Genomic DNA, 144,179 nt, shown 5'->3' with positions numbered 1-144,179 from the left:
ACATCATAACAATAAATCAGAGGGGAAAGAATCATACCTATCACCACATCGGGTGCAGCGCGTTTCTCCTCGACTGTCAGCTGAAATGCTCGGCTCCGCACTACTGGAGCCTCTGCCTTGACCTTCCGGCCATCTGTAACCCACGTCGTCCCTGAGACCGGCGCCGCTGCTGGCGCTGCTGACAATCTCGGGCAATTGGCCCTTTTGTGGCCCCTCTGATTGCAATGGAAGCAAATCAGGTCTGTTATTTGTACAGCAGGGGCGGGGGCAGTACAATCCCTGCCAAAATGACCCACCTTGCCACACTTATAGCAGCCCGAACCCGGCCCAGTGCGACAAGCTCCCTCGTGTGACCAACCGCATTTCCCACAACGGTCCCGTCCTGCCTGGTCTTTCGGCCTACCATCAGATCCCTTGGGCTTCTTCCCCGAAGCCCCAGTCGTCAGTCCTTCCACTGCCTTCCTCTTCTGGACGTACTCCAGATCAATCTCCCTCTCCCTAGCCCTGGAAATCATGGAATCCAAGGTAGGGTAAGCTGAAAAACTAACATACTCCCGAATGTCATCTCGTAGCATGTCGTGGTAGCGGGTCCTCCTCATATCCTCATCTCCAGCATACTGGGGCACCAGCAATGCCCTCTCCCGGAACTTGGCGGTGATCTCTGCCACAGTCTCCGTAGTCTGCCTCATATCCAATAACTCCCTGGCCAGCCGCTGGAGCTCCACAGCTGGCGCGAAATCCGCCCTGAATCTGGTCCCAAAGTCTGACCATGTCATAGCCTCAACAGCCGAGGCTCCCAATGAGTCACCAACAGACTCCCACCAATCTCTAGCCCTGTCTCGCAAGCATCCTGCTGCATATCTCACCTTCGACCCCTCCGGGCAGAAGCTCGTCAGCTGCGCAGACTCAATGTCTGCGATCCATCTCCTAGCAGCAATGGAGTCTTTCACCCCATGGAAATCTGATGCACCACTCCCTCGAAAGTCCTTGAAGGACAGTGTGCACGCACCCACCTGGCTAGATGCCATATCACTCCTGAATGCTCGGAGGCGATCCTCCATCAGCTCAACAATCCCCTCCTTGATCGACCCGAAGATGATAGGGGTCGACTCAAGGATGCCTCTCGTGATCTCAGACGCTATGAACACGCGCAGCCCGTCATTAACCTGCTCGGATCCCGATCCCGATCCTGATTCGGAACCTCCTGCTCCATGTCGTATGGTCACCATGCTGAAATACACACATAAATGCCAGGATCATACACATACTCGAGAGATCTAACACACTCTCCAAGGTCCCTGGTTCTATTTAGGCCCTCCTTGATTCGAGTACGGGTCCTCTGCTTTCAGTAGTACGGGCCCATACTACCTTCCACATCTACCTGTACTTTCCTCAAGGATTGCTTCGACTTCACCAAGTCCCTTTTACCGATACCCTTTCCACTGACCTCATCCTAGGCTTCCCTAGGGCACTCTCCGACCTACCCTCCGCCATCAGCTGCACTAGGAGCCCCTACTACTTTCCCCTAACTAACTTGCAGATACTGTTACATATCCGCTCCTTAGTTAGTTGGAAATAGCCAGGACCCCCATAGCACAAAGCAAGCAGCATTCGTGCATCGAGTAACCAAATCAGGCATAACCTATATATGCCATCCTACTGCTGACTAAACAGTCCTAGCATACAGCTCATACAACAGGCATATAAGGCATCCTCCTAGATCCTTAGCCCTAACTAGCATGCAATTCTCGGAATCATATATCAGGCACACAAGGCATCTTCCTAGATCCTTAGTCCTATTCTAGCATGCAGTTTCTGAATCAAAACCATATAGCATAATATAACAAGTATGGGTATCTTGGGGAAAACTTACTTGAGCCCGGCCGGTCGCATGCATCACACACCTTAAAATCCTTCCGTTTAGATTTTTAGAAAACCATTTTATTGTAAAAATCTTTTAGCCCCTCAGTTTGAGTCCAGACACCCCCGAGGGTGTGTCCGAATCCCTCAAACCAGGGCTCTGATACCAACTTGTAACGTCCCAAAATTGAAGTCCAAAAATTTCATTTTTAATTAATTAACTCATAAAACATTCACTAGAAAATATTGTATAAACACGTCATCTCATAAAATCGAGTATCATGTTTGAAACCCACAACATAAGCAAATATCAAATCAGAGTACAATCCCAGAAAACACCGTGCGGAAAATCAGATGTGTGTGTGATACCATGCTACGCCGCCGACTCCTTCCCCTTAGACGAAGAGGTACCTGAAACCAAAAACCGAAACCGTAAGCACAAAGCTTAGTGAGTTCCCCCATCATACCACATACCATACAATACCATCGGTATCTTTCAACCGGTAATCATCATCGGTATCTTTCAACCGGTAACTGGGGACTATTCCACCCCTACCACTAACATACAATAACAAGATATAAGCATACAGTCAGGCATATCCGGGTACTGACCTACCCCTTGGTCCTAAGGACCACTATCAGGGAAACTATCCCTATCATGTAACATATCATACATATATAACTCATAACCAAACACATACCAGATCAAGATAATTATCACAAAGACAATCATCTTCTAAATACTCCTCATTGTTGGGCCGGCATTATGGCCTTAGACCCACCCCTACTGGAAGGTAACTCACCTCGTACAAGTAGCTGCTGATAATCAGTGCGGGAACCTTCCGTCCGCTGCTGCTCCGAAAATCCTCCAGCTACAAACCCCACAAACACTCAGTTAGAAACTGATTTCTATACTCTTAGGGTAAAATGACTATTTTACCCCCAACCAATTCAAGTCAAAGTCAAAGTCAACTTCCAGTTGACCCGACTCGCCGAGTTGGGCCATCAACTCGCCGAGTCCCTCACTCTCTACTCGTCCTCATCCGTGACCCTACTCGTCGAGTTGGGTCGTCAACTCGACGAGTTCTTCTCTCATTCGAATGTCTCATGAAAACTCATCCGACTCGCCGAGTTGATGAACAACTCATCGAGTCGGCCTTCATCTGATGAACCAGATCTGTCCTCAACTCGCCGAGTTGATGAACAACTCGCCGAGTTCTAAGGAGATTGCCTTAGACTCGCCGAGTCCGTTCATGCACTCGCTGAGTCCCATGAACTTCTAGAATAACGGCTTAGTCCAGAACGTTGGGTCACTGCCTGGGACCCCCTTAAAACCTTCCCACACTCAACTGGGTTCTTTTGACCCTCAACAAAAAGGGGCAAAACCCTTAGACTCGCCGAGTCCAAGAAGGGACTCGCCAAGTTGGTCACATCCCCTCACTAAATCTTTGATTTTTGATGTACAACCCTTGATCAAAAGATAGATCTAAGCTTCCACAATTGATCTAGCACGTAAAGTTACAACCTTTACGTACTTGCATGGGACTTTGAGCTTAAAAGGTCCTAAAACAAGTCCTTACAATGCATAAGGCCTTCTTTGAGTGCAAAAGCCACTCCTTTCTGCCTTGTAACCCCTCTAAGGACCTAGATCCGAAACATCAACCCCAAACCATGCTTTCAATCATGTTTGGTGACCAAAATGGCTTAGAAAAGCCCTAAAACTCCATGAAATGGGATCTATCAAAAGAACAAGCAAGGTATAGACTTTATACCTTCTGTAGACTGCAAATGATGCTTAAAACCGGATCCTTCTAGCCTCCTTCTGATCCTTCAAGCTTTTCCTTCCTTCCTTTGGTCATAAAAGCACCAAAATCACTTCAAATGCCTTAGATTGCTTCAATAACGGCTAGGGTTTCGATGAGAGGTGTTTGGGAGCATAAAGGGGCGATGGAGGCTGCATAAGGTCGTTTAAATAGGGTGCAAACCCCTGGATTAGGGTTTTTGTCCAGACAGCAGCTACTCGCCGAGTCTGGGACTCGACTCGCCGAGTAGCTCATTAAACTCCCATGCCACTCTCGCTTCTACTCGACAAGTTAGTCCTTCAACTCGCCGAGTCCAAACCCAAAAATGCAAAATAATTAAGGATTTGAGTAAAAGAATAGGTACCAAAAACCAGGTGCTACACTAAGATCACCAACACAGATGTTGTGTAACCATAAACCTCAGTGGTAAATTCTGAGAGTCTCAAGGGTTACAATGATGAGCCTAAATGAGATGGAGAAAAGTGATAAGGAGGTTAAAGAACCGAAAGCACCTCTGCTATATAGTAAGGACCGATCAGACAAATCGTAACTCAATGTGAGACGAGTAAGGTAGCTCATGACATAAGTGATTTTATCAGCCTAATTGGGAAGATTTGATTTGTGTATATCAAATCAGTAAGGCTACAGTTCAAGTCATTGAGGCTTTGGCCGACATACAGCAGCATGTTTCTAGGGACTCTTAGCTAGTACTAAGATAAAGAAATGTATACCTGTCCCAGCTCCATCATTTGAATGGTCGATGATACCTTTCAGTGATATTTTTTGAATTTTTGACTTTAATAAAAAGCAACAAAAACAAAACAAAAAAATATTTTTGGATTTTATAAATTTTCTAAAAAAGAAATAAAAACAGAAAGGAAAATATTTTTGATTTTTTATGAATTTTCTGAAAAAGAATTAAAAACAGAAAGGAAAATATTTTTGATTTTTATGAATTTTCTGAAAAAGAATTAATAACATAAAGGAAAATATTTTTGATTTTTATGAATAGAAACGAAGTGAGAAAAGAGATAGACAATGTACAAACTATACAACCGAAACTTCACCTAAAAGTAGTGAACCGAAATAGACCGAGCGTTCGGTTCATTTCGGTTCGCAAAAAATCAGGAACCGAAATAGACCGAGCGTTCGCTCTATTTCGCGTTCGGTTCATTTCGGTTCCTGAAAATTCTGGAGCTGAAATAGACCGAGCGTTCGCTCTATTTCGCATTCGGTCGACTTCGGTTCCTGAAAATTCTGGAGCCGAAATAGACCGAGCGTTCGCTCTATTTCGCTTGATAAATTTTAATGAGGCGAAAGTAGTTTCGGTACTGATTCTGCTTCCATCGTTCCTAAGCCTTGGAGAATTTTATTAAAACTTACTTCAGGTAAGGCTTTCGTGAGGATGTCAGCTAGTTGATCAGCAGATCTAACAAAATGGATTTCCACATTACCATCTTCAACGTGATCTTTGATGAAATGGTATCTCAGTGCAATATGTTTCCTTTTGGAGTGCTGCACTGGATTATGACAAATCCTGATTGCGCTTTCAGAATCACAGTAAAGAGGAATTTTCTTCATATTTAGGCCATAGTCTCTAAGTTGGCTTTGTATCCAAATGACCTGAGAAGTGCAAGATGATGTAGCAATATATTCAGCTTCGGCTATTGAGAGTGAAACACATGTTTGTTTCTTGGACTGCAAGGTGATGCGTTTACCATCGAGGAATTGACATCTGCCTGTAGTATTCTTTCGGTACAAACCACATCCTCCAAGATCAGTATCAGAGAATGCTTGAACGAAAAATCCTGATTTAGCAGGATACCATAGACCGAGAGATGAGGTTCGCTTCAAATATCTGAAGATGTTCTTAACAGCCACCATATGAGGTTCGCGTGGATTAGCTTGGAACCTATCATAATAACAAACAAAAAACATAATATCTGGTCTACTAGTCGTTAGATACATTAGAGACCCTATCATTTGCCGATATAGGGTCATATCTACAGCTGGTTTCTCCAAAGATGGTGTTAACTATATTCCAAATGCCATAGGAACCTTTACTTTGGAATCTCCTATCATGCCAAACTTAGCCAGTAGAGTTTTTATGTAAGCCTCCTGATTGATAAATATGCCTCCGGCTCCCTGTCTAATGTTCAAGCCAAGGAAAAAGTTAATTGGAGCCATTGAACTCATCTCAAACTTAGTCTCCATCAACTTCCTGAATTCAGCTGTGAGGCTGGGATTCGTGGAGCCGAAGATGATATCATCAACGTAAATTTGGACGATCATTAAATGGTCATCCTCTTTCTTGTTTAAACTTTGACATTTTTAGAAATCGAGTAAGGGTTTCATACCAGGCTCTAGGAGCTTGCTTCAAACCATAGACAACTTTATCCAGAATATAGCAATGATCAGGGTACTTTTCGTTCAGAAAACCCGGTGGTTGCTCAACATATACAATCTCCTCTAGTTCTCCATTCAAGAATGCACAATTGACGTCCATTTGAAAGACTTCAAAATTCTTGTGAGCAGCGTATGCCAGAAAAATCCGAACTGATTCTAGCCTTGCTACAGGAGTGAAGGTTTCTTCGTAATCTATACCTTCTTTCTGACAATATCCCTTGACCACCAACCTTGCCTTGTTGTGAATTACATTTCCCTCTTTATCCATCTTGTTCCTGAATACCCATTTCAACCCAACCACAGATGCATCCTTTGGTGTGGGATCCAGTCTCCAGACTCGATTTCGCTCAAACTCGTGGAGTTCGTCTTGCATTGCTTGTACCCAATCGGAGTGATCGAGTGCAATAGAAACCATTTTTGGTTCTATTTTCGAGACGAATGAATTGAACATGCAAAATTCTACTTGAGAGAACAGAGCAGTTTGCTTCGCTTTTATTTGAGACCGAGTAAGAACGCCTTCTGATGTTTCACCGATTACTTGAGTCTTTGGATGATCTTTTGTCAATTTTGTGAGAGGAGCGTAGTTTGGATCATAGGCAGGATCCAGTTCAGCATTTATTTCTTCCTCGAATTCTGATTGAGAATCTTCGTCATTTGTATTGTTTTTCTCCCCCTCGAATGACGAAACAACCTCAACATCTGGTTCAGAATTCTCCCCCTCGATTGGACTTTCATGGGTCATTGATGGAGATGGGTTCTCCCCCTGGAATGGTAAGTCAGGTCGCCTTGGTGTCGATGAAATCTCCCCCTAGAATGCAGAAAATTTATGAGAATGATCATTCAAGCTTTTGGGGTTCGCATTGAACTGGAGGTTCGCTTGAGCTTTGAGGTTCGCCGGAACTGTGAGGTTCGCTTTGACTTGTCTGTTCGGTTGGTCCTTGGTGTTTTATTTCCATTTCTTTGGCTGCTTCATCGATAATTTTCTTCAAGTTGTCGATCTTGTTGCTAGCAGCTTTCGCCTCAGAATGAATTGCCTTCTCTGGTTCATCAAAGAGCAACATGTATTCTTCAAATAGATTGGAAAAAGGAACGGAGACTTGACCAGATTCATGAAAGATTTCCTCCGTTAACCCTTTACTGGACTGCAGTTTCTTCACATAACTATAATCAAAGGTAACATAGTAGGTTTCTTCAAGTTTCTTTGATCGTTTATTCAGAACCCTATATGCCTTTGAAGTTAGTGAGTAACCAAGAAAAATTCCTTCATCAGCTTTGACATCAAACTTGTTTTGTTTCTCTTTGGAGTTGAAAATAAAGCATCTTGAACCGAACACGTGGAAGAACTTGACATTAGGCTTGCGATTATTTAAGATTTCATATGGAGTGATGGAAAATCTCTAGTTGAGGAAGGTTCGATTCTAGGTATAGCAGGCAGCAGCAATTGCATCAGCCCATAAGTACAGAGGTAGAGAAGCGAAACTTAGCATGGTTCGGGCCGCTTCACACAACGAACGATTTCTCCTTTCAACTACGCCATTTTGCTGTTGAGTATAGGCAGCAGAGAAGTTGTGAGATACTCCCTTTTCAGCTAGAAATTCTTCAAACTCTTGCTTTTTGAATTCGAGCCCATTGTCACTTCGGACATTTCTAACCACCTTTCGCAATTGAAGCTCCACTTGCTTTATAAATTCTTTGAGCTTTGGAGTTGCCTCTGATTTCTATTTAAGAAAGAAAACTTAGGTGAAACGTGAAAAATCATCAACAATAACCAAAATGTACTTACTACCACCGATGCTTTCTATGGCTGATGGACCACATTGATCGATGTGAAGAAGCTCTAGAGGTTCAATGATCTTTGTGTTGACAATTGTAGGATGACTCTTTCGACTTTGCTTTCCCATCTCGCATGTTGCACACAAGTGTTCCTTATCAAATTTGAGAAGTGGAAGTCCTCGTACATGATCAACGATAACCAACTTGTTGATATCCTTAAAGTTGAGATGTGAGAGCCTTCAGTTCCAAAGCCAACTTTCGTTAGAATGTGCTTTCGTTAATAAGCATACATCTCTCCTTTTCGCTTGGATTTTAACAATACAGCCTTCGTTTTCTTTTCAACAATCTCAGAGCCTTCATCATCAAACGAAACCTTCAGTCCAGTTCCCACAACCAGTTGAGAGACACTGATGAGATTATGTTGCAATCCCTCTACATATGCTACCTTCCTGATTGAGAATTCACCATTTGTGATCATTCCGTAGCCTTTGATCGTGCCATATGAATTATTCTCGTATTTGACACATCCACCATCCTTAAGAGCCCGAAACTCCCTTAGCTCTTCCCTCCTTCCTGTCATGTGACGTGAGCAGCCACTATCGATGTACCATTCGTCGTCGAACTGCTCGTCACTTATAACTTGCAAAATTAAGCAGATTTAGGAACCCAAAGTTGCTTGGGTCCACGTGATCCTTTTACAGAACAGGGAATTGCAATAGAAATATCAACCATGTAAGCTCTTTTTATTAGAGTGGTTGCATCTTTTCTTTTGATGGTAAAGACCTTGAGTTTGTTTAAATCAGATTGAGGAATTTTATTTTGATTCTTAACAAATTTGTTTTCATGTTTCCTAGGGTTAGCTGACGTCTTCTTTGTTTGCGTTTTGTCTTCATAGACGAGCTTACCTTTTCACTTGCTATCCTTGACATCCTTGTTGGGATTCTGCTTTGTTTGAGAATGACGAGGATCAGATTTAGGACCGAAACTTGTCTTTCAGTTCTTATCAAAGCTAGACTTGGGACCGAAACTAGTCTTTCGGTTCTTTTCACTGTAAGAGTTGGGACCGAAACTAGGCTTTCGGTTTGCTTGACTGCAGGATTGGCAGTGGGTGCATGAACCAGAATTATCCTTTGATTTAGATTTTGCCTTAAGATTTGACGCCTTTTCTGTGCGAACATAATTGGAGTTTTGGGAGTTCCAAAACTTCTTCCTTTCATTGAGATTCTTTTGATATCTTTTTGTTTCGCTGGTGTTTTTGTTCAGCCAGCTTCTTTTGAGACTTGTGTATGTTAGCTCTTGGCTTCGGTCTCTCAGCATGAGTTTCGCTCTTCAATGAAGAGGTTTTGCTTGTAGCCGACTTTGGTTCGCTTGGGATTTCCTTGGTACCACTTGTGCTTGGTACATCATGTCACACCCCCAAACCAGAATGGCGAAAACATTCGGGGGCGGATGACTTCGTTTAGTATCATAACAGTTGAATATTTGTAAAGAAAGTAAACACAACCATCATAAATATAATTAAAAGTTACATTGTTTCATGTGATACATGTCTCAAAAATAAATTACAATATGATGATTTAATAAGTTTGAAAACTGACGCCTTAGCGTCCCTTTTCCAAAAGCTGATGTTTTACCTGTATTACTGAATCCCTGAGAAATACAAATAGTTATGAAAAAGTGTCAACAATTAAGTTGGTGAGTTCATAAGCATTTTTGTTTGAAAATAGTATCCTTTTTAGTGTAAAATAACTGAGTTTGTTTCTAGAAAATCCAATATTTTCCATATATATGTGGTAGTTTGAAAAAGTTCCAAAGACTGAATGCATAAGTTTTTTCCATACTTGAAATAGTATAAGTAGATTTATATAAGTATATATAATCACTAAGGCGTTTAACAGCCCCGTAAACCGAGATGTATTAGTACCCCATGTGAGTTTTTATAACCGTGCTATTGACCCAGACTGCCTGTAACAACGTTCTTCAGGCGTTGGAATGATATGACGTTTGTCACCCCAGACCTGCCTGTCTAACTGTAGCTAACAGTTTAGGTGTGGGATTGTCAATCCCATATAGCTCTATACACAAATATCACGCTCTCTCTTATGGCTTATAAAACAGGACTTAATCTGCGAACTGAAAGGTTCGATGAAATCAGATATCTCACAAAATTTAGTATCAACAGGTTTACTTATGAAAAGTCCATTTTTCTTGTGAATATAAGTATTTCCTCTTTTGTTTATAATATGTAAAACTATCATGAATATCTCGTAAACTATATCTATTATAGTTTTAAAAAGGGTGTTCCGTTAGGATGAAAAACCTTTCTGTATTACCAACTTTGCATGTAAATTAGTCTATAACGTTAGTAGTAACGTTATTTTATGTATTTAGCATTTATACATAAGATATAGGTAAAAACATTTGAACTTATATATAATGATTTGTATTTTTAACATTAGTTTTTCTTGCGCTTCACTTGTATTTCCCCCCATAAAGTATAGTAAAAACGTGAAAATAAAGGGGTATGAACTCACCTGGAAAGTGTGATGATTTGAAGAAAACGAGATTTTTCTCGGGCAGCATTTCGACCGGAAAGCGGTAAATTTTTCGGGAGTTTCGGACCTTCGGACCTTCGTCGTAGCTTGGATACGTAACCGGGGCGTCGGGATAGTTCCGGGAGGCTCGAGAGTGAGAAAATATGGGAGAAAGGTTATGAATTGGCAAAAGAAGCCGGAACCCTCGCATCTTATTAATAGGGGTGGAGTCAGCCTCGTACGCTGGGCGTACTCCGAAGTACGCAGGGCGTACCTCGTCTGCAGCTCGTACACTGGGCGTGCCCTCGTACGCGGGGCGTACGTCAGCCATGACGTCATCATCGGTCGTCGGTCTTCGGATGGGACGGGAGTAGAGTAGCATAGGGGAGATGTGGCCGATCCGAGGCCTTATATCGGGTACGCTGCGCCTACATCCAAAGTACGCAGGGTGTAACCCTTCGGATAAGCCTCGAAGTGTGTGCCCAAATCTTCTAAAATGCGTAATTTTCGCATATGAGCTCTGTTTTTTACGTTCTTTATATCCACGCGTAGGTGAGAATATACTCTACGACTTTCATTTAGACTTGGTCGGCAAATTTTGACTTTATTTTTAATTATATATTTTTAACAGGCTGGGACTGGAAAAGTCCGTTAAAAATCCATAACTTCTTCATCTGACGTCCGTTTTCGTCATAATTTTTACCGTTGCACTACTATTGTCGAGATCTTCGATTCTCGTTTAGATTGTGTAGGTTAAAAATCACTCGATCACTGTTTCGAATTTTTAGATGTCTACTGTTATCCCGAAACTTAGAAAAATCATAACTTCTTCATACGAAGTCAGATTTGGACGTTCTTTTTATGTACGCTCATGGTTTGTTATTATCTACGTCTTTCGTTTAGATACTTAAGGCTAAAAAGTATTTTATTGAAATTTCGCGTTTTATGCTTAACAATGTTTTACCGGTTTTTGCTGTGGACTTTCAATTGGTCATAACTTCTTCTTTATAACTCGGATTTTTTTGTGTTCTCTATGTTTCTATAAACCTTTTCATGATATCTAACATTTTATGTATCCCAATTGAGACTTTTGAACATTTCATTTTTGACGCTATTTGTATTGATTCCAAAAATAGATTATAATATTTGACTTTTAGGTCATTACATTGATTCGAAATATCGGGTTGTCACATCATCCCCCCGTTAGAGAGAATTTCGTCCCGAAATTTTAGTCTAAGAAAAGGATTTATGGACTAGGGAAAAGATGCTGGTATTTTTGTTTCATCTGATATTCGCGCTCCCAGGTGTATTTAGGTCCTCGCTTTGCGTTCCAGCGAACCTTCACAATGGGTATGCGACTTTGTTTTGTTCTTTTTATTTCCCTATCCATTATTTCTACCGGTTCTTCTACGAAGTGGAGACTCTCGTTGATTTCGATTTCGTCCAGAGGGACAACGAGGGTCTCATCGGATAAGCACTTCTTTAAGTTTGACACATGAAGGATAGGATGTACGTTATTTAGTTCATGCGGTAATCGAAGCTTGTATGCTACCGGGCCGATCCTGGCAAGGATCTCGAATGGTCCGATATATCTTGGATTTAGTTTCCCATGTTTTCCAAAACGTATTAATCCCTTCCAGGGTGAGACCTTCAACCGTACTCGGTCTCCAACCTGAAATTCCAAGGGCTTCCGTCTTTTGTCCACATAACTATTTTGTCTGTCTCTTGAAGCTTTTAGTCGTTCCCGGATTTGGACAATCTTCTCGGTCATTTCTCTTATGATTTATGGGCCTGTGAGAGTATTGTCAGGTATTTGTCCTCTAACTAGCTGCGTGTTACCCACTTTAGCCCAGCACAAGGTGATATGCACTTGCGGCCATAGAGGGCTTCGAATGGAGCAACCTTGATGCTAGTGTGATAGTTATTTGTTGTACGAGAACTCGACTAGTGGTAAATGGATATCCCATGCTTTACCAAAATCGATCACATAAGCTCTTAGCATATCTTCCATGGTTTAATTCGTTCTCTCACTTTGTCCGTCTGTTTGTGGATGGTAAGTTGTACTTATGTCCTAGCCTAGTTCCCAGAGATTTTTTTAAAGATTGCCATAAACGAGGGGGTGAATTTGCTATCTCAGACTAAGATAATAGATATTGGTACATTGTGTAGTCTAAAATTCTCTTTGAGGTAAGCTCTTGTTAGCTTCTCCATCTTATCGGTTTCTTTTATTGGTAGAAAGTGTGGATTTGGTCAATCTATCGACAATCACCGCAAATGGTATCATAACCACCTATTGACTTGGGTAAAATAGTTATGAAAATCATTGCATGGATTATGCCTGATTCATCTAATACAGTTCCATGTATATGAGTCGTATATGGTTAAGATTGAAAAGGCAGTCGAATAAATGATTCATTTCTAAGCCCACATCTAGACAAGGAAAAGGAGTCAAAGTGGAATCATCAATTCTAAGTCTGTAGAATCTTAATTACGTACTACTCTTATGTATACATTTGATAGTATTAGATCAATCGCATAAATTTTTGGGGTCTTTGTTGGTGAACATGACTTTTTGTGCGAGTGGTATTCCTGGAAACCCTGTTGGCAGTACTTGAGCAAAGTTATAGAAAATTTGGTGCTCCTTACGTGACTACTTCGTTGGAGGTTTTTGTTGGTTTCCTTGATTGTCATTAGGGTTCGAAGTGTCCACTCCGTTTTCATTTTCTTTTGTGTTGTTAGGGTTAAATTGCGCCATGACAACTGCCAGTACAGTCGTTACAGCGGCTTGGAACGTAGCGGAGTCTATGTGTAGGATCAGGGTTTCGTCGGTTGGTTGATCAAATTAGTCATCTACACAAGGTAGTGGGTAACTATTCTTCATGGTATTCTTGTTCAGTTCTCGATAGTCGATGTACATATGAAACGATCCGTTTTTCTCTTTGACGAACAAGACCGGTGCTCCTTATGGGGAGAAGCTTGGTCTAATAAATCCTTTACTAAGAGGTTCGTTAAGTTGACCGGAGCGTTCCTGCATCTCTGTTGGAGCTGGACGGTAAGGCGATTTAGCTACAGGGGTAGTTCCTGGAATAAAGTCGATTCGAAATTCGACTTGACGTTGTGGTGGAAATCCTGATCATTCTTCTGGAAATATGTCGGGAAGGTTGCGTACTTCTGGGATATTATTTGTTGTTCTTCGCTTTAAGTCTAAAAACTATTGGGTAGGTTAGAAGGGTGTGGTACCCCTCGCATGGGTACTTCTGAAGGGTTGTGCGTTAGGGGTCGGAAAAATTTCAGCTGACGGTTGTTTAAGGGAAGAGTTCTTTTCATCTAGCACATAAACTTTGCATGGTAAGAACCAAGCCAAACCATGTCGGATGATGATGTCGTAACTTCTTGATGATTTTAATATTATGTTGGTCTGGAATAAGAAATGAATACTAGGATGAAGAACTAACCTTGGTATTAATACTACGAACCCTATTATATCACAAATTACAAGTAAAAACTAAACGAGGGTTCTGATAATTTGAAATACTGAATTTTCGTGAAGTAATCCCTACTAGGTTTTTCTATTATCGTCCGGTGTGTGCAAGAAGGTATAATTATTCTGTAAAATTTCAGGGGTCTAATTCTTGAGGTTTAGATACGCACCAGAACTTCCTAGTAGAGTTCCTTGTTGCCTTTTCATGTTCCGTTGTTACACTCCCCCTGTTCCCCGTCATTCCTCTCCGTTGGGCAGTCCCTCTTTAAGTTTCCTATTTCACCACAAAGGTGGCATATTAGACTGGCGCCCACATTGGTGGTTGAAGTGATGAGCTCGACTGGGGTCCTACAGAAACAGGTCATGTGCCCCTTCATGTTGCATCTATTGCAATGCAGCACTCGACAGACTCCATAATGATGGTAGTTGCACTTATTGCAGAGTAGGAGGTTTCCTAGGTACGGTGTGATCGGTGTTGGGATAGCAGGGTTGTTGGGGATATTGACTGCCCCAACTTGGTATTCTTCTGAAGGCCCTTTAGTTAAACTGCTCCCTTTCTCGCTCTCGAACTTTCGTTTCAGGATGTTAGGTTTGAGGTCTCGAGTGTCTTTACAAACAGGCACTCTTAGTTGTACTTGGTTATCACCGTGATTGGGGTTGTCGATAACATTTCCACAGCATTTAGGTGAGTCATGACAGCTGCTACGGCAGCTGTGACCGCAGCTTGAAAAGTAGCCAAATCTATCTGAAGAGTTGGTGCTTTGCCAGCGGTTTGGTTACGTTTCTTCGGAGGCATGATTTTGTTTTACAATAAGAAAATTAGTTTGTGAGCGACTATGGTTCGCTCTAGATGTATTTTGATCATTCATGTGATTGTAAGTTTTTCGTTTTGTTATACTGTTCTCGATGGTTCGACCTACGTCCCTATGATGCAGTCCTGGTAAAGAGTAGGAGTAAGTTTCTAAAATGGTTACAAGACGAGTGTTTATCCAACTAAATCATCTTTTATTGGAGGTATAATGCTTTCCATCTTCGAAAAGATTTGAAAGTGATACCTGATGGAGTCTACACAAGGTAGACTTATGAGTTTGATAATTATTCACTCTCGACTAGAATTCCGTGATCCGATATATTGCTATTAGCCATAACGGAAAGACGATAAGCTTAAAACCTAACGCGAGAAATGTAATAACTAAATCACTAGGTGGCATTAGTAGTCATTACTATGACGAAGGGGTATTCAAGCACTTCGTATGGAACACGCATGGTTTTTCCTTGGTTCTATGATTTAATCTAAGTGGTAATGGTTCATTCTCCCTTGGTATCTACATGGTGTCCTTCCGCTCTGTAAGTACATGGAATTTCTGTGTCGTATTACTTCCGATTCTAACACTGATCCCCATTACTTCATAACGGAGAGTTCGAATCCCGAAAGTTCACGCGAACGTTTCCTCGGTGTCTTTAACAAGGTAGCGGCATGTTGTGGTTTCTATAGTTTCCTCTTGGTTGCGAGTACAGACGGTGTTAATTTCAGAGGCAACATCTATCAACTAAGTTTGCGAAGATGGAGATAATGATAAGAATTCAAGAGTGAGAATAATGAAAGTGATCCATGAACTCAATCACGATAGTTTAACCATTAAATGAGAGTGTGATTTTGGTAGAGTTCTAACAATAGAAGGATGAAAGTATTTGGACAAATATTTCCCTAGGAGATTAGACGTTTGCCGATGTCATTGGTAGCAAAGATGTGATAAGTTCGGGAAAAATTGACCTTGGAGTAGGTCTTACATCACATCAGGATTGAGAAAATTTTGACAGTACATAGACCTAACCGACTGAAACTTCAAGGTCTTAACATAAGCATGAAATTAATACTAGAGTCTATACATAGACCTAATTTATATCCAAAAGAGAGAGTAGAGTAGACTCTACTTGCAGCGAGAACCGCTCGAATGAGTCATTGATTCTGCCAGACGACGCTCCATGTCCAACATGCGTCTTTCAAACGTTTCCTGATGACCTCGAAGTTCCCTGACTTTAGCTTGGGTTGTAGTTAGTTCTCTCTGCAGGGTCATATTCTGGTTCAGGGTTCTTCCATGAGCAGCCTCTAGATGGCGAATGCGAACTGTATTGACTCCCGCATCGACATCAACCTCCATGACCCGGTTGAGGGCTGTCTTTCCCTGTTCCTCATTACAAGCAACCCTGCGAACCAAAACATGCAGGATTCTGTCTGTTGAGCCTCCCTCACTCAGGTTGTAGAATCTTCGGTCTCCATTGTAGGGTAAGGTTTGACCTTGCTCGTGACTCCATCTGTTCAAGTTTGCTGCCCACAGGGGTGTAGGGCCTTGAAATCCTGGTCGAGGGTTAGGATTTGGGATAGGAGCCACCAGGGGTAGATTATTGACTTCTGGCTCGGAGTCAGCATCTTCTAGTAAATTTTCTGTGAAATCACCATCCAATGGAATTGCATGATTCTCTTCTGGCTCTGCATCGGTCCATCCACCATTATCTTGGTTGGGAAAGTACGGGTCGCCGGGGAGATGGGATCCAGTCATGAAATCTAGGCGAGGAAAGGGATGTAAGAAACATCTAATAGACGTATAACTTAGATTATTTTAGGATGATCCTTACTAGTTACTTCAATACTTGCGTAGTTCATACCAACCATATGTAACCAAGATAGAATAGACCTTCGAATAAGTGACCCTAACTCTAAGTCCACAACCAAACAAGGAACAGGAAGTAAAGCAAATATCACAGATTTTGAGTCTATGACACCCTAGTCACACATAACCTTAGCGTATCCACTCAAAAACTATTGGCCTATTAATAAAGACCTTTTTGTTCTTAAATAAGTAATTATAGCAACACAAAATACTCCTATAGTATTTTAAATTTGTAAGTTTGATTATAGTGTTTTCTTTGGTAAATTTTTGACTTGTTGCTCACTATGACTATTCCCCAACATATGTTGGTCACATCTCGGATAGATATAGTTGATCAGGCTATATTCATCCTAGATCTGATTACATATTCTGAGGCCTAATCATAGTGTCTAACTTGTCTCAATACTTTTGTATAGTTTTGACTATGATACTAGACCGTTGCATGCATGTACTTATACTTTTATAAAACTAACATTTTAGTTTATTAAAAGTGTAGTTTGTGAAAAACGTTTAGTCAGAGAGTTTAACTCCCTTTGCATTTATAGTTTGTATATCTTATGTGGTTCGATATACTTACTTCACTATAAACAATGCTCTGATACCAATCTGTCACACCCCCAAACCAGAATGGCGGAAACATTCAGGTGCGGATGACTTCATGTAGTATCATAACAGTTGAATATTTGTAAAGAAAGTAAACACAACCATCATAAATATAATTAAAAGTTACATTGTTGCATGTGATACATGTCTCAAAAATAAATTACAATATGATGTTTTAATAAGTTTGAAAACTGACGCCTTAGCGTCCCTTCTCCAAAATCTGATGTTTTACCTGTAATACTGAATCCCTGAGAAATACAAGCAGTTTTGAAAAAATGTCAACAATTAAGTTGGTGAGTTCATAAGCGTTTTTGTATGAGAATAGTATGCTTTTTAGTGTAAAATAACTGAGTTTGTTTCTAGAAAATCCAATATTTTCCATATATATGTGGTAGTTTGAAAAAGTTCCAAAGACTGAATGCATAAGTTTTTTCCATACTTGAAATAGTATAAGTAGATTTATATAAGTATATATAATCACTAAGGCGTTTAACAGCCCCGTAAACCGAGATGTATTAGTACCCCATGTGAGTTTTTATAACCGTGCTATTGACCCAGACTGCCTGTAACAACGTTCTTCAGGCGTTGGAATGATATGACGTTTGTCACCCCAGACCTGCCTGTCTAACTGTAGCTAACAGTTTAGGTGTGGGATTGTCAATCCCATATAGCTCTATACACAAATATCACGCTCTCTCTTATGGCTTATAAAACAGGACTTAATCTGCGAACTGAAAGGTTCGATGAAATCAGATATCTCACAAAATTTAGTATCAACAGGTTTACTTATGAAAAGTCCATTTTTCTTGTGAATATAAGTATTTCCTCTTTTGTTTATAATATGTAAAACTATCATGAATATCTCGTAAACTATATCTATTATAGTTTTAAAAAGGGTGTTCCGTTAGGATGAAAAACCTTTCTGTATTACCAACTTTGCATGTAAATTAGTCTATAACGTTAGTAGTAACGTTATTTTATGTATTTAGCATTTATACATAAGATATAGGTAAAAACATTTGAACTTATATATAATGATTTGTATTTTTAACATTAGTTTTTCTTGCGCTTCACTTGTATTTCCCCCCATAAAGTATAGTAAAAACGTGAAAATAAAGGGGTATGAACTCACCTGGAAAGTGTGATGATTTGAAGAAAACGAGACTTTTCTCGGGCATCATTTCGACCGGAAAGCGGTAAATTTTTCGGGAGTTTCGGACCTTCGGACCTTCGTCGTAGCTTGGATACGTAACCGGGGCGTCGGGATAGTTCTGGGAGGCTCGAGAGTGAGAAAATATGGGAGAAAGGTTGTAAATTGGCAAAAGAAACCGGAACCCTCGCATCTTATTAATAGGGGTGGAGGCAGCCTCGTACGCTGGGCGTACTCCGAAGTACGCAGGGCGTACCTCGTCCGCGTCTCGTAAGTTGGGCGTACCCTCGTACGCGGGGCGTACGTCAGTGATAACGTCATCATCGGTAGCCGATCTTCGGATGGGACAGGAGTAGAGTAGCATAGGGGAGACGTGGCCGATCCGAGGCCTTGTATCGGGTACGCTGGGCGTACATCCGAAGTACGCGGGGCGTAACCCTTCGAATAAGCCTCGAAGTGTGTGCCCAAATCTTTGTAAAATGCGTAACTTTCGCATATGAGCTCCGTTTTTGATGTTCTTTGTATCCACGCGTCGGTGAGAATATACTCTACAACTTTCATTTAGACTTCGTCGGCAAATTTTGAAATTATTTTTAATTATATATTTTTAACAGGTCGGGACTGGAAAAGTCCGTTAAAAGTCCATAACTTCTTCATCCGACGTCCATTTTCGTCAGACTTTTACCGTTTCCCTTCTATTTTCGAGATCTTCGATTCTCGTTTAGATTGTGTCGGCTAAAAATCACTCGATCACTGTTTCGAGTTTTTAGATGTCTACTGCTATCCCGAAACTTAGAAAAATCATAACTTCTTCATACGAAGTCAGATTTGGACGTTCTTTTTATGTACGCTCATGGTTTGTTATTATCTACGACTTTTGTTTAGATACTTAAGGCTAAAAAGTATTTTATTGAAATTTCGCGTTTTACGCTTAACAATGTTTTACCGATTTTTGCTGTGGACTTTCGATTGGTCATAACTTCTTCGTTATAACTCGGATTTTTGTGTTCTCTGTATATCTGCAAACCTTGTCATGATATCTAACATTTTATGTATCCCAATTGAGACTTTTGAACATTTCATTTTTGACGCTATTTTTATTGATTCCAAAAATAGATTATAATATTTGACTTTTTGGTCATTACATTGATTCGAAATATCGGGTTGTCACACATCAAAGCTTGCAGGCTTGTTGAGTGGTTCTGCCACGTATCTGCCTTTAACCCTTCATGAGGTTCTCTCTGATAAACCGACAGTTTCATCTGCATTGTCGATTGGAGCAGACCAAAAGTAGTCATTATAGCCACCTGCGTTATCTTCGTTTACTATGGCTGTCAGTTCGGCTGTGTGTTTTTGAGTAACCCCTTTCGTGGCGTAAACTTGATTAAGTACAGTTTGTACCTTTTGATAAACCACTGCTTTTGGTTTCAGAATTTTGGATTCATCTTGGGACACACGAGCGAACTCAATCGAATTTTCAGATATAAGGCCTTTGGTAGGTTCGGTTTCGCTCTTGACAAATTCTGAAAAATCAACCACATCGTCTATAGAAATTTCACTCATATCACTTTCCTCGTCAAATTAAGAAGAGGTTTCAACATTTATTTTGTTTTCTGAACTTAACTTGGCATTCAATGAGTCAAATTTTTGTATGGTTTCGGTCTTGATTTTCAATTTATCATTCTCGTCCAAAAGATTTTTGAGCATGTCCTTATGGTCTTTGGACTTGATAAAGGACTCGATTTTGTCCAGACCAACCCTGTAAGCGTCAGAGACATTATCTGAGGAGACAATAGATTCACAGTTATAGCCATCAATATCAACCTCATCCTCCTTTAACTCTAGGAATGGCAAAATCATTTTGTGAATCTTTTTGCCAATGTCACAATCTAAATGCAACTGAGTGATATTTGTATATAAACTTTTAGCAATTAAGCAAAAAATGTTTCTTTGTTTCATCAGTTTCAAATTATCATGTTGAAAATAAATAACTTCATCTCCTGTCCTAACTAACTCTAACTTTCTCTTCTCTATCCACATCCTTCGCTCCTCATTCTTGGATGTCACCCTGCTAAGTTGATCGGTTAGGTTAGCATTTGTGAGGCGTGTTTGCATTAGACTACCACTTAAACTAGAAAATTTGAATTTCAAATCGTTTAATTCTTTTTCATAGTTAGTTACAGATATTTTAAGTGATTCGAGAATGGATTGTACCTTCTTGATCAACTAATCGCAGTCATTGATCCTCTCACTCATAGGTTTGGCAGCAAAACACTTATCTTCCCTCAGATTCGCCTCCTCACACTCGCCTTCGGTTGTGTAACCCCTCATTTGTGACACTCCAGTTGTCACCATCAAGCATCTCCCAGCAAACTCAGCACTCTTTTCTTTCACCACAAACGCCTTGCCATGGGTGGGTTTACGTACTTCTTCATCTTCAGAGTCTGTAGACCAGACCTCTACGCCACCTAACTCGTCATCCACAACGTTCTCCTGCACAATCAAAGCATTCATTGAACTGTTAGAGGCTTTCTTCTTCTTTATCTCCTCCAGCTTGCGCATATAGTACACTTCATCATCTTCACCCTCTTTCTTCTCTGATAGCTTTCTCAGCATGCAATCTTTGGCAAAGTGGTTTTTGCCATGACAGAAGTTGCAATCATATCCAGAGTCTCCCACCAATTTCCTCTCCTTCTTCTCTTCTTCTTTCTGAGGAGTATTTTTTATATCATCTTTGGCCTTTTCTGAGCTATAGCTTCCCTGCCAGTTTCAGTTCTTGGCAATAGGAAACTTTTTGCGAGCAAACCTTTTCGGGTTGGAAACCATCATTGCATATTCTTCGCTTGTCAGATCACATTCTGACATCTCTGACTCTTCTTCATCTTCTGCCACATTCTTTGCTTTAGAGAGAAGGGACAAAAATCCCATACCAGTCACCACTTTCGCTTCCTTTGTCACAACACTTTCATGAGACTTGAGAATACCTTCCATCTTCGCCAGAGAATAGTTTTTAAATTGCTTGTGGGCCGTCACTGTTGATACCACAGCCATCCATTCGGGTCTTAAACCATTCATAAATGTGACCTTCTATTCGATCACTTTCCTTTCAATGCCGTGCTTGATCATTTTGCTCAAAAGATGATTGAAGTGATCGAAAGTCTGAACAAGTATTTCATCAGCCTTTTATTGGAAAGCACCAAACTCAAAGAGCAATAGAGTTTGGATAGAATGCTCTAGGTCTTCATCAGTGGAATATAGCTCTTTGAGTCTAACCCATATCTCTTTTGTCGTGGCGCATGAACTTACTAAACGAAAAGTATCAAACTGTAAAGCAAATCGAATCATTCTCATGCCTTTAACATTACACAGCAACTTGTCTTTTTCGTCTTGAGGAATCTTCTCCACATCAGTTACGAGCTTGTTGTATTCTTTTTGAGTCTTAATAGTTGTATTTGTACCAGAATGAACAAAAGGACCCAATGTTATCGCTTCCCAGATAAGATAACCATTGTCTTCAGAACCAACAACGTATTCCTTAAAGTGATGCGTCCATACTTCATAATCTTGAGTCTAAAAAATCGGGATCCTGGTTGTAGATCCAATGTTGTTGGAGATCTTGATTGGATTGGTTTGTGAATCTTCGTGAGACATGATGACCTTCTTCAGATATCTGCTTAGAATCAGACTTGTAAAGATTGAATAGGGTAATATCGAGATCTATGAACAACTTCAATGAAGGAATGACGGCTTAACAGATCCAATAAAAGCGGAAACCCTAAGAAAATTCTTCAAATAGAAGAGATACATATGATTTACACAGCCTCCTGCTCTGATACCAATTGATAAGAATAAAGTTCTCTTAGATCGATAGATTCAAACAAATATTAATGAGACAATAACAAGCAATATGAAACAATGAACACCAACGTGAATCAAACGAATGTCGAATGATTAAAACAGCAACCCTCAGAAGAGCTCGATGAAGAACTTCTACTTTAGAGGGTGCTAGGGTTACAGTACTTGTCAAAAGAAATATTCAAAAGCGTAACAATCAAGATGCATGCATGCACCATAAATACTAAACCCTAAAAAACAAACACACGGTTGGACAGGCCCAAACCGTGATTACATATGGACCGAACTTAACGAAGCCCAATGGCGCAACACATGAACTCAACAGAACTCGAGGACACTACTGCTAATCCTAAGGAGATCGCTGAATACATGACACATGAGAGAGATGCCACCAATGTGGCATGCATCATGATGGCCACGATGACAGTTGAGCTCCAAAATTCCTATGAGGACTATTACCCTTTTGAGATGCACCAAGACTTGATGGAAAGGTACCATCAGAGTGCTCGTCAAGAGCGGTATGAAATAATCTCCTCCATGATAACAACCTGGATGAAGGATGGTGAACCCATCACGAGCCACATGCAGAAAATACAAAGGTATGTAGACCGTTAGCTGAAATTGAATGTGAACTTCCCTGAGGAGTTGGAAATTGACATCATTTTGCATTCCCTACCCTCGTGTTATGATCAATTTCGCATGACATACCACATGAACAAGGAGGAAGTTACACTCATCAAGCTTCAGGGACTTCTGAAGACTGCCGAAAGTGGTCTTAAAGGTAAGTCAGTTGTTACTACTCCTACTCCTACAGCTACCCCTGTTTTGGCTATCGGGCAAGGCAAAGGGAAGAAGAGGAAGACCCGTTCTAAGGGTACCAAGGGAAAGTCTCTTGATGGCTCGTCATCAAGTGGAACCAAAGGTGGTTCTGCTACTCCTTCTGCCATCCCTAAGGATGCTGATTGCTTCTATTGCCAGAATAAGGGGCACTGGAAGCGAAACTGCCCAAAGTACTTGCATGATGTCAAGGATGGGAAAGTGAAACCATCTCATGCAGGTATTTACACTATATTGTCTAATAACTCGCCATATTCTAACTCTTGGGTCCTTGATACAGGTTGTGGTATTCACATATGTTCTTATTTGCAGGGCCTAAGAAGAAGTGAGGATGTGGAGCACGGGAAGATAAACTTAATCATGGGGAATAGGAAGGTTTCACTTGTTACCAAGATTGGAGTTTATACTTTGTTGCTAAGTAGTGGGTTAAAGTTAGATTTGAATAAATGTGTTTACTCGTCTGAAATGGCGAGGAATATTATTTCCTTTCATGGTTTGTACAAACAAGGGTTTACCTTTTCTTTTGATAATGAAGTTGGTGGTATTAATGCTTTCTTTAATAATGTTCTTTATTTTAAAGCATTACCTTGTGATGGTGTGTATGAAACTGTGTCGGTTGTAGATAACCTAGGAAATAATGTGTTGTGTATTGATTCCTCTACTAGCTTGGATAAAGCATCATTATGGCATTGTCGTCTTGGACATGTAAACAAAAAACGCATAGGCCAACTCCAAAAGGATAGAGTCTTGGAGTCATTTGACCTAAAGTCAGATGATAGTTGTGAATCTTGTTTGCTTGGGAAAATGACAAAATCACCCTTCACTGGTACTTGTGAAAGGGGTGAAGGTTTTTTGGACCATATACATACTCATGTATGTGGACCCTTCAAAACTGCCACAAAGGATGCTAATCGCTGTTATCTGACTTTTACTGATGATTATAGTAGATATGGTTATGTCTACTTAATCAAGCATAAGTCAGATACTTTTAAAAGGTTTAAAGAGTTTAAACATGAAGTAGAAAATCAATTGGACAGGAACATTAAGATGCTTCGATCCGATCAAGGTGGTGAGTATCTTAGTACAGAGTTCCTCGACTATCTTAAGGAGTGTGGGATTGTCTCACAATTGACACCTCCCAGGACACCACAGCTGAATGGTGTGGCTGAGAGGCGTAATCGGTCCTTGTTGGACATGGTTCGTTCCATGATGAGTCAAGCTTCGCTACCAATCTCTTTTTGGGGGTATGTCTTACAGACTGCCGCCCACATCCTTAATCTAGTCCCTACAAAGAAGGTTGCCAAAACACCTCATTAGATGTGGACTGGGAAAGTTCCCAACTTGGACCACATCAAGATTTGGGGTTGCGAGGCTTTTGTGAGGTGCGAGACTCACGGTAAGCTCGAACCTCGAAGTGAGAGGTGTATTTTCATCGGCTACCCACAGATATCCTTTGGTTATCTCTTCTACAGAGCCAGTGAGAATACGTCTTTGTAGCAAGGAGAGGACTCCTTCGCGAGAGAGAGTTCATAAGCCAAGGAAACAGTGGGAGGCAAATTGATGCTGAATAAATTCAAGAGTCAAGTGGTGAAGGCACCTCAAACCCTAGCAATCAACCTGAGGACGAAACTCCTGTTGATCCGACTGACGAGTCTGTACCGCTGAGGCGTGCCACAAGAGTTAGGAATGCACCTGAGCATTACTATGGTTTCCATATTACTGCGGAAGGTGATACACTTATCAGTGATAGCACACTGGTAAGTCTGGATGAACCTAACAGCTACACAGAAGCCATGGCAGGCCCTGAGGCTGCTAAATGGAAAGAGGCTATGGACAGCAAGATACACTCCATGTATGACAATCAAGTTTGGAAATTGGTTGACAATTTACCAGGTCGTAAGACAGTTGTGTGCAAGTGGATCTTCAAGAAGAAGACCGACATGGATGGTAATGTACACACTTATAAGACGCGACTGGTTGCAAAGGGTTTTTCTCAAACTCCGGGAGTTGATTATGATGAGACCTTTTACCAATAGCGGAGATTAAGTCTATTAGGGTTATGTTATCCATTGCTGCATTTCATGATTATGAAATATGGCAAATGGATTTCAAAACCGCTTTCCTTAATGGAAAGTTGGCTGAGAATGTTTACATGAGTCGGCCAGAGGGTTTTGTCAGTACATAGTATCCTAATAGAGTGTGTAAGCTTGAGAAATCCATCTATGGATTAAAGCAAGCACCTCGCAGATGGAATCTTTGTTTCGATGAGAAGGTCAAAGAGTTTGGCTTTTCGAGGAGTGAAAATGAATCTTGTGTATATGTCAAGGCTAGTGGGAGTATAGTCAGCTTTTTGGTATTGTATGTGGATGACATACTACTCATAGGAAATGACATCCCAACTCTGCAGGAAGTGAAGTCCTGGCTTGGGAAGTGTTTCACTCTGAAGGACCTTGGTGAAGCTGCCTATATCCTAGGGATAAGGATTTTGAGAGACAGTAGTAAAAGACTAATTGGACTTAGTCAGAGTACTTACTTGGATAAGGTGCTGAATAGATTCAGCATGCAAAATTCCAAGAAAGGAGAGTTACCAATCTAGAGTAACGCCAAACTGAGTAAGACTCATGGCCAGAGTATAGAGGCTGAGATAGCTGAGATGAGTCGAGTACCTTATGCTTCTGTTGTAGGCTCGATCATGTATGCTATGAATTGTACTCGTCCTGATGTGGCCTTTGCATTAAGCATGGTCAACAGATATCAGGGGAACCCTGGCAAGGCTCACTGTACTGCGGTAAAGAACATTCTCAAGTACCTGCGGAGGACTAAGGATTGGGTTCTTACCCTCGGTGGGAGTGGTGACTTGAGAGTATTGGGGTATAGTGATGCTAGCTTTCAGACTGATAGGGATAATTTCAGCTCTCAGTCAGGTTGGGTCTTTACCTTAAACGAAGGAGCAATCACTTGGAAGAGTTCCAAGCAGGAGACGGTAGCTGATTCGACTTGTGAATCAGAGTACATAGCAGCGAGTGAAGCGGAAAAGGAGGCGATATGGATGAAGAACTTCATCGGAGACCTTGGAGTTGTACCAGCTATTAAGGAGCCTATGGAGATTTTCTGTGACAGCAATAGTGCGGTTGCCTTAGCCAAGGAACCGAGAGATCATGGCAGATCCAGACACATTGACAGAAAATGTCACTTCATAATACATAAGATAGAAGAAGGACTCCTCGTGGCAAAGAGGGTATCATCAGAAGAGAATCCTGCAGATCCCCTGACGAAGGGACTGACGAGGGTTAGGCATTTACAGCATGCGAGGCGCATCGGGCTGAAGGATGATATTATTTTTACAAATTAGATAGCTATTTCTGAAACTTGTAAAATGTAATCGACATTTGATGATGAATAAAAGGTGTGTTTATTTATAAGTAAAGTGTTAATGTCTTTTATCAATTATTTACTATTGTTTCATCTTTGCATGTTTTGACTTCCAGAATAAATTACTTTATTCAAACTTCCACAGTCGTTCATACGTCGGAAGTAGGTATGAATTAAGACTGTTATGAATTGGGCTTGTAGATGACTAAAGGTGTTTAGGCATACCAATGGTTGCTACAACATTCATGAGTGCTCATAAGTTCTGAGTATTGGAATAAACCCACGCTCACTTGCATCACTTCATGGAATTTATCTCGAGTGATCGTGAGACGGTAATATCATATAAGTCTTCAAACCTAGATATATGGGTTGTTGCCTATGAGTTGGTTGTGCATTGATTGCACGAAAACGCATCAGTAACTTGATGTTATATAACGTGCCTTTGTGTATAATTCAACAAGTAGTAGAACAAGTATATGAGTCGAAATTTATCTGTTCCTTCTAGTCCTTGGAGGATTAGAAGCGATATTTGGGCCCCTCGATGATTTTTTTAACCTATGTATTGGGCCCAGTCAGAACCTAATTGATGTGTTCAATTTACTCCTATGTCAAACAAATCGGAAATCGGGAAACAAACTGTTGGACAATATGTACGACGTTGTTCCATGTCTTTGTCCGGCTGATATCTTGAGAACAGAGTATTATATGATCACTTATCTAACATGGCACTTCATAGTTCAACAGAGTTTTAAGAGCTACGATTTCCGGTTGGTTCCTGAAGTAATATAGGCAAATATAGTTATTAGACTTATCCAAGTGGGAGACTGTTGGATAAGGTGTCTAAGTCCATAACTTTATTTGGTATATACTTGACCCGACCCGGCATGGTCCATTTGGGTTGCACTTGCAACGCCCGTGTTTCTGGGCTAGGCATTAATGCCATTGTAATAGTCTAGGTTAACTTTTGTAACCCGTCTTGAAATAATAGAAATGTATTATTTGAGTATTATGTGTTTTATGCTTAATTTCTTAATTGTGTGGCTTAAATGAATTAAGAATAAAAAATAAGCGTAAAAATGAAATGTTAGATAAACCCAATATCGATACATGAAGACGTAGTGGTCGTGACGAGGTTTCCGAATATATAAAGAATTCTGAAATCCGAGTTATAACGAAGAAGTTATGATCTGTCGCAGTTTCGCGACAGAACCGGTACGACACTGTGTGACGTAAATAGTGAAATATCGATAGAGTGATATTTAGCCTTAGTGATCTAAAATAAAGTAGTAGATTACGTTAAACCGAGAGCGTGCATGAAAAGAACGCCCAAATCTGACTTCGTATGAGGAAGTTATGATTTTCCGAAGTTTCGACTTAGCAGTAGACAGCCCAAAGTTCGAATTTGAGATCAAGCGAGTTTTCTCCGAAACAATCTAAATGAGAATTGAAGATCTCATCGATAGTAGTCCAACGGAAGAAATACAGACGAAAACGGACGTCAGATGAAGAAGTTATGATTTTCTAACAGAGTTTTCCTGTCCCGGCCTACAAAAAAATAAATAAATAAAATAAAGTCAAAATTAGCCGACGGACTCTAAATGAAAGTTATAGAGTATAGTCTCACCTACGCGTGGATATAAAGAATTTCAAAAACAGAGTTTTATCATGTATTGTTTTGGGGACAAATTCCGCAACTCTTTTAAATCAATGGATTTACTCTGAAATTATTTTAAAAGCATAAATGAAACCGGTCTTTTCTGGTCGTGATTTTGGGGATGTCACAGTTGGTATCAGAGCATTAGTTTAAGCGAAATAGGAATTTGTAGGATTTCTAGACTTAAACTTAGAATGCTAAGTGAAGATTTTGAGATAGTGTTTGTTATATTTTAGACACGAGCACTAGTTTATTTTAGGAAAGTTGCCTAAAATGCTTTTATGTGCTAAATGTTATATGTTTGCCATATATGATATTATTTGTTCGGATATATGGTTTGTTGCCAACCGGATCTGCAAACCTTATGTGTTTAGGATTCTAAGCGTATGGCGACGGTATTAGAACTAGCATGTAAACGTTTCGGAGTGATAAGGATGATTTGATTATCTATCGTGATTGAGGATCTAAACTCACCTTATTCGGTGTATAGATCAAGAATGGCAAGAACAAGAAGCGGAGTTGGAAACGCTAACGAAAACAGGAATCAACAGGCTCAACCACCAGTGATTGAGCAAGCTCCTGTAGTAGCTGCAGCACCTGAGCCAATGACAATGGCTGGGGTACAAATGATGATTCAAACTATGTTGGATCGTCAAATGGAAGAAACGAGGCATCTGCTTCGACAGAATCGTGAAGAACTGTAAATTCTCGTGGAAGAGCCCGAAGTTAATGAAGGGCAGTCTGAAGGAGGGAACTTTAGTGGGATAATTGGTCAAGACAACCCACCGATAGTTCAACAAGATAACCAAGATGGAGGGAATAATGGATTGGGATGCAAGTACAAGGACTTTTTGACTTGCAAACCATCGACCTTCACTGGAAAGGAGGATCCGATCGGAGTCATCGATTGGATTTCTTAAATGGAGCTGGCCTTCATGACGTGTGGTTGCAAGGGCAAGCTGCAGACCACGTTTGTAGTACGGCAGTTCAGGGGTGGGGCTGTTCGTTGGTGGAACACTCTGGGGAAGACCCTAAACCCTAATGAACCACTGCAATTGACATGGGCAGAATTCTTTGTGCAGTTCAAGCGCAAGTTCTACTCGACCCAAAATCTGTTGGAGTTGGAGAACAAGTTCCTGACATTGACGAAAGGCAGCATGTCAATTGACGATTACACAAACGCCTTCACAGACGAGATGGAGTTTGCCTTGCGTATCGTCCCCGACGAGCTGAAAAAAGTGGATCGGTACGCAAAGGGACTCCCATGGGAGTATGCGGTGCCAGTACGTCAGGCACCTACTCTGGAGGCAGCTATTTGGGCTGCCAAGTCTGTTGAGGACATGATCAAGGGAAGAACCACCAGCAAAGTTGAAGTTGGTGAAAAGATAAAGTTTGAAGGAACTTCAAGTTCCAACAAGAAAAGCAAATTTTCAAAGTCTGATTCGAAAAAGTTTGGAGGAGGAAAAGGAGGCGAATCGAAATGGTGTGAGAAGTTCAAGAAAAAGCACTCTGGGAAATGTAGCGAGGATGTATCCTGCTACAAGTGTGGAAATACGGGGCATTATGCCAATGAGTGTCCGTCCAACAAAAGAGTTTGCTTTGGATGTAACGAAGAGAGGCACATTTTGAAAGACTGTCCGAGAAAGAAGGAGGCAGCAAAACCCAATATTCCCCCAAAGCCTAAAGCAAGAGCTTTCCAGATGACACTGGAAGCTGCTAAAGAAGAAGCTGATGTCGCTTCAGGTACCTTTCTCGTAAACATTTTGCCTGCCCAAATTTTATTTGATTCTAGAGCCAACTACTCCTTTATATCGCATAAATTTGGTAGAAAACTAGCTTTGCCTGTTGATAGACTAAATAATGCTTTATTAGTCGAAGTTACTAGTGGCAAGTTTGTACCTGTTAGCTATCGTATGAAAAACATATTAATCGACATGAATGGGAATAAGTTCCACGAAGAATTATTGCCTATCAACTAAATGGTTTCGACATCATGCTAGGAATGGATTGGCTTAGCACCAATGATGCCGAAATACTATGCAAGAAGAATATTGTAAAAGTAAACCCGACAGGGAAGGAGTCATTTATGGTGTATGGGGACAAACGCAGGGTAAATTCTGGAATCATTTCTATAATGAAAGCCAGAAAGTGTTTGGCCATAGGATGTACATCATATTTGGCATTTGTGATTGACGCAAAGAAGGAGAAAAAGGAGGTGCAAAACATTCCGGTGGTGTGTGATTATCCGGAAGTATTTCCCGAAGATATTCCTGGATTACCGCCTGATAGACAAGTGGAGTTCAGAATAGACTTGTTACCAGGGACGACGCCAATAGCAAAAGCACCTTACCGACTAGCACCGGCGGAGATGAAGGAGCTAATGATGCAACTTCAGAAGTTATTGGACAAAGGTTTCATAAGGCCTAGTTCATCACCCTGGGGAGCTCCGGTGTTATTCATGAAGAAGAAAGATGGAAGTATGAGAATGTGCATCGATTACAGAGAGCTAAACAAGGCAACAATAAAGAATAGATATCCGTTGCCGAGGATTGATGACTTGTTCGATCAACTACAAGGTTCAAGTTATTTTTCAAAGATCGACCTGAGGTCAGGATATCATCAGCTGAAAGTAAGCGAGCAGGATATAGAGAAGACTGCATTCAGAACACGATATGGACACTACAAGTTCTTGGTTATGTCGTTTGGACTAACCAATGCTCCCGCAACATTCATGGATTTAATGAACAGGGTTTGTAATCCGTTCCTTGATAAATCTGTGATAGTGTTCATAGATGACATTCTAATTTATTCGAAAAGCCAAGAAGAGCATGGCAGACACTTGCGAGAAGTGTTAGAAGTCTTGAAAATGGAGAAGTTGTATGCTAAGTTCTCCAAATGTGATTTTTGGATTCGAGAAGTCCAATTCTTGGGTCACGTGGTCAAGCAAGAAGGAATAATGGTTGATCCAGCAAAGATTGAAGTTGTGATGAAGTGGGAACAACCAAAAAGTCCAACGGAGATCCGAAGATTTTTGGGATTAGCTGGATATTACCGAAGGTTTATCCAAGGCTTTTCTTCGATTGCTACTCCACTAACATCTTTGACTCACAAAGGAGCTACTTATGCTTGGAGTGATAAGCACAAAGAAGCATTCGAGTTGCTAAAGAAGAATCTATGTGAAGCACCGATTCTTTCTCTATCCGATGGAGTTGAAGACTTCGCTGTCTATAGCGATGCGTCTGGTGTTGGTTGGGTTGTGTTTTGACCCAAAGAGAAAAGGTGATAGCATATGTGTCTCGACAGCTGAAGGAGCATGAAAAGAACTACCCCACTCATGATTTGGAGCTGGCAGCGGTAGTTTTCGCTCTAAAGATATGGATGCATTACCTCTATGGCACGAAGTGCAAATTTTTCACTGATCATAAGAGTCTCCAATATCTCTTTAGTTAGAAAGAATTGAATATGAGGCAGCGACGCTGGCTAGAACTACTTAAGGACTACGACTGTGAGATACTTTACCATCCTGGTAAAGCAAATGTTGTCGCTGATACTCTCAGTCGGAAAGTCAATCTTGAGAGAAAAAGGCCAAGACCATTGAGAATAGAAGTTGTCTCGACCATTGTGGAAAGTATAAAGAAAGCTCAAGAGGAAGCTTCTGAAAAGAATGACTGGAAGGAGGAAGGTTTAGGCAAAACGTTGGTGTTTGGTACAAACGGTCATGGACTGAAGGTATTCCAAGATCGTATTTGGGTACCTAAGACAGGAGGAATAAGAGATCTTCTGATGGAAGAAGCTCACAAAACCATGTACTCAATTCATCCCGGTAGCACTAAAATGTATAGGGACCTGAAACCCTATTACTGGTGGCCGACGATGAAGCTCGACATTGCGAAGTATGTGGCGGAGTGTGTGACATGTGCGAGGGTCAAGGCACAACATCAGAAACCATACGGGAGTTTAGAACCTTTACATGTGCCTATGGGTAAACGGGAAGACATTGCTATGGATTTTGTCACTAAACTGCCCAGAACAAATAATGGTCACGACATGATTTAGGTGGTCGTTGATCGCTTCACTAAGAGTGCGCATTTCATAGCAGCCAATGAGAAATGGTCTATGGATAAGCTTGTGAATTCTTACGTGAAGGAAATTATGAGGCTTCACGGTGTTCCGTTAACGATTGTATCGGATCGTGACAGCCGTTTCACCTCAAGATTTTGGAAAAGTCTACAAGAGTAATTGGGTACCAAGTTGTGTTTGAGTACAGCTTACCATCCACAGACTGATGGTCAGAGCGAGCGAATGATACAAACACTTGAAGATATGCTGAGAGCATGTACCCTGGAATTCCAAGGCAACTGGGATGAACATTTGCCTTTGGTAGAATTTTCCTACAATAATAGTTTCCACTCGAGCATAAAGATGGCACCTTATCAAGCTTTGTATGAATAGAAGTGTTGTACGCCGTCTTGTTGGCTTGAGGCTGGGGAAAAGCAGTTTATGGGACTAGAGATAGTCCATCAAACTACTGAAAAGATGAAAATAATCAGGGAAAGAATGTTAGCAGCTCAGGATCATCAAAAGAGTTATGCTGACAAGAAAAGAAGACTGATGACTTTTGGAGTTGGAGATTCGGTTTTACTTAAAGTCTCGCCGTGGAAGGGACTTATAAGATTTGGTAAAAGGGGAAAGTTGAGTCCAAGGTTTATTGGACCGTTTAAAGTTCTTCAGAGAATTGGGAACCAAGCTTACAAGCTGGAATTACCAGAAGAGCTGAATGGTATTCACAACACTTTTCATGTGTGTTATCTGAGGAAATTCACGGGAGAAGTTCCCGATATAATTCCAATTTCTGAGTTAAGAATTGATGAGAAAAAAAGGTTAATTGAAGAACCAGAGGCAATCGTTGACCGAAAGACTAAGAACTTGCGATGCAAGATGGTCGAATTACTGCTTGTCCGATGGAAACATGCGAATGGGCCAAATCTCATCTGGGAAACGAAGAGCGACATGATGAGTCGCTATCCGCATTTGTTTGTTGATGTGTGATTCCGAGGACGGAATCATTCTAAGGTGGAGAGAATTGTAACGCCCGTGTTTCTGGGCTAAGCATTAATGTCGTTGTAATAGTCTAGGTTAACCTTTGTAACCCGTCTTGAAATAATAGAAATGTATTATTTGAGTATTATGTGTTTTATGCTTAATTGCTTAATTGTGTGGCTTAAATGAATTAAGAATACAAAATAAGCGTGAAAATGAAATGTTAGATAAACCCAATATCGATGCATGAAGACGTAGTGGTCGTGACGAGGTTTCCGAATATATAAAGAATGTTGAAATCCGAGTTATAACGAAGAAGTTATGATTTGTCGAAGTTTCGCGACAGAACCGATACGACACTGCGTGACGTAAATAGCGAAATATCGATAGAGCGATATTTAGCCTTAGTGATCTAAACAAAAGTCGTAGATTATGTTAAACCGAGAGCGTGCATGAAAAGAACACCCAAATCTGACTTCGTATGACGAAGTTATGATTTTCCGAAGTTTCGACTTAGCAGTAGACAGCCCAAAGTTCGAATTCGAGATCAAGCAAGTTTTCTCCGAAACAATCTAAATGACAATTGAAGATCTCATCAATAGTAGTCCAACGGAAGAAAGACAGACGAAAACGGTCGTCAGATGAAGAAGTTATGATTTTCTAACAGAGTTTTCCTGTCCTGGCCTACAAAAAAATAAATAATAATAATAAATTCAAAATTAGCCGACGGAGTCTAAATGAAAGTTGTAGAGGTATAGTCTCACCTACGCGTGGATATAAAGAACGTTGAAAAGGGAGCTCGTATGAAGAAGATATGATTTTATGAAGTTTTTAAATAATTAAAATATATAAATTTAATTATTTATTCGGATAATATCCGAAGAGCTGACTCACCTGATCTAATCTGAAAGGTACGCTCAGCGTACTAGGTGTACTCCCCGCGTACATGTCGACACCGAGGTACGCCCTGTGTACAAGATGGTTACGTGCAGCGTACTGCTGCATTGCTCGGTCCATAAGAGGCCACGTCGCCCCACCCGAAGTTCGCCACCTGCGAGGTTCAGCCCCTATAAAAGGGCATGCGAGGCTGCCGATCTTTTTTGCTCAAAATCTTTCTTTCTCTCCCATATTTTCTCGTTTTGCGTGCAATTTATACCCCCGAAGCCCCGGTATCATCCCGAGACCCGAAGCAAGTCCCGAAGCCCCGAAGATTCCGAGAAGTAAAGTTTCTGAGTCGAATCTCTGCCCGCGTAAAGCCCGGTTTTGGAGAAAACGTCCCGGTTTTATCGGAAAATATTATTTTAATAGACGAGGTGCTGTCCGATCATCGTCTTATCATGTGAGTGTATATTCCTTTTCTTCTAACACATAGATACGAAGTATTCTCTACAAAATATGGGTTATGTGTTTGTATATTATTTGCTTATTTGAATAATTTATTGAATGAATGATTTTTACAGGTTTTAAGCTGTATATAAATGTATATATTTTTATCTACTAATATGTTAGGTAGAACATGGGTAGACAGTTGTTGTGTGATGAAATAAAATGATGAGAGGCCTCGATGTGATTGTGATCTAGTCATTCAGCAGAATATGGATGATGACCACGGACTTTTCTAGACAGTTCTGTGGAATGCTGGCAGGCTCATAACCTGTAGGTGGTTGTGAACTTGGGTGTTCATTTGATGTATTCTATCCCCCTCATGGTTGCCTTAGGAGATTCATTGCTGAGGAAACCCCTCTGCAGTAGTGTCCGTCCCGATGAAAATCCTAGATTAGGTCCCTTGTAATAGTTGTTGTCATAGGGACGTAAAGTGAGGATAACGGGAATGGGTAATCGGGTTATTGTTTGTTGGTGAAATTAAATATAACTATTTATTGTGGGATGAAAACCCTATATGCTCACCAGGCTCCCAAGCAAGACCCACTCAGTTTCTTTGTATTACAGGTAGTGGCGCGAGAGCATAAGTTGGAGAACTTGTGAAGACCTTTTTGTTTATAGACCAGTAGTTTTATAAACTGTGTAAGGTCTATGTTTTATTGTTTACGCTTTTGTGTCTGTATCGGAACATGACATCCCGAGTTTTGATATATAATGAAAATACATTTCTTTAAGAAATGCTTTGATAGACCTTATTTTATCATGTATTGTTTTGGGGACAAATTCCGCAACTCTTTTAAATCAATGGATTTACTCTGAAATTATTTTAAAAGCATAAATGAAACTAGTCTTTTCTGGTCGTGATTTTGGGGATTGTATGTTTATGATTTGTTAATATATTATAAGTTATAATATATTAATATGAAATCATATTATTTAATTAGTATTTGATCATAAATTAATTTAGAATTAATTTGGTGATAAAAAAAGTGACTAATTAAATATGGGCTCTTGTATTTAATTAAGTGTGGGCTAATACTCATTTGGAATGGGCTTGGCATGCATGGGAGTCCATGGATAGTCCATGGAGCTTTTAACACATGGATCCTTGGAAAGGAAGAGTCATGGGTATTAGGGTTTACATGGATGTAACCCTAATTCCTCACACTATATAAAGGAGCTTATGATGATTGAAATGGCACTAGTTGTGTGTGTGCAAGAAGGTGGCCAATTTCTACAAGCAAACATACAATCTCATAGTTTTTCCAAGTTTGTGGTTATTTGTGATTTCTATTTGAGTCATCCACATTATTTGTGCTTGGCTCTCAAACTCCTAGGAATCAACTCTCTATTGAAAAGGTATGTAATTCATCTAGCCTTTATGTTTAAAGTTCCCCATGCCATGCTAGATAGGTTATGAACCTTAGAAAAAAAAATTTGCATGTATTCATAATAAAACATAGATCCAAGGTTTCTAGGGTTGCATGTACACCATAGGAGTGTTAGGATGCTCAAAAACCCTTCACCTACATCCTTCGTGATTTCTAACCTTGTATCCGAGATATATGCCAGAAATCCCGAACAACCCTGTTGTAGGAACCTCCTAACTCTCGCATCCGAACAGAAGGTCGGCCCCTGCGATGCCTTATCACCATGTATCACCAATTCTCCCCCACTTGGGGTTCGAACCTTCACCAACTGATGCTCGCAGTCAATCATGGCCCCGTTGGCCCCCAACCAATCCATTCTGATAATCACTTTCAGCCCACGCAACAGTATCGGGACTAGGTCGACACGAAATCTCTCACTAGGCACATTCAGGACACAGTCCCAATACACCCTCGCAGCACTAACAGTGCGGTCATCCGCAATCTCCACCTCGAGCGGGGAATCTAAAGTTCCCGGCGCGTCCCGGAACTTCTTGCTGAGCGCAAGAGATACGAACGATCGGGTAGCACCCGAATCAAACAAGACATGATCAGATATACCATTGACCAAAAAGGTCCCTATACAAGCATATAGTACACATAAGCGAAACAACTACATAGAGTAGGGAAGAATGAATACGTACCAGTCACAACGTCTAGCGCTGTCCGTGCCTCCTCGGTAGTCAGCTGAAATGCACGGCTCCTCACTGCTAGAGCTTCCGCCTTAGCAGGGCGACCATCGGTAATCCTCATTGTGGCGGGCGTAGGCGCAGCCACTGCTCCCCCTCCTCCCTGCAACCTCGGACAATCGACCTTTTTATGGCCAGTTTGGTTACAGTGGAAACATATCAGGCCCTTCTTGGGGCAGTCCCTGCTTATGTGGCCCGGCTGACCACACGTATAACACACCGGGTTCGACCCCCGGCAAGCTCCCCCATGGGATCACCCACACTTGGCACATCGGCCACGGCCCTGCTGGCCCTTACTAGATGTATCTGAGGTCTTAGGCTTCTTAGCTTGTCCTACTGCTGCCTGAGCCTGCTCAAGCTTCCGCTTCGTGCGGGATTCCAACTCCATTTCCCGTTCCCGGGCCTTCTCCACCGTTTCATTTAGGGTCTTGCACCCCGTAAAGCTCACAAACTCCCGAATATCGTCCCTCAGCATGGAATGATATCGGGTCCGCCTCATCTCCTCTTCGGTAGCGTATTGCGGAATCAACAAACCTCGTTCCCAAAACTTGGCGGTGATCTCCGCCACAGTCTCGGTGGTCTGCTGCAAATCATGAAACTCTCGCACTAGTCGTTGCACCTCAATGGGTGGTGCAAAATCCAAATCAAATCGCCGAACAAACTCGACCCATGACATCTCCGCCACCCCGGCTAGTCCCACCTGTTTAGTAACCTCGCCCCACCAATCCCGGGCCCTATCTCTCAACATGCAAGAAGCAAACCCAACCTTTGCCACATCCGGGAAAAAACTCATGCGCTGGGCGTTTTTGATATCCGTCACTCAGCGTCGGCTGACAATGGGGTCCCTGAACCCGAAAAACTCTGGCGCCCTACACGCCTTGAAGTCCCGGAACGAGGGAGTCCGGGCCCCAATCTGGCCTGGAGCAATCTCAGCCCTGAATGATCTGAGTCTCTCCTCCATGATCTCCATTATGCCCTCCTTGACCGTCCCAAAAATGACTGTGGTATCGTCAAGGATACCCCTTGTAACCTCGGCTGCAATAAGCTCGCGCAGCCTCTTATCTATGTCGTCTGTAGTGTTACCCGATCCATTCCTGGATCCGGATCCCGATCCTGATCCTCCCGCTCCGAAACGTGTCACCACCATGCTGAACTGGAATGTCATAAATCATAATGATCAGGATTTCCATAAAACGGATCTCTCCACACCGGTCCTCCTTGAAGTCGTCAGATCTAACATTGGTTCGGGTACAGGTCCTGTGCTTCCAGTAGTACGGGCCCAATACTACCTTCCACACCTACCTGTACCTTTCCCCAAGGCTCTGCCTGATAAATCTAATTCGTCCCAAATGAACCATATACTACAAACGACCGCATAACCCAAATCCTAGACTTTCCTAAGATTTTCTCTACCCTTCTCAATCAAACCATTCATAACCGGTTGCCTTTATGCATGCAAGTTATACACAGAAATGGATCAAATAGTATTTTGAATAAAAGATTCTACCCTAGGACCACAACCAAACAAGGAACAGGAAATAAGGCCAAATCAATCATTCTGAGGCTATAAGCTCCTAACCGTATACAATTTTAAAATCATAAACATAGCAAGTTTCATACGATTATTAAGTTCAAATATCAGTATAACATGGCTAACACATTGGGAACTACTTACTTGGCTCGGCCGAGCACGTGCGTTGCACTCTTTTCTTTTTATTTCTTAAAAGTTTTTAACTTTTATTTTGAAAACCAATTATCATTTTCTTAGTTTGAGTCCTGACACACCCGAGAGTGTGCCTGAATCCCTCAAACCAAGGCTCTGATACCAACTTGTAACGACCCCATTTTTCAAAGAAATTTTTCATTTTTAATTAACCAAACATATTTCCATAAATCAGGAACTTCCAAAACAATTGTTCAAATCCATATTCATTACAACTTTATTTTCTAATATCATAGTGTCCCCTAAGTCGCCTGAGAGAGAGTGTATGTCGCGCCATCAAGCTTTGCCCTTGCCCTTGGACTCAGATGATCCTGAAACAAATCCACAAACTGTAAGCGAACGCTTAGCGAGTCCCCCAGAGCATATCCCACCCACAACCACATAACACATATCGAATTATCCATACGCTTCATAAGTCACAAAAGTCATGCATTCGAAAAATAGGGAAGCCCTGGAAACCCTCCCGGGTCTTATACCAAATGCCATGGGAACCCCCACATGGTCTTCATGCCTTGGGAACCCCCACAAGGTCTTCCTACCATACAAAACATAATGCAAACTATACAAGCAAATTTTTAAGATGCCATGGAAAAGGTCTTACACCAAAAGCCACGGGAACCCCCACGTGGTCTTTCATGCAAATAACATACTATCATACCGCACATTCACTCAATAACCGTATCTCATAAAATGGGCCCGCCTTGGTGCCTTAGACCCATTGATATGGTGAGAAGACTCACCTCTTACAGGCTGAACCGGTAAACTGTAGTCAGATATATCCCACGCTGCTCCTCCCAAACTGCCTATAATCAATGAATAAATAACTCAGCATAACCCCATAAATACCCCCAGGGTCAACCCTGGTCAAAGTCAAGGTCTATAGTCAAGGTCAACAGTCCATATTGACCTTGACTCGACGAGTACAATCAGTCACTCGTCGGGTCCCTGCTTCACTCACCGACTCACCGAGTCACCCGAGGGACTCGTCGAGTTCCTTGATGTTCACGGCCGTAAACCACCAACCGTACACCCCTGACCGTACACCCCTGACCGTGAACCCTTTCGACTCGCCGAGTCACCAGAGGGACTCGACGAGTTCTCACGTAATCGGTTCTTTCCAGTGGGATTTAAGGTTTTAAACTTCAGATCCATACTCTCCTAGTGAAGATATCACGTAAAGTTGCAAACTTTAGTAGTTATTAATCACATGTGATTGATATAATAACCATAAAAGATCAACTTGTATTCCCCCCCCCCCCATAAAAGCATTTTAAAACATTTAAAAGGTTAATTAAGGGGTATGAACTCACCTGTAGTGAGTAACTCGAATGAAAGATCGATATAGGATTGTTGGGTGTCAATTGGAGTCTTGAGCACAAACGATTCCTATTTAACATATAATCACACATATATGAATACATTTCATGTATATAACCACTAAAAGTGATAGGGACACGCCTTAAGGACATAAAAACACTTAGAATTAAGTGTTACTAACACCTATGGTTGCACATAAGGGGTATATGGCCCTATATTGGAGTGTAAGGCCTCAAAACCATGGGTTTTATGTGTGTGCGGCCAGAGTGTGCGGCCAGGGTGTGTGTGCAGCCGCACACTCCCTATGGAATGTGCTAAAAGCCCAAGAACACTAGTGTGTGTTCTTGGTGTTCTTGGTGTTCTTGGTGTTTTTGACTAAAATGGATGATTTCATGGATCAAACCAAAGGTAAAGGCTACTTAAGGTCATATATCAACAATTAAAAGGAAGGGTTACTACCTTTTATGAAGATCTTGATGAAGGTTTGGATGCTACTTGAGAGAAAACGAGCTCTAGCCTTGAAGAAGTGGAAAAAGTGTTCAAAATGACTAAGTGTTCTATATATAGGGGAAAGTGTGTGGTTGGGATGGGTGTGCGGTTGGGTGTGTGGCCGTACACTCAAGTGTGCGGCCGCACACTCCATGTGTTGGAGTGTTTGGCCCGATTTTGCTTGATATGCCTCGTGTTATCCCATTTCTCGGCTCTCACCTTAATTGTACTGGGTTTAGAACACTCTAATTGACTCTAAACAGTGCTATAAAATAGCAAAAACGAGTCTAACCTTCATTTATTTGCATAAGTGTATAAAGTAAAAATTTCGGATTGTCACAGTCCCGTTCCGTGTTTCGTGACCTCACGACCCTACTCGACGAGTTGACCTCCCAACTCTCCGAGTCCATGCATAAATCCTTTCCAATTCAAACCAGGTGTTACAAGTTACGTCTTTGAAGCCACCACTGTTGCATTGTTGCACGAAAAAAATCGATCAACATAAGTATTGGCACCTTACGTGCGTGTGTAGATAATGCATTTATAGACTCCGCACTGTTGGACGACATAAGATTGTATCGGTTCCCTTTAAAATGTGCCCTAAACCAAGTTTCTGGATTTATACTTTTTAAGTACTCCCATACTGGTTCTTTTGTCTTTTTCATAAGTTCCATGGCAACGTCAAAAGCATCAATTGTATACGCCCTACAAGCCTCCCAAAAAAAAATTCCTTTAACTGTCTTACTCTTCTCGAATCTAGATACTATGTTGAAATACAAATGAACACCACATATTCTGTGATGAGCGTGAGGAAAAATGTTGGCAACAGATGTCGCTATAGATGGATACCTATCAGATATAATTGTAAGCTCCTGCATATTGCCTATGCAATCACATAGTTTTTGAAAAAACCATGACCAAGAATCTGCACATTCATTTTTGCATATATCATATGCAACCGGTAATATTTGGTTTTGTCCGTCCTTAGTAACTGCAAGTAACATGGTACCTTTGAACTCACCCTTTTGGTGGGCTCCATCTACTACAAGGGTTGGTTTACAAAAATTGTCAAAAGCGCATACCTACAATACATTGTATATCTATTCAAATACACCAAAATAAAAATAAAAAAAATAATAAAATATTAAAATACTAACCGAACAACCAAGTGCGACGTACAAAAACTCAAAGCGGTCATTACCATATGTTTTAATATGTGTCACCGTACCCGGATTATGTTTGACCAATTTGTGGAAATAAGCTGGAAGTTTGGTAAAAGAATCATCTTTCGTACCCCTTAACAACAACAATGCATATTGCATCGCACGCCATGCCTGATGGTATGAGATATTGATATTCAATTGAGCATTCATATCATTAATAATATCTTTTCCCCGATAAACTCTACTATAATCTTCAGCCAAAACATCAGCAAGATATTCACCCAAAACATATTTGTTTGTTTGTCGATGATTAGGTTGCAAAATTGTTGAAGAACATGTATGTACATCAACAACTTTATTCACTTGGAAAAGTCCATCAGAATTTTTAATTGCTTTTGCTCTTAGTAACCAAGAACAATTTTTCGAAACACACACAGCCTCATACCTTGATTTGGTGGATCTACTTGTCCTCGTCTGAAAACCTTCTCGAAGACATTTTTTACCAATAGCCCGCTTTAAAAGTTCTTTGTTCTTAAATATACTCTCACATTCAATCTTTTGAAGATTGATGTCTACCATCTGTGTTGGTATATCTTTATTAATATCAACTGGACATGCTGGTAGAGGGGGCATACCGTAAAAAAGGTTATCGGGAAACTTAGATTTAAGTTCATCACCCAACTCATCTCCATCTGAATTGCTTTCTAAGTTGGTTATATCTAAAGCTACATCAGCAACATCAACATAATCCCCGTAAACATGCTTTTTTTTTCATCTTTTTGACGCATAATTTTTTTCTTTTTACTTTTATCTACTACACGCCTATTCATAACTTTAACTTCTTGTTCAGGAACATCAACACAACGACCAACCACGTCATTACGATATGTACCAACATCATCATCACCAACATACTTGTAATTCTCAGGATCCATATAGTGAATAAGTAACATTAACATTTTCAGCAACACTGTGAAATTGAGGTACACTAGGAGTATTGAAAGTACCTATCGGATCGTTGCTCCCTTTATAGCTGCATAAATTACCAACCGACTGATTTCCACTCTGACCAGCCTCATTAACCTCATCTCCTTCATCAACCACCACAAACACTTTCACAGCCATTCGTCCACTACATTTGATTACATTTATCAACATTCTAACATCCATGTCTTCAACTATGGCTATATAATAATTCAATTCAGGATGATGGAAACGAAGACTAATTCTATGTTTGTCTAACAAACCAATTTTGCTTCTCACCAAAGATACAAAATCACTATAACTAATATACTCAGAAAATATCAAAGCGAATTCAGATATACCTCCCGTGGACATACGTATTCCAGATTTGTTTCAATAACTTGCCATCTCCCACCAGTTACAAGACAAACCAAATATTCAATCATTTTTTTAGAGAGATTTTAAAGAAATTTCATAAAGAAATAACAAATAAACTGATAATTTTCTACAAAAGTTTATATATAATAAGGTTATTTCGTAGTCAAATCCATTGATTTCATAGTTAAAATAAAAAATAAATAAAAAAAATAAAAAAACATAAAAAAACATAAAATCGCAGATCAAAAAGAGAGGAAAAATACCCACCTACGAATGTACAAGTGGCTAAAGCACGTCTGTGTTTTACCCAATTGTACATTCGCAGATGGGATGTGAAAATCGCAGATGGATCATTCCCATTTGCGATTTCGGTGGCCAAATTTTGTAATTTCAATTTTTTTAGTTATTTTTCATAAAATAATTAATAATTACTATATTTAAAGTAATTGGTAATTATTATATTTGGCTAAATTTGTCCTTTTATAGGAATCCGATTTGGTCGACAATCATATTTGTGGCCAGCAAAATAATATCTACCCAAATATCTATATGTTCAGCACCCATTATTGACCGATGGAAAATGATATTTCCAATTCAATTTACAATTCTCAAACGACTTTCTCCTCTCCTATATCATTTTGGGAATATTTTCCTCTTTCATACCCGAACTTCAATTATTAAAGGAGAAAACAGATAACATCAGTACACAACTAGAGATGAACATGAAACAGTTGGAAAAAAGCTGGTTCCCATGGCCGCTGGCTAGTCTAATGGTGGTGATGATGTTCCTACCCATGGGAAAGCCGTTGACATCTCAGTCTAATGATAGAAATATCACTCTGATTAGAGATTATTGTAGTACATATTACCAGACGGAGGAAACATATTTCTTCCAGAATTTCAACGCCACCTTTTCTAGCCTCCGCTGGCAGTTGCTGGTGAACCGTTTGCGCTATGCTGTTGCACGTACTTTGGTGAATGGAGCGTCCGTTTGGGGCCGTGCCTGGTGCCGGGGATATGTCTCCACCGCCAATTGCGTTGCTTGTTTTGACTATGCCGTCGCTCAGCTGAGAGTATGTGGGCATGTCGATGGAGGTCATGCTTTTTACAATGACTGCGATCTCAGGTGCCTATGATATTTAAATTTCTTGCTACTTGAATATGACTTTGCTTGATTTCGTTTCCACTTTTGATGCAATATTATTATCGTTTTAAAAACATGTAATGATAGGTCTTCGGTCGGTGGTTTGGGTTTCGTTTGTAGCCATATTTCACAATTTACAAAAAAAGAAAAAAAAAACAACAAATACCAAACCTAATCCAATGATACAAACATTTTGCAAAAAATTACAAACCAAAATACTGTTTTTAGGTAAAAAAATAAAATAATAATAATAATAAATAAATAAATAAATAACCAAGCAAATTGTAGATCTAATATATGCCCTTTTGCGAAAACAATTTCATGATAACATTGATTCTTATGCATGTAAAAAATTAAATATGTTGATATTTATTTTTTCTTAAAGTGAAATTAATTAAATCATCAAAAGTTAAAACCATTTATATTGTTTTGAACATTCAAGAACGATTAAAAAAGAAGATATTTTTTTACTATACGGATTGATTTGTAAACTATTTATAGTTCAAAACAACAGACAGTAGCAAAGAACAATAAATACGTTCAATCTTACATAACTATTGTCAATAACACACATTCTCACTAATTAAATTGTCTATAAGGTTCTTATACACTTATTATTATTATTCTCATTTCTGTCAGAATATTGTCAAAATGTTTATTGGGTCGTAATTCTGTCAGAATGAAATGAATGAAAAACGATGTGTGAGAACAAAAATAAATAATAATTAACCCAGGATCAAACGAAAAATATTATATATATATATATATATATATATATATATATATATATATATATATATATATATATATATATATAAGATGTTCATGTATTCTCACTAATTAAATTGTCTATAAGGTTCTCTCTCTCTCTCTCAAATACATCACCCATCGCTGGAAATCGTTGAAGAACCCTAACGTTTTCCACATCACTGAAATTGGAGTTTAAATTCCAATCGAGCATGCTCCCTTCGAGATTAATCGCTTCCATCTTCTTCATACCCCAAATTTCATCGGAAATTTCACTACTTAAATCATTGAACGAGAGATCAAGCTTAGTTTCTCAATTAAATTCTTGTAGTTATCATCCTCTTCGCCTTCAATCGCTTAATCTTCTTCCTTATTTTTTGATGTTTCATCTTTCAAGTCCTGATTCGGGCTTGAGTTCCCAATCCGATAGCAGTCGCTTCAACCCTAATTGACGCGAATCATTCTTGTGGATATCAGGAGGAATAATGCTGGATTTTGAGAAAATTTGTGGCTTAACGAAGTAATTTGATCTCTCGAGCCGGATGGCGTATGATGCTTCCGGTGTGCTCACAACTAAGTGACCGATAATCGATCTCGTTAGTTGGAGTGATGAAGATCTGAAATTCGTGATCACAATCTCTAAGCTTATAGCATCTTCTTTCAAAGTTACAATGTGTTTGATTTCAATTTTATCTTCTATATTGCTACTAATCAGTTCTGCATAAGAACATTGGGGCAATTTCAATTCATTCATACAGAGGAACGGAAAATAGATATCGTGAATTGAGTATTCACCTGAATTGTCTGGACTTCCTCCAACATTGCAAAGATTCCAGATAGTGGGAGACCATGAAATCCCTTCATTTTGCTTATCGTGAACTTTCTCCGAGGTTTGTGAAGGAAGTGTCATGGCCGCTAAATTCTGTTTCGAGGTAATCGACGTTGATAGGTGGATGTGGAATCGAAGCGGCTCATGGCAACTGGAAATTTCAAGTGGAGGCGTTGAAGTTATGGTGAGGTGTAATGAGATTAAAGGTGATTTTGGTGATGAGGTTTGTTAAAGGTTGAAGATGGATGATGTTGGATGTGTGAGAGACAGAGAGAGAGAGAGAGATTTTGTTTTTATTTTTTATTTTTTTAAATCTAAAATCAGAAAAATAAAAACAAATAAGAGAGAGAGTGATTTATTTTTATTTTATTTTTATTTTTTACTTTTTTTAAATATAAAATCAGAAAAACAAATAAGAAAAAAAAGAAAATCATATTAATAGGGGCAAATCCATCATTTTGAAAAAATCAAAACAGATTGGACCAAACAAGCAACAAAATGAAAACTTTGGACCTCTGGTGCTAGTCCAAACCTTTTTGGACCAAAGTGGCAATTTTGAGCAAACCACAGGGACCATTTGTGCAGTTTTGTCATATATATATATATATATATATATATATATATATATATATATATATATATATATATATATATATATATATATATATATATATATATATATATATATATATATATTCGCAAAAAATAGACGCTCGAATAGATGTCTCTATCATAAGGCCTTCGTGAAACAAGAATAGGAAATAAGGCTGAATCAAAAATTCTCAGGCTATTTAGTCTTAACTATGTACTACCTTAATGCATTCATCAAATAATTTCCAATAACAGCAAAAACCCTAAAGCACCTAAGTAATCCACACATAACAGACATATAAAGGCATCTTTCTTAATAGGAATATTCGCATCAAGTCCATACTCCATGAGACCAAGTTATGGGGCGAAAAGATGCTATGTTCTTCCCCAAACCTAGATCTGGACATAAAATGAACAAGTTTCAGACTTTATACCTCCAATGAGCTAGAAATGATGAACAATCTCTGGATCTACAAACTCCTTCTTGTCCCAAGCTTCTCCTCAAGTCTTCTTTTTCTTCAAGATCACAAAAGAACAACCAAAAACTCTATGTAAGCTCAAGAATGTTTTCAAGATGTCCAGGGTTTCGAGATTAGCACAAAAACACAATGGGATCTGATAAGGTGATGAACTTGAAGGACATAATGACATTAAATAGGGTGCAAAACCTAAAAATTAGGGTTTGCATCAGGCTTGAGTATGCATTGCGTACGCATGGGTACACCCAATGTACGTAGGGGTTATCTAGATTCGCACATGCAAAGGGAGTACGTCGTACATACCTTATGTACACCCAACATAATCGGGGTCTAATCCACAAATAATAAAAATGATTACAAAAGTTTTACCTTGTGATTCGAGCGTTACAGTAGTGGTGGTCCAATGATCAACATATTTTCCACAAGCGACGTCACTTCATGGAAGACCTTATAGCACGTCGTAGCCACCAAAATTTCACAAAATATAAATATAAACTTGCACCTGAATTCGGGTGTTACACTTAAATAATATTAGTGATACAATTCACCAACAAAACTCCCTCATGTAAGTGTAATCTTTATTAAATTAAAGAAAAATCATAACAAACACCAAATTGGTGCATAAATGAAATGTCATGACGATTGAATTTCACAATAGTATATTACTTGTTCCAAATATTTGAATATTAGGGCCTCACTAAGGATTAAACCCTTTTTAATCATAGTGAATACATGAAGATAATACACACAACAAGTTACATACTCATAAGTTCTAACTTGACATTATATTTTACTAGCATGTGTCCTATCCTTCAATAAGCATATCAAAGCTAATCTCAAACTTCTTGAAGCAGCTAAACTTCATGCTTATATAGGGAGTCGTTTTAGTCATGCACCTACAAATGCAATTTTTCAAAGAACACTTAAGATATAAAATTCCAACCTCCTGTACTTGCACTACTGAACACATACCTTGGGACAATATTAATAATGTGTTCTGATCTTCAAATATCAAGCTTTCCACATTGACTTCAACATCTTATATTACAGTAGATGGGAATTGAGTATCTTAATATGAAGGATTCATGTGAACTTTAAACACATCCCCACAACCTCCTTGTGCACAGGATCTGTAGCTAACCCTTTGGTTAGATGATCGACTAAATTCAACTAAGTTCTCACAAACTCTACGGATATCACACCATTCATGATGATCTCATGAATTATGTTATGTATAACAACTAAATGTCTTAACTTTCCATTATAATTAACAATAAATGTTAGCGAAAGTAGCAGCACCTTTACACCTAATAGAAATGGTGGATATCGATTTAGGCCATAATGGAATTTCATAAATCAAATCCCTTAGCCACTCAACTTCTTTACCAGCAGCCAGTAATGCTACAAATTCAGAGTTCATGGTTGAGTTTGTAATACAAGCCTGTTTTTTGGATAACTAACAAATGACACCTCCTCCAAGGAAGTATACCCAACCACTAGTAAAAGAGTGATCCTCCAAATTGGCAATCCACCTGGCATCTGAATAACCTCCCAAATAGAAAGGAAATCCATTATATGTCAATCCTTAATCCATGGCTCCTTCCAAGTACTTGAATATTCGATTTAAAGCTTTGAAATGATGTAAACTAGGATTGATAGCATACATACTAAGCTTTCCTACATCATATCCTATATGTGGCGTACTACTAATCATGGCATACATAAGACATTCAATAGTCCATGAGTATTCATTTTGAGACACTAGAGATCCCTTATTAGGTAGAAGCTTAAGATTAAGATCTATATGATTTCTAACTAGAACACAATTCTAAAAGTTAAACTTTTTCAATATCTTCTCAATGTAATTGGATTGAGTAATTGAAATTCCTTTGTTTCCTTGTTTGATTCTAATGTCAAGAATCGCCTCAGCCTCCCCCATGTCTTTCATATAAAAACTGGATGATAAGAATTTTTTGGTTTTATCAACTTGATCTAGATCAGTACCAAAAATCATCATATCATCTACATATAGAAAAAATATAACTCCTTCACCCTAAGTATAAAATTTGCTATATACTCACTTGTCATCTTAGTTTAATGCAAAACCATTAGACAAGACCAAACTTTTGATGCCATTTTTTTGGTGTTGGTTTCAGACCATACATTGATTTCTTTAACTTGCACACCTTGTTTTCATTTCCAAACATCACAAACCCTTCAAGTTGTTTCATGTAAATCTCCTCATCCAATTCACCATTCAAGAATGTAGTTCTCACATCCATCCAAGAGTTGCCACCCCTTGGACCCCACTACCAGGGGCTGCCCCCAGACCCACTTGGTTCAATATTGTGCCCCTAAATAACATTGTACTTTAAATTATGACAAACTCAAACAAGTATGCACTCCACACCACCCTTACTTGTTCAGAATTTGTTAAGATCACATTTTTCGACAAGTTAATCCCATTTTACTTAAATAATATTAGTGATAAAAATTATCAACAAGTTGTGGCCATCTGGTCATTTTGAAAATGAAGATGGTAACCAATTCTGAATTAATGAAAAAACATCACAAAGTGAATGGTGACCTAGAGAAGTTTTATTGTTAAGGGAAGTTTGTTGAAGGTGATGATGGTGACCGTTTCTGAATTAAGGAGGAGAATGTTGGGTGAATTTAGATTCTGGGACAAATTTTAGTCTTAGGGGAATTTTTGGGAAGTTACTTTTTTCTTTAGTTTTTATATTAGAATAGGATACCGGCACGTTTAGTATAAATAGGGTACACATATTATGTATTTTTAATTTAATTTTTATGCTTCAGTAAGTGAGTTTCCATAAGAGAGCTTCAGCCAAGAATGTCAGGGGAAGACGAGAGTGAAATAATAGAGTATGTGTTATATTGTTAATAATGTGAATCATTTGTTCAGAATTGCCATTTTTTGGAAGGTGTATGGGCATGAGAATCGCATGTGAACGCCATGGGTGTTGCATAAATCATGAAATTTGGTAATGTTGTATTCCCCACCATTATCACATTGAAGATACTGAAATTTTTTCATAAATTGATTTGCAGTATAAGCCCAGAAGTGAACAAATTTATCAAAAAACATAAGATTTAGCTTTGAGACGGTATACACAAAGATAGTGAGAATATTGATCAAGAAACAAGACATAATATTTGTAACCATAAATGCTAAGAACATGAGATGTCCAAAAATCATAATGAATAATTTCAAAAGAAAAAGACACAACAGTATCAGATAAATGAAAAGGAAGGTGAACATGTTTTCCGAATTGACATGACAGACACAAAGAATTTTTTTTATTGTTTTTACATGAATTAAATTTTGAGAAACTAAATTTTTAAACACATCCTGACTGGGATGACTAAGACAATGGTGTCAGGTAGAGTAGCTGATGGTGACAAAAGTTTGCGGAGTCGATTGCGTGACGGGGTATAAGTCGCCAGAGCCTTCACATTAGAGGAGAGTTTGCTTGGTTCGAAAATCCTTCACAGAAAACCGTAGGCATCAAATTCAATTGAACAAATATTATCACGAGTAAATTGACGAACCTATATGAGATTTTTAATGATTTCAGACATGATGAGAATAGTTTTTAGAACAAGTAGCAGCACAGATTAAAATTATGAAGAAACACATGTCCCGAATTAGTTATAAGAATTTTAGTTCCATTACCAACGAAAACCGAAGGCAAATTTAAGCTTTTATTGCTAATAAAACAAAGCATACCTGCAATAGAGTGGAGATGTGCAGTAGAACCCGCATCCATTACTCATCATGAGATATCCATTACTCATCATGAGAGGGGTGATTTAGGGACATTGTGTTGAACATTTGCGGAAGGACAGTGTGCTACAAAGTGATGGGATTTACTACTTGTTGAAACCATGCCTTGGGCCATTGGTACAATCTAGGCTAGGCATTGAGGACCAGATCGTTAGGACTATTATGTGGGATCAACCCACTGTTGTGTACGAACAGCCCACTACTAAAAGTGGGCCAAATGTTGCTGCTGAATGATGATGAAGACCATGTGGGCTAGGAAACAATCATAGATCGACAACATTGAACATATATCACCCAAAACCCCAGCTAGGTAGGGCTTGATGTTGATGGGTCTGATTAGACCATCATCCCTAACCACATCGGTCGCTGCGCCTGCAACCCTGACCACGATGTCTTCCTCTGCGATTATGAAATCCACCACAATTTTCGTTATTGTTATGTTGTTGATCAGAAAAAGAACGGTATGAGATGATGAGTTTGCCACCGGTGATGTCGATTGAGAGGTTAGAACATATTCTTCATTAAGTAGGATTGATCGGGTATCAAGAAAAGATGGGAGTGACCTACTTTGACGGCGTATTCCAGCAATATGATCAAACTTTCGACTAAGACCACTAACATCATACACGACAAGATTCTTTTCTGGAATTGGAGCATTGATTTTAGCAAGAAGATTAGCAATAGACTTGATGCGGGTAAGGTATGACTCGGTGCTTGAATCACGGAGGGTAATGTTCCCAAGTTCAAGGTCAACTTGCAAAGCCTTTGCATTTTTGTTGGAGCAGAATAATGCTTCAAGGTCTTCCCATATCTCTACAACAGTGCATGTTTTCTTCAAGATCATTTGAAAGAGGGATTTGGATCTAGTGTCGTAATCCACATGATGATAATGGAATTGATATGTTCCCTTTCACTTTTATCATATGGATTATGAGATTTGTCGTTCAGTTTTTCCATATGATCAGCAACACCGAACCCTTTTTGAAGTGAGTGGAAAACAATTGGCGCCAAGCATCGTAATTGAGCTTTCCAGATCAAGAACGAAGGGAATGGATGCTTTGACATAGGAGATGCCATATGGTTTTTCTAAAACAGAACCAACAATGGGTGCAACCAATGTTGCAAAGAGAAGGAAAATGAGAAGATGAGAAGCGAAGTAGGAAACAGATGGAGAAGATGAGAAGGGATTGAGTCGCCGATAGAGGATAAGAGGCGGCTAGGGTGAGAGTTTATGGGCTCTAATACCATGTTGATTGGTATAATCACTTGGGATCTTCCCTTCCAATTAATCAGAATATATATATATATATATATATATATATATATATATATATATATATATATATATATATATATATATAAAGAGAGAGAGAGAGAGAGAGAGAGAGAGAGAGAGAAGGAATCAAGTTCAATAGTGAACTCCATTTTTTGGAACGAACCAGCGAACTATTCGATTACACCCAAAGTCTTACCGGTAAACGACAATAATGTCTGATTTCCACATAAACCAACAACATACAAAACGATTACAGTCTATATTCAAATCCTTGTCATGAATTTTGGTCAATTTGCACTGAATTGGAAAAATAGGAAAACAAAAGCAATGCATCAATCAAATGCATAAGTTTTTTTTTCCGAAGTTTACTTGAAAAAAAACAGACCCCATTTTTTTGTTTCAGTAGCTTCATATATCTGCAATACAAGAGATCAGTTAATTAAGTAAAAAGATCTAACTGTAGGCGACCCAACCACTTGAGCTCTGTAAATTCTATCAGCCGCCGACGAGGTCTTCAAGGTGGCTTTCAATCCTCAGATTCTTCAACGATCACAATTCTTCGGGTAAGCTTGACAGATGAAGCTTTTTAGTTGTTTTCATTTTGTCTGATTTCAGACTCGTCTTTGTTTTCATGTGAATTTCAATAAAGTAAAAAATAGAATTTAATAGATTACATGTAAAAGACGGATGATCACAAGGTGTTCGACAAAATACCAGTGAAAAAGTCCTTATTTTGATGATTGTGTTTGCCAATGCTATTTGTTTCATTAAAGTTATTCATGTTTTTTTTTCATCTCACCTTACTTGGAAAAAGCTTCAAATGGAAGAACCAGTAAATTTTTGTTTTTGACGAGACATTCATAAGAACAATGATTAGATTTTTAGTTCTCTGTAGGTAAAACAAAACATATTATATGTAGTTAAATTTCAACCTGAGTAGTATCTTTACGTTTGGTTTTTTAATGAATAGTAATTTTTAATTCAAGCATATTAATGCAAAGTTATTCTGTAATTTTCGTGTTTTAACTTGTTTTCATCATGTATATTAAAACTTGAATTTAATTTGCAAAGAAATTTAGCATCCTGCAAATACAGAAGAAATTGACACTACACAATGCAAAAATAACTCAGTTATTTTAGTCAAGAAATGTCCTATTATGGTTGTTATCTTTATTGTTGATAAAATTTTTGGTACACAATGTCTAGTTACTTTGTTTTCTTAAAAAAATCATATGCATCAATCAAATACATATGTTTTCTTGAAAACAAAATCAACTGTATAGTGCATTGATTCAGTGTAAATTAGTAAATAGGATTTGGTAATTGACTTAAGCATATGGCCCTAAAAAAGTTTTCTCATACAATTTTGGTTCTCATTTAAGATTCTTAAAACTTTTGGTCATTTTTCCAAGTAAATATGAATAGTTTTTATCTTTGAGTGTAGCTACTTTTCGCAAATTTGGTCGAAAAATAGTCATTTTATTTACATCTTGGTTTCTAAATGTAGCTACTATTCACAACTTTTATCCAAAAAATGTAGTGATTTATAGGAAAATGGACTAAATACGTACAAAATCCTCAAATAAAGACCAAAATTGCATAACCCTTTTACATAATAAGCATATGTCATATACTTATTCTTATGCATATGCATATGCATATACATAAGCATAATCATATGTACTTAATTAGCTTATGCATATACTTATTCTTATTCTTATGAATATACTTAAGTATATGTATATACTTATGAATATGCATGTCACATATTTTTTTTCTTATGCATATACATAAGCATAATCATATATATTTAATTGGCTTATGCATATACTTATTCTTATACATATGCGTATGCATAGGCGCATACTTATTCACATGCATATATATATATATATATATATATATATATATATATATATATGCTGAGTATGAATCCACAGAAATGTTGAGTGTGAATCCACAGAAAAGCTGGTCAAAAATGGCAGGAACAATGTGAAGTTGTGAAGCCACAATTGTTGAATGAAGACCCAGTTGTGTTTTTTGACTACTTCTGATTTCCATCTCTATATAAGAGATTATTCTGTATTTGTAAAACTTGTATCTAGTGTAACAAAGAAAGAGTGCATATTAGCACCAAGAAATGTAAATTCCTAGTTACCGGTGGACGTAGGTCAGAGAAGGACCGAACCACGTTAAATCCCTCATGTTTATCCTTGTGTTCTTGTTTTTCGTGAGCTGTGTGTGTGTTTAGAGTCGTGTGTTAAGTGTCTCGATCCTAACAAGTGGTATCAGAGCAAGGTTTTAGCTCCAGAAGGTGATTTTCAGTTTTTGGTTGAAATTTTTTTCGTCAAAAACGATTTTGGTGTATACCGTTGGAAATGTCTCGTTCCGAAGATTCCGAAAATATTTTTTTCTGAATTTTTTGACCACCGGAAGACGTCCAAATCGCCGGTCAAAGGTTGCCGGAATAGTTACCGGAAAAACCAGTTTTGCCGGAGAAGACGACACTGTAGCACCGAAGTTCCGCCGGAGAAGACGACATTGTAGCACCGGAGTTCTGCCGGAGAAGACGACACTGTAGCAGGCACTGTAGCACGACGTCAGCGGTGACGTCAACAGAAACTGTAGCAATCACTGTAGCACGACGTCAGCGGTGACGTCAGCATGCACTGTAGCAACTGTAGCAGATTTGAAAATTTGCAATTTGGCCCCTGAATTTCCAGAAAATTGCAAAATAGGTCATTGTTCTTTCAGAAAATGGCAGAAAGCAATAAGCTTCAGATTGAGAAGTTTGATGGGAAAGATTTTGGTTGGTGGAAGATGCAAATTGAAGATTTTCTCGTGCATAAAGACTTGGACGCAGTTTTAGGTGAAAAACCGGAGGCGATGACACAGGCAAACTGGGAGACTTTGGATAAGAAGGCCAAGGCATTTATTAGACTGACGTTGTCAAAGGATGTTGCCTTCAACATTTTGAAGGAGACCTCGGCAAAGGGAATCATGGAGGCATTGTCTAATATGTACGAGAAGCCGTCGGCAGCAAATAAAGTCTTCCTGATTCGGGAACTAGTCAACACGAGGATGAGGGAAGGAAGTTCAGTTATAGTACACATCAACAATTTGAACTCGATTTTATCCAGACTTGGGTCAGTGGGAACAAAATTTGAGGACGAAGTTCAAGCTTTACTACTGTTATCATCATTACCTGACAGTTGGTCCGGAACAGTTACAGCCGTTACTAGTTCCGCAGGATCGAAAGAGCTCACTTTTGAGGGAATTCGGGATTTAATTCTAGGCGAAGACGTCAGACGAAGAAATTCCGGGGAATCATCAAGTGAACAATTGAATGCGGTGAGAGGTAGAAGAAATAACATAGGTAGTGGGAGCGGGAACAGGAGAAGGAGTCAGTCGAGGACTCGAAATGATGTGACTTGTTGGAACTGTAAAGAGGTTGGACATTTCAGGAATCAATGTCCAAAAGACAAGAAAGAAGTTAACGTTGCAGTAGACCATTCAGATGATGATGTTTTGATCTGTAGTGTGGAGAGCAATGTGGATTCCTGGGTTATGGATTCGGGTGCTTCATTTCACGCTACCCACAGCCGTGAAGCACTGCGGAATCTGAAAGAAGGGGATTTTGGTAAGGTAAGACTGTCGAACGATGAGGTTCTTGATGTGACGAGCATAGGTGACTTAGATCTGAAGACTCCAGTCGGTCCATGGACTTTGAAGGATGTCCGGGTAATTCCAAGTCTGAAGAAACAGTTGATTTCTGTTGGGCAGTTGGATGAACAGGGACACGAGGTTAAGTTCAGGAATGGGCAGTGGAAGGTTGTCAAAAGAAATCTTGTGATAGCTCATGGACATAAGAGGGGTTCATTATATATGGTCAGTTTACCGTCTGAGGGAGTAACCGTCCCAGTTCAGAAGAAAAACAAAATCCGGTTCATAGAGTCTCGTGGACAGAAGAAGATTTGCTTTGCAGATGGCAAACCCAGAGTCACAGGTCAGATTCAGGTTGAACGTGTTTGGAACGGTTCAGAAAAACCAGTCAAGGGCATTCATAGCAGTGGGAGCATGGGCTTTGTTTCAGCTAGAATACCCAGAACACAGTGGGTTAAGAGAACCAGTATTCCATCTGTAAAAGTCTCTCCAGATTATCTGCTTCACATGGAGAGTGTCGTTTGTTCTCAGGATGTTCTAGGATCGGGCAGTTCATTTCAGTGGGAGCCGGTGGAGACAGAGAACAGGTCAGTGGCAGACTTTGCCATGACTGATGCGTTGGAGCTAACGAAAGCTTCAACTGGCCTTCAGGTTAATTGAAGAGAAGGCCAGGGTAACTAGGAAGGAGTTAAGATCAAATACAGATGCACAGTTGAAGCACAGGTGAAGATTGTTCCGTGGCTTCAAGTGGGAGATTGTTGAGTATGAATCCACAGAAATGTTGAGTGTGAATCCACAGAAATGTTGAGTGTGAATCCACAGAAAAGCTGGTCAAAAATGGCAGGAACAATGTGAAGTTGTGAAGCCACAATTGTTGAATGAAGACCCAGTTGTGTTTTTTGACTACTTCTGATTTCCATCTCTATATAAGAGATTATTCTGTATTTGTAAAACTTGTATCTAGTGTAACAAAGAAAGAGTGCAGATTAGCACCAAGAAATGTAAATTCCTAGTTACCGGTGGACGTAGGTCAGAGAAGGACCGAACCACGTTAAATCCCTCATGTTCATCCTTGTGTTCTTGTTTTTCGTGAGCTGTGTGTGTGTTTAGAGTCGTGTGTTAAGTGTCTCGATCCTAACAATATATATATATATATATATATATATATATATATATATATATATATATATATATATATATATATATATATATATATACTTATGAATATGCATATTAATATCCATATGCACATACTTATTTATATGCATATACACATACTTATTTATATGCATATACACACACTTATTCTTATACATATGAATATACATATACATATACTTATTCATAAGTATGTATATACTTATTCATATGCGTATGTATACACTTATTCATATGCATATGCATATACTTATTCTTATACATATGTATACACTTATTCATATGCATATGCATATATTTATTCTTAAGCATATGTCATATTATACATATGCACATGAATTTTGCAAATATTTATACTTATGCACATACATATGCATATATATAAGCATAATCATATTTATTTAACTGGCATATGCATATACTTATGCTTATGCATATGTATATACTTATTCATATATATATACATATACTTATGAATATGCATATAGTTATAAATATGCAAGTCATATACTTAGCGTTATGCATACACATATAATTATTCATATGCATACACATATACTTATTCATATGCATATACATATACTTATTCTTATGCATATGCATACGCATATACTTCTGAATATGCATATAGTTATTCATATGCATACACATATACTTACGAATATGCATATTTCATATGCTTATTCTTATTCTTATGCACATATGTGCATATGCATATATTCATAAGCATATGCATATGTTTATTCATATGTATATGCATATGCTTATTCTTATGCATGTAGAGACATTAAAAATGTTTTTTTTTAAATGTGCATGTACATATGCACATATACTTTTAAAATGTGCATATACATAAAAAAATATGAATATGCATTAAAAATGCATTCTTCTAAAAAAAAATTTAATATTAATTTCAAAATATAAGGAACATTTCTGTTACTTGTAACAAAAAAATTACTTTTTCCAAATCCGCGAAATTATTCCTTATATTTTGCAATTAATATTTAAAAAAAGAAATTTTCAAAAAATACATATTTGGTGCATATTCATATTATTTGATGCATATGCACATTTTTAAAAAACATGTGCATATGTACATACATATATTTTTTTCATTTTTTTTCAAGTCTCTTACATATGGATATATACATGCACAAGTGAAATTTGGTACGAAAATTAATTGTAGATAAAAAGTTTGTTGGTTCATTCTTTCAATTTTGCCAAAACTAGATCTTAAGGTGTTATTTGGTCGGGTTTTTTTTTTTTGGTTCAGTTTATTCAGTTTTTTGACATCAAAATATCATCTAAAACCAATGTGAATGAAGAAACAAAGTAAAGAATGATATACACGTATTTATAGAATGATAAACTAATTCTAAGATACAACTGAGATACAAATCATGAAATGAAAAAATGCTAAACAATAGAACAAACATAAACTTATGAGATACAGTGACAAAATGATAAACGAATTCTAAGACAAAATGACATATTGCTAAACAATAAAACAAAAATAATATGACGAGATATAATGATAGAATGATAAAACTATTTCTGAGATACTTGGTTTTTGACAACATCACAAGTGTCACTTAAATAACCAACATCATAAGTACTATAGTACACAATATTGGAACAATGCTTAACCAGGAGAATATTAGGGGTAATAATGACCATACCAAACAAAATTCTCATATTAATATAGAATCTTAGATAACTAATTTATTATAGGACTCATTAATACTCAAAAACCTACAATCCACATCACAATTACACCAAACTACCATTATAGGACAAGAGATGATTGTAGGGGAAAAATTGTCCATGTAACATATGACCCAACAAAAAATGAAATTACAACCAACTAACTTTATCATTGTATTATCCAAATGATTACAAACTCACAAGTCGCATCATAACTAGACCCATAACAATTCATCTAACTAACAAGTTAGTAAAGTAACTACAATGCATACATTGAAAGCTTGTACATTCAATGTATAAACTGAAAAAAGTTTAAGACATTGGATGTTATTTTAAATTCAAATTAAATGGAGTAATTGTATTAGTTTTTAACCTTGAGTTTTTTTAAATTATTTTTTCATATATTTTATCTTAAATATATTGGTTATTATAATTGTGCATTTAACAGATGCATGGTTTATCTTACAGACTAAATATTTATTTCAAATATGTTGCTAATTAGTCTTATGCAAACTATATAACTCTTATCAATTTGGTTATACGTTAAATTGATATTATATATACAGAATTTCATATGTATTGTGCATATTATACAAAAATAAAAAATCATTCCAGTTAAAGTTAGAGCTTTTTTCCATTTTATATAAAATTCATATATTTGTTCACTATCAATTGTTTTAATTTGAAGTACGATTAAATGAAATCTAACAGTTATTAATCTGTTAGAATCAAATCTCTCACCGAATTCAGCCCCGTTTATCTCAATTTCGAACTGCGATTGACTATGTATTTGACAGATGCATAGTTTTTTTCCATCAGATATCGAATTGAATTCACATTTATATTTTTTGTAATTTGAGATACTATTAACTAAAAACAAGAGAGATTTAACTAAACGATTAAGATCTCCCACCGAGTTCAATTTCAATTTAACTAAAAACAAGTTAGTCCGTTGGTTCTCTACTTCGATAGAGTTTGTCACTAAACCCACCTATATAATAACATCTAACAGTTTTAACCAGTTTTAACCGGTTGAAAGTTAGATCGAGAAAAGGGACACGAATTAACCAGATTGATTGGTGTGTTGACTCTTCTGGGCAATGTAAAAAACTAATGTAATTCTTGCTGTAAAAAAAATGTGGATTATCGGTATATTATCTACTGTTTTCTCCATATTGTCAAGTCATCATATTTTTATCATATTCAACAAGTTTGGAAAAACATTTCTAACAACACAAAGCCATTTGCTGTTTAAGGTACGACACATACGACTTCTACACCAACCCATATGTTGATCGATCATATGTTGATCGATCTGGAATATATTTATGCGGCAATCAGTCGGCATCTCAGCCAACAAGTTTTATCCAAACTGTAGATGGGTTGTTATCAGATATTAAATATGCGACTCCAAAAACCTCTGATTTCTATGTAGCATCCATAAGGCAAATCAGAAATGGAAATGGAAATGTGTACGGGGTTGCACAGTGTGTTGAAAATATAAGCCATGCCATTTGCCAAGACTGCATCAATGCAAGATATACCTCTGTAACTAAATGTTTGCCTAACACAGAAGGTATGTCTTTAGACATGGCCTGTTTTGCAAGGTATTCAGCGACTCCCTTCTTCAACATTAACCAGACAATTGACATCCGAAATATCTTACAAGGTTAGGCCAATTTTATTCATTTCTAATATAACTATACCTAAGAACCCATTTATCGTTTCCTTGCCGATGCACAAAGAATTTGACAGTTGACTTTTTAACTTTTGTATGATCCCATATGACAGGGCATTCAAGTAATGTAACCAAATTTGGTGGAGCAATTGGTGGAGCTGGTCTATTTATTTTTCTTGTTTTGTGGTTAATGCTTCAACTATGGAAGAAGCCCAAGAAGACAAAAGAAGGTAATAACGAAACTGTGAGCGCCTGAGAGAGGTATTTGTATACTTTTAAATGCAATATTATGCTTAGTTTCACCATACTAATAACATTTATCTATATCTATTTGGACCATGTGATACCTTTAGGTGAACCTGACCTTGACGAGGCAATTAAATACAATTATAAACATCTACAATCAGCAACAAATAATTTCAGCGAAGAGAATCTTTTAGGGAGAGGAGGTTTTGGCAAAGTGTTCAAGGTAATAAAAATGAACTTTTCGTATTGCATTTCTAATATTATTAGTAAAAAATTGTGTAGATATTACATATTTAAATGATATCACTTTGATTTTAATACCACATTTACCAACCTGGAAAGTTTTCTCTTCATGGTATAGCTTGCAAACCAAATAAAAAGATGAAAAATTAAATATTCTCCTACTTTTTATTCCTACCAATCGTCCTACCCATTTAAATGATGATATGTGTTACATTAATATACTAAAATAGCATTAAATTTGGTAGAAGGATTTGTAGGAATAAAATGTAGGATGATATTTAATTTATCTAGAAAGATATTAGAGATCAAATCGGAGTACTGTTATTTCTTTGCTATTTCTGTTTGAAGAAATGGCACATAATATAAGTACACAAACACAAAAGTCTTAGCAAATCAAAGAATTGAAGTATTAATTGCATTCGAGATGGCTCTAAAGATCTATATATAGGGTAAGCCGGTAAGGCTAAATTTTGGTAGGTACGACTAAAACTTTGGAAACTTGAAATTTACGATAAATTCTTGAAATTAACCATTTAACTAAACGTGGAAAAAAATTGGGAAATCACATATTCAGACATTAAAACAACGACAAAACAAAAAAATTATGGAAATAGGTGAAATTGAGGGAAACTACAAATTGGAGACCGAGGGGCAAACTCTTAATGGATTTAAAGTTATGGTTGTTTGAAGGTGAATATTTTGGTCCAGTTTGTCCTTTTTCTATTTATCCATAAACACTTCTTCCAGTTTTTCTATATGCTCTGCATCAAGTAAATGCATTAAGCATAAGTTTATAATACGACTAATTTCTTTTATATGCTTTTACTAGGCAGATCTTGATGCTAATAACATTGTCGCAGTTAAGAAAATTGAAGTAGGGTACACTAGTAAAGCAAAAGAAGAATTCGAAAACGAAGTGAAACTCATAGGTAACATACACCATCGAAATCTTCTCCGCCTCCTAGGTTGGTCAAGTGAAGGGTCCAATCTAGTTCTTGTCCTGGAATACATGTCAAATGGCAGTCTTGATGGATTCTTATGGGGTAAGTAATACTTATGTTGATTGTACATAGTTGATGACAATTATTATTCTTGAAATAGATGGTATACTGATAAATGTATTCAAAATGGAGGTGCAAAAAAAGGGACTTTGAACTGGAAACAACGATATGGCATAATATTTGGGATAGCAAGGGGTCTTCATCATTTACACAATGAATCCCATGTAAAAATCATTCATAGAGACATAAAGTCAAGCAACATTCTCTTAGATCATGATTTTCAACCAAAGATAGCAGATTTTGGGCTGGCAAGGTTTATCCCCGATGATCAAAGTCATCTTGTTAGTAGCCGGTTTGCAGGGACATTGTAAGTTGATTAACACAGTATTTGCCTTTGGTTCCAAATATATATACCGATCTAATCCACTTCTCAATCTCATATTTGCATATAACTATTTAATAAAAAAAAACTAGGGGCTACACCGCACCAGAATATGCACGTCATGGTATTTTATCAGACAAAGTTGATACTTACAGCTTTGGAATCGTGACTCTTGAAATCATCAGTGGAAGAAGGAGTACCGACATGAACTTTGATAGACCATCCATGGATTATCTCCTTGAACATGTAAGATACCACCTTAATACATTTTACCCTTCTACTCTGAAATTAGTTTCGTGAACATTAAGAAGTAAAAGAACCACGAATAAACATAGTTGCCTTTTGACTTTTAAGATCACCCCTTGAGACTATTTCACACTGAACTCTTCCACAACGTACACTCACACATAGTAAAATGATATACAAAGGTTTAGTTTTTTGTTATAAAAACTCGACATAGTTAATTTCTCAATTTTTATGGATAGGTTTATAAAAGAAACTAGACAAATCCCTGCAAATGAATATATTCATATAGTTCAAATAATAAAAATTATATTTCATTCAAAATATTGAAGTCATTTTTATTAACTAAGACATAACAATTTTTATATACTTAAATCAGAAATTGATGTAAACCAATGTCATTATTTGAAACAATATGATAAAATAGACACATATTAAAGTTAAAATTTAAAAATTATAATACTTGTAATGGTGGAAGTTATTATGTATAATAAAATCTATGTACTTTGCTTAACTTATAATATATTTTCATTTTCCTATTAGAAATAAATAAAAAAGAGGGCCAAATAGTTTTTAAAAAAATAGTTTATTAGTCTAAAAATAGAAAAACAGTTAATCTTGTAAAATATAATTATTATTTTTAACCATATTACTTAAAATTTGATAAGATATATTAGTTTTAACACTTATATAAATAAAATAAAATGATATGAATAATATTTATGGTAGTTAATTTAATATCTTATTAGTAAACAATAATGAAATATGAGGCTAGTAGGCCAATGGTCTAGCGGGAAGAAGTGACATATATCATATGAGAGGTCATAAATTTAAGTTTCGGTGGAGACATAAATGATTATCTAAGAATAGGTTAGTTAATTTGTTGTTTAAAATTTTTTTACTAATAAAATATGTTAAACCATGACATAAATAAACATTTATGAACTTCTTATAATAATAAATAAAGAATAATAAAATTTCACAAAAAAAATGAAAGCATTGAATGGTTAGTATCTTCACTATGCAAAAATAATAATAATAAAAAAATCATTTGATGCTCACTAATAATGAAGTAACGTTAGCAAGAAGTTTGACCATTACAATGGATTATTGTTTTAATATCATAATATTTCAATTTAAAAAAAAAAAAGCTTTAACAAACTACACCTCAAAAAACAAAGTAAAAAAGTTAATTAATTGCCTTGATTTATTATTTTAAATGTGACAGCTTCTAAACCTAATACCAAGATCATTAAACAAGTACGAAAATTAAAACAGTTGACTAAGTGCATTGAAATATTATTTTAATAATAAAGCATTTTAGATTCTAAAAATTATTTAACAATAAATTATTACTATTCAAAAGACTTTGTTAACTTATGTTACTCAATTATGAAAGAATTACATAAACATTAAAGTTTAGGAAGGAAGTTGATTTGGTTTAATATTTTCATATTTACATTTTAAATTTATAAACTAAACTAATATGAATGATGTTTGTTGTAAAGAAAAGGAAAGTTAACCACACACCAGTTAACATATACCTTGTGAAACTTTTTTTCTAGACTTATTGTAGGCCTGTCAAATCGGGTCATCGTGTCGTGTTTTTGTCTGACACGACACGACACGACAATGTTTTTTGTAACACGAACACGACACGACACGATGTCGTGTTTTTTTCACTAACACGAAAACGAACCAATTAAAAAACGTCAACACGACACGACACGACACGACAAAGATAATATTAAATAACTATTATTTTATTTAATTCATATTTAATCATATATAACACAATAAAAACGACAAACACGGAAAACACATGCTCAGTCGTGTCAATTTCGTGTGTATTTGTAAACACGAACACGACACGACACGACATCGTGTTTTTTATACTTGACACGAACACGACACGAAAACGAATTCGAATTTTGATTTCGTCCCGATTCCGTTTCGTGTCGTGTATTTTTGTCGTGTCGTGTCATAATTTGACACCCCTAACTTATTGGTAGTGAGAACTATATATATATATATATATATATATATATATATATATATATATATATATATATATATATATATATATATATATATATATATATATATATATATATATATATATTTGCTTTTTTGTTTCAAATGAATATGATTAGGCCTGTAAACTATCCGAACGAATACGAAGAAAGCCTTGTTTAAGTTCGTTTGTTTAAGTTAGCCGAACAAATGAACGAACACGAACGAATAAACGAACAAGTTTTCTTTTTCATATTCATTTGTTTAACAAATTACCTTCTTCATGTTGGTTTGTTTATGTTCATTAACATGGTAAACGAACATAAACGAACAATGATATACAAACAAAATTGAACATATATAAACATAAAAACATATAATATAGTAATATAATACAAAAGAATTGAACATATATGAATATACATAAACTTAAACGAACAAACATAAACAAACTTAAACGAACAACATAAACGCATGTTCACAAACATAAAAAAACGAAAGAGACTATTAATTGTTCATGTTTGATCATTTAACTAAACGAACGAGAATTTGTGTTCATGTTCGTTCATTTATTAAATAAATGAACATAAATGAACTTCCCGCCGAACAGTTCACGAACGGTTTGTCGAATGTTCTGTTCATTTACAGCGCTATATATGATGCAAGAATATACCATATCTTAAATCATATTCATTTGAATAACCTTTCTATAAAATTTATAAAGATTTTATCATTAAATCATTCAATTAATTAGATGCCTCTTAAAAAATTATCGAGAAAAACCAAAAAAGGAAAATATACCTTTTGTAGTCCTTATCAAAACTTTATCGAGGGTCAAAAATCATATTGTTGTTCAATTAGTCAAAATAGGAAGATTAAATTTGAAATTGTTCATTTTAAACGGTCATAAAAAATATCAATTGTGCAATTAACTACATTTTCGATAAATTATTAATTTATTAAATGAGTTCTAAAATACAAATTAATTTTTCTAAAAATAATAGGCTTTGGACTAACATATTAAAAAGACATTGAAAAATGAACTCTAACATGTATAAAAATATTCAACACTTAAAAGACTCAAGATCTCCTGAAAAATATCATTTATTAAAACTACAAACCAAAAGCCATAGGTATGGTACACATATAGAAATTTTTTTCTAGATTAACTGAAATGATTAAGATATATAAACAGTCACGAAACAGTAATTTAGAAACAATAAATCATGTTTTCTCAATCATAACCAAAACAACTTTTTAATATGAATTTCTCTAAAATAGAATATTACATTGATTTTAATTACTTAAAAGATATTGAATATTATAAAGAATATAATGATTAAAAAAGAGCTTGGCATAACGAGAATTTTTCATATTACATAAAATTTCTACATTTAGGATTTTGGGAGGATTATGTTTTGTTAACAAAGATTCATTCTTCGTTTTCAATGATTTGAATTAGTTTATGCCCCTAAACATAATATAAGTTATCCATTTAAAAATAATATTATCACTCATGTTTTAAATAGAAAATATAAAGATAAAATTACATTATATTAAAAAATTTAATAAAAAATATATTCCTTCAAAATCTAGGGTCATTCATATGAATAATGAATTAGAAATTCATTGCAAAAAGAGATTCAAGACTTATTCGAAAAAAAACTTATAAGACCTTCTAAATCACCATGGTCCTGCTCAACTTTTTGTGTCATGAATGTGACCGAATTAGAAAGATGATCACCAAGATTGGTTATCAAAAAGAAACCCTTAAAGAAAACTTTAGAATGGATTCGTTATCATATTCCTAATAAACGAGATTTGTTAAAAAAAAAACTTTATGATTCAAAAATATTTTCAAATTTGATATGAAATCCGAATTTTTTTCATTGGGAATATTAGAACAAACGTTTTTCCCAAATTTTGATTTTAAAGCTGTTACTCTATATTGAACATGATTTTCTTTTAAATGATTAATTATACGAACATTTATTTCGTTTATAAGATAAATGGCCAGTTTTGATTTAGAATTGAGGACATTAATAGTTAAATACGGAGGGGTTCACAAAATTTGAAAATGATTTTTTTTCCAAAAATATTAGTTCTAATTCCATTATCATATCATGGACCGGAAAATGATATAATTTTGTAATAAAAGGTGTTCCTAAGATTAAGGGAGAAGAGATCTTTTTACTAAAATTAGATGAGTTTTATAACAATAGACTTGATCATTACAAATATGAACATCAGAAACTTTATAATTTACAATTAATTTTGTACCTCTAGCACCAGATAATCTTGATGTGGTTTTTTTCTTCTTCTAAAATTGAGTAGGAAATATTCCATCTTGAATACAATTCATATCAGCATCACTATCAATCAAAATTGTTATACTAATTTTAAAACTGTCTTTTACTAAAGTAATTTGAATATTCAATTTTTGAGAAACTTAATCATTTATTATTTTATCAATAGTAACATTTTCAATTTTATTTTCTTATTCTTCTTTAATTTCTATATTTTTATGTTTAGTAGTAGAAGATTTTACTTTTTCTATAATAAGAAGTCTATTTTTATTTATTTTATTTCTTGTTTTACTATTTTTAATTCTTCTCGGAGTTCTTGCATAGAAATTGGTTTCGTTTCATAAAATCTTTCATATATATTTTTTAGATTAAAATTTTCATTATTAAGCATTTCTTTTATTAGTAATTCTTGAACATTCTTATCTTTTATATAATCCATAATTTTTAAAAGATCTTTATCATATTGTGAAAGGACATTAATTAAATTATTGGTAATAGCATTAATTGAATTATTACAAAGACATTTATCATAATATTCTGAACTAGAAATAGTATGTTCAAGAATATTCAAATCATTTGTTTGAAAATCAAAAATACTTTCATCAGAGTCCGAATCAGTATTTAAAATAATCTTTTTTATTTGTTCTTTTAATTCTTCAAAAAAGTTTAATTCATTAATTTTTGTCTTAGCATAATAATTATTTCGTTTTCTTGAAATATTTTGAAGATTTTTTATTATACCCTTTAGATTTTGAGGTAGATGGACCAACTAAGGGTTGATAACTATATTATTGATAAAATTTTCCTAATTTATTTTTACTATTGGTTCTATCTTTTTTTGAGTTTTTATTTAAACCTAAGATCAAAGCAAACTACTAATCCATCTTTATTAATGTAATTTATCAAGTCTCCATAAGTTAAATTTTGATAAGGAATCGTATTGTTAAAAATTTCTCGTAATTTTTTTCTAACTCTTGCAGCACAAAGTTTTGGAAGACCGATAATAAAACGTTCTTTTCAATAAAACTCTTTACAATCAGGTTTTGAAAAAACTTTAACAAGATAATTATCTTTATAGCATCTAAATACAATAAGTTTTCTGCAGTGTAAATTCATTAAAATTTCTGAGGTTTTTTCATGAAAAGGAATAGGATCACCTACAAAGTTTTTGATAATAATAAAAATTAAAGTGTTGACCATATCATCTTCTAATGTTTGTATTTGTTGATTATTTTCTTGTTTTATAAAGGTTTTCTTAGCAGGTAGAATATAATATTACAAACAATATAATGATAAAAAGAGCTTGGCATAACGAGAATTTTTCATATTACATAAGATTTCTACATTTAGGAGTTTCGGAAGATTATGTTTTGTCAAACAACATTCATTGTCTAACAATTATTTTTTCTGGTTTTCCCCCAAAAGAGAAATTGTTATTGATGACATGTTTATTGTCACTGCTTTGGTTCAAGCCCCAAATCAGTTAACTACTGAAAAGGGTCTTGAAAATATTATTTACGAAAATAATTATTCCAACAAAACTTTGTCTAGTATTACTGAGCATCTGGTTAGAATTGAAGAAAAGAATATTGAAACAATGAGAATAAATAAAACAATAAAGAATATAGAATCACAATTATCGAAGATAAAAGAAAATGAAAGCAAAGATAAAGATTAATATATATATATATATATATATATATATATATATATATATATATATATATATATATATATATATATATAGGGCTAGGTTATAATGTGGATGGCCAACTATTGTACGAATGTATGGACAGTGCTATTCTATGAGAATTACTAAGAGAATAAGTTGTTTAATAATTCGAATACGTTCAACCTCACACAAATATCGTCATTTTCATGCATTTTCACTAATTCTTATTCATTTTTGTTCTCACACATCGTTTTTTCAGTCATTTTTATTCTTACAGAATACGACTCAATAAACATTCTGACAACATTCTGACAGAATGAGAATAATAATAAAAAGTCTATAATAAACTTATAGACAATTTAATTAGTGAGAATGTGTGATAATAATAATAGTTATGTAATATTGCACGTAATTATATTATCAAACAACATATTTTCTTTGTCATTCTTACAGAATAGCACTGTCCACACGTCCACACAATAGATGTCAATCCATATTTGAACCTAGCTTTGTATATATATATATATATATATATATATATATATATATATATATATATATATATATATATATATATACAGAGAGAGAGAGAGAGAGTGAAAGAGAGAGAGAGTGAGAGAGAGAGAGAGAGTGAGAAAGAGAGAGAAATAGTTTAGATCTGGTAGGAACCTAAATAATAGTACGAACTACTAGCATAATTCTTGAACGCACATTTCATTAAAGGCAAGAACGTGAAACGCCATCCTTGGAAGTGATTCAATCACATGTGACACACTTCATGGAACGTAATACGGACTCGAGGATATGATCACGTGCGTTTATCGTCTATAGAACGTCGTTTAAGTGAGTTTTTCTTCTCTTTTGTTTTTTTTACCTTTTTAAATAAACTAAACTCGATATTTAGTTTTTCTTATTTGTATTTATTTTTATTTTTTATTTTTTTTAAAAAAACTTTATTAATGTTTTGCATTCCATGTGTAGTGTTTCTTTGTGTTTTGGATTATAACATTTTTTATTATTTGATCAATAACATTTTGAATCATAATAAATTATGATCATTATAATTTAAAAAAGAAAATGATTTAGATCATATTAATTTAGAGCATACCATTTTGTATCATATAATCTTGCATCATAAATATTTTGGATGATATAATTTTAGATTACAACATTTTCATCTAAAACAATCTTTTATATCATAAATAGTTTGTATTAGATAATAACAAATTTTAGATCATAACATTTTTTTAATCACGTCATACCATTTTTTGATCATAATATTTTTAGATGATAAAAAGTTAAATAGGGTTTATGTTAGAGATCTGGATACCCCTTGGATTGTGTGAACACTTTCGAAACTAATATTTCTACCCTATGTCTGGGTTGCAAGAAATTCAGCGTAAGATAATCCAAGAGGACACTTACGAATCTAGACATAGAATCGCAAGCCAAATTGCTAGAAGGATTCTATATTCGTTTGAAGAAGAAGAGAGCTAATGATTTAAAAAAGAAATTCTATATTCGTTTGGCCGTCATGGGTTGCTTTGGAAGCAATGTAGGAAATTCGGAATTTAATGAGGATTTAGGGTTTCTAAAACTAACGAGTTTCGTTAGTTTTACCATAATTACCCTCAAGAATTTGAATTTCCCACAATGTTCCTATATGTAAAATTCGGAGACCTTTTGTGGTGTTGCCCCAAACTCCGCAGCACCCTAGCCAGCGGCTCTGCCCCTTAGACCCCACTAGGGGCGTTACCCCTAGACACCTAGTTATTGATTATACTTTTTGAATATTTGTATATGTTTCTTTTTTTGGAAGACAATTACATTTCTAAGTTTGGTCATAAAACTGTGTGTAAATATTTGATGAACAGGCTTGGACTTTGTATGAGAATAAAGAGCATATTAAGCTCATTGATGAGACATTGGATGTGAGCCATTACCAAAAAGAACATATGATGCACATAATTGAGATTGCTTTGGTCTGCACTCAATCACCAAGTTCAGAACGACCGAACATTTCAGAAGTTATTCTGATGCTGACAAATAACCGATCAGTGCTGAATAGGCAACTAAGAAGACCTACTCTTGTTGATTATGACAGGAGGATTCGTATAGGCTCTTGAAATAAGTATATGAATGCCAAAGGAATTAGAGGAAAATGAGCATATGCTTTGTATTTAACTATATGACAAAGTAGACATCATGGATAAGAGGAGTAACGTTGCAACGGCTTGCTAATTTTTCATCAGAAGGTCCTTAATTACTATTTATCATAGTTTGTTTGGTGTGTTGCATATATGCTTTTGTCACTGGAACACTAGAAGCTTTCATTTGTTTTATTTTCTAAATCACGTGTTAGGAATAAACAAGAATAAATCACACATACAAATACACAATATTAAATGTCATTAGGTCAATGTGACATAAGGAGGGATTGTACTTATATTTACAAGATTGAAAAACGATAGTACAATTGAAACTCTATCTATCAACCATATTATATATGCAAAGTATAAAACGTAACCCTAACTAAACGGGTCGGGCCCAGCTACAGAGATCAACGTAGGTCCATATCCAAAAACTTATCCCGTTGATATCAGGTGTTTGGTTTCTTTACTGAGCACGGATGGATCGATATCCATTCGGGTTGACAGTTCTCTAGTCACATTTAACAATCTCAACTCTAATACAAAAATGGTTTTGGGTGATGGTTTTCATATTATTCTTCACTAAATGTCATAAACTAATTTTCATGATTAGTTTACTCAACATGCGTGACCATTGGAAATCTGAATTCACATATTAGCTATGGATTTACATAAGAATTGTGACAAGTATTGTCGCGGTCGAAAATTGTGGTCAAATGTCATCATTTATAATGTTTTTTTCTTTGATATGTACATTTACCTTGACCAAGTTATTAAGTGAAACGTAAAGACATAAAAAGTAACGAATTATAATTTTAAGTGACCAAATCTTATATCGGAATTAGTCACATAAAAAAATCATGGCGAATATGAAAGGTATCTAGTGAAAGAAATATATTTGAATGACAAAAGGGTTATGGTCATGGTTTAATGTTCCATTTATGACTAGAAGTAAATAATAGTCATAAAAAATATAAATTATAATTTGTCACTACAAATTGTAAAATTTGTAGTGTTACTATAAAATGTGTGGTGACGATCGAATTTCTTATCTGTAAGTAAATGTAAACAACATTCATGATAAAAGATTAAACATGTGACTAAATATAAAAAATAAGCATGATAAACGATTAACTTGTTTTGTCTGTGTATATGATACATAATAGTCATATTGTAACACCCGTGTTCCTAGGTATTTTCATATATGGCTTAAAGTATAAAATATTTGCAATTTTGGCCCTTACGCTAGGTGTACTTGAGGCGTACGCAGGGCGTAAATAAATAAAAGGGACGCATGGACTTCTTGGAGTACGCTGGACGTACATGATGTACGTAGGGCGTACTCACGATTATCCTAAAACCCTAAATTTTAGGGTCCATCCCCTATTTAAGGACCTTAAGTCCCTTGAGGCCTCTTCATGTTCAGCATCCACTCTCCCTAAATATTATTTCGAAACCCTAATCCTTGGTTAACTTGTGTGAGCCTTTTTGTGTGCTCTTGGTGAATAGTGAAGAAGTATAAGTATTTTTTTGAGGATTGGTACGGCTAAAGCATGAAGATCCAGGCTTTCATCTCTTTTGCAAACTTCTGGAGGTATAAAGTTCCCACCTTTATGGTTCCATGGCTTGGATCTAGGATAGTTTAGAGTTTTACATTATTTTAGTCCCATGGTTTTAGTTCATGTGAATAAAAGCTACTCTAGAGCTTAAGGTTGCTGTTTTATGTTGTTTATGATATTCATATGTCATAAAAATGATGTCTTTGTGGCTATCTTTCACCCACACAAGGGTTTGAAAGGGTGATTTGGATCTAGGGCTTGATTTTATGCTCCATCAAGCCATGCAAAATCTTAAAGTCGACGACTTTATCGGTTAAGAAGAGTTTGGCAATTTCTCAGTTACGCAGGGTGTAACCCCTGAGTGTGTAGCGCGTAACGAGACTGTTCCCCGTCTCTTTCTTTGGAAACTCGGTACACATGGTGTAACACCCCGATTAAAATAAGATAATTAAATACTAAACCCGGAACCCCGAGAAGTAATTATTATTATTATTTTATATTATTATGATCCAAAACCGAATAATAATTAGTTGGGAGTTGGTTTCGGGAAACCAAATGTCAAGATTGGAATCTTCGGGGGTTAAAGTGTAATTTTGGGACCTAATTGTAAAGAATTCATTGAAACAAGGCCTAAGAGTAACTTTTGGACCTAACTTGAAAAGAATTTGTCAGGCAGGGACTGCATGGTAATTTTGGGGACTTAAACTGAAAAGATTTCTTATGGAGAGGGTTTAAAAGTGTAATATGTGCAAATGGTTGAAGATGAATTCGGGTGAGTCCGTCACCCTCATTAAGCTTCCTGTATATATTCATCATAACCCACCAAACCCTAGACCTAACCCTAATTTCATAAACCATCCGCCAACCCCACTCTTCCCTCTGGTCGGCGCCGCCACTATGCCACCACGGGTGCCGCCGAAGAAGCTGTGAACGCCGAAGATGAAGCCACCGCCGGACGCCCTTCCCCGTCGCTGTTGCTACTGTCGTTCGCTTCACCCTTCCTTCTCCACCATTTCAGTGACGTCTCAGCCATGAATCGCCGCCGCTACTGCCTGTGATCTCATGGCCGGCCGTGAGTGAACCACCGAAGGCCACTTCGGAGCTGTGAATACCGACGCGTGCGTCATGATCAACTGAAGTCGCCGCCACCTCTTTCCACCTTCGCATTGTGCCGCTGCCTCCACCCTTGCAGCTGTTTCCCTCCGGCGAGATCGAGTGGCTGCCGGGAACACCCGCTGCCACCCTCTTCTTCTTTTCCATTCGTTAACCACTGTTGTTGTGCGTGTTCTGAGTCTACATGTGTTCGAGTTGCTGCTCCCGGAGGAAAAGCCAAGGAAAAACCACCATGGCCGCCGGCCATGGTGGCTGCTGCCTCAAGGACCGCCATGGAGGGTGTGTATGCTTCTATAGGGTGTTATTTTTTTGTGTGTGTTTATTAGTGTTAGTATGTGTGTTCAGGTGGCGGTATGCTTTGTTTGCGTTTGGACCTCGTTTGGGGGATGTTTGGACAATGTGGGACCAATGAAACCCTAGTGGGCCCAATGGAACCCTAAGGGGTCAATAAGGCCCAATGTGACCTAAAAGCGCAACAAATGGACTAATGGGCTAGTATTGGGTTGGAAAACATAATTAGGGTTTGGAAAACCCTAAGAGCATAAAACCCTAAATGTGGGAATTGTTTGGGACACACACGAGAATTAATTATTAAACCTAAAATAATAATTAATAATCATTGGCAAACTAACTTAAGGCAAGAATGGACTTAATGGATTAGCTCCTTAATGGGTTAAGTAAGAAACACTCAACCCTAATCATCATTTCATGAGAACACCCTAATTTTGGGATTATGGGCTTGGACTATCGGGACCCATATTTGGGCCATTGGAATGGAATTGTGCATTAAGCCCATCACACCATATGACTTATTTAGTAAAGTGATGGACTTAATGGATTAACTCCTTAATGGGTTAAGTGAGAATCATAAAACCTCAATTGTCATTTTATGTGAAACCCTAATTTCACTTAGACTTTGTGTTGGGCCTTTCTATCGGGCTTTGGCGATTAGACTATTAATGGGCTTTCCAAGAATAAGAAAATAAACTAAATAATTATATGGGTTTTAGGACAAGGCCCATGTGAGAGTCTTGGGCCCTATTTGGAAAATTGGGCCATACTGGGGCCTTTATGATTACGCAATATTGGACCATGGGAATACCAATAGTTTGGACTAGAATAATTGAACGGGCCTTAAGGAAAGACCATGTAGAGGTCTGAGCCCAATTTGGAAAATTAGGCCACATGTTGGGCTTTGGCCCATTAGTTGACTTTTGGGCCTTTGGAGTGTGAGTTGGACCTTGGTCTTGGAACCCAATTATTAATTAGGTATTGTTTGATGTTGAAAGCTTGGGAACCTGTCAACCAGCACCTGGAGTTTTGTCTGCGGGACTTCAACATGTTGGTTGTGGGCCGTGAGTATTCCATCCCGAGGATGATTGGACTCATAGTATGTGGGCATTCCAACCTGTTGGTTGTGGGCCTGGGGTATTCCATCCCGATGATGATTGGACCCATAGTATGTTGGCATTCCAACCGGATGGTTGAGGGCCTGGGGTATTCCAACCCGATGGTTGACTGGACCCATAGTATGATGTTTATGATAATGTCTGTATTGTTCTGGGTATGGATATATTGGGGGAACTCACTAAGCTTTCGGGCTTACAGTTTCAGTTTATTATTTCAGGTACATCAGGGGATCGTGGCAATTCAAAGGCGTGATCCTACAGCTCCTCACTTTTTATGACTTTGCTTCTGGGATACTCTGATATGATACATTTTGAAAACAAGTTTTGTAATGGTTAGTGGTTTTGGAAATGTTTTAAAATTTTTAAATTGGCTTGAATTTTTGGGATGTTACAAGTTCGTATCAAAGCCTTGGTTTGAGTGAATTGGAGGAACATTCGTGTGAATCCAGTCTCAAATCAAGTAAAGTTTTCAAAATAGTTTTTTTTTAAATGGTTTTCAAAATAAGTAAAAGAGGATGCGAAGTGTATGATCAGCCAGAGCCAGTAAGTAGACTCCAAAATACCATACAGTTAGTTGATATTGTGATATGTTAGAACAACATGCTAGTGCTAGGCTAGGGATCTTCAGGAATTGCATGATAGAATTGTCTGATTACATGATGCCTGCTAGCCTAGGGTTTCCTTTATATGAGATTGGCATCATTACTGTAGTGGCTTAGTGTATGCATCACGGTTATACATAATTAAGATCTTATAGCCTGGGAATGTTTGATTTGGCCTTATGTTCTGTTATTGTTTGATTGGGAGCTTAGGGTAGGGTTGGATATTCCAAAGTCTATGGGGTCCAGTGTTATGTATGGCTAGCATACACTGGTACTGCAGGGTTGGTGGAAGTTTTATAGGTGGGTGGGTTGTGTGAGGCCGGTAGATCAGTTGTGATACAGTTAGCCTCCCTCTAGGAGTGAGGATTGGTCGACCACCATGATTATGTATATTGTTAGGGCGTTATGATGATACTTGAGACAAATATGGGTAGGTGTGGAAGGTAGTATGGTCCCGTACTACTAAAAGCACAGGACCCATACGCGTAGCAAGGAAGTGACAACCCCTAGGATTTGGTTGAGAGTTGGTTCCCTGTCATTATATGGGCTATTAGAGATCTTTCTGGTGTATTATCAGAATGTTGGTTGCGATACGTCATGAGACCGGATCCGGATCAGGATTGGGAGATGGCAGCCAGGATATGCCAGTATTTTCAGAGGATCGTGTCAGTGAGATCATCCGAGTGGAGGTGACCAAGGATGTCCAAGGATAGTTGCCAGAGATGTTTGGGTCTATCAAGACTGCCACGGTTGAGTATTTTTATGAGCGCTATGCAGCCATTGCCAAGACGGTTTCCGCGGCAGCTATAACAGCTGTAACGATGGCGGGGGAAGGAGCTAGTCAAGCTCGCTAGTGCTGGGACATGTTTTGATGGGGAGAGGGCTGCAGTTACTTGGGATCATGGAGATGTTCCATACTCGTTACATTCCGCGGGTTGAGCAGGAGAGTCTAGCATATGAGTTTTTAGATTGAGGCATCGGGGGTTTTGCTCGAGGCCGGAATGTGAGTCGCGAGGACTCCGAAAAGGAGTGATGATTATGTTCATCTGGGGTTTTGCAGCTGGAAGTAGAATGGATAATTGATGGATTGGAATGTCGTTTTAAAGGGCAAGGATTGTGCCCTTTCTGTTTTCGAGCTCAAAGGAGTGAGCAGGCTTGTGACCCTAGGATCAGGTTGTATTTCAGCTCGGGGTCAATTGGTCGTCGGGATTGGCGACAGTAGTTCAGCGCTGGTGAGCGCGGGTGGGTCAAGGTGACATAAGTATCTTGTGAGATCCGATTCGCCTTGGATCTCTTGCATCAGACGGTAAGGATTGATTGTACGATCTATTGCACTTTCGGGATTAGAGACTATGTCTTGGGATTAGTTTGTAGCCCGGTATAGGGAAGAGGTTGCTTCAACTACTGCAGTTCAGCTGTGGATGACTGTGCTGGTGAGCAAGTCAGGGAGCGAGACCCTGAATGATATGATTTCTAGAGCCGAGAGCGGGAGATTTGTTGGAGCACTTTGGGAAGAAGGGTATTATATGCGAAGTATGCGGACAGGGTCCCACATGATGGTTATTCAGCATTATCAGGACTGTTCGTTTCACTGGGATTCAGGAAGTGTTCATCTAGTTATTAAAAGCATGCGATCATATTGGGTTGGCTAGTAAAGGAGTACTAGTTGGAAAGGTCTGGTTGTCATCAGATCAATAGTTGGAAAGTGAGAAGGACTGGAAAAATTTTCAAATTTTCATGTATTCTGAAGACTTAGTTGAAACTAAGTAGGGGAGAATCGTCTTGGAATGCAGAAACATGATTGGTTTTGAAATGGGATAAGTTTCGCATCGTTATCAAGAAGGAGGACAACCTAAGTGGCTGTTTGGTTTGAGGCTTGTGTGAGTTGGGAGTTCGATAAAACTCCCCAACATGGGAATCGCGTCTTCTCGGTGCTGGATAACAGAATTTGGGGAATCAGGTTGGGATTCTAGCCATGAATTAAGTTCAGTTGTGTGTTAGGTCAAGTGTGTGTCGACCGGTATGGAAAGTGTTGTAAGACTGCAGGGGTAGCCGTAGCATTCACTAGCGATCAGGTAGTATGGAAAGTGTTGTAAGAGTATGGGGTTAGCCGTAGCATTCACTAGCGATCAGGTAGTATGGGAAGTGTTTTAAGTCTGCAGGTGTAGCTATAACATTCACCAGGTTGGCAGATAGTGTGATAAGTGTTGTAAGACTGCGGATGTCGCTGTAGCATTCACCAGGTTAGCAGATAGTGCTAGAGCGATGCAAGTCTGTGGGTGTAGCCGCAGCATTCACTGGGTTGGTATGTAGCATGAGCACATTGTTAGGACATGGAAGGGACAATAGTAACCACCAGTTCGGGTGTAGCAGTGAGGACATGAAAATTCACGGATGGGTTTATGGGTTTTCCCAGAGGGATTAGACCTGATTAAGCCGGTGGTAAGACTGTAGGGACGTCACTACAATGATGAGATCAAGAAAGCAATGGATTGCTTAAGGTTGCTTGTGATGTAAGGCTACCATTGGTCATGTAGCAATTGCTTTTAGCCGTGGATTTGGTAACGACGGGATACGACGCATGGATCCGATCGGTTGGATCAGGAGGTTGTTAGAGTCGTAGTGGCATGATAACTAGTGGCAACTAGTTCCAGGGAAGGATTTCGTTCGGAATTCGTGTGAGGTAACTATGTGGGAGAGCTTTAGCTCCGCGACCGAGCCGGAACCCAATATTCCAGATGAGTGTTACTCGGTTGTGGCGAATCAGAGGATTTTTGGATGAGATGCAAGGATAGGTCCTTGGATTTCAAGTTATGGGTTAGACGTGAGTTATGTATATAGTGGTATTCCAATCTAGGTTATTCCATCGTGAGGATGACCGGACCCTACGATAGAATGGACCTGACGTGTTTGGTATTGGTTGATTGGACCAAACATGTGTGTGATACGAGGGTATTCCATCCTATGGATGACTGGACCCGTCGTAGGCATGCCTGGTATTCCAGCCCGAGGCTGATTGGGCCAGGTATGAGTGTTTGTGCTTATGAGCCGGTTATTATACGTATGTGGTTCGGGAACTAAAGGAAACATTGTCTTGACAAACCTAAAAGGGTTCATCTCCCAGTTTCCATCCCGTTGTTCATTACATCGCTGGGAATTGGTTAACGAAACGAGTTTCTCTTGAAGGAGTACCTAATCTCTTGCCAAGAAGAGGATTACAGGTAGCAGTGTGGGATTTGTGTTTCCGTTTTTGGGTGGGAACCCCAGGTTATTAACAATTGAGTAGCCAGTTGGTAGTTTAGTGTGATGAATTCCATCTCGAGACTTCAGATTTCAGATTGAGTAATGTGATCATAATGCGGGGAATTCGTCCATTTTCGAGTTTTAAAACCCTGTTAGGGTGGTTTTGATCACCTTGGGAAGGCTGGGTCTATGCACGGGATTGTGGCCATGTAGTTCAAGTTGCCTGGCATGTGAGGAATGATAAGAAGCAATTTCGAGGACGAAATCAAATTTAAGTGGGGGAGAGTTGTAACACCCAGATTAAAATAAGATAATTAAACACTAAACCTGGAACCTCGAGAAGTAATTATTATTATTATTTTATATTATTATGATCCAAAACTGAATAATAATTAGTTGGGAGTTGGTTTCGGGAAGCCAAATGTCAAGATTGGAATCTCCGGGGGTTAAAGTGTAATTTTGGGACCTAATTGTAAAGAATTCATTGAAACAGGGCCTAAGAGTAACTTTTGGACCTAAGTTGAAAAGAATTTGTCAGGCAGGGACTGCATGGTGATTTCGGGGACTTAAACTGAAAAGATTTCTTATGGAGAGGGTTTAAATGTGTAATATGTGCAAATGGTTGAAGATGGATTCGAGTGAATCCGTCACCCTCATTAACCTTCCTGTATATATATATTCATCATAACCCACCAAACCCTAGACCTAACCCTAATTTCATACTCCAGACGCCAACCCCACTCTTCCCTCCGGTCGGCGCCGCCACTGTGCCGCCATGGGTGCCGCCGAAGAAGCTGTGAACGCCGAAGATGAAGCCACCGTCGGACGCCCTTCCCCGTCATTGTTGCTACTGTCCTTCGCTTCACCCTTCCTTCTCCACCATTTCAGTGACATCTCAGCCATGAATCGCCGCCGCTGCCGCCTGTGATGTCATGGTCGGCTGTGAGTGAACCACCAAAGGCCACTTCGGAGCTGTGAATACCAATGCATGCGTCATGATCAACTGAAGTCGCCGCCACCTCTTTCGACCTTCGCATTGTGCCGCCGCCTCCACCCTTGCGGCTGTTTCCCTCCGGCGAGATCGAGTGGCCGCCGGGAACACCCGCTTCCACCCTCTTCTTCTTTTCCATTCGTTAACCACTGTTGTTGTGCGTGTTCTGAGTCTAGATGTGTTCGAGTTGCTGCTGCCAAAGGAAAAGCCAAGGAAAAACCACTATGGCCGCCAGCCATGGTGGCTGCTGCCTCAAGGACCGCCATGGAGGGTGTGTGTGCTTCTGTAGGGTGTTATTTTTGTGTGTGTGTGTTTATTAGTGTTAGTGTGTGTGTGTTAATCAGATGGTATTGTAAATTGTAACAAGTGGAATAATGAAATAAAAATCTAAACCACCACCGTGAGGTGGTGGCTGCCGCCTCCTGCCGCCACCGGCCGCCGTGTCGGGTGGCGGTATGCTTTGTTTGCGTTTGGACCTCGTTTGGGGGATGTTTGGACAATGTGGGACCAATGAAACCCTAGTGGGCCCAATGGAACCCTAAGGGGCCAATAAGGCCCAATGTGACCTAAAAGCCCAACCAATGGACTAATGGGCTAGTATTGGGTTGGAAAACCCTAAGAGCATAACACCCTAAATGAAGGAATTGTTTGGGACACACACGAGAATTAATTATTAAACCTAAAATAATAATTAATAATCATTGGCAAACTAACTTAAGGCAAGAATAGACTTAATGGATTAAGTCCTTAATGGGTTAAGTAAGAAACACTCAACCCTAATCATCATTTAATGAGAAAACCCTAATTTTGGGATTATGGGCTTGGAATATCGGGACCCACATTTGGGCCATTGGAATGGAATTGTGCATTAAGCCCATCACACCATATGACTTCTTTAGTAAAGTGAGGGACTTAATGGATTAACTCCTTAATGGGTTAAGTGAGAAACACTTAACCCTAATTGTCATTTTATGTGAAACCCTAATTTCACTTGGAGTTTGTGTTGGGCCTTTCTATCGGGCTTTGGCGATTGGACTATTAATGGGATTTCCAATAATAAGCAAATGGACTAAATAATTATATGGGTTTTTGGACAAGGCCCATGTGAGAGTCTTGGGCCCAATTTGGAAAATTTGGCCATAGATGGGCCATACCGGGGCCTTTATGATTACGTGATATTGGACCATGGGAATGCCAATAGTTTGGAGTAGAATAATTGAACGGACCTTAAGGAAAGACCATGTAGAGGTCTGGTCCTAATTTGGAAAATTGGGCCACATGTTGGAATTTGGCCCATTACTTGAGTTTTGGGCCTTTGGAGTGTGAGTTGGACCTTGGGCTTGGAACCCAATTATTAATTGGGTGTTGTTTGATGTTGACAGCTTGGGAACCTGTCAACCAGCAGCTGGAGTTTTGTTTGCGGGAAGGTAGGATAATATTATGTGGTATGTGGTATGGTCTAAGGAACCAAGGCCGGCCCTTTGAATTGTTATTGGTTATGTTATGCTAGTTTGATCGGTTAGATCGGTATCCTAGACGGTAGGATGATAACATGTGATATGTGGTATGACCTGTTAGTACGGTATCCTAGAGGGTAGGATAATATTATGTGGTATGTGGTATGGTCCGTAGACCAGTTGTTTTCTATAGACTGTTATGTGATTATCTGTTATATGTGCACATGTTTGTTTGGCGGTTGAGGCTTATCTACTTTGAGCGAAAGCCAATATACCTGGGCATTCCAACCTATTGGTTGTGGGCCGTGAGTATTCCATCCTAAGGATGATTAGACTCATAATATGTGGGCATTCCAACCTATTGGTTGTGGGCCTGGGGTATTCCATCCCGAGGATGATTGGACCCATAGTATGTTGGCATTCCAACTGGATGGTTGAGGGCTTGGGGTATTCCAACCCGATGGTTGACTGGACCCATAGTATGCTGTTTATGATAATGTCTGTATTGTTGTGGGTATGGGTATATTGGGAGAACTCACTAAGCTTTCGGGCTTACAGTTTCAGTTTATTGTTTCAGGTACATCTGGGGATCGTGGCAAGGAAAAGGCGTGATCGTACAGCTCCTCACTTTTTATGACTTTGCTTCTGGGATACTCTGATATGATACATTTTGAAAACAAGTTTTGTAATGGTTAATGGTTTTGGAAATGTTTTAAAAGTTTTAAATTGGCTTGAAATTTTGGGATGTTACACGTGGTGTAGGGAATGAGTACATATGACGTACTCCTAGAAGTGGAATCAGGTCATTTTTGGGCCTTGGGCCATGTTTGGTTGGGATTAGCTTTGAAAGGGTAAAATGGTATTTTACCCTAAAGAGAGAAAGTATGTTATAGACCTTTGATTATGAGTTCTGTATTGATCTGGTTCCAAGTGCAGCTCTGATAGCCAATGCACGTTATCGGTTAGCACCGCCTGAGATGCAAGAGTTGTCTACACAACTACATGAGCTGTTAGATAAGGGTTTTATCAGGTAGAGTAGTTCACCCTGTGGAGCGCTGATTTGGTTTGTGAAAAGGAAAGATAGCTCCCACAGGATGTGCATCGACTACCATGAGTTGAACAAGTTAATTATGAAGAAATTTTATCCGCTTCCAAGGATTGATGATTTGTTCGATCAGTTACAGGGTGCATCTTGGTTCTCCAAGATGCATCTGCGTTCAGGCTACCATCACATAAGTTACACTTAAAGCGTAATAGGCGTAGCTCAACTTACAAGGTTTCTAGTAAAAACTTAGAACTTTGTGGTCAGAACTTCTTCGTTGAATGCTCACCTTACTATACTAAAAGAACAGAAAGAGAAGTTGAATCATGAGGGACTGAAATGTTCAAAGATAAGAAGAGAAAGACTCTTGAATCAAGAGAATCGTGTAAGAAATATGAGAGCCTAGAGCCTCATATTTATAGTAATTGAATTTTCAAAAACCACCATTTATAGTTACTTAAACAACCTTATAGTTATTTAAACGACCAAACGCCCCTTTATAATACTATTTTAAATAATAGTCTTATATCGACCGCATCATCGACACCTTTCTAATGATGTGTGTGTGTGTGTGTATATATATATATATATATATATATATATATGAATTATACGTTATTTTACTACGTAAATATGCTATTATAAATTATAACTTATTTATACGAACTCTGTTTTTGACATTCTTTATATTCACGTCTAGCTATCGACGATATCTACAACATTCATTTAGACTCCGTTGGCTAATTTTGACTTTATTTTTAAAGTTGTATTTTAACAGGCTTACACTGTTAAAGTCCGTTAAAAATTCATAACTTTGTCATCCGACCTTCATTTTCGTCTGTATTTTTATTGTTGAACTCCTATTAATGATATCTTTAGTTATCGTTTGGAATGTTTCGGCTAAAAATCGACTGATCTAAAATTCGATTTCTGAACTGTATACTGTTATGCTGAATCTTAGAAAAATCATAACTTCCTCTAACGAAATCAGATTTAGACGTTCTTTATATGTACGCTCTCGGCTTGACAACTACTACAAATTTTGTTTAGATCACTATGGCTAAAAAGTATTTTATAAAAAATTTACTTTTTAGATTACATAGAATCGTGTCGGTTTAATTAGGAAACTTCAACAGGTAATAACTTCTTCGTTATAAGTCGGATTCAGCATTCCTTATATCTCTAGAATCCATGTTACATATACTATAAATTTTGGTAAGATTATTTGTCCTAAATAATATTCTATCAAAAAGTCATTTTTAATGCTTATTGTCTCTAAATTGACTAGACAAATATGCGGATGTTACAATTACCCCCCCCCCCCCCCCCCCGCCCCCCCCCCCCCCCTTAGGATGATTAAGTACATGAATCATCAACAAAAAAGGGATTGTATAATGACTTCGCACGATACCTTTCCATCCTAGGAGTTAATGGTAACTCTCATATCCTTTCTATTGAGTTTCTAATTCTTAGACTTCTTAACCGCTGACAGTGCTGCACCTATTCTTACTTCTAAATTTGATCTCCATCAGAGACACCTGCTCTTTTTAGAATAGAGTTAAACTAAATTAAGGTCCTTACTTCGAATATCGTAACATACTGATGGTTCATGCATCTAATGAACTTTCGTCGTATGAGGCAATGGCTAGACTCAGGTCTTTTGAGTCAGACTCCAACATGGATGATGTCTAGAGATGCACAAAGACCCGATCCGATCCGATCCGATCCGGATCCGGATCCGATCCGGTTTGATGACGTCATAGCCGATCCGAATAAGCCAATAATCCGAACCGGTTTCAAACCGGATTTGACCGGTTTTCCGAGGCCCCAATCCGAATCGGTTTAATCCGATCCGGTTACAATCCGATCCGAAATCCGATCCGAATTTGGTTTTTTTTTAAAAAAAAAAAAACATTTTTTGGACCTCATATATAACAAAAAATGTTGATAAGCCTTGTGCATATTCTTCATCCATGATCTCCGGTTCAACATTTTGTGGTAGTGGGCCTTCTAGTGATGCCAAGTGTTGTATACGTTCCACCGAATCCAAGTAATCCTTCAAGCAAACGCAAACCTCTACCGCAACCGGGGTAAGATTCGTCCTCAACTTTGATAAAACTCTACCACTAAAAGAAAAAGCGGATTCCGAAGCTACCGTGGAAGCTTAGACGGTTAGTAAATCGCGGGCCATGACGGAGAGAATAGGAAATTGTGCTTCCTTTTCTCTCCACCAAGCCAAAAGATCCAAAATTTTAAATTGTGGTGCACTCATGAATTTTAAAAAATTTGACCCCATATAAATTCCAAGTTCGCTACTAGGGGTTAATGTGCGTGCTTTTTTGTTTTGTTCCTCCAAAAGGTAGTTATAGAGGTCGATATGAAAATCCGTTCGACCCCCACCACTACCCGATGCACCACTAGTAGAGTCGGTTACACTTGCAAAAGTGTTTCACATATCGCCATACTTTGTAGCGTAAATGCCAAACAAATTAGTAAAAGTATTATTAAAAGTGTGTATTTGGTTACGGATGTAGTTTGAGTCATCTTTGTCCAAATTTAAAGACATAGAAATTTTGGTAATCAAAGCCTCTACACCCGTAACATTGATACATGAGTTTAATGCCGCGGCACAAGTAAAAAGTGGTGGCATTTGTTTGAAACATTTGACTAGTTTTTGTCTCATTGGTCTCGTAACCAAAACAAATATTTCACTTCTTTGTTCAAAACGCTCCAATTGTGCAGACATCAACCATAATTCATTTAGTAACAACGGACTTGTAGGGTAATACACGCCCGATAAAAAAGTGGTTGATTGTTTAAAAACTTTTAACATTTCCACAAACTCTTCCATCAAATCCCAATCATAATCCGAAACCGGATTTTTTCCTTTTGAAATTGTGTCGTAAAATAATTGTAAAGCGATTCTTTGACGTGTCAAACTTTCAAACATCATACATGTTGAACTCCATCTAGTGTCAACATCCCAATGAGGACTATATGGAGTTACGTTTATGGAAATGGCAAACTTTCGATATTTTTCCATTGTAGCTTTATTTTTTCCAAAAACTCTAGTTAACACAGTTTTGAATTTTTCAATCGTCGAATCTATCATTTTTAAACCATCTTGTACCGCAAGATTAATAATGTGACAAACACATCTAGTATGAAAAAACGAGCCATCCAAAATAGGTTTATATTTTGCAATTAATCTTTTTGCCGTGACAGTATTATTACTTGCATTGTCAAACGAAATAGAGAAGATTTTGTCGCGTAAATTATAAGTCTCTATAACGCTTACTAAAATTGCAAATAATCGTGCCCCCGTGTGAGGATGCGCAAAAAGTTCAAAAGCAATAACTCGTTTGTTCATTACCCAAGTAGTGGGATCTATCCAATGTGCCGTGACGGCAAGATAGCTTTTGGGACAAGTACCGGTGGAGGACCAAACATCACACGTTAAAGAAACACCGGTTTTTATATTTAAAAATCCCAATTGCATATCTTTTTTGGCTATATCCCAATACTTTAAAGCATCACGTCTAGAGCCCAATCCGGTTTTTGTGCCCATCTCTAATGATGTCACACCCCCGGACCAGACGGCGGAAATGTCCGGAGGTGGGTGACTACATTGTGCAGTATCATAACAATTGGATATAAATGAAACAGAGCAATCCAAACATCATACATTGAGATAACAAACTTACATTGTTAAATATTGTATTTGTCCTTCGAATTACACAAAAGAATCATAAGCAGAAAATTTCAAACTACAGCCAAATAGTCCTGCATCCGCGTCCCTTGTTACCTGCTTACTAGATCCCTGAGATTACAAGTCGTTTTGAAAAGCGTCAACTAAAAAGTTGGTGAGTTAATAAACATTTTTGTATAAGATAGTTTTACACTTGTTTAGAATCGTTCTTATTGTACTTTCAGAAAATCCGATATTTTCTATGAAATCGTTTTGAAGCCATGCTTTGAAAATCATGGATATATGTGTGCATGTCGTTACTTTTGTTCATCCTTATAGGGAGTGATTATGAAAAGTAGTGTAATTTGTAAAACCGAGCTGTGTTCGAGAATAGTTCTTTTGTATAGAAATAGCCAACCGTTTCTAGAAAATCCCCTATTCTCGAAAAGAGAATATTGTTGTAAATCTTGTTTTTCTTATCGAGTAAAATTGAGTGTGCGTTCTACGTTATCGTTATCGAAATCGTATAAAATCGTTACCTCCAAAAAATCCTATATTTTCTGCTATAAAATATGCGTAAGCTCTATTTCCAACTGTGTAAACTTGCATGTATGTGTATTAGTTTATCCTTTTCAAAAAGAGTCGTCTACGAACGTTTTCCATAAAGTCCTACGTTTTCTGATTTGTAAAATAGCAGTGTCAGGACTCCATACTTGTTAGATGAAAGAATCAACATGGCAATTGTGGGCATTCTACGCGATGAAAAAGAACAGTCAACGCAACAAATGCGGACCATCACTTATCATGTGTAGGAAAGTCAACACAACGTGCCAAAATTTATTTATGAGGTTTTCCTTACATAAATTTCTAGATGACATAACATATTCTAGTGAGTCGTTATAACCATACTAATATGACGAAAGCCTGTTTTGGCGTTTCTCAGGCGACCTCGGTTTGGAAAAGACATTTGTCACCCTAGACTGGCCTGTCTAGCTGTAGCGAACAACGAAGGTGCAGGGTGTCAACCCCGTATAGATATATACACAAATTACCGCTCTCCCTCCAGGAGACTCTGCCTATAACTCCTTACAGGACTTTAGACGTATACTAATATTTTTATATTTAGGTACTTTTGAGATTTGTCTGATTAGAATATTAACAACCTTTTGAGAAATCGTTCGAGATCCATTATTTGTTATATAAATCATGATATCATACTCAATGAATAGAATTATCATTCTTGTTCCATATCGTTATTTGTGCTTGTTAACTGGATATTTCGGGTTCATTCCGTTCCGTTCATTGAAAATTAGGTCGTTTTGAACGCTTATCAAAATGACCCAACATTATCGAAATTGGCAAAATGGTCTTTCCTTTCCATGAATTGTCGGCTTAGGCCCATTTTAGTGAAGAGAAAAGTATCAAGTTATAATTTGTGTAAATTTATAACTGCAGGTTATGACACGCATTTTCTGTTTTATGACATATAGATTATTACTTATGTTCTTGAAGGTTTTACGACAGCAGTTTATGACATGCAAATATTTTTTTCATGAAAACTCTATTTTCGTATATTTTTCCTTGATAAAATTATTTATATTAAATAATCACAAATATTCACAATTAGTTTGTTAGTCTGGTAAAGAGTCATGAGCATGACATAATATTCCAAAATAACCCTTGTATTTATGTTTGGCCAAAAATAATGATCCAAAATATTATTATTTCCATACTTTAATCATTTTCAAAATATTTTGTCCCACAACTTGTCAAGTTAATCTTGAGCGAATACTTATAGTTGTTGTTATAAAAATCCATGACTTATACTTGGTAACGTACTAATTCTTGTTTCCAAACATGATTTGTGAAATATAATCCAAACTCTTGAGACTTAACCAAAATCTCGAGTTTTTGGACTATTTATACGGTTTTCATACTTAAGCACATGTAGGATGGCATGTATACACAATAAACAAATAGATCATGATTTACACAAGGATTTGACTTGTATTCTCCCCTAAAAATAATAGAAATCTCGAAAAAGTAGGGGTATGAAGCTCACCTTGGTTCGCTTGCTGGGTGATTTGAAGGGATGTGAGGAAGTTTCCAAGCTCCAAAACTTGGGAGGTTCTTTAATCTTTAGAATATTCTAAGAATAATTTTATGTGTAAATATATTGAAATCTCAGGAATAATGTTGAGAATTATTATTCAAAGAAGATAAAATACTTACAAAAAGAGAAATCTGGAAATTTTCTTTGGAGGAGATGAGACTTGAAGCTTGAATAAGTTGAGAGCACTTCTAGAAGTTCACTGGTTGTGAAAATGGGAAGTGGAATTATGGGGAGGAAAGGAGGAGTTCACGTATCAAGAAGGAGGGGATAAGGGTGACATGACACTTTCTTGGAGGACTGGTGTATAATGCTTGGTCACCCATGGATATTTTGTGTTTAACTGGGATTGCATAGGAAATGAAGAATTTGCATCCTATCATAAAGTCAACCCTTATCTTCTTAGAATCCCCTAACAAAATCTTGGGTATTATTTTTATATAAATATGTTTAAAATAATCAATTTTGGCATAAAATAGGGGTTTAAGGGGTTTAAGATATGAAAAATATGAGTTTGATGTGATTTCCGACGTCAAAATGCCTTAAAATGATGAAAAGGTCCGAAAATGACAAAAATCCGGAGTGGAGTTCGGAGCCTGCGAGGGTCCGAAGTCAGATCCGAAATTCTGGAGTCATTCACAAAGACCCGGAGTCAACAGGAGAGTTTCGGAGTGTATTCTCGGATTCCGAAGGCACATTCGGGATCAATGGTTCGGTCCAGCTAGCAGTATTCTGAAGCGAGGCGAGGCTCGGCCTTCCGGTGCGAGGTTCCGAAGGCAATTCTGAGGATTTCGGAATGTTGTGGTCCGGATGAGGGGCTTAATCCGGAGCGAGATTGTCTGATTCAAGGGGGGGTTCCGAGATTGCGAGTCCTCTTGGTTCCTTAGAAGGTATTCCGAACCAAGAGGTTCAGGACCAAGAAGGTTCCGGACCAAGAGGTTCAGGACCAAGAGGGTTCCGGACCAAGAGGTTCAGGACCAAGAGGAGTCCAGACCAAGAGGATTCCGGACCAAGAGGGTCCTTTTGAGTTTTCTCCTTCGGTTTTGGGCTGTTTTCGACTGAGGAAGGTACATAGAGAGATTTGGGAGAGATTTCACATACTTGGAGAGATTTGGAAGAGATTCGATATACTTGGAGAGATTTGGAAGAGATTCGATATACTTGGAGAGATTTGATATACATAGAGAGATTTGGGAGAGATTTCCTATTCTTGGAGAGATTTGGGAGAGATTCGATATACTTGGAGAGATTTAGGAGAGATTTAATATTCTTGGAGTGATTTGGGAGAGACTTCATATACTTGGAGAGAATTGCATTCTAACTTTACATGGTTCATTAGGAACTCAAATTGTACACTTAAATGTGTTAGCACAAGTCTCACAATAGTCCTTGCTTACCTGAGGATAGAATTTCCTAGCCAAATATGCTAGTTGTGACATCATCCCCCCGTTAGAGGGAATTTTGTCCCGAAATTCTTTCGAAAGATAGGGTCATGGATAGGGGAATAGGTGAACGTACTTTCGATTTATAAAGTCTTCGCGCTCCCAAGTGAATTTCGGCTTACGTCTAGCGTTCTCTCGAACCTTCACAATCGGGATGTGGCTTTGTTTTGTTTACTTAACTTTTCCATTCATTGTTTTGGTAGGCTGAGCAATGATTAGGAGGTTCTAGTTCATTTTAGTCTTGTCTAGTGGAACGGGGAGGGTTTTGTCCGATAGACACCTCCTAGGTTCGACACATGGAACAGAGGGTGTACGTCACTAAGCTTGGAGGGTAGTTCTAGTTCATAGGCTGCCGGACTGATTCGTGCAAGGATTTCAAACGATTTGATGCATCGGGGCTTTAGTTTACCTTTCCCTTCAGCTCGAGTCATTTTTCCCCGAGGGGAGTTCTTAAATAATACCCTGATTTTGGGATTTCAAGGTTTTTAAGATGTTATCAACATAGCTCTTTTGTCGGTGTTACTATGGTTGGGGTTGTGTTCGGTTTTGGACTATCCCTCCCGTGGTTTCTCAAATAATCTCGTTTTTAGTGAGTGTGCTATTGGGCATTTTCCGAATAGCTGGCTGAGTATCTCCCACCTCAGCTCAATAGAGGATGATCTGCTCCTCTGGCTACATAGGGCCCTGAGGGGTGCAACTCCTATGCTCGAGTGGTAGTTGTTGTTATATGAATACTCGATTAGAAGCAAGTGGGTGTCCCAAACTTTGTCAATGTCCATTACACATGCTTCTTTTCGGGATGTGGGTTCTTGTTTACCTTGACCTCATCAGGTGGGATTTCTAGAGTTTCGGTGGTCTGATACTTGTTAGTGCTGAACACATGGAATGTAAAATGCCCGAGACTAGGTTCTTAGGTTAATCGGAGGCTATGAGTTATCGGGCCTAGCTTGGCGAGGCCTTTTGAATTCTCTCTTAAGGATCGGGATCCTGGTGTCCTAGAAATAGGGTTTTCTGAGCCCTAAGAGTTTGTACTATGGTCACCGAGGTTGAGTTTGTGTGTGGTGTAGTTAACCTTATGAGTCTTATATTATCTTGGGAGTTTTCTTTCTATGGTTTTCCTGAGCTAATGGTACGTCGGCCTCTGACAGTCCTCATTATTCGTTAAACATGTCTCCGATTCGGAGGTAGGGAGTGTCGATCCTTGAGGATGGGTTTTTTGGCTTATTTGTAGTCGGTGGTGCCTATGGTAGTTTCGTCTTTCTTTCTTATGAGCTAGATAGGTTCTTCCTATGGTTAGGGACTGGGTCTGATGTTTCCTTTATTTATTATGTGGATATTGTGATCAGACACTATCTGTTGTTGTGACCGGGCTAAGTGGTTTCGGGCGTTTGGGTATTGGGATGGTTCCAGGAGTCGGGGTGATTGTAATTCCGCTTAGCACTTGGTTGAGGTTTCCAAAGGGATTCTTGGGAATACCTGGAGAAAGGTTGGAAGCTTTTCGAATTCCCTTGATGCCTTTTGCTTCTTGATTTTCCATCTTTATTAGGGCTAGGGAGGGTGTGGTATTTCTTACACCAGGACTTTGGTGTCTGGTTGTTAGAGATTTGTTGGTGCCAACTGAAAGAGTTTAGTTATCTGGTTGAGTAAGACGAAAGTCTGTTTGCAGAGCTCGAGGTTTGTAAGGTGAGGATCAAGCCTGTCTGTGTCAATTGATGACATTGGACTCCTTGTTGTTACTTCGATTTGAGGAGTATTGGTTGCCAGGAACGACAGGGTGTTCTATGTTCATTTTCTTATTGTTGCTAGTTTTGTTTTCGTTGTTACCATGGGGTCTATCTTGTTTCTGCTTGTTAGGTATTCCAATGTTCGTGTTCTTATCGTTGGTAGTTTCGTTTTCATTTTTTACCATTGGGTCTATCTTGTTTCTGCTTGCTAGGTGTTCTGGCAACACGAGGGTGCTGTTATCAGGCAAGGGAATTCGTAATCCGAATTCTGCCAGGTCCTTCCACTACAGATGGATGTGACCTAACCGTACATACTTAGGAGTTTTAGAGATGGTTGACTGCGGCGTTATGTCCTAATTGCTATTCAGCCCAGGGACAGAAAACAAGGCGGAATCGCACGCTCTTAGTTTGCGGAATCCTAACCATATATGATACTAATGTTCATATGGGACCATCATGGTCCATTCGTAAGGATCCCTAGCTTCCCGTGATTTAGAGGATTTTCTCTAACGAGAAAATAGTTTTTTGGATTATGTTTTTAATTGACAAAAACTTTTTGTGATAATTCGATGCTTAAGTTTATCGTGGAACGTACCAAAAGATGAGGTAGGGTTCCTTGTCGTCTCCTCCTGTCTAGTTGTCGACTCCTTCGTTAGTCATCTCTGTTGGGCAATCTCTCTTGAAATGTCCTGTTGCACCGCACTTGTGACAAACTGGCCTTACTTCTGGGTTGAGGGTTGGAGTGACGCATGGGGCCGGGGCCCTATAGTAGTGGGAGGTGTGCCCCATCTTGTTGCACCTTTTGCAACAAAATGTCTGGCAGGCTCCCCAATGATGGTATTTGCACTTGTTGCAGGGTGGATTGTTCCCAAGGTATGATTGTCTCGATGGGGGAGGAGTAGGGTTAGTAGGGGTAGGGACTGATCCCGCTTGTTGTCTTTTAGTAAGCCTCTGAGCCGAACTGCATCATTTTTCATTTCCGAACTTTCGTTTCTTGAGCTTAGGTTTAGGTTTTAGGGTGCATTGGCGAGTTGTTTTTCGTTGGTTTCCCTGGTTATTGTTACGGTTGAATTATCGATACTGCTTCCATTTTCGTTCGTGTTGTTGGCATTGAAGTATGCCTTGGCGGCTGCCACGACATCTGTTACAGTGGCTTGGAAAGTGGCGGAGTCTATTCGTAGAACCGGTGCACCGTCAGGGTACTGGTTATCTTCTTGAGAAGACATAACTCTGTTGCACACGAAAAGTGAGCTTGTAAGTACTCGTAGTTAATTTCTGGTGAGTTTACTCGTACAATCTTAACGTACTGGTGTTAATTGGGCCAAACTACATCCCCATGATGCAGTTATGGTATAGAGTGGAAACATATATTGTATGAAGTTAAGTCCGTCAAAATAGCACATAGTTAGCAGTATAGTTAGCGGATTCGGTTGTATGGATTCTTGGAGGGTGTACTCCTCTTGGTTTACTATCACTGGTTGCGATTAAAGGCATTATGAATCTAAGGCGAGTAGTGAGGTGATCCTCTTTTGTCGCACAGAGCGCTTGGCCATTTCACTTATACTATGGGTGCCCTTTTAGTGTTCCTTACGCTACTAAGGTTGTCCTAGCCTTGATTGCTATGAGTTGTGGTCTCCAAATGACCATTTCCCCCTTTCAAAGAGTATACATGGTCTGCATAGTTTTCTGGTTCTACTTGTGGGTTTCGCAAAGCATTTGGACTGGTGTTCTGGTTACTTGTGGAGGATTTGATTTACATTGTTGCGTACTGGGCTTTGTTTACGGTCTCCATTACTCCATGACAGAGAGTTGGAAACCGGGAGTCATTTCGGGTTACTTGTGGCCCAAACGGAGGTGATGCTGGATTCATGAGGGTGTTGGCTATCGGAGTTCAGTGCACGTTGATTGTGGATCGGGGTGTCTTTCGTGACAGTGTGCCCTGAATTGGATATGAGTCAATTACTCAACTTGTTTTTGTGTGGGTCTCGTTTTGTTTCTAGGTATGTCTATTCCAGGAGTACCTATATGGGGTGTTTATATATCTGGGAAGAGAAAGGTGAAAGGATCCTTTGCCAATATGGATAAGCTTGCTATGAGTTCCCTTGGCGCTTTCATCCTTGTTTGGTCCTTAGTCGAAATCCTTCCTTTCACAATTCATCTCTTGGTATTCCTTAGGATCCACTTCTGGGTTTTTCCTCATGGCCTTCTTTTGGTCTCTCTTTTCCCCATCCGCAAATCATCGTGACAGGGTAGTAGAAATCTTGGCGAGGAATTTCAACTACGTTGTTTGTGCAAGAATCGAGGTACGAGATATACGGGGAGAGTTTAGGTATGGGAGGGGTTTATAGTATCCTAAAATATTCCTATAGTATTTTAAACTTGATGTTCGATTCTAGTATTCTCTTGTACTCATAGTTGGTAGGTTTTAGGTTTGTTGCAACACAACCATCACTCCCAAGCACATGTTGGTCATATCTCAAATAAATATAGTTGATCAGGCTATATTTATCCCAAATATAATTACATACTGCCTAGGTTTGACTGTAGCGTTCAACCCTTATTTACTTTTGTTTTCTTCTTGTTATGATACTGTGTTAGTAGGTATGTATACTTTTATAGAATACTTGTCTTTTTAAAGTATACTTTCAGGCAGAGTGTGTTTTAGTCCCATTGTATTTATAGTTATATATCTTGTATGGTTAGATATACCAGTTCACTATAAACAATGCTCTGATACCAATCTGTCACACCCCCGAACCAGACGGCGGAAACGTCCGGAGGCGGGTGACTACATTGTGCAGTATCATAACAATTTGATATAAATGAAAGAGATTAATCCAAAAGAATTTGATATACATTGAGATAACAAACTTACATTGTTTACATATTATATTTGTCCTTCGAATTACACAAAAGAATCATAAGCAGAAAATTTCAAACTATAGCTAAATAGTCCTGCATCCGCGTCCCTTGTTACCTGCATACTAGATCCTTGAGAATACAAGTCGTTTTGAAAAGCGTCAACTAAAAAGTTGGTGAGTTCATAAACATTTTTGTATCAGATAGTTTTACACTTGTTTAGAATCGTTCCTATTGTACTTTCAGAAAATCCGATAGTTTCTATGAAATCGTTTTGAAGCCATGCTTTGAAAATCATGGATATATGTGTGCATGTCGTTACTTTTGTTCATCCTTATAGGGAGTGATTATGAAAAGTAGTGTAATTTGTAAAAGCGAGCTGTGTTCGAGAATAGTTCTTTTGTATAGAAATAGCCAATCGTTTCTAGAAAATCTCCTATTCTCGAAAAGAGAATATAGTTGTAAATCTTGTTTTTCTTATCGAGTAAAACTGAGTGTGCGTTCTAGGTTATCGTTATCGAAATCGTATAAAATCGTTACCTCCAGAAAATCCTATATTTGCTGCTATAAAATATTCGTATGCCCTGTTTCCAACTGTGTAAACTTGCATGTATGTGTATTAGTTTATCCTTTTCAAAAAGAGTCGTCTACGAACGTTTTCCATAAAGTCCTACGTTTTCTGATTTGTAAAATAGCAGTGTTAGGACTCCATACTTGTTAGATGAAAGAATCAACATGGAAATTGTGGGCATTCTATGCGATGAAAAAGGACAGTCAACGCAACAAATGCGGACCATCACTTATCATGTGTAGGACAGTCAACACAACGTGCCAAAATTTATTTATGAGGTTTTCCTTACATAAATTTATGGATGACATAACATATTCTAGTAAGTCGTTATAATCATACTAATATGACGGAAGCCTGTTTTGGTGTTGCTCAGGCGCCCTCGGTTTGGAAAAGACATTTGTCACCCTATACTGGCCTGTCTAGCTGTAGCGAACAATGAAGGTGCGTGGTGTCAACCCCGTATAGATCTATACGCAAATTCCCGCTCTCCCTCCAGGAGATTCTAGCTATAACTCCTTACAGGACTTTAGACGTACACTAATATTTTTTATATTTAGGTACTTTTCAGATTTGTCTGACTAGAATATTAACAACCTTTCGAGCAATCGTTCGAGATCCATTATGTCTTAGATAAATAATGATATCGTACTCAATGAATATATTTATCGTTCTCGTTCCATATCGTTATTTGTGCTTGTTAACTGGATATTTCGGGTTCGTTCCGTTCCGTTCATTGAAAAATAGGTCGTTTTGAACGCTTATCAAAATGACCCAACATTATCGAAATTGGCAAAATGGTCTTTCCTTTCCATGAATTGTCGGCTTAGGCCAATTTTAGTCAAGAGAAAACTGTCAACTTATAATTTGTGTAAATTTATAACTGCAGGTTATGACATGCATTTTATGTTTTATGACATATAGATTATTACTTATGTTCTTGAAGGTTTTACGACAGCAGTTTATGACATGCAAATATTTTGTCATGAAAACTCTATTTTCGTATATTTTTCATTGATAAAATTATTTATATTAAATAATCACAAATATTCACAATTAGTTTGTTAGTCTGGTAAAGAGTAATGAGCATGACATAATATTCCAAAATAACCCTTGTATTTATGTTTGGCCAAAAATAATGATCCAAAATATTATTATTTCCATACTTTAATCATTTTCAAAATATTTTGTCCCACAACTTGTCAAGTTAATCTTGAGCGAATACTTATGGTTGTTGTTATAAAAGTTCGTGACTTATACTTAGTAACATACTAGTTCTTGTTTCCAAACATGATTTGTGAAATATAATCCAAACTCTTGAGACTTAACCAAAATCTCGAGTTTTTGGACTATTTATACGGTTTTCATACTTAAGGACATGTAGGATGGCATGTATACACAATAAACAAATAGATCATGATTTACACAAGGCTTTGACTTGTAATCTCCCCCAAAAATAATAGAAATCTCGAAAAAGTAGGGGTATGAAGCTCACCTTGGTTATCTTGCTGGGTGATTTGAAGGGATGTGAGGAAGTTTCCAAGCTCCAAAACTTGGGAGGTTCTTTAATCTTTAGAATATTCTAATAATAATTTTATGTGTAAATATAATGAAATCTTAGGAATAATGTGGAGAATTATTATTCAAAGAAGATAAAATACTTACAAAAAGAGAAATCTGGAAATTTTCTTTGGAGGAGATGAAACATGAAGCTTGAATAAGTTGAGAGCACTTCTAGAAGTTCACTGGCTGTGAAAATGGGAAGTGGAATTATGGGGAGGAAAGGAGGAGTTCACGTATCAAGAAGGAGGGGATAAGGGTGACATGACACTTGCTTGGAGGACTGGTGTACAATGCTTGGTCACCCATGGATATTTTGTGTTTAACTGGGATTGCATAGGAAATGAAGAACTTGCATCCCATCATAAAGTCAACCCTTATCTTCTTAGAATCCCATAACAAAATCTTGGATATTATTTTTATATAAATATGTTTAAGATAATCAATTTTGGCATAAAATAGGGGTTTAAGGGGTTTAAGATATGAAAAATATGAGTTTGATGTGATTTCCGATGTCAAAATGCCTTAAAATGATGAAAAGGTCCGAGAATGACAAAAATCCAGAGTGGAGTCCGGAGCCTGTGAGGGTTCGAAGTCAGATCCAAAATTCCGGAGTCATTCACAAAGATCCGGAGTCAACAGGAGAGTTCCGGAGTGTATTCTCGGATTCCGAAGGCACATACGAGATCAGTGGTCCGGTCCGGCCAACAGTCTTCCGAAGCGAGGCGAGGCGAAGCCTTCCGGTGCGAGGTTCCGAAGGCAATTCTGAGGATTTCAGAATGTTGTGGCCCGGATGAGGGGCTTAATCCGGAGCGAGATTGTCCGATGCAAGGGGGGGGGGGGGGTTCCGAGATTTCGAGTCCTCTTGGTTCCTTAGAAGGCATTCCAGACCAAGAGGTTTAGGACCAAGAGGGTTCCGGACCAAGAGGTTTAGGACCAAGAGGATTCCGGACCAAGAGGTTCAGGACCAAAAGGATTCCGGACCAAGAGGGCCCTTTTGAGTTTTCTCGATTGGTTTTGGGCTGTTTTCGAATGAGGAAAGTACATAGAGAGATTTGAGATACGTGGAGAGATTTGGGAGAGATTTCACATACTTGGAGAGATTTGGGAGACATTCGATAAACTTGGAGAGATTTGATATACTTGGAGAGATTTCCTATTCTTGGAGAGATTTGGGAGAGATTTGATATACTTGGAGAGATTTGGGAGAGATTTCATATTCTTGGAGAGATTTGGGAGAGACTTCATATACTTGGAGAGATTTGCATTCTAACTTTACACGGTTCATTAGGAACTCATATTGTACACTTAAATGTGTTAGCACAAGTCTCACAATAGTCCCTGCTTACATGAGGACGAAATTTCCCAGCCAAAAATGCTAGTTGTGACAGATGACACCTTCCTTCATGTTTTAATGTGATATAATCGCAATCATCTTCGTAGTCATTACTGAAACGATGGTAATGATGGAAACAAACGCAACAAACTCAACTACTAATGCCTTAGTAACCTTGTGACTTTCCCTGATCCAAGTGCGAGTCCTATGCTTCCGGTAGTATAGGAATCTACTAGCTTTCATACCTACTCATACTCGTCCCAATAATTGCTTCGTAGTTTTCCTAGTCACCATACAAGAATTTCACATAATCATTTAACACATCGGATAACATAACTAAGGTTTATATTATTTCTTGAAACGATTACATAGATATTCAAATTCACCATACATTATGCCTCTTATATTAGGCTACACCACATGATACAATCTATATGGCTACTTTATATCTCGATCTTCAGATATATAGATCCTTACTCCCGATCCCTTGCATCGTCGCCTAGTTCATCAAGTATCATATGGAATGCTCTTGCCTTTCGTTTCGGCGACACATTAGGCTTTGCAGCCTCCTTCTTCATCGGGTAGTCCCTAGTGTTATGACATGCTCTACGGGGGTTTGGATGCTTGATGACGTACTAAATCAAAAGCTTTCCTAAGAACACAATCACAGAAGAAACGTTAGAGTACGACTGGGTGTTCTCCCGGGACGTCGCTCCGACGATCAAGTCAGTTTTTCTCTAGAGAGAGTTTTTGGGGTAGATTCTGTGTGAGAGAGAATGGATCCCTTCCTTGAGAAGGCAAAGATCCTTTTATGCATGTTACTAACGGATCGTGGGGATGTCACGCTATGAGTGTTGGACATGGCCTCCTCTTACTGGGAGATTTACCCATGCTAACTAACAGTCGGGTGACGTTAGTTTCGGGCGTCACCGGAGCTATTCTTCGTCCTATGATTGGCTGTGGGTGAATGAGGAGATCACGTGGAATGTTCTTTCCTTGTGATGGGAAGTGAGCTGTCAGCCCGGTGCAGGATCACGCGGAGCAAGATCGACCCTCGGCCAAGCTACCAGCATAGTAACGCTCCGTCAAGGCCTTCCGTTAAGTTTAATGTGACCGTACATGGTAAAGTTAACAAGTCCCTTAGACCAGTAGGCGTCTGTGTTCGTGACGTAGCAGCGTCGTTCTGGTCTATTCCAGGCACGTGGCGAACCGCTATTGACGGTCTATGCGGTTGTCAGGGCGAAATCATCGCTCTTCGGCAGTTTCATTTATGGAAACGATTCACTCCCCTTTTTTGGTATTTAAAACTCTGCTTATACTGGCACATCCGCTTCGCCTGCTATTTTTCTTTCTTTAAGTTCTTATTCAAAATAACCCTTTTCATCTTTTCCTTCAAACTCTTTCATGGCTTCCTCTCGTTCTCTAGGGAGAAATCTCACTGCTGAAGAATGTGAATCTTTTAAATACCGATTCGGGTTTGTTCCCAAACAGGGCGTACAGATTCCTCTCTCCGACGCGTCACTTTATAGCCCGCCAGGGGGCAAAGTCGGGATTCTGATCGCGTTATTCGAGGAAGGTCTTCATTTGCCTACCACCGATTTTTTTAATCTGATCATCCGTGAATACGAGTTTTCAGTGTGAGAGCTGACTCCCATTTTTATAAACAAGATAGTAGGCTTCAAGCTCCTCTTCCGCGCTCTAGGTCTTTAACCGACTGTTCCGGCATTCAAACACTTCTTCAACGCTTCCACTCAATCTGGGACCCAAACCCTTTCTCACCGGCGGGGAGTCCCTACCTTTATTCACGACCAAAAATCCAATAAGAACTGGCAAGAAAAGTTATTGTGGGTGAATAATGATCTTGTGGTGCTTGGCTACCCAAGTGTTAAGGCGTATGTGGACCGTGCTCCCATGCTTTTTGGTGCTGACAAGGAGCTGGCTGACAACTTTGAGAAGATCAGCATCAACGGCGAGTATTGGCTCGATTTCGTTTTTGCCGCCGGTGGAATGAGAGTCGCTTGGAGGGCTCGTGGGAAGATGCCTGAGTTCTTTGTTGAGAAGGAAGGTATAACACTCTTTTTCCCTTGTCCTACCCCCTTTTTTTATAGGCAAAACGCGTTGAAATCAAGGTTTTGGCTAATTATCGTTGCTTTCGTTTTGTTTCCAGGTGGGTAGGAAATTATATCCTTGGAGAAGGTTCTTCAGGGTCTGTTTGAGGGTGAAATTCATTTCTGTGAAGTCGACCTTGTGGAAGCTCTTCCCCCTCCTGTTTCTGGTTAAGGAATCGAGGCTACCCACGAGTCTCCTGCCGGTGCAGGTGGTGCCGTTGGTGATGGTGGTGGTGGGGACGACGAGTCGGATTTCCAGGACGTCATTGTCACTGGTGCTTCCCAGAAGGATCCTATCCCTTTTAGGTCTCCAATGAGTCTTCGCCGTGTCAAGAGGCGCTTCGTTGTTCTGGAAGCCTCTGCCGGCAGTTTTGCCAAAACCGCTAGCTCTGAGCCCCCACTACGCAAGAGACGTAATATGAGTTTCTTGCTTGAGGGTTCCAAGAGCTACACCCGTTCCCCTGATGAGGGTCCTTCGAAACTGTCGGAGGGGGCACCCAATCTGGCTACTAAACCACTCGGTCGTAATGTAGAGGGAAACGTCAACAAGGCTAGCCCCGTTCCCACCACTGGAGGAACCGAGGCGAAAACTGGGTCTTTGCCTTCCCATGGTATTGCATCAGCTTCTTTTGATAAGACCACAATCGTCCCCCTTTTTTCAGGTTCTCGTCTGGACGGCTACACGCCGGATTGGAAGCTAATTGTCCAAGACCTTTTCTCCGATCATGACGCCGCTCTTGAGTGGTGTCGGCATGCGTTTCCTCCCGCTACCACTGAGGCCCTATCGGTTCTATCGGATGAACATATGGCCGACGACTTGCTCTACTCTGCCGCCTAGGTGTCATCGTATTTGGTTGCAGCCGCTGAATGTATCTTTGGAATGGAGACTCTCCAGCCTGATTCTGACCAGAAGAGTATTGAATGCGAAGAGTTGAGGGCCTAGTTGGCGAAGATAGAAGTTGACAAGTGCAGTTGGGAGGATGAACGGGAGGTTGTGCTGCGCGAGAAGGAAAGCTTGGCTGATCAGGTAACAAAGTTGGAGGAGGAGGGTAGACGTCTAGATGATCGTGTATGGGTTTTGAGTTTGAAGAATGTGGGGCTGAGCGAGCGGACAATAGAATTGGAGGTTGATCTGGTTACTGAGGGAACTGCAAAAGGGGCATTGGAGAAGGATGTTTCATGGGTCCTTAGCGAGGGGCTCAGCAGGGTGGTGGACCGGTTGATCGAGAGCCCTCAATTTCTCCAAGGCTTGGTACATGTGAAGAAGGCTTGTGTTTCCGTAGGCGTAGAACATGGTAAAAGGATTATATGGGGTGCTGGTAACCACCGGGGAGTCTGAACCAAAGTCCAAGGAGAACGTGGCTGCCAGGACTCAAGAGATGGAAGATGCCCTAGTGGCTTTCACTGAGACAGACTTTGCTAACCACTTTCGCCTGGGTAGTCTGGACATGGCTGGGCTCCGCAGTCTCTTTTAAGAAGCTCAGAGCGATGGGTAAGGCTCCGGCCCAAGCTCCGCTCCTGGTGATAAGTAGCCCTGTTTTTGCGATTTGCTCTTGATGTGATTTTCTTGAACAATATTTTCTTTTCCTTTGTTTGCTTATGTTCTTTTCTGCCCTCTGTGGCCATTTGAAAGTCCGGGAGTCTGGAAACTGTAACAATGGTTTCTTTATATGAATGTTTGATATTTTCGCACATATTCTTTTTGTTTGATTGCGTCATGTGTAGTTAGTATTGGCCATCACGTGGTATTGATGCAGGGTCTGTTTACACCTGACTTGAGTTCTTTTCCTAGTGAACTCTTTGGGCTTTACTGAAGCTGGTCTTTGAGAAATTTGTTCTAATTTGCTGCTTAAAGACCATGGGTGGAGCCAAGATCGTCATCTTGAGGCTCACCCAGTTTTGTTTTTTCTGATTAGTGGAAGGTTATGACTCCTCTACACTTATGTCACATGTTTTCATACGTATACTGTAATGTAATTGACCAACATGTTTTGGGGGAAAGGTTACGATCCTTTTTTTTTTGATAAAAACCCCCTGGCTGCCTCCTTGTGACGATTTCGCTCGTGTGACGTTGGATTATCAGTCCTTGTTGTCACACGGTAAATACACACAACCTATTTTGCTTAATTTTTCAAGCTGAAAAATGAGAAGCATCTAAATTGCTTTCTCTTTTTTTAGTTTTATTGTTTGAGTGTTATAAAACTAAAAATGATAATGTAATTTATGACGGTTACATTTATATGGTGAAATTAATATACAATGCCTTCTCTAGCACTGATTCTACCTTTAACACTCGTTTTAAGAGTAAAAGTGTCGCAGGCTCTGCGCATTCCACGTTCTTGGAATGGCACGCCCGTCCTGAATTTCTAGGACATAAGCACCATTCTTATGGGCTTCCACGATTTTGTACGTTCCTTCCCAAGTGACACTGAGTTTCCCCAATGGTTCAGCATGGCTGGACTAATTCTTTCTTAGTAACTATTCTCCAACTTTGAAGTTTTTTGAGCCGGACTTGGCGGATGTAATAGTTCTCGGTTCTTGATTCGTAAAGTGCTAGACGCAACTGTTCCGCCTCACGTTTTCCGTCGAGCATGTCTAGTTCTTGGCGTCTCCCTTCTTCGGTTGCTACTTCCTCGAAACTCTCTGTTCGTAGGGAGATGACTACTATTTCCAGTGGGAGGACTGCTTCCGTCCCGTAGGTTAGACTAAATGGCGTTTCTCCTGTGCTTGACCTTGCTGTGATACGATAGGACCACAACACTGTCGGGAGCTCATCCACCTAGGCGTACTTCGACCTGAGTAACCTTTTCTTCAAACCATTGACTATGGTTTTGTTTGATACATCGGTTTGCCCATTGGCCCACTGACGTGAACCGTCGATGGATTTTTTTTGTCTTCGCACCACACTTTGAAGGGACTTCCTTCAAATTGTGTGCCATTATCGCTTATGAGGATTCTGGGTGTGCCAAACTGAGCCAAGATGTTCTTGGTCATGAATTTTATCATTTGTTTTCCAATGACGGTGGCCAGTGGTTCTGTTTCTATCCACTTCGTGAAATAATCAATAGCCACTAGCAAGAATTTCACACCCCCTGGCGCTGGTGGGAAAGGTCCCACTATGCCAATTCCCCATTGGTGGAAAGGCCATGGGTTGGTGATGCTGTTCAACGGCGAGGCCGGTTGATTTTGGAAAGGAGCGAATGCCTGACATTCTTTGCATTTCTTGGTTAGGGCTACAACATCGTTGTACACGTCCGACCAATATACCCCTAGGCAAAGTATTTTGACTCTGAATGCTTGAGCGCATTCATGTGCCGCCGCATCCCCCGAATGACTTTCTTCTAGGAATGTCTACCCCTCTTCCTTGGAGATGCCTCCTCAGGGTCATTTGGTAGCACGCCATGGTGTAAGTAGTAGACATATTGTTTGGTCCATCCCGGTGCAGTCGATACTGTATTGACCTTTTGGTTATCAATACTTCTCTTCGGGAGCACTTCGACTTGCACTTTCTTTGTTAATGGTCATAGGAAGTTGAGGCTAACTTGCTAAAAGTGCCCGCCCTTGCATTCTTTTCCCGGGAGATTTGTTTTATGGAAAAGCTTTTGAACGTGCTGGTTAGACTTTGGACTGGGTCGAGGTATTTCTGCATCCTTGAGTCTTTAGCCTCGTACGTTCTATTTACCTGGTTTATGATAAGCAGTGAATCGCTGAGCACTGCTAGTTGCTTCATGCCAACCTCATTGGCGAGCCTTAGGTCTGCCAGGAGCGTTTCGTACTCTGACTCGTTGTTGGATACTTGAAAGTCGAATCACAATGCGTAAGTGATCTTTTCTGCTTTGGCGCTCTGAAGGATTAGGCCTGCGCCTGAGCCTTCCTTACTTAACGTGCCATCGGTGTACAGTTTCCAGAGTTCCTTACTGGCTTCAGGCTTGAGTGGGTCGGTGGAGATTGTCGTTGGTATCCCCTTGATGGTATATGGGATTTCAACCAGGAATTCTGCAAGAGCCTGGGCTTTGATGCTGGTCCTAGGGTGGTATTGGATGTTGTGCTCACCCAACTCTATGGCCCATTTAGCCAGGCGCCCTAACTTTTTTGGCCTTAGCAGCACTTGTTTTATCGAGTAACTAGTCAGGACATCCACCTTGTGGGCCTGCAAATATCTCCGTAGTCGGCTGACTACATAAACCAAGGCGAGGACCAGCTTCTCCAAGGCTGAGTAATAAACTTCTGGACCTTGCAGAGCTCTGCGAACAAAATGAATGGGGATCTGCTTGCCCTCTCTCTCCACTGCTAGTACAGAGGAGATGGCCTCTTCAGACGTTGCTAAGTACATCTGTAGTGTCTCCCCTGGGAGTGGGCAGGCGAGAGCTGGGAGTTGTTGTGGGGCGTATTTCAGTTTTTGCAATGCAGTATCTGCTTCTGTTGTCTATTTAAACTGTTTTTTGTCTAAACATCCTTTTGAGTGTCTGGTACAGCTGAAGTGTTTTCTCTGCAGATTTGGCAATGAACCTTCCCAACGCCGTCAACCTACTGCTGATCTACTATACCCCTTTGAGATTGTGGAGAGTTTTTGATTTAAGGAACTCCTCTATTTTAGTGGGATTGGGGAGAATCCCTTCTCCGGATACCTAATACCCAAGGAATTGCCCTTCCTCGACTCCAAAAGTGCACTTAGCTGGGTTTAACTTCATCTTCACTTTAGCTAGCATTCTGAAGGTTTCTTCGACATCTTGGAGTAATATTTCCTCATCGCGGCTCTTGATTACCATATTGGCGACGTAGACTTCGATATTCCTACCAATTTGATCGGCGAATACCTTGTACATCAACCTTTGATAAGTAGCGCCCGCGTTTTTTAGCCCAAATGGCATTTTCTGGTAGCAGAAGGTGCCTTTTCTGTATGGAAGGCTGTTTTCGCCTCATATTCTCATTGCATCTGTACTTGGTGATAACCCTTGTACGCGTCAAGGAAACATTTGAGTCGAAAACCTTCAATTGACTAGACTTTCTGGTCGATCTCCGGGAGAGGGTAACAATCCTTTAGGCATGCGTTATTAAGATCCGAATAATTAATGCACATTCGCCAGGACCCATTGGCTTTCTTCACCGTGATGAGATTAGCTATCTACGTCGAGAACATGACCTCCCGAAGTATGCCAGCATTCACCAGGTCATCCACTTCTGCGTTTATAGCTCTGTTCCGGTCTGCTGCCTGGCCCATTTTCTTTTGTTTAACAAGGTTGTTTAGTGGTGCAATATTAAGGCTATGTTCTACAACTTGTCGATCGACGCCGGTTAGATAGGTTGGTTTCCAGGAAAAGATGGTGGAGTATTGTTTCAGGAGTGCCACCATCAGTGCCCTGGTTTCGTCTGACAAGTGAGCACCAATTCGTATGAGCTGATCTGGATATTTCATGTTTATTTGGTTCCACTCGGTGGAACATCCCTCTTTTAAATTCGTTGGCGCTCACACAAGCTCGAGAGCGGCTATGATTTGGTGACACTGTTGTGCCTTGGTGTTTGTGGAGAGGGTCGTCGCTGATCCCTGGCGTGTGTTAAATTTAACTATGCCATGCATCGTTTATGGTACGAGGTGTCGTGAGGAGATTGTCGATCGTCTGAGAAGGATGTTGTGTTCTACGGGATATCGGATCACATTGAATTCAATTGTTCTTATGATTCGACCCCTCTCGTCATTACTGACCATCGTTAAGGGAAGTTGAATTATGCCCAATGGCCACAAACTGTGTCCGGTGAATCCTATCAGCAACCCACCAGTTGGGGGATATAGCCCCTCCTTCCACGCATCCGGTAGTTGTCTAAAGCAATGCTCATAGAGTATATCACAGCAACTACCGTTGTCTATATATATATATATATATATATATATATATATATATATATATATATATATATATATATATATATATATATATATATATATATATATATATATTCGATGGATTTTTGTGTTACGAATAAGTCCATATATGAGGAGCGGATCTCTCAGATCCCAGTTCAATGGTCTGGGTTCGTTGCTCGAAAAACTGATATTGAGTATATTTCTCGAGAGTACCTCTATTTCGTCCCCTTCTTGATGAGTCGTGTTTCTCTTACGAGGATTAGAGATAGTAAGTACCTCCATGCCTTAATGTGGAGGTTTCTACAACAGATCAGGATGCGATATCGCCGTCTGAGGCAATGAACCATTCGATGACGGTTTCCGGAAACTGCTCTGGAGTACTTGCCCCGTAATCGGTGAGATCTGCTCGATGAGCCCCTGGATTGGAGTCTGCGTTCTATATTCGTGGTGGTGTACATTGGTTATCGCCACCGGTATTCGAAACAGATCTGCTACTGCAGGCATAGGTGTTGTTGGGCTTAGATCTCCGTTTTTTGAGGAACCAGTGTCGTCAATTGGCTGTATCACTCTGAGGATACATCCGGATGGCGCCAAATGTTGTGACATGCTCTCTGGGGGTTTGGATGCTTGATAACATACTGACTCGGAAGATTTCCTGAGAACACAATCACAGAAGAACCCTTAGAGGACTACCGAGTGCTCTCCTGGGACGTCGCTCCGACGATCAAGTTCATTTTTCTCTAGAAAGAGTTTTTGGGGTAGATTCTGTGAGAGAGAGAATGGATCCCTTCCTTGAGACGGAAAAAATCCTTTTATACCTGTTAGTAACGGATCGTGGGGCCCTCACACTATAACCGTGAGACGTGGCCTCCTCTTATTTGGAGACTTGTCCACGCTAACTAACTGACGGGTGACGTCAGTTCTAGGCATCACCAGATTTATTCGTCATCCTCTGATTGGCTGTGGGTGAATGAGGAGATCAAGTGGAATGTTCTTTCCTTGTGATGGGAAGTGAGCTGTCAGCCTGGTACAGGATCGCGCGGACCAAGACCGGGCCTTAGTCAAGGTACCAGCATAGTAACGCTTCGTCAAGGCCTTCCGTTAAGTTTAACGTGACCATACAGGGTAACGTTGACACCTACCAATATTCCCTTCTTCATTACATCCGTAACACACCTTGTTGGATGTACATTTATTGGCGTGATGACCAGTTCTCCCACACTTGAAACAAGTCAAATCCTCGCCATATTTCCCAAAGTGTTTCTTCCTGCACTTCTCGTACCACTTTTCCCTATTGATATCGCAAGACCTTTTTTTGTTGGGACCGGACTTTGAAAATATGCTCTTTTTATCGGGCCTTGAATATCCCTCAAACGTCGTTTCCTCTCCTACCTCAGCTCTCTCCAGACCATTTTCCCTTAATTGGGTCTCCATGTTCTTGGCTGCCCAGATGACGAACTTCAAAGTTGTTGCTTGTTTGACCATTAGACCAAAGTCCGATGGTAATCCATTAACAATTTTGTTGACCTTGGAGAGTTCAGTTGGAACCAAGTAAGGAACAAGCTTCATTTCTCTATGAAACTTGCGGCATACTCCCTGACGCTCATCCTTCCCTTCTTTAGACTCTGGACCTCGTTGTTGATCTCCAGAAGATCCTGCTCAGAGCAGTATTGCATTTTCAGTTGCACCAAAAAGTCTTCCCAAGAGATCTTAGTAGATTATCCTTTGGGCATGGTATCAGCCAGTAACTTCCACTAGCTTAATACCCCCGTCTTCAACTATCTAACAGCGAAAACGGTCTTCTGCTTGTTGCTGCAGTCGTAACTTTCAAACATCATCTCCATCTTGGAGATCAAATACATGACTTCCATCGGTGTTGGTCTTCCAAAAAGACTTGGTGGCTTGGATGTACTTGCGTCTATGTCTATCATCTCCTTCATTTGGTTGGTTCCTTCTAACCACTCTTGGCTCAACTTGGCTAACAACCGCGCTGTAGTTCCCCTCCTCAGACTTTCCTTCGTTCAACTCAAGATGCACAACAGTTATAGTAGTTTCATCCATATTATTATGCAACATTTGTCTCATCTCCTCCCTTTGTGCGGCCATCAGAGCCCGAATCATTGCTTGGACTCCTGTCATTGTGATTGGCTCGAGTGCAGTTGATACCTCTGGTGCAGGCTCAATCACTCGTGCCTCACGCTACTGATTACCATTTCCCAATCCGCTTGGAGTTCTCACGATGTCGATCTATTCACAAAAACAGATGTTCAATGTATAGTGACAAGAATTAAGATATGAAAAGCTTTATTTACGATAGACGTATAAATCTCCTTATCACTCCAAAAAGTTACATGCCAATTCTAATATAGTGATTAAACATTTAGAAATGTAAACACATAAAATTTCCAAATCCGGTCGTCAATAGACCACGTATATAATCATCCAAAAGCATATAAGGCATCTGATAACTATAGCATTAATCATTTAGTACATAAAAGCAATTTAGGCATCTTTCCTAAAATAAGCTAGTGCTTGTGTCTATTCAGGCATACTTCCTAAATATAGCAGACACTCATCTCACAATCACCGCTTACCATTCTAAGTTTAAGTCTATAAATCCTACGAATTCCTAATTCGATTAAACCTGGCTCTGATACCAACTGTGACATCCCTAAATTTCATGGCTAGAAAAGACCGATTTATTTATCCTTATTTAAAAATCAGTGTATCCTTTTATAGAATAATATTGCGGGATTTGTTCCTAAAATATGATAAAGATATTAACAAATCATTTCTTAAGAAATTTATTTTAATTATATTAAAAACGTTGGGATATCATCGTTAATACAATACATAAGCATAAACGGAAATAGTACAGGCCTTACGAACATCTATTATTTTACTAGCCTATAATCCATAAATCTCTTATCTATTCCTCACACATGTGCTCTTGTGTCACTACCTATAATACAAGAAACTAAGTGGGTCAAGCTTGAGAGCCTGGTGAGCACATACGGTTTTCAACCCACAATAGTTAAATTCTTTATTTTCATCAAATCATTCAACCCGGTTACTCATTCCCGTTATCCTCACTTTCTATCCTTAAAGCATCTAATTCAAGGGACCTATCTTAAGGATTATCTTCGAGATAGACAATAATTCTTAGGGGTTTCATTAGCAATATATGTCTGTAAGGAAACCATGGGGGGATGGAGTACACGTGGTGAACACTTAGTTCAAAAACACCTATAGGTTGCGAGCCTGCCAGCGTTCCACTAGACTGTCTAGAATAATCTGTGGTCATCATCTATATTCCGCTAGACGATTGTATCATATTTAAAGTCAAAGCGTCTCATCATCAATTTCATCTTTCATCTCTCATAATCTATATCATCTTTCATCTACCCATTTTTACCTAACATATTTATAGGAATAAAAAATACATATACAGTTCAATTCAAGTAAAACATGTACAAATCTTTCATCTAGCATATATATCAGGAACACATATAAAAGACATATAGAACGGAATTTATCTTAAATACTTCATATATATGTAAGATGAAAATAACTATGCACCCACTTGTTAAAGTGATGACTCAAAATTCGGATAGCGTTTCGCTTCTAGTAACTGTGTTTTCCTTTGACGTAACCTAGTATCATTATCACTATGTCTTAGTCTAATATTTATTGTGAGTAATTATTAGTCTAGATTCATCATTACTTTAAAGATTACTGATCTATAGTTGATAAGGGACAACAAGGTAAGATTATATCGGAGGTAGGGTCCGTTTGGCATACATAGTATACTATTTGGAAAGCTCACTTTAAACACCTCACTAAATCTTGCCTTCTTATATCATCCCTATAAGTAGATCCATCAGTAGAAGGACTTGGAATAACTGATAAATCTTGTTTATAGGTTCATAATAACGATAATGAATTTAAACATAAGTTACACTTAAATCGTAATAAGTGTAGCTCAACTTACATGGATTCTTGCGAAAACTTAGAACCCCGTGGTGAAAACTTCGTCGCCCTTTCTTCAGAAAAGATTCTTGTAACGGTTCAGCGTTCACCTTACTATACTAAAACTATAGAAAGAGAATTCGATCACGAGGGACCGAAATGCTCAAAGATAAGAAGAGAAAGACTCTTGAATCAAGAGGATGGTGAAAAAATATGAGAGCCTAGAGCCTCATATGTATTGTAATTTAATTTTCAAAAATCACCCTTTATAGTTATAGAGTCGAAATATCTTATAATATGTCGAAATGTCGAAATCGGTGTAATAGTCATTTTCGTATGTTTGTTATGTATTTACTAAGGCATATGTTTTTACAAAGCTTAGAAGTTTAGCCTTAGTATTTTTTGTACTTTCAGCCTCCTATAAATAGGAGCTAAACATTGAGTTGTAAGGAGAGTTTTCCCATTTCTGCTTACGTTTTGTACTCGTGTTCATTGGAAGTAATGAGAGCTTAAACCAGACTTTATTTACTTCTCGTGTTCATCTTTACTCTGATTTTGATTCACTTACTCGACTAATTCATCTACAATTGGTATCAGAGCAGGAATCATACTGCAATGATCTGATTTTCAATTGAATCACTAGTTTTTGAGTCACGAATTTGTCTCAAAAGTTTCCGCACTGTTCGATTCTGAAAATCATTACTGATCTATAGTTTTGGTTTGATTATGTGTTTGAATTGTGTAATCGAGTAATCGTTTTTGAGTTTCTGATCGATTCAGTCATTCAATTTCAAGTTTCTTCAAATTTTTCTGAAAAATCTCATCCGTACGTTAATGGAAAATTTCAACATGAACATGATTCAGTCATTCAATTTCAAGTTTCTTCAAAAATCTCATTCGTACGCTAATGGGAAATTTTTCTGAAAAATCTCTACGAAGATTCCTATGTTGATCCCGGAATACTATAATCAGTGGGCTGATCGAATGGAGGATTACTTGAATGGTTTGGACGAGGAACTCTGGAGCTGCATTACTGGAATCGTTCAACCTCCACCAAATGTTCAACAAATTGGATCATCTGGATCAGCATCTGCAGTCAATGATTAATCCACCAGGCTGAAGAACAACGAAAAGCGTTGTTTGAGAGAACTGAGAGGTGCCTTGCCACCTGTTGTTCACAATTACATCCGTGGTTGTAAAACTGCGAAAGATATCTCGAATACTCTTAAGGAAAAGTATCAGGGAAGCAAGAAAACGAAGATAAACCCTGTTAAGCAGTGTCTTGTGGAGCTGAAAGCATTCAGACAAAATGAGAGTGAAATGGTTGAAGTTTACTATGATCGTCTTAATGAACTGATCTATCGATGCAATCGTTATGGAATCATAATTAGTTGCAAACACACAAAAGTGAAGTGAATGAGATGGCTGAAGAGTCAAAACTGAGTTTGGGAGGTCCGTTAGCTCTTGTTTCGAAATTATCTGAGAAAGAAGCTGTTGAAAAAGATGGTTCTGGTGAAGAAGGTTTTCTAATGAACTCTGATGATGAAGCGGTTGCTTTTTACTCGAAAAACCGAGTTAAAAAGTTTTTCAAAAAACCTTTCAATCCTAAGATGAAGCAGAGTGATGTGAAAGGAAGTTTTGTGAACAAGTTTGTGGGAGAGGAGAAGAATAAAATTGAAAAGAATGATGTGAAGGCAACTGAAGTCAAAAGCGAGAAGATATTGAAGGGAGATTCGGGCATTTACTGTCATTAGTGTAACGGAGCACATCATTTTGGCAAATGATTCCATGCTTTGTAAGAAAGAGGAGAAAAAGAATAGGATCAAGGAAGAAGCCTATTATGTGGAAATATTGGAAGAAGTAAGTGCAAAGACGAAGGGGTTATCTTTGGTTGCTCATGGCGAAGGTGAGGAGGAAGGCACATATCAGATCTGGTCTTCGGGGTCTGATGATGAAGAGATGCGTAATCCAACAGATGGTGCTATGTTCGCACAGTTTGAGGAGGATGAGGACGAAAAGGTGATTGGTCGTTGTTTCATGACCAAGACAGGAGACAAATCACCAATAACAACAAAGGTACGTGCTATTCTTCAGTCTTTTAACATTCCTTTACAAGCTTATGATTCTGAAATAATTGCATTTGATGATACTGTTGCTTACTTTGATACAATTGTGGTGTCTGCTAGTAATGAAGCTAAGAAACTAAACATCCAATTGCAAGAGACACAAAAATTGTTAGATTCGAAACGCAACAGAGTAGAGTATCTGGAATTACAAATCACAAATATCATGTGTGATAGGGATTCGTTAAGCAGTGATGTTAAAATGTTGTTAGGTCAAAGAAACATTTACTGTAACTCTGCAAAACGATTATATGCTAAATTGACTGCTTTGCATCATTCTTCTGACATTAGCAAAGAACAACATAGGAAGTTATTACCTTTTCTAGCTTTCGAAAGAGAGTAAATTGATAGCTTGTCTTATGATTGTGAGAAAACCATAGCAGAATTCGATAAAGTGCCTGATAATCGATTTGCTTATGGTATTGTTAAGATAGATGAATATTTGAATGATGATGAACTTGTTGAGATTGTGAATGATACCTTAACAAAAAATGAACAAATCAAAATTTTGAAAAGAATTGAGAATTCGAAACTTGACTCTCAATCCAATTTTGTTGATGTCGATGATAATTCTGATAGTTTTAGCGAAATCAGTGAAATTGAGGAAGAGGAAAGTGTCGATTGTTCACAGTTGTCTGTCATTAATGTCACATCTAAGTCTAAAGGAAAAGAAAAATGTAATGATTCGTTGGTTAAGATTGGCACTGACAAACCCTCAACTTCAAAAGTTTTTGATTTCGACAATGTGAGTGTCAGAGATAGTCAAACAGACAGTAGTGATGATGAGGATGAATAACAAGTTTCGAACAAATCTAAGCCTGACAAACCTGTTTGAAAAGAAACAACCATTCCACGAGTTGTTGTTGATCAAGTGTTTGGGGACACTGAAAATTTTGACAAAGTTTTGTCTGAAAAAAGGAGCCCATTATTTGGAAACAAATCAAGTGGTGTATCCAAATTTCAAGTGTTCAGATGATGTTGTATTTCCAAATCAAGTGTTTGTCACTACTAGAAATGTTGAAAACATTAAACCAGAGTTAAACAAAATGGTCGAAGATGACAACAAAAAAACAACAGACGAAGGATTCTTTTCAAATCAAAGCACTGTCGAAAATAATCTAACAAAGAATTCGTATGTTTTTCAAAGAAAAAAACCTCAACGAAAATGGATTGTAAAACAAGAAAATACAAAAGAATGTTTGAAACAAGAATCTAAAGAAACAAATGAGAATGTGAAACTTAATTCAAATGAATTTAAGGATCGTGTTGAAAATTTTCGAAGGAAAAAGGAATTTCGAAAAGATAGGCAAGAAAGAATTTTTTTTGGCAAGTTGTGTCAAATGAAAAGGAATCCAAAATACCGAACCAGAAAATGTTTGAAAATAAGTTGTCCAAATCTGAACAAACAAAGTTTTCAAAACATTCGGATAAAAAGGAAAATCCCGCTCAATCAATTTCGTCTGATTCACAAAAGAATTCTGAGAAGTTTTCAAATTCAAAAACTTTTCAATCAAATAATCCACAAAAGAATTTTCATTCAAAAAGCCAACAAAAGTTTTCAAATTCAAATTCATCCTTTTCAAAACCAACAAACAATAAAAATCGATTTTCTTCAAATAGAACAAATCGACCTTTTGACAATGTTCAAAAATTTACGAATGTTCGAAAATTTGAGAACGGTCTAAAATTCGAAAATGTTCGAAAGTTTGCAGACAATCAACCATTTGTGCATGATAAATCCAAGCAATCTGCAAGGTTTACTCCTCAAAAACCAAATTTTCCAAATCCTTCTGCGAAGCAGAATTTGAAAGTGTCATACACAAAGGGTTCGTCAAATGTGAGTAATATCGATCATTGGCTTGAAGGACAAGGAAAGATGTTTCAATCTCGTAAGTATTCCCAACAACAAATTCACGAAGCATATGAGAAATATTTGAATGATTCTTCAAATGGAAGTTCCTCTTCCAAAGACTCAAATATTCCTGTGAAAACATGGAAACCAGTTTTGAAAGATAAACCTGAGAACAAAAAGGTAAATGTCAGTGACAAATCTAAACCTTCGAAAACTTATGTTTCTGCTCCTTTACCTAATGATGTCGACTTAATTGACACTTTCAAATCCAAAGTTTTTAATTGGGTTTTAGGTTCTTCATTTCAATCGGTTTTCAAAGCTAATAACCAAGGACCCAAACAGCCTTGGGTACCTAAATTCTTTCATTAATTGCAGGTTCTATGTGATGAGCAATATGATGATAAATAGTACATTGATAGTGGTTGCTCTCGTTATATGACTGGCAAGAAGGAGAATTTACGTGATTATCGAAGTTTAGACAATGCAGGAGTAGTTAAAATTGGAAACAATCACGAGTGTCAGGTGAAAGGATATGGCAAAGTCACAAATGGGAAGTTTACTGTAAAGAGATTTGCATATGTCGAAGGTCTTCAAGATAACTTGATAAGTGTTTCACAACTTGTTGTGGGCACTGGCAATCAAGTGGTGTTTAACGAAGCAGGAAGCATTATTTCGAATGTTGAAAGTAACAAAGTTTTGCTCAAATCCAAACGACATGGTGACATGTTTACTCTTGATATCAAACCAATCATCGGCAAACCCTCAGTGTGTTTACTTTCGAAAGCCTCCTCTGATGTCAGCTGCCTATGGCATCGACATTTATCACATTTAAACTTTCAAAATTTGAATAAGTTGGTCGTTGACGATATTGTTCGAGGTTTACCTGTACTAAAGTTTGATAATTATACTTTGTGTGCAACTTGTGAACAAGGGAAACAACATCACAAAAGACATCTAATTGTCATAGATTCGAAAATTGTTGAACCGTTGGAACTTCTTCATATTGACCTTTGTGGACCATCAACTGTTGAAACTCTCAACAAGAAACAATACATTTTGGTTGTAGTTGATGATTTTTCACGATTCACTTGGGTGTATTTTCTCAAGTTAAAATCTGAAGTCGCTAAAACAATGATCAAATTTATCAAGAAAATTGAGACCAGTCTGAAAAGGAAAGTTCGTAAAATCAAAAGTGATAATGGTTCGAAGTTTAAAAATAACGTGCTCGATTCGTTCTTAACTGAAGAAGGAATTTCGCATAATTTCTCATCGTCATATACACCACAACAAAATGGTGTGGTTGAAAGGAGAAATAGGTCTCTTTGCGAAGCAGCCAGAAAAATGTTGACATATGCGAATCTTTCTCAATATCTATGGGTAGAAGCAGTTTCGACAACATGTTTCTCAGAATCGATCTTTTATTCATCGTCGTTTTAATATAACTCCGTATGAAATAATAAATAACCGAAAACCTAATGTCAAATTCTTTCATGTTTTTGGTTGTAGGTGTTTTATCATGAATCTCAAAGATAATCTTTCGAAATTTCAAGCTAAGGCTGATAAAAGAATATTTTTGGGATATTCAAATAATTTGGTTGCATACAGAGTGTTAATAAGCGAACAAGAAAAGTTGAAGAGACATTTAATCTCACTTTTGATGATTACTTTGTGAAACAAGTTGAAAAACATTTCGAACAAAAACCAGTTCTTAATGAATCAAATGATGAGTTTGAAAGTTATAATTCCTCAGATTTCGATTATGATTTAATTTTTGGTGTTCCAGACAGGGCTGCTGATGTTGAAGTAAATGCTGCTGATAATCAAACTCCCGAATCTTTGAAACATTCTGATGATTCGACAATCATCTCAGATACGACTGCTAATGTCGAAAGTATGCTAGATGCTCAAGTGGAGGGGGAGCACTTGCATATACCTTCAACTGTTGGGGGGGAGCATCCTTTCGAGGGGGAGAAGAGCAGTTTGAATGATGTTGTCGAGGGGGACCATCAGAATGACATTTATGTCGAGGGGGAGCATGATAATACTGAAACCATAAATTTTGATCAAAATGATGAATTTCATGACCTAAATGATAATATTTCTATTGCAGGATCCGAAAATGAAGAGATGTACGAAGATGCACCTTTGGACTTTGATCCAGCATATCCACCATTAGAGCTATGGACAAGAAATCATCCGAAAGAACAAGTCATTGGGAGTCCACAAGATGGAGTTTTGACGAGAGCTCAAATTCGTGCAAAGAATGAGGTACTAAATACTCATCAAGAATTTTGCATGTTTAATGTTTTCATCTCGAAAATTGAACCAAAGACAGCTAAGGTTGCAATGGAACACTCAAATTGGGTTGTTGCAATGCAATCTGAACTGGTTGAGTTCGATAGAAACAAGGTTTGGAGATTAATTCCTAAACCTAAAAATGTTTCGATTGTCGGATTAAAATAGATTTTCAAAAACAAAACTGACAATGATGGAAATATTGTACGAAATAAAGCACGATTAGTCGTAAAAGGATATTCGCAACAAGAAGGTATCGATTATGAAGAAATTTTTGCCCCTGTCGCAAGACTCGAGGCTGTTCGAATATTTTTGGCTTATGCAGCTCACAAAGATTTTGATGTTTATCAACTGGATGTGAAGTGTGCTTTTCTCAATGGTGAACTCGAAGAAACAGTTTACGTTGAACAACCTCCAGGTTTCATAAATGAAGAATATCCTGATCATGTGTATATTTTAGATAAAACAATATATAGGTTAAAACAAGCACCAAGAGCATGGTATGCAACTCTTACCAGTTTCTTAAAACAATCGAAATTTAAACAAGGATCAGTTGACCCCACATTATATCGAAAGAAAGTTGGGAATCATCTAATGTTTGTTCAAATTTATGTCGATGATATTATTTTTGGCTCTACTGACCCTGCTTTGTCTAGTGAATTCGAAAGTTTGATGAAAAGCCAATTTGAAATGAGTATGATGGGTAAAATCAATAATTTTCTTGGTTTAAACATTCATTAAAGCAGAGAGAAGGATTTTCATCAATCAAGAAAATATACAAGGAATTTGCTCGAAAAATTTGGAATGACAAATAGCACGAAGTTAAGAGTACCAATGGCGGTTGGAACAAGGCTAACACCTTCGTTAGAAACACCTGCGGTTGATCTTACTTTATACAGGAGTATGATAGGTTGATTGCTTTATCTTACTGCAAGTCGGCCTGATATCATATTTTCTTTATGTAATTGTGCTAGGTATCAAGCAAATCGACGAGAACCACACTTGACTGCTGTGAAAAATATCCTTCGTTATCTCAAGGGAACAATTTCGTTAGGATTGTGGTATCCTTCGAAATCATGATTTTTTATTCAGGCATTTTCAGATGCAGATCTAGGAGGGTGTACTTTGGATCGAAAAAGCAAAAGTGGTGGATGTCAATTCTTGGATGGAAAGTTAGTCAGTTAGCAGTCGAAAAAGCAAACGTGTGTTTCGATTTCTACTGCTGAAGCTGAATATGTTACAGCTGTTGCTTGCACTTCACAAATCATTTGGATCCAGAGTCAATTGCGAGACTATGTCATTAATATGAAAAAGATTCCATTGTGTTGTGATTCACAAAGTGATATACGCATTTGTCATAATCTAATACAACATTCGAAAACCAAACATATTGCTCTTCGTTATCATTTTATCAAAGATCATGTGGAAGATGAAAACATTGAAGTTCATTTTGTAAAAACAACTGATCAGCTTGCTGATATTTTTACAAAAGCTTTGGATGAAAAATCATTTGTTCGAATTTTGATAGGTTTGGGAATGATCGAAGCAAGTTCAGTTCCAGGAATGATTTATAATGTATGACAAAGAAGTGTTATACAAATGTGTCGATTCAGAGGCAATAATGATTCATTCAGAAGCTGATCGTATTAACCATTCGGAGGTTACTGTTCATGTTCAGCGCTTCGACACGCTTCGTTTTCGACTTTTGGGAAAGAAAAGTTTCGTGAGTTTGGTACAATCTTACATTTTTGTTTTATTTTTTTATTTTCGAAAAATTGAAAAACTCAAAAATATGTTCGCTTGTTTGTATTCTTTTCGAAAAAAAATCAAAAATTCCAAAAAGATTTTCTTTTGTTGTTTGTTTTCATTTTTGAAAAAACTGAAAAACACAAAAATATTTTCTTTCTTTTCAAAAATATAAAATTCCAAAAAGATTTTTGTTATTGCGTACTTTGTCTTTTCTTTCTTCGTACATATTTCACGATCGTTTTACAAGGGTCATGCTTGCGTTTCTAAGGGAAGGTAAAATTTCGACAACTTTGTACTAGTCAGAATGTCCCTAGAAGCATGCTGCAGCATGTCGACCCAAGCCTCTTTTGACTCAATGTGTGTTTTCGAAAGCCTTAATGAAATTTTCATTATAAAAATTTCTTCCCAATCAGGCTTGCACTCACATTAGTCTACTGAGCTACCTTACTCTTTTCAAATGAGTTAAGAGTTTTCTGTTTGGTCTAAACATAACGGAGGTACAATTGATTTCGTGAACCAATCTTTTTCATATCCAAATTCTAACACATTTCACACACAATGACATATGTCCGAGAGGTCATTGATCAAACCAATCATGACATAGGCATATCAAAACTCTGTGTTTATGATCCAACATCATGAGACCGTGGTGAAAGTGAAACCCAAATTATCAAAATCATTTAAGGAATTGACGGGGAACTATGTTCCAGATTTAACGAAACATTTATTTCAGTACCAACCTTCGATGCTCCAAATCATATTCTTTCGTAATGAGTGGTTTTAATCAAATGGTTGAAACCCACGACATTTGTTTCCCAACAGGATCCAGCTAAATCTAATTTTTCTTTGAATATGATTTTCGTAGGAGTATCAATTCTCTCACTTGTCACATTCAAACTAATTCAAAGCATACTTGTCACTGACTACACTGGTCAAACAGGTAATTTCGGTTACAATTACTCACCTTATGTTTAGGTTGATACGTAACGAAATTTTTAAGCCACCCACGAAGCCTTGAAAAAGAAGCCCTTCGATACTTCTCTACAAGTATTCGATTGAAATTCACAGGAACATACACAAGCTGTTGATCATCTCTCTTGATAATTAACGAAGCAACCTTTGCCCGGGGTTTAACTGCATTTGTGTCGAAATTTTATATTTCGACATCACAGTTCCAAAATTTTCGTTAATTTGCTTCTCATCTCATAATCTTGGCACACTGCACTCATGAAATCCTTGAGGTTCTGAGTACCACCAACTCAGGCTGATGATTTCGAAAGTCTGGAAAATGACTTCGTCTCTCATCCCAAAGAAGAAAGAGCCTAACCTCCATGCCGAAGGTTTTTCGACCTTATCCATTTGGTGCTCACGAACAGTCTGATGTGACGGTTTGGCAACGTGGCCCGATTTTCAAGGAACTTTATCTGACATGACGTGTTTAACGGCTAGTGGTACGACTTTCAAGGACAGACGTGACTTTCTCTTTCCAGAAAACGGTTGGAATTCAATCAGGGTTACATATAAAAGGAAATACTACCTTCCTTTTATCATTACGCGTTCAAAATCACATACGATCAAAAAGCCCTAACTTTCTCTGTTATTCAAGTTTCTCTTAAACCCTAATCAATGGCGACTGATCCAACCTCCACTACTGAAGAAATTGCCTCTCAACCACTGATGAAGATTCAAAGCACAAACTATCAGGTCGTAGGAGATGTGTCACTGTATCCGGAAGAACTCAAGATGCTGATTGTTGCTCTTCAACATTCAGGTCTTGCAACTGCGATGTTCAATGCGTTTGCAGTTCCGTTATCATGGTTATCAATGGCTGGTTCTACTGCTTCTTACATCAAATCCACTGATTTAATCACATTCAGTCTGGTGAATGAATAGCATATTCGACTTTCAAAGAAGATGTTTGTTCAAATCTTGGCAATTCCCAATTCTTCTCCATTCTTAAAACCTACTGCAGAACAAGTTATGTTCATGTTTAACGAGATGGGTCATCAACCACCACTCGTCAAAATTAGTGATTTCAAGAAATCTGGTCTTCCTTGCATCTGGAATTTTTTGTTCGGAATCTATCTTCGTTGCTTAACTGGGCGAAGTGTAGGGCTTGATAAGGGGAGAATGGAGGTTTATGCTCTGGTAGCAGGGTTGTATTATGATCTCAAGGTTAATTATGCTACTGAAATTTGGAAGGAGTTTATCAAGAGCTTGGAAAAAACGAATATGGTGAAAGGAATTTTGTGTGCAGTACCTGCTGATGAGGCTAAGGTAGAATTTGCGAAGTATCACTTTCCAAGGGTTGTAGCAGATGATTCTGATGAATTTCCTAATGTTGCTCGCATTCCTGATGGGATGTTAAAGAAAGTGGATCCAACAAATTCCGTGTTGGTTGAATACTTGAAAACCATAAATCCTTCTGTTGAAATTGGGGTTTTACTTCCAGTAAGTGATGAAGGGTCATCTAAAAAGTCAAAAAAGTCAAAGAAGAAAATGAAGGTTTCTGAAGAAGATGTTTTTATCGAAAGTCCCAAGAAACAACCCAAGATTGAATCTCCTAAGAAGATTGAAATAGAAACTGAGACACCTAAGGAGAAGATTGTTCCTGATTCTTCGAAGGAATTGATCCCTTCGAAATCTGGTGTGTTTAAACGGTTAAGTAAGTTTTCTTTTATCAAACGAACTTCGGAAGATCCATCTCCTACTATTCGTAAAACACAGCTTAACAGGAAAGGAGTTAAGGTTCGTGAGATTCCTGCACCCGTTTCACCATCATCTAAAAAGAGAAGAGCAAAAGATGTGACGAAACTTATCAACAAGAAGATGAAGAAACGAAAGTTGATTGTTCAAGATGAGTCTTCAGAAGAAGAAATTGTTCCAGAATCTCCTTTGGGTTTCAATTCCCCAACACAACCTCTTATCATCGAACCTGTTTCCTTGCCAATGACAACAGTTCCACTCGAAATTGTGGTAACCAAATCAATTCCTGAGGAGGTTCCAATTTCCAACATTGTTATAAACGTATCTGATACGGGTGTACATGTTTCTGAGAATGTTGATCCATCATCTCAAGGTATTCCTATTACCTTTGCTTCTGAACCGATCACAAGTACTATTGTTTCATTACCACCATTTATTAAACCAGTTTCTACTACCATTCCTTCACCAACTTTTGAACATGTCTTACACCAACCCTTCACTACACTTTTCGCATCTCAATCCACCGATCCACCAAAACCCAATTTCGATGAAGAAACAGATGGAGGCGGTTGTGGAGGAACGTTTGATGATCTACATTTTGATTCAGAGGAAGAAGATATACCGGATCATATGTTAATGTTTGGTAAGCAGTTCAAGATCCTAAATCGGAAACTTAATGCTATTCTTCAATCACAAGCTGATTTCGGAGCCAAGAACACGGTGTCTGGGATTGAATTAGATGTGATGCTCAAAGCTGTGGAGCATCGCATGCAAAAAAAATGGATGTTATAGATAAAAATAACGAATTGAGGGTCAAAGATCAAAATGATTCGTTTAAATCTGCACTCAACGATCTTCGTTTGACAACAAAAGAACGACACGTTCTTTTTGTTAAAGATGTCAAGACAGTTCGTGAAGATGTGAATCGAAAATTAGAGGAGTTGAAGGTAGAAGTCTCCAAAGAACTGAATGCGCTGAATTCTAATTATTCGACACTTCGGTCGAATGTTGACACTGTAAGGGTCGAAATTAGTTGTAATATGTCGAATTCGTTTGTTCCCTTCGTATGTTTGTTAATATATTTACTGAGGTGTAATTTCATACGAAGCTTAAGTGTCTAAGCCTTAGTACTTTTTGTATGCTTTCATTGTTCCTATAAATAGGGAACTTTACTAGAGTTAGATAAGAGTCCTTTATAGAACCTGTCTATTTTTCTCTGTAAACGTTGAAAGCATAATAGAGCTGAAACCAGATTATATTTACATCGTGTGTCCAATCTACATTTTTTTTACTCTGATTTGATTCATACTTGATTCTACACTTGATCAATTGGAATCAGAGCAGGAATCATAATCTGCGATCTGATTTTCACTATGTTTCAAAAAGTTTTTTTAATCAATTCTGGTTCAAAAAGTTTTCGCGCTTTTTGAAGTGAAAATTCGTTCTACATCTTCAGTTGTGATTTGATTCTGCAACTGATTTGTTGAATCAAGTGTTTTATTTGATTTTGTGGTTCAATTCAGCTATTTGCTTTTAAATTCTCATTGAATTCTCAAAAATCTCAAAAATCTTCATCCGTACATCAATGGCGAACTTCAATCTCAACTCGATGACTTCTTTCTATCATCTGCTAGGATCTTCAACTAAGATTCCTATGCTTATTCCTGAATATTATGATCAGTGGGCTGATCGCATGCAAGATTACTTAAATGGACTCGATGAAGAGTTGTGGTCTTGCATCTCTGGAAGTATCACTCCTCCGACTAATGTTCAACCAATTGGATCATCTTTTGGAACTTCTAGTGTTGTAAATCAATCTGATCGTTTGAAGAAATTGGAGAAAAGATGCGTGAGAGAATTGCGCGGTGCATTGCCTCTAGTTGTGTACAACTATGTTAGGAGTTGTACAACTGCCAAAGAGATCTGGAATAATCTGAAAGAGAAGTTTCAAGGAAGCGAGAAGACTAAAATCAATTCTGTTAAGCAATGTTTGGTGGAGCTAAAGGATTTCAGAAAAAAGGAAATTGAAACAATTGAAGTTTATTACGATCGTTTAAATGAGTTGATTTATCGCTGTAATCATTATGGAATCACTAGGACAGCAATGGAATTCAATCTCATTTTCGTAATGGGTCTTCGTAAAGAATGGAGAAGTGTTAGTATGATGGTGAAGTATCAGCAGAGTTTCGATACTTCAACTCTTAATGATTTGTACAATCAACTGAAAACTCACGAAAGTGAGGTGAATGAAATGGCAGAAGAGTCGAAGCTCAGTCTGGGAGGTCCGTTAGCACTTGTCTCTAAAGTATCTGAGAAAGAAACATTCGAAAAAGGTGATTCTGAGGAGGAAGAAGGGTTTATAATGAACTCGGATGATGAGGCAATAGCTTTTTACTCAATCAACCATGTCAAAAAGTTTTTCAAGAAGCCATTCAATCCGAAGGTTAAGCAAAATGAGGGAAAAGGAACTTTTGTGAGTAAAGTTGCCGGAGAGGAGAAGAAGAAGTTTGAGAAGACTGATGCAAAGGTTACTGAGGTGAAGAATGAGAAAAAGTTAAAAGGAGATTCAGGTGTGGATTGTCACTACTTCAATGGAGCAAATCATTTAGCTAAGGATTGTATGCTTCGTAAGAAAGATGAAAGAAAGAAAAAAAATCAAGGATGAAGCGTATTATGCTGAGAAGCAGGAGGAGGTTAGGGCTAAAGCTAAGAATTTGTCTTTGGTGGCAAAAGGAGAGCAGGAAGAAGATGACACTTATCAGATCTGGTCTTCGGGATCAGATGATGAAGAAATGCGTAATCTGACGCATGGTGTCATGTATGCGAAGTATGAGGAAGATTCGAATGAAGAGATGAATAAGGTGACGGAACGATGCTTCGTGACAAAATCTGCTGACAAGTCTCCGATGACAACCAAGGTACGTTCTATTCTTGAATCTTTTAATATTCCAATAAGTGCCTATGACTCTGAATTAGTATCTTTTGATGAAACTGTTACTTATTTTGACTCAATTGTTGTGTCTGCTAGCAATGAGGCTAAGAAATTGTCAATGCAGTTGTTAGAGACCCAGAAGCGTTTACATTCGAAAATAAGTAAGATTGAGTGTTTAGAATTACAAGTCACAAACATCATGTGTGATAGAGATTCATTATCTAGTGATGTTAAAAATCTGTTAGCACAACGTAATATCTACTGTAACACTGCTAAAATACTTTATGGAAAATTGACTGATTTGCATCATTCATGTGAAATTAGCAAAGAAAAACATAGAAAATTATTGCCTTTTCTAGCATTTGAGAGAGAGAAGGTATATAATATTTCGTATGATTGTGAGAAAACCATTGCTGAGTTTGACAAAATCCCAGGTGATAGATATGCTTATGGAATTGTCAAAATTAATGAATGTCTGGATACGAATGCATTAGTTGAAATAGTAAATGATACTTTAACTAAATCAGAGCAAATTAAAATTTTGAAAAAGACTGAGAATTCGACATCTGATTCTCAATCTAATTTTGCCGATATTGAAGATAACTCTGACAATATTAGCGAAATTAGTGATATTGAGGATGTTGATTGTTCTCAGTTGTCTGTCATTAATGTTGCATCAAAATCTAAAGGAGAAGAAAAATTTAAGGATTTGAAGGTTAAGATTGACACTGACAAACCTTCTACTTCGAAAGATTGTGAATTTGTGGATATCTGAGATAGTCAAACGGATAGCAGTGATGATGAAAATGATGATGACAATTCGGACAAAAAGGTCTCATCAAACAAAGATTCGAAAGAAAAAGAAATTCCACGTGTTGTTGTTGATTAAGTGTTTGGGAACACTGAAAACTTTGATAAAGTGTTGTCTGAAAAAGGAGCCCATTATTTGGAAACAAATCAAGTGGTGTATCCGAATTTCAAGTGTACTAATGATGTTGTTTTTCCAAATCAAGTGTTTATCACTACTGGAAATGTTGAGAACATTAAACCAGAATTTAACAAATTGGTCAAAGATGACAACAAGAAAACAACAGACGAAGGATTCTTTTCAAATCAAAGCACCATCGAAAATAGTCTAACAAAGAATTCGTATGTTTTTCAAAGACAAAAACCACAACGTAAATGGGTTGCAAAATCGAAAATTGTGAAAGAAGTTACAAAAGAGGTTGTTGTGGAAAATGAAACTGTTGTCAAATTAAATTCCAAAGAATTTAAAGAACAAATTGACAAGTTTTCAAAAGAAAATGCAATTTCAAAAAGACAAGCTCGAAAGAAGATTTTTTGGCAAACCGTGGAGTTACGAAAGCAACAAAATGGTTTGACATTAAAAACAACTGAAAACACAAAGTCTAAATCTGTTGAGAACAAGTTTTCACAGTCAGCATCTTATTCTGATCAAAAGACAAATCCCGCTCAGATAAACAAAACAAAATCTGAATTTTATCCAAAAACAAATTCTTCGAAAGATCAAAATAAAAATTTTTCCTCAAATTTCAAAAATACCTCAAAGCGTTTTCAAAGTCAATCCTCAACGCAACGATTTTCTTCTGATCGACAATCAACATTTTCTCAAAGACAAAAATCTCACATTCGCTTCTCTCAAAATTCAACTATTAGAAACAATGATAGAAGTCGATATGCAATGGCATTTTGTCCGAAATCAAATGTTGATTTCTTCCCACAAAAATCGAATTTTCCAAATCCTACAGGGAAACAAACCTTCAAAGTTTCGTACACAAAAGGGTTGTATCGTGACAAAAACATCAATCATTGGATTGAAGGAAAAGGACGAATGTATCAATCAAGGAAATACTCTCAACAACAAATTCAAGAAGCTTATGAGAAGTATGTGAATACTTCGTCAACTGAAAGCTCATCTTCAAAAGATTCAAATGTTTCAGTAAAAACTTGGCAACCGGTTTCGAAAGAAAAGCATCTTCACACTCAATCTAAAAAGACGAAGGCATGTGTCAGTGACAATCCCAAACTAACAAAAACTTATGTTTCTGATACTTTACCTAGTGATGTCGACTTAATTGATAGTCTCAAAACTAAATTTTGTGATTGGGTTAAAGGTTCTACATTTCCTTCTGTTTTCAAAGCTAATTTCCAACGACCCAAAAAGCCTTGGGTACCTAAATTCTTTCATTGATTGCAGGTGCTATGTGACGAGCAATATGATGAGAAATGGTATATCGATAGTGGTTGCTCACGTCACATGACTGGACGAAAGGAAAATTTAAGAGATTTTCGGAGCTTGGAAAATGATGGTGTTGTGAAGTTTGGAAACAATCATAAATGTCAAGTGAAAGGCTATGGGAAAGTAACGAATGGACAGTTTACTGTAAATCGCGTTGCTTATGTCGAAGGTCTGAAACATAATTTGATAAGTGTTTCACAACTTGTTGTGGGCATTGGCAATCAAGTTATGTTTAAAGAAGAAGGGAGTATTATTTCAAATATTGAAACGAACGAAGTGTTGCTGAAGTCGAAAAGTTATGGCGATATGTTTACTCTTGATCTAAAACTGATTGTTGGGAAACCTTCAATTTGTTTACTTTCGAAAGCAACATCTGAAGTTAGCTGGTTATGGCATCGTCGATTATCACATTTAAATTTTCGAAATTTAAATAAGTTGGTACTTGATGATCTTGTTCGAGGCTTACCAGTTTTAAAATTTGACAATGATACCTTATGTGCAGCTTGCGAACAAGGAAAACAGCATAGGAAAGGTCATCCATTTGTGATAGATTCGAAAATTGTGGAACCGTTGGAACTTCTTCATATTGACCTCTGTGGACCATCAACTGTTGAAACTATCAACAAGAAACGGTACATTTTGGTTATTGTTGATGATTTTTCTCGATTCACTTGGGTGTATTTTCTCAGGTTAAAATCTGAAGTCGCTCAAACAATGATTGATTTTATCAAGAAAATTGAGATGAGTTTGAAAAAGAATGTTCGAAAAATCAAAAGTGATAATGGCTCTGAGTTCAAAAACAAAATGTTGGATTCATACTTAGTTGGGAAAGGAATTTTGCATAACTTTTCGTCTCCATACACACCATAACAAAATGGTGTAGTTGAACGAAGAAATAGATCACTTTGTGAAGCAACAATGACTATGTTAACATATGCGAATATTCCTCAGTATCTATGGGCCGAAGCGGTGTCAACAACATGTTTTACTCAGAATCGTTCTTTTATTCATCGACGTTTTAACATCACTCCGTATAAAATTATCAATAACCGAAAACCAAATGTTAAATTCTTTCATGTGTTTGGATGTAGGTGCTTTATCCTGAATCTCAAGGATAATCTTTCGAAATTTCAAGCAAAAGCTAACGAAGGAATCTTTTTGGGATATTCGCACAATTCGGTGGCATACAGAGTGTTAAACAAGCACACACGCAAAGTCGAAGAGACATTTAATCTTACTTTTGATGATTATTATGTCAAACAAGTTGAAAACCAATTCGAACAAAAGCCAATTATTAATGAATAAAAACATATGAATATGAAATTGTGAGTTCATCTGATTTTGATTATGATTTAATTTTTGGTATTCCTGACAGTGCTGTGGATGTTGAAGTTCGTGAAAATGATAACCAACAATCTGAATTCTCGAAGCATATTGATGACTCCGAACTCATTCAAAATATTGGTGATAGGATTTCAACAACGAATTCTCCAGAAGTTGGTGAAAGTATGCATAATAATCCAGTGGAAGGGGAATACTTGGATTCGAATACTCTAGTTGAGGGGGAGCATTCTTTCGAGGGGAGAATGGGAGAATAGTTGAAGATGTTGAGGGGAGCATCTTGTTGAGGGGGAGCATCAGAATGATGAATTTCACGAAATAAATGATAATCTTTCTGTTACAGGATCTTAAAATGAAGAGATGTACGAAGATGCACCTTTAGAATTTGATCCATCATATCCACCATTAGAGAAATGGACAAAAACTCATCCGAAAGATCAAGTCATTAGGAATCGTAAAGATGGAGTGTTAACAAGAGCTCAGATTCGTGCGAAGAATGAGGTATTAAATACTCATCAAGAATTTTTCATGTTCAATGTTTTCATATCTAAAATTGAACCAAAGACAATTAAGGTTGCAATGGAACACTCATATTGGGTTGTTGCAATGCAATCTGAACTGGCTGAATTAGAAAGAAACAAGGTTTGGAGATTAATTCCTAAACCTAAAAATGTTTCGATTGTCGGGTTAAAATGGATTTTCAAAAACAAAACCGATAAAGATGGAAATATTGTACGAAATAAAGCACGATTAGTCGTAAAAGGATATTCGCAACAAGAAGGTATTGATTATGAAGAAACCTTTTGCTCTTGTTGCAAGACTCGAGGCCATTCGAATATTTTTAGCTTATGCAGCTCATAAGGATTTCGATGTCTATCAAATGGATGTGAAATGTGTTTTTCTCAATGGTGAACTCGAAGAAACTGTTTACGTTGAACAACCTCCAGGTTTCGTAAATGAAATGCATCCTGATCATGTATACATTTTAGATAAAGCTGTATATGGGTTAAAACAAGTACCAAGAGCATGAGAAGGCATTTTCATCAATCAGGAAAAATATACAAGGAATTTGCTCGAAAAGTTTGGATTGACAAATAGCACGAAGTTAAGGGTACGAATGGTAGTTGGCACAAGGCTATCACCTTCGTTAGAAATGTCTGCGGTTGATCTTACATTATACAGGAGCATGATAGGTTCATTGCTTTATCTTACTGCAAGTAGACCTAATATCATGTTTTCTGTATGTAATTGTGCTAGGTATCAAGCAAATCCTCGAGAACCACATTAAACAGCTGTGAAGAATATCTTTCGTTGTCTCAAGGGAACAATTTTGTTAGGATTGTGGTATCCTTCGAAAACAGGATTTTTCATTCAGGCATTTTCAGATGCAGATCTAGGAGGGTGTACTTTGGATGGAAAAAGCACAAGTGGTGGTTGCTAATTTTTGGATGGAAAGTTGGTTAGTTGGCAGTCGAAGAAGCAAACGTGTGTTTCGATTTCTACTGCTGAAGCTGAATATGTTGCAGCTGCTGCTTGTACATCACAAATTATTTGGATCCAAAGTCAGTTGCGAGATTATGCTGTGAATATGAAAAAGATTCCATTGTACTGTGATTCTCAAAGTGCTATACGCATTTGTCATAATCTAGTACAACATTCAAAAACAAAACACATCGCTCTTCGTTATCATTTTATCAAAGATCATGTGGAAGATGGAAACATTGAAGTTCATTTTGTAAAAACAACTGATTAGCTTGCTGATATTTTTACAAAAGCTTTGGATGAAAAATCATTTGTTCGAATTTTGACAGGTTTGGGAATGATCGAAGCGAGTTCAGTTCCAGGAATGATTTCAAATGCATAACAAAGGAGTGATATACAAATGTGTTGATTCAAAGGCAATAATAATTTATTCATCGGTTACTGTTCATAGTCAACGCTTCGACACGCTTCAAATTCGACAATGTGCATGTTGGTTATGTGGTACAAAGTTTCGTTATTTTGTCAAATTTTCGTAAGGTTGTCAAATTGTCGTTAGTTTACAAATTTTCGTATATTTGTAAAAATGTTTTTCGTAAGTTTGTATCTTAGTTTTATTTTTGAAAAATCAAAAACTGCAAAAAGATTTTATTTTTGTTTTGTCGTTTTATTTTCGAAAAAAAAACCAAAAACTCCAAAAACATTTTCTTTTGATCATTGTTTTCTTTTTCGAAAAATTCAGAAAAACACAAAAAAAAATATATTTTCTTTCTATTAGAAAAATCAAAAATATCAAAAAGATTTTTGTTATTTTGTTATTTATCTTTTGTGTGTACAGATTTCACGAAGGTTATACAAGGGTCATGCTTGTGTTTCTCTGGGAAGGTACAATTTCGACAACTGTGTACTAGTTAGATTGTCCCTAGAAGCATGTTGCAGCATGTCGATCCAAGCCTCTGTAGACTCAATGTGTGTTTACGAAAGCCTTAATGAAAATTTTCATACGAAAATTTCTTCCCAAGTTAGGCTTATATTCACATTAGTCAATTGAGCTACCTTACTCTTCTCACATGAGTTAAGAGTTTTCTGTTTTGTCCGAAAATATCAGAGGTATAATTCGTTTCTCAAAACCAATCTTTTTCTTCAAAAAGTTCTAACACGTTTCACACACAATGACATATGTCCGAGAGGTCATTGATCAAACCAATCATGACTTAGGCATATCCAACTTCTGTGTTAATGAACTGACATCATGAGGCCGTGATGGAAGTGAAACCCAAAATTCTATCTTCGTAAGGAATTGACGGGGAACTATGTTCCAGTTTTGACGAATCATTTGTTTCAGTACCATTTTTCGAAACTCCAAATCATATTTATTTCATATGAGTAGTCTTGATCAAACTATCGAAGCCCACGATGTTTGTTACCTAACAGGATTCAGTATCAATTTTTTTATGAATATGATTTCCGTGTGAGTTTCATTTGCTTTCGAAGTCTCATTCAAAATAATTCAAAGCATACTTGTCACTGACTACATTGGTCAAACAGGTAATTTCGGTTACAATTACTCACCTTATGTTTAGGTTGATATGTAACGAAATTGTAAACTACCCATGAAGCCTTATAAAAGAAGCTCTTCGATACTTCTCTATAAGTATTTGATTGAAATTCACGGGAACATACACAAGCAGTTGATTATCTCTCTTGATAATTAACGAAGCAACCTTTGCCCGGGGTTCATCTGCTTTTGTGTCGATTTTTTTTTTGACATCACAGATCCAAATTTTCGTTAATTTGCTTCTTATCTTTTCTTTGCCACACTGCACTCACGAAATCCTTGAGGCTCTGAGTACTACCAACTCAGGCTGATGATTTCTAAAGTGTAGCAAACGACTTCGTCTCTAAACCCAAAGACGAAAGAGCTTTACCTCCATCCGAAGGTTGGTGACAGTTACTATTCTATGAGGCGACACGAACAGACTGTCTGATGAGACGTTTTGTATTCAGTCCAGCTTTCAAGGCGATATGACAGTTACTTTTTGACGCATGGCAACTTTATCGGCAGACTGGTGCGACTTTTAAGGTGCCACGTCAGATCTCAGTTAATGCTTATCTCGCGTTAAATTCAAATTCCAGGGTTACATATAAAAAGGGGAATCAAGGGTTCTTTGTCCGTTTATGCTCACAAAAGAAAATTTCCCTAATTCTCTCTGTTATTCAAATCTTCAAAGCCCTAATCATGGCTGGTGTTGATTCTGCTTCCCGAACAACTGAGGACATCACTTCTCAACCAATTAAGAAGATTCAAAGCACGAATTATCAAGTGGAAGGGGATGGTTCTTTATATCCTAAAGAATTGAAGATGTTAATCGTCGCATTGAAGGGTTCTGTTCTTTCAGAGGCGATATTCAACTCGTTTGCTGCTCCTCTTACTTGGTTTTCACAAGCAGGATCCAGTGCTACTTATAGCAAAGCTATGGATATCATTACTTTTCAACTGGTGAATAACAAGAAAATTCGATTGTCCAAGAAGCTCTTTTGTCAGATTCTTGATACCCCTAATTCTCAATTATATACTGATCTTTCTTCTGCTCAAATAATCCATATGTTTAATGAGATGGGTCATCAACCCCCACTCACCAAGATCAGTGATTTCAAGAAGTCAGCTCTTCCAACTGCTTGAAATTTTCTGTTCGGAATCTTTCTACGCTGCTTGATTGGTCGCAGTGTTGGATTGGACAAAGGTCGAATGGAGGTTTATGCGATGATAGCAGGCTTGTAGTATGATATTTCCGTAGAGTACTCTACACAACTATGGAATAAATTCCAGAAAAGTGTCGAAAACACGAATGCTGTTCAAGGCATTTCGTGTGCAAGGTACTGGAGTTTGATCCTTGGTTATTTTTATGACAAAGAAGGAATTGTGGTGCCTGCTAATGAAGAGAAAGCTGAGTTCATGAAGTATCACTTCCCAAAGGAAGTTTCTGATGATGCCGAAGTGTTCACACACATTGCCAGGATTCCTGATGCAATGTTGAAGAGGGTTGAGCCAACAAATTCGGTGTTGGTTGAGTATTTGAAAACAATCAACCCTGATGATGAAACTGGAAGGTTATTGTCTAAAGAAGATGCTGGTCCTTCGAAGAAACCAAAACGTTCTAAGAAGGATACAAAGGCTACACCTGAGAAGTCTGTGCACGAATCTAAGAAGTCACCACAGAAGCCCGAGAAGCCAGAATAACATGTTTCGACTGTTGTGATAGAGCCTGTGGAACCTGTTACTGATGATCATGTCAAGGAAACCATTCCATCCAAGTCTGGTGTTTTTCGAAGACTAAAGAAGAAAGCTCGTGGTGAACGACATTCTAAAGATGGATCATCTCGATTTTCTCCTTCAAATGTTCGTAAACCACAAATTACACATCAAGGGGTAATTATTCGTGAAGTTCCAGCTCATGTTTCGCCTTTATCAAAGAAACAAAGAGCTGCAGACGTGGCTAAACATATTTCGAAGAAGAAGAAAAAGCAACGAAAGTTGGTTATACAGGAGGGGTCGTCCGAAGAGGAGATAGTTCCTGAGACACCCGAAACTATTCTTCCTAAATCAACTCCTGAGAAGACTATGGTCATACCACCCGAAGTTTCGGTAACTGATTCAATTCTTGAGGAGGATCGAACTTCAGACATCACTACAAACGTATCTGTTATGGATGTAAATGTCACTATGGGTGAAGGAGAGTCGAACAAAGAGCTTCCTGAATTTAGTCAAGGTAATCCTGATACTATTTTTACCACTTTACCACCTTATATCATTCCCAATCCTTCATCCACAAATTCACCCACTTTTGAAAACATTCTCCATCAACCTTTTACCACTCTTTTTTCATCCTAATCCACTGATTCACCCAAAATCGATTCACTCCTTAAAGATTCACCCATTGTTGAAATTGATAATGAAAATGAAGGTTTTTGGAGGAATGTTTGATGATTTGGAGTTTGATGATGAAGAAGAAAACTTTCCTGATCATATGTTGATGACGATGAAGCAATTCAAGATTCTGAACAAGAAATTGAATTCTATTATTCAATCTCAAGAAGATCTGGGGGTAGTACGTCTGTGTCAAGACTGGAAGTTGACAGTATGTTGAAAACATTCAAAGCAAAGGTGGTGAGTAAAGTTTCTGGGATGGTTAGAGAGTCGGAGTCTAGAATCTTGGAGAAGGTTGATGACAATGATCAGAATAATGAGTTAAGAGTGAATTCTCAATCTTCGAAGTTTATGGGGGAGGTGAAAGAATTCAAGCATCTGGTGAAGGAAAGACATGTTTTATTTGTTCAGGATGTCAAGAAGGTCAGGGAGGATGTGAATTTTCAAATTCATGAGCTTCGTGAAGATATGCAAAAAGAGATTACAAATGTGCAACAGGATTATGCATCTCTAAATAGAAAAGTTGATATTATTTGTGATGCAGTTACCAAATATGTCAAGTTGTACGAAAGTTTGAGTCCTCAAATTACTCAACTTTCTACAACGGAGAATCAAAGTTTTGTGGAAGTGCTTAATTTGCTGAAGGAGCTGAAAGATTTAACTGTCAAGCCAGTTTCATCTTCGTTGATTACTCCAGAATTTTTGTCTCAAAAGTTCACTCATTTCGAAGCCATTTTACATAAGCAATTGGCCCCTCGTTCCAGAATTTCAAGCCTTCTACCAACAGATGCCCCACCTGTTTCCACAGGGGTGCAAGGGGGGAGAGAAGAAAGTTGGTGATGTGAAGGCTGGAGGTGAAGCTTCGCATGAAGATGCAAAGGTTGTTTGAACGGTGTTCTCTTTGAAGATTCCAACAACAAAACCAATTTTTTCTTCTGCAGGGCCAGTTACTTCAACTGTTGTAACCACAATGCCAATTACAAGGCCAAGTTCGAAAGGGATTGTCATTGGTTCATCTGTTGCATGCAGTAGTTCGAAGCCAAAGGAAACTATTGATACTTCTGCACAGAAAGACAAAGGGAAAAATAAGGTGATTGAAAATACTAAGGAAGAGAAGAAAGTAGAAGCTGAAGCAGAAATCGAAAAATTAAGAATTATTCAAAGCATCATGACTCAACGTGCAAGTGATCCTCCAGGTTTGAACAAAGGAGATCCGGACAAACATTACAACTATGAAACTATCGAAGCCAAGGTTGCATTTAATCACATGTATACATTTAAAAAGAAACCAAAGCAAATTTTTGTTATAACAAACACTGATGCAAGCCAATTAGACTTTCCTGTGAATGAGATGATCTTCATCATGCCTCAGTTCAAAATTACAGAAAAGTTCAAGAATAAAGATGAGAGTACCTATATGAAAATTAGATTTCATGCAGTTCTTGCCAAAGCTCCTGAGGAAGTTTGGTCATTGGTGAAGATTAAGAAGGTCATCAGCATCAGGAAGGATGTTGTATTTGAGAATATGGTGCAAAATTTCAGATATTTTGTGGCCAGGGCAAATGGACAAGTTTGTGATTTCACTATTGCTGACTTTCCATTGATGAACTTATATGATCTTATATAAGTTGCATTGATTCTAAAAGATAAAGACTCTTCGTATCTTCGAGAAGCTGATCCTGAAGATTTTCGACTTGGAGTTGCTCACATCAAGATTTTCATTGAGAATTACTACGAGTGTTTAGCACTAACTGATGTTGAGTTAGCTACGGAGAAAGGGTTAGAGGTAAAAGCTCCAATGGAATATACGAAGTCTCAATCTCATTTAAAGAAGTATGCAAATGGAGAAATCTGCTTAAAGCCATTTGGAATGGTGTTCGCTGGAAAAGACAAAACTGGAAAAGCGAAAAGATTTTTGTTCCAAGCTTGCAAAGTTAAGAGCTATACTACTTCACAATATACGAACTTTATTGTTCGTATGAATCAGTGCAAGAAGAATAATGAAGGAGACAAGAAGGAGCTGAAAAGAATTATTTCATGGTATTCGGAAATACGAAGGGTGATGTTGTATTCTATACAGTTACACACGAATTGAGGTGGTCGACATTATTACAAAGAGGGAGATTGTAAGGGTTGAAATTAGTTGTAATATGTCGAAGTCTTTTGTTCCCTTCGTATGTTTGTTAATATATTTACTAAGGTGTAATTTCATTCGAAGCTTAAGTGTCTAAGCCTTAGTACTTTTTGTATGCTTTCACCATTCCTATAAATAGGGAACTTTACTAGAGTTAGATAAGAGTCCTTTACAGAACCTGTCTATTTTTCTCTGTAAACGATGAAAGCATAATAGAGCTGAAACCAGATCATATTTACATCGTGTGTTCAATCTACCTTTGTTTTACTCTGATTTGATTCATACTTGATTCTACACTTCATCAGACACTATTGCAGCTGCTTTCTGAACAGTTGTTGAATGGTATCAAGCTTTGACTCTAAAGTTTGATGCAAAGGATAAAGCGGATGTTCAGCAATTCAAAAAGATGGGTGTTCTGATTGGGAAATTAAAAGAGTTAGTGTCGAAGCCAGTTCGAACTTCACTTTTAACTCCTGAGTTTTTAACTGAGAAGTTACATTCCTTGGATCAAGCCATTCAGAAGGTTGTGGCTCTAATTTCGAAGTTTGCAAATATGCTACGCACTGGTGCCCCACCTTCGAAAGTTATAAAAGTGGTGGAAAAGCCAAAGAAGACCGAGAAGATTGTTACTATTACTGGTGAAGTAACGAAGGTTGTATCTACTGGTGAAGTAACGAAAGCTATATCTACTCAAGTCACAGTTCCGATAGTTCCATTGACAAATACAACTGAGGCCATCAAGACAACAACAATACTCATTTTGAAGGGAATTGTAATTTGTGGTTCGACAACTGAAGGAGGAAGTTCTATTTTGTCAAAGCCAAAAGTGTCTGAGGATAGTAGAGATAAAGGAAAAGTGGTTGTGGTTGAAAAATCAAAGGAAGAAAAGAAGGCTGAAAAGGAAGCTGAATTGGATAAGCTGAGGCAGATACAGAGCATAATGAGAATTCGTGAAAGTGATCCAACTGGTATGGAGAAAGGTGATCCAACGAAGTTGTACAGTTATGAGGAATATTGAAGCCAGAATAGCGTACAATCACATGTATGCATTTGAGAAGAAGTCGAAGAAAAGTTACTCTATCACTAACATTGATCTGAGTCAACTTGATTTCCCTGTGAACGAAATGATATTTATCATGGCTCAATACAAAATTGTTGAGAAGTTCGAAAATGAGGATGATTATATCCATTTGAAACTTAGGTTTCAAGCAGTTGTAGGGAAAGAGCCTGAAGAAATTTGGTCTTTGGTGAAGATTAAGAAAGTTATCAAAATAACGAAGGATGTGATGTTCGAGAACATGATACAGAATTTTCGGTATTTTGTTGTAAGGGCGAACAATCAAGTTTGTGACTTTTCTGTTGCTGATTTTCCTCTGATGAACATGAATGATCTGATTCAAGTTGCATTAATTTTGAAAGATATGGAGGCTTCGCAACTTCAAGGAACAGACAAAGATGTTTTGAGACTTGGTCTTGCACATATCAAAATCTTCATAGACAATTACTATGATTGTCTAGCATTAACTGATGTGGAGTTAGCATCACCAATGGGAAAGGAAGTGAATGTTGCGATGGAATTACCGAAGACTCAAGCAGAATTGAAGAAGTTTACTAATGGGGAAATCTGTTTGAAGCCTTTTGGAATGGTCTTTGCTGCGAAAGAAAAAAATGGCAAAGCGAAGAGGTTTTTGTTTCAGACTTCAGAGATTGAAAGGTATACCACTTCGCAATATACGAACTTCATTGTTCGTATGAATAATTGCAGGAAGAACAATGATGGGGATAAAACGGAGCTGAGGAAGATTTTGACGTGGTATTCAGAGATACGAAGAATGATGCATTTTTCTGCACAGATTCTCACGAATTGAGAAGTTCGACATGATTACAAAAGGGGAAATTGTAGAGTCAAAATATCTTGTAATATGTCGAAATATTGAAATCTGTGTAATAGTCATTTTCGTATGTTTCTTATGTATTTACTAAGGCATCTGTTTTTACGAAGCTTAGAAGTTTAGCCTTAGTATTTTTTGTACTTTCAACCTCCTATAAATAGGAGCTGAACATTGAGTTGTAAGGAGAGTTTTCCCATTTCTGCTTATGTTTTGTACTCGTGTTCATTGGAAGTAATGAGAGCTTAAACCAGACTTTATTTACTTCTCGTGTTCATCTTTACTCTGATTTTAATTCACTTACTCGATTAATTCATCTACAATAGTTACATAAATGACTTTATAGTTATTTAAACGACCAAACGCCCCTTTATAATACTATTTAAATAGATCTAACGATATTTGTACTAAACTAATGTCAAAAGTATTCAATATTAGTCTTATATCGACCACATCTTCAATACCTTTGTAATGATATATAAATATGTTTACATTTATATGATTTATACTTTATTTTACTACATAAACATGCTATTATAAATTATAATTTGTTCATACAAACTCTGCTTTTGACGTTCCTTATATCCACGTGTAGCTATCGACGAGATCTACAACTTTCATAAATTTGACTTAATTTTTAAAGTTATATTTTAACAGACTTAGACTGTTAAACTCCGTTAAAAATTCATAACTTTGTTATCTGATCACTGTTTTCGACTGTCTTTTTATCGTTGAACTCCTATTAATGAGATCTTCAATCTCGTTTGGAATGTTTCGGCTAAAAATCGACCGATCTAAATCTCGATTTTGAGTTGTATACTGCTATTTAGAAAAATCAAAACTTCCTCTAATGAATTCAGAGATATATGTTCTTTATATGTAGGCTCTCGGGTTGACGACTACTATGACTTTCATTCAGATCACTAAGTCTAAAAAATATTTTATAAATAATTTACTTTTTACATTACGCAGAGCCATGCCGGTTTAATCGCGAAACTGAAACGGGTCATAACTTCTTCGTTATAAGTCGGATTTCAGCGTTCCTTATATATCTGGAATCCTTTTTACATATACTATAACTTTTGTTAAGATTATTTGTCCTAAATAATCTTCTATCAAAACGTCATTTTTAACTCTTATTATCTCTAAATTCAGTAGCCCGAATCGGTGGGTGTTACCGTTGAGCCCCTTATTTAAGGACCTTAAGTCCCTTGAGGCCTCTTCATGTTCAACCTCCACTCTCCCCAAAAAGTATTTTGAAACCCTAATCCTTGGTTAGCTTGTGTGAGCCTCTTTTGTGTGTTCTTGGTGCATAGTGAAGAAGTTGAAGTCTTTCTTTGAGGATTGGTGTGACTAAAGGTTGAAGATCTAGGGATTTCATCTCTTTTGCAAACTTCAGGAGGTATAAAGCTCCCACCTTTATGTTTCTATGGCTTGGATCTAGGATAGTTTAGACTTTTGCATGCTTTTAGTCCCATGGTTTTAGTTCTAGTGAGTAAAAGCTACTCTAAAGCTATAGGTTGATATTTTATATTGTTTTTGTGAATCATATGTCATAAAAATGATATATTCGTGGCTATCCTTCACAATGTAAGTGTTTGAAGTCATTAAAGGGTGATTTGGATCTAGGGCTTGATTTTATGCTCCATTAAGCCATGCAAAAGCTTAAAGTCGATGACTTTATCGGTTAAGACCTTCCTTAGATTAAGATTTGTGAGTTGGACATTTAGTCTTTAGATATTAAGAGCTTAATGAAGAGTTTGGAAATTTCTCGGTTAAGCGGGGCGTAACTCCTGAATGTGCATCGTGTAACGGGACTTTGCCTCGTCTCTTTCTGTGGAAACTCGGTACGTAGGGTGTAGGAAAGGAGTACGCATGGCGTACTCCCAAAGGTGGAATCAGGTCATTTTTGGGCCTTGGAGCATGTTTGGTTGTGATTATCATTGATAGGGTAAAATGGTTTTTTTACCATAGAGAGAGGTCGTCTTTATTTCCAGCCGCCATACAGTTCGCCTTAAAGATGGAGAAGGGGAGGAGCAGTTATCTATGTAATTACGGTCTTTGTGAGAAAGTATGTTATGGACCTTTGATTATGATTATTGCCCTAGATCTTAATTAGGGTTGATTTTAATACAAGTATAGTGTAAGGAGATTCTTAGACAAGCAGCTCGGGTGTGAGAGTTATCTGTTATTGACTTAGGTGAGTCTTCTCACAGTAGTGTAGGACACTAGGTGTCGTATGTGCTTGCTGTCTTTGTGACTCTTTATGTATGTCTGTATGTCATAATGTTATATGTATGTGGGGTGAAATAGACCCAGGGGAGAAATAGACTCGTTCAGTTAAGAAACACTGATTGAGTCGGAAGGGACTCTCGGGTGAAATAGACCCGTAGGTGAAGTAGACCCGTTCCGTTGAAAAATACCAATTGATTCGGAAGGCACTCAGGGGTGAAATAGACCCGTTATATCCTTGTGGTGATATGCATGTATGGTATGCAATATTTTGGAAAACTCACTAAACTTTTTTGCTTACGGTTTATGTTTAAAATGTTTTTCAGGTACTTCCGGTTCCAAGAGGAAGAGCTCGACGTGATGATATGATTTGTACTCTGATAACTATTTTCTACATTGTCACACTTTGATGGTTTTGAAATGAATGATTGATGGTTTTGGTTGATTTAAAAATAAAATTTTTACATAGTATTTTTGGAACGTTACACATACAAAACTAAAAAGCATGTGACTACGTATTTTACGGTTTTATAACTACTATCTAATAGTAAACACTTGTTATGAAAAAATATTATTAAAACTATATGACTACAAGTTTTTTATCGTCACGGTTAAAAATCTTACAGATATCTTATAAATAAAATTTTGATCATTTAAATTAGTCATCACATTCTATTTATATATCGTTCTTCCAACTGATTAGAATGGTTAAATTTTGATGTGACTTGCTTTTATTCAAGTCCATGCATCTCATGTTATAAAAAACATATGATCAACTTCACACGCGCGTAAGAAGGAAAAGAATTAAATACTAGGAAGAATTTGTCAAGGCTTTGAACATATGTAAATTTTAAAAACCAAAAATTATCAAACTTATAAAAATATTGGGTATACAACAACAACCACAGAACCCGATATACGGTATATATAATGAGAATTACAAAATAAAAATTAACCAAAAAAATTTACAAAAATTATAAAAAAAAAGTAAAAAAAAATAAAGAAAATTAGTATCATGTTTTGTCATGCAGTATTGTCTCTTCAAAACTTCTATTTGGGGTTACATAGTTTTGTATTGCTTATTTTATACACATATTTTGGGAATATCATGTACGTTATGTTGTGTTATATTGTAAAAATGGACAAAAGGTACTTATATTGCTTTATATTTGGGAAGTGCAGATATTTTGGAAAGTTGCGGAACAGGAGCGAAAATGTAGCAAAAATTAAGAAGAGAAGCTGAAGTTGGAACTACACAAGCAGGATGTTGGAATTTATTTCAAACACGCGTCGTGCCACAATCATATGCGCACCGTGTGGATCTATTGGTTGCAAAAACCTTCGAAGAGTTTCAGAAAGCACACCACATTTTTCTATTATGTGCGCCATAATTTTATTGGTTGGCATTATTAGTATAGATAGGTCTTTTTCCTTAACTTAATTATCGATTTAGGGAATAAGAGATCCAGAAGTTAGAGAACAGTCAGAGAGTCCTTTTCAAGTTGGGAACTCATTTGTAGCAAGGATTTAAGAGATATGAGGTAGTAATCATTAGGCTATCATTCAGTATGCTTAATCATTAGGTTTAGCATACTTTATATGATTGCTTTGTGTTTAGTTTTTGAGATTATGGGCTAATGCATTTTGCTTTCGCTTAGATGTAGGTGTACCTTAAGATTGTGTGTTGATTTTGTGATTTAGATTATTGAAAGTTGTAACAATCGGTAAAATAGGTCAACAATTAACGGTCAACCACCGTGAACGTTACTATAATTAGACCTATTGTACGATACATCAATCGTTTATTTCAGAAAGTTTAATTGGGATTATACTCAATTACCCAAAAATTTATCTATTTTGAATTCAAAGACTTATGATTTTCATCTGAGTTAATTTTAAATGTTAACCTATTACAATGGGAAAAAAGTGACGTGAAAACCATAAAAATATATAAAATTGAACATGAAACCTTAAATTGTTGATTTCGACATGGATTATATGATTGGTAATTCATTCTGGGAATAGTTTGGAAATCCAATCCGGTTGTTGTGAATCTTAACGATGAAATAACTCAATATTTCTAAAATCGTGTATATTTATATACCTATATGTCTCGGGAATGTATATATGTTATGTGATTAAAATGATAAATCAACACTATATATATATATATATATATATATATATATATATATATATATATATATATATATATATATATATATATATATATATATATATATATCATGAGTCATTTCTAAATACCAATTACTAACATATAGGACAATGTGGACACTTATTATCTACAAATCTGGAATTCTTTATATATCTTACAAACATATATAGTCAACTTTTAATATGGGAGTTTATAAGTAATGTGTGCATTATTGCCTTTCAAACGTCTCAAACAAATCCCCACATGCATATAATATTATTAAATCTAAAAACGTACATTAAATCTATTAGAAATATACAGTAATACAAATGAATGTCCAGATTTTTACCCATATTTCCTTCACTCTCGATTTCTTCTCACCTCACACACACTCTCACATATGTATATCAAAGCACACACTCCATATCTTGAAGGAAATTTAGCATTGTACCTGTGCAATCTCCCATAGATCATGTAGGACTCCAAAAATCAACCAAAGTCTTCCAAAAATCTACTTGAGATCATGAAGTTGCAGCTGGCTATCCTTCTCATCTTCCTCCTCACTCTAACCTCTCAAACTCCCTCTTTTTTCAACCCCTTCCTTCCTTTGAAACTCATCAAAAACGAGAGTAAGAAAAGAGCTGCTTCCCTCTTTGTTTCAGCCCTCATTTCACCCTTTTTCTCCTTCCTTTTGTCAAGTAATACCACACCAAAAGCACCCTTGCAATGCTTAGTTTTGCTGCTGACATAAAAGACCAATAACAACTACAAAAGCATTACATGTCTAGCCCTTGCTACTTGCTGAATTTCGAGTAAATCAAGACCCTAGAAACCTCTATTGAACCCTCTTTTTGCTTCTGAATTTGATGATCTGATTTCTGCTACTTCTTTCCCTTTCTTCTTCTTTGTTTTCTGCCAAGAACACAGCGGAGGTGTGTTGCTATTTTCGGTGAACAAAGGGGCAACAAATCTTGTTTTTTTTCCCCTTGATGTCTGTCAAACGAACCACCCAAACACTCCTCCTCGGCGAAGAGGTCTAGGAAGCCAAGGGGATCATCGGTCTTGACGGCTCTTCCTCTCTCGACGGGTCTGCCACCACCGAACCATACTCCACCACCATTGTTTTCATCTTTCTCCTTCTTCGAATTGGTCAAGCACTGGAGGTGCTTCCTGATTTCTTCTTTCGTTGTTACTTCTCGATCAGACGAGAATCAAAGCCCTAACCCTTTGATTTTTGCCTTCGTTCTTCCCTAGCTTGCGTTCGTCCGTTCCTTTTCTCAATCTGAAGAAGACGAGGGCGCCTTCCCTTTTTGTTTGATGAGTTGAGCAGATCCAGCCCCTCCATTTGTAGTTTTAAATTAAAATCAACCCATTTGTAAAATTTAATAAAAAACAACCCTATTGTTTCTACAATATTACCAAATCAGCCATCTTTGATGCTAATATGACCAATCAACCCTTATTTACACATTTTAAATGAAATCAACCTTTCATTTGTTTGTAAAAGATCAAACTGTATCCTTTTGATTGAAATCATTACAAAATAGACCCTTTTTTGTTTAAATTAATACAAAACGATTCCAAAAGTGTTTCAAAATTCAAGAGTGTCGAGGTGCAGTTTCTAATGTCAAGCTTCCCACAAATGAACCAACTCCAGACAAATCGAACTCATGCGTCAAGGGTGAGTTTCTACCGCCCCTCTTTTATGGTTTCATATTTGGGGGAGAATACGTTTCTACCGCCCCTCTTTTATGGTTTCATATTTGGGGGAGAATACATGCGTGTCTATTAAAGTTTTGATGATTTTCAAGTTTTATACACAAAATAGCATCATACTTTATTATTGGTCAAAAGTTTATAAAATAGCAATCTAAAATGTATAAATCATCAATAAATCACATAAGTTATAGTAAAATGTTATCAATGATATATTAGTTCATATTAATGAAAATCAGAAGATTTTAAGTAGATTGCTATAAAGATATAATTTTATTTGACGAATCAAAAATTGTAATCCATGTCGTATATATGAACGAATATGTTGAGAAAGCCTAAAAAGACATTATACATATAACCAAATATGCTATTCAACATAACTATGTACAAAAGGAATGTACATTACCTTAAACGGTTGATAAATGAATATTGAAAAATTATATAATAATTAATCGAAAATATACCAAAAATCAATTATTATTATTATACTATTGATCATCATGTAGAAATGATTTTAAATAAACGATATGTTTTATTTTTATAATTATTATAAAAGTGTGAATCATTTTTACTATATAATGAGAATTGTCACATATAATAGCATACTTGATTCCCGAATTTTAAAAATCGTTACCTAATAAATATGTATTGTATCAATTATGCAAGTTAACGAATATTATGAGAATCGTTGGTTTCACGTCGGATGAAACCTGAAAAATGTTATAAAAACAGTCGTTAAGTTGTCCAAACTTCATCATATCAGGCAATAGAAATTTGGAAATTCATTAAGTCTTAAAATTCTCAAATACCATAATACTTCAATTAATAATTATTCTTAAACAACAAACAATTATAAGTGTTTGACAATCTTATAATGGAAGGGTTAGGATTAGGATGCCTACACTCATTATTAGGATCCAACACTCTCCGGTCTCTCTGTAGGAGCTACATTTGTTTCTAAAGCGGTATGAGTTAGGTTCATTTACTAAGCCATTTGGGCCATGTTGATGTATACATCAAGACTGATTGTCTTGATAAAATCCCTCTGCGTCATAACTGGTACTCTGTATGGAATGAGGAACGACATGTATAGGATTCATTTTTATGGACTTATACGACGTGAGTGCCTGCCCACAGTTGCTAGCTACAACTATCGTCTGACGAGACGAACGTGACATTGTCGTTCAATTTGTATTTACTCCACGACGTTGATAAAGCGTTGGTGTGGAACTTTCAACACGCCCATGTTAATGTTGTGTAACTTTTAGCACGTCCACTTTTTGTACCGGTGTAGAGGTGTCGCAGTTCGGTTATGAGCTCATTATAGATCCTGGATTTGTTTCGTTACCATATAGAATCGATATTGGGTTTATACGGGGTTTTTGTTCAATTATACTAGTTGCAAGAAACTGTATGTAGCGAGATAGTTTGTGACTCAAAACCATAAGTTTCAATACCAGAAATTAAGTCATATAACACTTAATTAATATCACGACACGTCCGAAAAAGGTTTATTAACTTACATAAAACAAATTATTTATATAACATTTAATAACCACTATGACACAACCTTATAAGTTTTATAAACTCAAAATCTATGATTTTTACATATAAGTATAAAATTTCTTGTACGAAAATTCAAGAGTAAAGTTGGTTATTTTATGTTTTCACAAAGAATAAGATGTCTTATTTTTATATGATTTGGTATTCAAATCTTTATATAAAAATGCATTTTGGTCATGAGAACCGTAAAAATTTGATATAAGTTTGATTTACTTATATATTCACCAAGTTTTGTACTTTCGGATTTGAACAAACGATACTTCTAAATGAGTCCAAATACACTTTTACAACTCGGTTAATTTTATACTTTTGATAGAAAAATACATATTTATGAAAGCTAGTTCACCAAATAAAATTTTATTAAACACTTTTGGTTATTAAAGTACTTTTTGTAAAAACTTGTAGAGTTCACCAACAATTTTTGTTGACGTATCTTAATGCATGTATTCTCAGGTTATTTAGCAGGTCGGAAGTGTTCGCACTGAGGACTCTTCGATATTTTTATTATATATTTCTAAATGCAGGATTGTTAGATATGTCTCACAATTTAGCAATAGTTATTGTGAATATAGTTTCTATTTTAGTAATAATAGAAGATTATATATGTATTGTTGAATGTATGTTCAATAACTGTGATCACTTATTTACATTGCGCACCTCGGCGTTTCCACCGGCGGCTTGAGGTGTGACAAACGTTGTTAAGTTTATTATGTTTACTTAATCAAAGATCTATATGTGTTAAGTATTTTTATTTATGACTTGTTGCTGAGTTCGCATGATCTAGTTGTTCATGATGACTAAAAGTTATGACAATTAATGGACCAAATCTAGGGCTATGTTGTTAGAGAAACAAACTTTAATGTGTCTGAATTCCATTTGATGACCATTATGTGCATTAATTAATTATCATGACCATTAAGATTAATTAAAAGATTAAGCCCTTTATAATATGAATTTTAAGACTAATTTAGGGATAACTAGTTGACATGACCATTGTAATTAGAGGGCTTATATCATAGGATTAGTGAACAAACCAATTGATCTAATCAGCTTAGGAATCAGTGAATGATAACCAATATCCATTGCATTTCTCATGAATCAACAATAATTGTAGGGGGGATCAAGTCTAATTGAAAGCATTATTTAATATTATTGTTTTTAAATATTTGTTTTCTAGTTGTTTAATTTGCTTACTTATGTTATTAGTTTGTGTTTCATAATCTAGTTCCCCAAATTTAATATTTTTGTTCAACCGATAATTAAGTTTTTTACACGGAT

The 144,179-nt window shown here is 37.7% G+C and overlaps 1 protein-coding gene across 4 annotated transcripts; it reads left to right on the top strand.

Annotated features, from left to right (window-relative positions):
- Positions 1–43,164: 43,164 nt before the first annotated feature.
- On the top strand, positions 43,165–114,484 carry LOC145159637 (cysteine-rich receptor-like protein kinase 2). 4 transcript variants are annotated; one of them, XM_079078657.1, is made up of 8 exons: positions 43,165–43,697; positions 59,227–59,639; positions 59,762–59,878; positions 60,002–60,117; positions 60,967–61,180; positions 61,271–61,505; positions 61,613–61,766; positions 114,306–114,484. In XM_079078657.1, exons 1-8 carry the CDS (start codon positions 43,288–43,290, stop codon positions 114,327–114,329), a joined length of 1,683 nt encoding a protein of 560 aa, XP_078934783.1. In that variant the 5' UTR covers positions 43,165–43,287; the 3' UTR covers positions 114,330–114,484. The 4 variants fall into 4 exon arrangements, with proteins under 4 accessions (XP_078934783.1, XP_078934781.1, XP_078934782.1 ...); XM_079078655.1 differs by lacking the exon at positions 114,306–114,484 and adding an exon at positions 80,856–81,015; XM_079078656.1 differs by lacking the exon at positions 114,306–114,484 and adding an exon at positions 74,204–74,335.
- The last annotated feature ends 29,695 nt before the right edge of the window (positions 114,485–144,179 follow it).

Source organism: Lactuca virosa, chromosome 2, assembly GCF_052849685.1.
Source record: "Lactuca virosa cultivar CGN04683 chromosome 2, Lactuca_virosa_CGN04683_v6, whole genome shotgun sequence".
Lineage (NCBI taxonomy): Eukaryota > Viridiplantae > Streptophyta > Magnoliopsida > Asterales > Asteraceae > Lactuca > Lactuca virosa.
The sequence above is the reverse complement of the archived record's forward strand: the minus strand, read 5'-3'. Positions and strand labels throughout refer to the sequence as shown.

What these genes read in the sequence shown, in the direction of transcription:
- LOC145159637 (XM_079078654.1), top strand. Translation starts at nt 43,288, where the DNA reads ATGAACATGAAACAGTTGGAAAAAAGCTGGTTCCCATGGCCGCTGGCT. An exon ending in TACAATGACTGCGATCTCAG is followed by an intron (nt 43,698 to 59,226) that starts GTGCCTATGATA and finishes TTGCTGTTTAAG; the next exon opens with GTACGACACATACGACTTCT. An exon ending in CATCCGAAATATCTTACAAG is followed by an intron (nt 59,640 to 59,761) that starts GTTAGGCCAATT and finishes CCCATATGACAG; the next exon opens with GGCATTCAAGTAATGTAACC.